Here is a 121,896-nt window from a genome sequence, read left to right on the forward strand (position 1 = left end):
AGTTGGTTCAGTTAGTTTAAATTCTGAGAAATAAAGGTATTTGATAACTAAGGTATTATACATGCTAAACAAGTCATGTTTGGTCTTGTACTGATGCATACTCTTTTTACAGTACTCCGGTGTTATCGGTGGGGAGGTCGCATCATGCAAACTCAAGTTATGGATCGCAGAGCCTACAAGCAACAAAATGTATATTTCATGAACAACTGTTAGAATGTTGCAAGGGGCATGAAGAGGAAGATCCCCAGCTGTTAGAGGCAGGGAGAGTCTATTTGAACCAGCCTGTTAAATGTGCTGTAACAGATGCTTCTCCCCTGGGAACCAATGACATCAGCAACAAACTTCCCTATTGTCCTGTTTATTCTGGGGGGGTATAAATATGTATGCACAAATGCTGGTTTTCAGTCTTCGTGCTGAACGCTGTATGACTAGGGGTCTCTTGCTGATGCCTATCTCCGGGTCCGGAAGCGCCTGCGTATGTATACTGTACTTGGGTCTGTATAATTTTCCTTTTGCGCCTAAATTGTGTCTAGATCAATTGCGTGTAACTGTCTGAACTTTTACCTGAATAATACTTGTGCTTTGGAACCACAGATTCCACGTCTAAGTCTTTATTTATGGTATGACTGCGTACGCAAATTAGCGTCATCCTTAGAAGGTATAGGCAGGATATTAGAAGGTATAGGCACTAGGCAGAACATTAGAAGGTATAGGAAGGTGTGTATAGAGGTTCTGATCCAGTATCGTTACTTCCTATCAAGAGATTTCTATGTAATATGCTTCTTATTCGCATCACTAATGCGGCAAAAGTACAAAGCAACGAGTACCCTGTATACTGGCCATAAGGCTGGCACTTCATATTACAGATGAGAGGTTCGGTTTAGCTGAAAACCAAACACTCACAAACTTTGGGTTTCCAAGTCTAACCGAGTCCCAGCTCAGATCGCTTTGGGGTTCCCAGTAGAACTGGTCTTCTTGCCCAGTTCGGCGCTAAAAACGGATCTTCTGTGTTTTGGATTACATGTAAGTCCCCCCCTGGTGATTTCAGGTGCTGTGAGGTGGTCAAATTTGACTGAAAATGAAGGTTATTGATAATTCTATATACTATAATGCTATAGGAACAAAAACAGGTCCTAATTACATCATATTAGTTGTTTTTATACATTTTTAAAGAAATTCTAAACTAAAACCAAACAGAAACACTTCAGAGTGGTTTTGCCAAAACCAAAACACAAAGACGATTTAGGTAAAAAATATACTGAATATCTGCGCTAATAAAAATGTATTTCCAAGATAATTGATATGTGCAAATCACCACTAAAACAAGAATTATAATATTAATATAAATTCAATATGACCGGTCAATTTATATACAACAAAAATGTTCACATATAATTATTATTTGCAATAAATTCAGAAGTTGTTTGTAGCAAATATATTACTAATTAATATGAGAATACTAATAATAAAAAGATCGCTGGAGGAGGTGGATCCAAAAAAATAATAATAAAAATGGGAACATATGTGTTAATCCATGCTGTCCGCATCCGTAATAGGTGGTCTTCAGTCTCACCAAGCGGCGGAGGAGGCTCCGGAGAGACTGGATGTTAGCGGCTCCTTAATAGTCAGATGTTGTTGGTATCGATCTGGCCTCGTCTCAATCCTGCCTCTACTCCAGCTGCCGGCTAGTGTCCAGCGGGACCGCAGGTCTTGCGTTCTGATAATGGATGATAAGACCAATGTAAGATGCAGATAGTTAGTTCAATAGGTCCAAAAGAAAGTCCGCTGACGCGTTTCGCTCCACAAATGTGGGGCTTTATCAAAGAGTGAAAGACGATTTAGGGCCTGATTCAGAAGTGGACGGTATTGCAAGGAAGCGGCGTTCAAAACGCGTTCAACCGTTCTTGTGACCGCGGTTGAAATGGTCGACGAGGCTTATTTCAACCCTGCCCTTTCACACAGCACAGTAACCCGGGTTATTGCTACAACTGACCCACTATATAGTGACTCTGGCTAACATTGCTAATACATTCCATCTGTCGACATTGTGTCCGCCCGACTTCTGAACGTATACCCTTCTATGTTATACCTATCCTTTGTTTCTGATTTTTCAGGGTCGGTAATCCCTTAATTGGGAGCAGCAGGTTGTCAGACTGATCTGCACTAAGTGGATCAGCACAGGTGACATTTTCCACCGATTAAAATAACTGCTTGTGAAGACAGGATACAACTATGCAGCTATTTGTTCAACTAAAGATTAGTTTATGTGACAGGAAAATAATAGTACAGTAAGGGAGGCGTTCTTCTTATACATGTATTCCCGCAGTCTGACAAAAGACTTTACTAGCTGCACCAATTACTATTTCTGGCATTTTTATTGTCACATACCAAGAATCTCCAATTATCTTAAGCTCTGTATGCCAGGGCAATTTGTAATATACACTCACTGACCACTTTATGAGGTACACCTTTCTAGTACTAGGTAGGACCCACCATTGCCCCCAGACAGGGCCAGAGTGCCCATCTTGCACTTCTGCCAAAGCCAGATGGGCCGGTCCGGTGTCAAACCCTGGCAAGCAGCTCCGCCTCCCGGCACTCTGCTCGGCGGGGGATACTGAAAGACGGGAGACCAGACCCCTGTGACTTGTGACATGCCCCTTTTGAGGTGAGACCACACCCCTTCTGAGGCTAGGTCACACCCCTTTTGTGGACGTGTGTGCAGAGGGGCACTGCCAGGACTGCTCAGCAGCCCCAGTCCATTCCCTGCCCCTAGAACAGCTTGCATTTCCCCATGGCATGGATTCCACAAGGTGCTGGACACATAATGGCACCAGGCAGTTGCTGTAGATTTCTAGGCTGCACATTCAGTTCCGCCACATCCCAATCTGATTGAGATCTGGTGACTGTAGACATGATTGGAGGTCACTCTCACTATCATGTATGTGGAAACAGCGTCAGAGGCGTCACCAACTCTGGTGCACCCGGTATGCACTGTGAATGCGGCACGCTTGGTGGAAAAGGTTATATGCCTAAATAAAGGGGGCGTGGCCGTGCGGGGACCCTGATAACATCACTCTGGGGGCAGCCCAGCATCGCCGGAGACACCTGGGTGTGGGACCCAAACCCCCCCCCTCACTGTACAGGGTGAGACGATGTGTGCTTTGTGACATGGGGAGGAGATTGATCAATCTTGGAAAGAGATAAAGTGTAGAGTTGCCCATACCAGCCAATCAGCTTCTCTCTGTCATTTTACAGGCTGTGCTATAAATTACAGTTAGAAGCTTTCTACCCCTATGCGTTCCCAAATTCACCATAGTTTACAGAACTCGTCCTGGTATCTTTTACAACTTGTAGCTAATGACCCTCCGATATGACTATAAAGTAGGATTCTATTCATTGTGAACTATTATAAGACGTCTTATGCTGGTATATTTTATGTATCTTTATTTTTGATGGTTATTGTCTGTATATGGTATATATTGTTTCTGTGATCCGCTCTGGATATGAATAATTGCTCCTTGAATCCATTTTTATAATATCTGTGGATAGCGCTCTTTTTATTGTTCATTTCTATATGTGATGGAGCTTATTGGTTCTTGTCTGGGTGATGCTATAACTCCTCTGTATTATTGTACTACTACTTGTAGTTATCATCCTTTTTGTTTGCCATGAACACGTGCTCTTATGTTCAATACAATGTTTGTATATGTGACACATAATGATTCAATAAAAAAATTGTTTAAAAATACATCACGTGACCACGCCGCCCGCTGTGTGCCACCGGCTTTAGAAGAGGAGAATCATTCTGCACAAGTGCAGAACGAATCTCCTCTGACTCCTCAGACTCCCCCCGGCAGCGATGCAACGGTCTGTGACTGCCGATATTACTGCCGGAACCGCGCTCCAGAATGCTGTGCGAATAGCATCCTGGAGCGCATGTACTGGGGATCAAAGTGCAAGGAGGAGAACTTAGTTCCTCCTAGCTAATCTACTATCAGTGGGGGAGGAGTAAAATAAAGCCATATGAGGCTGGAGGGGGAGAGGGGGGAGACAAATAATAATACAAAAATACTGGTCACTGGGTTTGAGGAGACCAAGGGATTTTTACAAGGGGGATGGTTTATAAAACAGGGATTTTTTTACTAAAAACAGGGATTTTTTTTTACTACTAAGGGGTTGAGTGTGGGGGGTACTGTTATTAGGATTTAGGACCAGTGGGGGTCCATTGCTAATAGGGCGTGGAAAGTTATTTTATAAGGAGGGCCTAAGGACACAAGGGGATACAAAATACCACCTACATATATATTTTTTTTAAATATTTAAATACCAAACCCCGGGGTTTAGAACAGAATAGAACCCGCCACCAAGCTGCCGGGGTTTAGAACAGAATAGAACCCGCCACCAAACCGCCGTTTAGTAAATTTTGCCCATGGTATTAAGCCAAAGTCTATTCACTCGCTCCGGGGCTCGCTACAAATGGGGCGGCTGTCAATGTTGATTGACAGCTCGCCCCGTTTTGTAGGCGGGGCGGGGGGTTTGTGGCTGGACAAACGGAGGCGTTCCTGAAGGAACGCCTACCGTTTTGGGGGCGGCCCTACTGACATCACCAGTGATGTCAGTAGTGAGCTTCTGGCTCTATTAGAACTGGAAACTCACTGGGGCTTGCGGCAGACAAGACCACAAGGGTCTCATCGCAAGACCATCGCGACCATCACCTGGCCGCTTGCAAAAGCTGTGTGTGGTCACCCGCAGCTTAGCGAGCGGGCAGGAGGCCTTTATTTTTTTTTAAAGCGGCTGCCCTGATTCAGAGCGAGCGCTCGCTTTTTGCGAGTGACTCTGAATCAGGGCCACACTGCACATGTGCCATAGCTGTGTGGGCGTTTCAGAGACGTAGGTAACTCAGTCGCCTCTCCATTCGCTGCTGAAGTTGCGGAACTAGGTGGTAAGTTAACAGGACATTGGTGCAGGCAAAGTTTAGCGTGGGCGTGTTTACAAAATGCAGAGTTATGCATACACTAAAATATATCTATTTTCAGATGTATTTTTTTGTACCAGGGCAGAGGATGGAGCAAGTGCGCAATGATAATGATGGCGACTATGACACCGGGACATTCGCAGTGCGGTCCTATCCATGCGTGCATCTCTGCGCATAGGTGAATAATGCAGGTGCAATTCTGAATCTACCCCTAAATGTAACCCAAACTTGTACATGACAGTTTTCCATGATATGTACAAATCACACTGCATTTAAACATGACATTTTAAATAGATCTCTTTTAATAATCTTCATATCACTAAGAGATGGCAACAATCAAGAATTATGCTGATACTGACTTTTTAAAATCAGTATTTACCATTTATTCTTATGCATTGAGTAATGGTTTCTGTCTGTACACTTACTTGATACATAGAGATTACTATAAGTTGAAAAACCGGCCAAATAAGGGTCCTCCCCCTTACGGCTAATAGCTGTATAATTATTTTCATTCCGTGATCAGACTCGGGAGTACAGTAAGTGCAATTGCACAAGAGCATAAAACTATTACTAGAATGTGAGACATCACCTCCAGCATTTGGTAATTGCACGTAAAGCCGGTGTCCTCTGAGGAATTTACTTGCTTTTTGGAAGCTAACAGTGCTAAGAAACCTGTTTGACTACGGCACTAGGAAGGGCACACACAGACTGGCATTTTACACATGTGTAACCTGAATTGAGATCTGAGCTACTACAGATGAATGGGTTCTTAGTAGAGATGATTTCTGAAATACAAACACACCCGAATTTAGGGGTTCCGAGTAGAACCAGGTCAAGGTCTGGATTCACTTTTATGACCCGGTTCGAACCGAATCCCGCAAGCCATCTAAAATATATTTTTTACACACACTAAGGGCCTCATTCAGAGGCGGTCGGAGGATGCAAGCAGTCGCTCAGAAACTGGGCGGCCACTTGCATCCTGACCACCCACCTCTGTTGCGGTCTTAGGCTGCGCTCTAACGACCGCTCGGGTGATGGTCGCGATGGTCAGAGACCATTGCGACCATCGGGGCTTACGATGACTTGTCGTAAGCCCCGGAGAGCTTCAGGCCCTGTAAGTGCCGGAAGCTCCCCACTGACATCACTAGTGATGTCAGTGGGGCCTCCCCCAAACGGCAGGCGTTCCCATAGGAACGCCTCCGTTTCGGCAGCCACCCTCCCGGCCCGCTTTCCAAACGGGGCGAGCTGTCAATCAACATCGACAGCTTGCCCCCTTTGGAAAGAGACCCGCTACGACCAGCGCTGTCGGTCGTAGCAGGGCTCCCTCGTGCGCATGTGCACTGGCAAAACATCGAGGCGGCCGTGCGGTCGTAGACTGTACGGCCGCCTCTGAATAAGCTCCTAATTCTTTGGGAGGATCGGACAAGGGGTGGGCGGACAGGGAAGCGGCAGGCAGACCACTGCCGAGGTGACATATCTCTTCCCCTGTAAGTGTAATACCCCGATAAGTAATGTGAAGGGTAAGGATGGATTCCTCTGCCCTGCTTCGGCTCTCTTGATCCTCTTACTCCCCCAGACTGGTAAGGAGGGTTATTCCAGACGCATATACATTTTACCCCTTATTAAAGTGGAATTTCTTTATTCAAGGAAATATTATCTCACGGATAAACAAAGTCAACAAATACACATAAATGGCTTCACCAATTACAAAAGTGTCAAAGATAAACTTTCACAATAACATTTAGTTAGCACATACCCTTCAAAAGTGATTGGGTATGATATGCCGGCGGCTGAAAAGTCCCAGCGCCGGAAGCCCGTTGGAGTAAAATCCCGACAGGGGCGGTAAGTACCCTTACCCTCCTCCTGTCCCCCCCTAATCCTCCCTTAGTGGTGCCTAACCATAACCTCCCCCACCCAGTGGTGCCTAACCCTAACCTCCCCTTCCCGCACCCTAAACCCAACTATCCCCGGGGGGTGCCTAACCCTAACCTCCCCCCGATGGTGCCTAACCCTAACCCCCCCTCCCATTAGCCTAGCCCTCCACGGGGGGGTGCCTAAACCTAATTTCCCCCCAGGGGTGCCTAAACCTAACCTCCCACCCCATCCACGGGCTAAGTCTCATACTTACCCGTCTTCTGACCTTCGGGTTGGTGAGGGTTGGGATGCCGACGTCGGTATCCTGATCCCATTCGGCATATCGTCATCGGCATTATGCCCGGCGTCGGGATTCCAGCGTCGGTATATTGATGCCGGGGATCCCGTCCACGTATTCAACGTATCCCCTTCAAAAGCTATGACTCGATTTAGCAGTAACTCCTGAGCTTGTACTATAGGGGTGAATTGGATTAGTTTACCACAGTTCACAATTTAGAAACAAACTCTGTATTAATCAAAGAGAAGTTTCTCTTGCAAACATTATACACTGATTTAAAACATTACACTATCAACAAAATAACTTACGTAAATTACTTACGGTAGAGCTTGTCTCCCTCTCCTATTCCGATAACCTAACAATATATCCTATCACACTACATTGACAATCCTTATTTATAATATAAGTAAAGCACTACATTATCACCCTGTAAGAGAGTGTACTCTCTTTGGCCAAGTATCCTCTTGGATGTTAGTGCACTTACATTTAGTTTGTCATTGTTTCCAGGTTTATATACTGTATATCTGAGGAAACAGGGCTGTTTTGAGAGACCTTCAGCTTAATAGTAGTGAGGATTACTAAGATGGAGCTGTCCCCTGTTGCTCTACATCACACTCTAACCTACTTGTAGTAGTTTGCACCTATCAGTTTAGACATACAGGGTTCTATTTACTAAGCAGTGTTAGGAGACACGCTCTGAATCAGGGTGTTTTTTTTTTGTGTGTGCGTCCTCCTGGACGCTCGCATAGCTGTGGTTTACCACCCACAGCTTATGCGAGCGTCCATGATGATGGTCGCGATGGTCAAGACCATCGCGACCATCGGGCTTGCGATGAGACCTTTGCGGTAGGGTCTCGTTGCCGCAAGCCCCGGAGTGATTTTGGCTCTATCAGAGCCAAAATCACTTCCACTGACATCACTAGTCACTAGTGATGTCAGTGGGGCCGGACCCAGACGGTAGGCGTTCCCATGGGAACGCCTCCGTCTGGGCAGCCACGCCCCCGGCACGCCCACCAAAGGGGGCGTGCTGTCACTCACCATCGACAGCACGCCCCCTTTGGTGCGAGACCTGGAGCGACGGCTTCCCTGTCGCTCGCCGGGTCTCGCGCATGCGCACGACGGAGCTCCCTCCGTCGTGCGCATGCACACTTGGGCACCAACGACCCGCTTGCGAGCGTACAGCGCTCGCGAGTGGGTCTGAATGAGACCCAGAGTGAAAAGTTATAAGAAAGTGATAAGGTGCCAGCCAATCAGCTCCCAACTGTCATTTTTCAAACACAGCCTGTGAGATGACAGTTGGGAGCTGATTGGCTGGCACCTTATCACTTTTCACTCTGGGCTTCATTCAGAGCCGCTCGTAAGCGGCCGCTCGTTCGTTCTGAGCGATGTTCGCTCATCTGCGCATGCGTACGGATTGTAATATGCATGCGCGAACCAGTCAGTGCGGCCGAAAATCGTTTGTTCGCTATATAGCGAGTGCCTGCTATTTTGAGTGACAGGAGGAGGCGTATGTGGGTAGTAACAGGGGAAGGTGCTTGAAAACGGGGAGTGGAGATTAGAACGCAGGCGTGCTTAAAGGTCAAAACGGGCGTTTTATGGGTGTGCATAATTAATACAGCAGCGTCACTGACCACGTCACCTGGTTGTTTTATAGTCAGTACTGCTCGCAATATAGTGGTAGGAAAAACCAACCACAAGAATAGCGAGCAGTTCATACGCTGTTCGATGTACTCGATTAATCTAATAAATAGCGAACATGACGTATGGTGCGAGCGGCCAGGGGGCGTTTTTTGCAAAATTTCGACCGCAAGTTTTGCTCGCTCGTTCAGACTTAGAGGCGTGAACAGACCGCAAAGAGCGAACGGTTCATTTGAATAGCCACCCCTTTTAAACGAAAGACCGCAAATAGCGAGTGGCTCTGAATCAGGCCCTCTGTTTCCTAACACTGCTTAGTAAATAGACCCCACAGTATGTAGAGGGAAGCTCCAGGTGGAAATTAATAAATTTGTTATGATGAGAGCTGGAATCCCATAAGCCTCAGAGGTGGTGTAATGTGAATCAGATTTCTGTCCTTTTCCTGATTATATCACTGCATCCCAGCGGCTTCTAATAAATGTTTACTAAGGGAGGACGGTTTTGCTGTAGCAACAGTTGAATGGTGCAAACCCAGGCTTGTTTAATTCGCTGAATCTTGCGTTGTGGCAGTGAAGAAACTGTAGACTTAAGGCTCTTTAGATAACCGTTTTGATTCCCGAAAGTGTTCCTTTCATTATAGGTAGGAGTACTAGTTTATAATATACTACATACAGGGACGTGCAGTCAGGTTAGACGGGAGACAGAGCTTTTTCCCTGCCATACTCCTGAGATTTGATCTAAAAATTATTACAATAAGATATTTATAACTTATAAACATCTTTGTTTATTGTAATCATTTTTAGAGTTAATACTCATCGCACGTCAGACTTGCCGACATTTAGCTCCCTCCTTCCGGGAGGGAGCTGTCGGGCTTACAGAGCAGGGGGGCGTGGCGCGTCAAAGGGGGCGGGACCCGGCAGCGACTCGTCATTGGGGGCGGAGCATGGGGCGTGACAGCGCAATCGCGTCATCATGGCTCCACCCCCTCTTCACAATTTTGCTATTAATGGCATTGTGGAGCAGGGGGCGGAGCCACGATGATGCGATTCAGCGCGAATAGCGTCACCGCCCCCCCCGCTGCCGGGCTTTATACTTACAATTCAGTTGGTTGCAGACATGTTGCCGGAGGTCGGGAGACTTGCCTGCCTTCCTGGGAGGCCGGGAGCGGCACCCGATTTTCAGGAGGCTCCCGACCAAATCGGGAGGGTAGGCAAGTATGCCGCACGTCACTGACTACATAAGATGTTTATGATCGTTGCTCTACTCTTTCAAAGGCAGTAGCAGATGAGCCTGAAGTCCTACTTAACTATAACTCAAAACAGTCTAGTAGAGGCAGTTAGTATTAAATATGCCACTGCTAGTAAACCAAATCCTTCTTTCTAGTTACAGATAATGTATGAATAGTTTTATTCTGTGGTTCAGGCTCACCTACAGACAGTTATATGGTAACCAATAATATTATATGTACTGCAGGATGTATTCGGCATCCTGGCACCAGTATCCCGACCACCGGCATCCCGAAGGTAAGTATCGGGGTGTTAGGGGGAGGTTAGGGTTAGGTAGCAGGGTTAGGGTTAGGCACCGGGGAGGTAGTGTTAGGATTAGGGTACAGGGAGGGAGAGGTTAGGGATAGGCACCGGGGAAGGAGGGTTAGGGTAGGGGTTAGATATATACTTACCGCTGTTCTCTATGGGCATCGGGATTCTGGCTGTCGGTATTCTGACCAGCGGCATCCCGACAGCCGGGATTTCATACCCAACTCATGTGCTGTACCCTTGGTGTAACATAACAACATCAATGCAGGTTACTCACAACTCTTGCAGGCAATTGTGTCTGGTCAGGAGGTCGAGCTGCTGGACAGCTCCTGCTGCCTTCAGTGCAACTGTATAACACACAGAGGGCCCGATTCCGCACGCAACGCAAGTGAGAGAACGCCTGGTGCGAGCCGATGTTTGTTTTCTGCGCACGCGCTTGCATCGCATTGCGCGTGCGTGAGTAGGGTAAGGGCTCTCTCAGAGTACGCAGGGAGCCCGCAGAGACCTTCGATGTTGATTGACAGGAAGTGCCATTTGTGGGTGGTGACAGGGGGGTGGTCAGCCGAACGCAGGCATGCCTGTAAGCTCGCATGCCGTTACAGGGGTGTACATAAATTAATTTCAGTGGCGCCATATGCAGCCGGCCCCTCTTTGCATGCAGGAATCTCTCAAGTCCTAAGGTCAACCCTTAGCTTACACCCAGCTTCGATGGCACTCGATGTTCCTGATGTTTGCGCTGTCAATCACGGCATAGGTGGGCAGCTTTATGTTTTGCTGGATGTCTGCTTCTCGTGCTGCGGTCTCCGTGCATATGCATTGATTAGCATATTCTCGCAGCGGCTGGGTGCATGCGTCTGCTAGCGTACGTTCCTTGCTGAATCAGGCCCAGTGTCCTTTCCCTTCAGGCTGGCTTAATAACAGGACCTGGTGCTAGCGGTCACCGCCTTCTGCCTGGCCTGTGTGTTGATGAACCCGCTGGAGGGGGTGAAGACTTGGCTGCAGCTTCAAGGGGAGCTCTGGGCCCGCAGCTACTCATCCTACCCCTAGCACTACCGTTGGGTGCTGCAGGCTACGATGGTGAGCAGATGGGCTGCGGGGGCTGCGGAAGGGGCTAGTGGCCGAGCTGCTATACCAGGGGGACTGGTGATGAATGAAGCCTGCCAGGAGAGAGGGCCAGTAGAGGATCAGGAAGGGATGGGCTGGGCTTATCTGTGAAACACTGCTGTAGATGGCTGGCTGGTCCCTAGGGAGGGGTCAGCCACCATCAACAAATCAACACCGGCTTCAGCCACATATGCCAGGGTTGGCTCCAGATCAACACTGGCCGGGTCACGTGTGTGAGGGCAGAGACAGTGTGACTTCAAGTTTATTTGTCCAAACATTACTGTACTGTGTAACTCTGAGTAAGCTGTACCCCAAAGAAAGAAAACCTCTTTTCCTGTTATTAAAAAATAATAATTGAAAAAAAGAAATGTTCTTGCTGGTGTTTAAAAAAAATAAAACATATCAAGGCTTTTATAATAATTGAAATAAAATTTTATTTATTCAAGAGTATGTGTTTCCTTAAGGCAGCATATATTACTGTACTTAGCGGGTGTGTGTAGACTAGTAGACATGTCCCTGACAGCTGCACTCCAAAAATAAAACAGTGTAAACAAGGCATTTTTTTTCACAATCTTAAAGAAAACATCACCCTATAAAGGGTAAAATTGTCACCATTGCATACACCACACAAAGTGGCAAGGAAAGGCTCAGACCATGGTATTAGCAAGAATCTGATTGGTTGCTATGGGCAACATCTCCACTTCTAAAAACACTCACTTTAGTAAATATACCCCTAACTGTAGCATAGACCATTTTCCAATTGAATTTACATATTATCCTGAATTATTGCTTGCCGGCTCATTTTTTGCAGTACTATCTACACAATAAGGGACATTGCTATAAACTGGTACATAGAAAAAATTGCTGTAATCAAAAGTAACCAATCAGATTGCTGGATTTTCATACAGTTCTTGAAGAGTAATAGAATGAGTCAGTTTTGCAGCATGGTTTTCCTGTGGCAGGTGCTCATAGATGCCCCAGTTGACTATTACCTGTTTGAAACAGAACGGCAATGTGTAATAATATATCAGATTTTAGCTCTCTCTCATCATGTTTTGTTGCTTCCATAGCTCCCCAGCTTGTAAACTCTAATTGGGTGCTTGAAACTTTATGGCTCCCACAGTTAGGAGCAGACGGCCATTTTGGAGACGGCCATTGGAGCCATTTTGTTTGCCAGTAGTGGCGATATGATGGTCATGTGACAAAGAAGCGGTGATGTCATACACGTAACGTCCTCCAATGCAGAATGACATGTATAGTCTTAGTAATCTGAAAACATTATGGCTAATTTATGACACTCATTCAATGCTTCCCTTGGATTATATAATACTTTGATTATAATGATTTTGTCTTCCGGAAGAAAAAAACAAAAAAAAAAGAAAGATGTTGAGAAAATGGAGAAATAAAGGTGATAAAAAAATAAAAATAAGAAATAAAAACTTTATAAAGTGAAAATGAAGAATTGAGGGCAAAAGTGAACACATTACAACAGGAACTCGATGTGGATAAGTACAAGGTATGACAATTAGCCAGAAACAGTGTATTTCAGTGGTTCCCAAACTTTTTAGAATCATGGCGCTGAGCACTCGCAAGCGGGTCGATGTTGCCCTAGTGCGCATGCGCACGACGGAGGGAGCTCCGTCGTGCGCATGTGCGAGACCCGAACAGCGACAGCCAAGCCGTCGCTATGGGTCTCGCACCAAAGGGGGCGTGCTGTCGATGATGAGTGACAGCACGCCCCCTTTGGTGGGCGTGGCTGCCCAGAAAGAGGCGTTCCCATGGGAACGCCTACCGTCTGGGTCCGGCCCCACTGACATCACTAGTGATGTCAGTGGGAGTGCTTTTGGCTCTGATAGAGCCAAAAGCACTCCTGGGCTTGCGGCAGCGAGACCCTACCGCAGGGTCTCGTCGCAAGCCCGATGGTCGCGATGGTCTTGACCATCGCGACCATCTTTTTGGCCGCTCGCATAAGCTGTGGGTGGTCACCCACAGCTATGTGAGCGGCCAGGAGGCCGCTCCAATAATAGGTAGGACTGCCCTGATTCAGACCGAGCGCTGTTGTCAGAGCGTCGGGCTCTGAATCAGGCCCTCTGTATGCCCAGCCGCGGCCGACAGACAGATATTTCCTGTGTTCCTTCCCATGGAAGGAACAGGGAAATGTATCCTCCCCCAGGGGCAGAGTGCAGATGTCGGGCTGATACACTGTGAGAGATCTCGGTGTATGCCGCGGACATCTGCGGCTGGCAGGCTGCCAGATAAAATGTCTGTTGGTCTGTCAGACATTTTATCTGGCCGTGTATGCCCAGCTTTAGTGATCTCATCTCTGAAACGAGCCCCTTTGTTAAATGACACAGCCAACAAATGCAAGGGACAGGGGTGTGTGGTGACCACCCACTCTAATAGGCAGGAGAGCAAATCCTGGTGTAGTTTCTATAGAGGTGAAGCAAGCCCCCATGTTCATCCGCTGTCCTGCTCCACCAGGTATCTGATCCTCTAATAGAGTAACAATGTATAATGGGCCTGATTCAGAACCGGACGCTATTAGCGCTCGCTCGTTCAGAAAAAGGGGCTGGCTATTCAAATGAACCGTTCGCTCTTTGCGGTCTGTTGCCGCCTCTATGTCTGAACGAGCGAACAAAACATGCGGTCGTTTATTTGAAAAATACGCCCCCTGGCCGCTCGCATCATACGTCATGTCCGCTATTTATTAGATTAATCGAGTACATCGACCGGCGTCTGAACTGCTCGCTATTCTTGTGGCTGGTTTTTCCTACCACTATATTGCGAGCAGTTCTGACTATAAAACAACCAAGTGACGTGGTCAATTACGCTGCTGTATTAATTATGCACACCCTTAAAACGCCCGTTTTGACCTTTAAGCACACCTGCGTTCTGAATTCCACTCCCCGTTTTCAAGCACCTTCCCCTGTTACCACCCACATACGCCTCCTGTCACTCAAATAGCAGGCATTCGCTATATAGTGAACAAACGATTTTCGGCCGCACTGACTGGTTCGCGCATGCGTATTACAAACCGTACGCATGCGCAGATGGGCGAACATCGCTCGGAACGAGCGTACGGCCGCTTACGAGCGGCTCTGAATCAGGACCAATGCAAGTGCACAGGCTGGAACCTGACCGCTAGAGGAGGAGGTGGGGCCTCAGGCAGTGGGTCCTACCGGGAATTTCCCCTGTGCCCCTGTGGACCAGTCCGACCCTGTGTACAGGTAGGGCCGCCAAGAGCCGCGCCGCGCCCAGGTGACAGGGGGCGTGGCCTAATCATGGGAGGTGGGGCCACGCCCCCTTAGGAAAAAAAACACATTTTAGCAGCGCCGCTGGGAGGAGGGGCTGTGAGCCCCTCAGCGCGGTGCACAGCCAATGGGGGGGTGCGATCAGCGTGATCGCTCCCCCCATAGGCATAGGAGACCGCTCCAGGGCTGCTGTGATGTAGAAGGGAGGGGGGGCGGTGCCGGACCCGGCCCCCGCCAGGCCCCTCCAGCAAGCCCGGGCTGGTTATTGGTACCCACTCCCCCCCCCCCCTGCGCCCCTGTGTACAGTAACTGTGGGCAGTGTCGAACTGAGGCATGAAGGGCCCACCCGGGAATGCAGTGTTAAGGACCCATGCTTAAGGGGTGTGGTTATCCATTACAGGAGGTGTGGCCAGCCACCCAAAATGCTTGGCTAACCAATAGGTGTAGATTCTATAGAAGGGAACCAATCACCCATAGTGATCAGTGGTACTGCTCCACCAGATAACTGACCATCTAATAGAGTAACAATGAATAATTTGAGGTCTGGAACCTGACACCTTGAAGAGGGGGTGGGCCCTTAGGCAGTGGGCCCCACCGGGGATTTCCCCTGTACCCCTGTGGGCCAGTCCAACCCTGACTGTGGGTACTGTACAATATTCTAGGTAACACATCAAGTATGTACAATATACAGAATCCTCGCCTTGATTTTTAGTGTCATGCTGTATAATTATCATGCTGAAGAAGTTCAGAACTGCAGTGATTTGCATACCTGTACTGTAGGAGGTGTGAGTATCACTGCTTCTATATATAAGAGACGTATGTTAAATAACACACATTTGGCACCATGTCTGGTCGATGCACATACACCCCTCATATGCAGATGCCTGGGCAGGAATCCCAGGGGGCAGAGGTAATAACACAGCTGTTATTGTAATTATATATATATTCTAAATGTTCAGCTAAACATATGGATATATCTTTGCAGAGGAAACCTAAATTCCCTGAATATTTGCACTAATCGTATGTATATATATATTTGTGAATGTTACGAGATAATTTATCAGATTGTATCTACACTGTACGTGCATTTTGTGGTTTGCCTACCTTTAAATAACTGAGCTGTCAATCAGATATAAGTAGAGATGTGCGCTGACCCCCGTGTTTTGGTTTTGGATCTGGATTAATCTTCGTGTTTTGGATTTGCAAAACCATCCTCACGTGATTTTTTTAGTTTTGGATCTGGATTAAAAAAAAAATATATATATATATATAATTTTTAATTTTTTTTTAATCAGCAAAAATCATGTAAGTTTTGCAAACCAAAACCCGAAATTCGGATTTAAAATCCGAATTCCGAACCGCTGGAAGATTAGTGCAGCGAATCGGATTTATCCTGATTTCCTCAGGAGATTAGAACTGCGCCTCGGATCTGTACGGAATCACGAAATTCAGGTGGATTCAGATTTCTGTAGAATGAAATGCACATCTCTATATCTAAGTAAAGTGGTATTAGGAGAAACCAGGACAGAACGTGCACTTATTTATTCTCCTGTAACCGAAGAGGCCTTAATTCACGCACACGTAGAACACATTTATCTCTCGCAGTAGACCGATACTTGCAGTCAGAGCATTAGTTATCCCATAGTCGTCACAAATATGCACAGCGTTCACATTCACGTACTTGTTGGGAAAACATTTTTGTTATATTACTACGTTGTTGTAAGTACTACAGTATGTTGTAAGTAATGGACCCCTTTAATGTATGGGCAGACTAGTTGGCCTTTTGGGCAGATAAATGAAATCTCTGCTGGGAATGTTTAGTGGTGTCTCCTGCTTAACATGGCGCAATGTGGGCGTCCTTGTAGGGTTGGGGTAGATTAGCGAATCCCAATCGCCACAATAATAATGCTGGAATACACTGTGATTTCTGGCAATTGGGCCAATTTTGCACTGTGTGTGTGGTATACAATCAGGAAGCCGGCTTCCCGACTGTCATATCCCGGCGAGGGATGAAATGCCGGGCATCTAGATGTAGTCGTCTGACATTTCCCCGATGCCGGGAGACAGGTGCCTGGCATCCCGATCGAAGGGAAGCCGGGCGCCGTGAGCGGACAGCCGCGGGGGGGAGGGTTAGGTTAAGGGCACCCAGGGGGTCTTAGGGCTAGGCACCCCCCCCGGGAGGGTTAGGGTCAGGCTAGGGGGAGGGAGGGTTAGGGTTAGGCACCCCCGGGGGACTTAGGTTTAAGCAGCGGGAAGGGGGGGGTTAGGGTTAGGCACTTAGAGGGGGGATTAGGGTTAGGCACTTGAGGGGGAGGTTATGGTTAGGCACCCCTAAGGTGGGTTAGGGTTAGGGGATTATGGGCCTGATTCAGAGCCGCTCGTAAGCGGCCGCTCGTTCGTTCTGACCGATGTTCGCTCATCTGCACATGCGTACGGATTGTAATACACATGCGTGAACCAGTCTGTGCGGCCGAAAATCGTTTGTTCGCTATATAGCGAATGCCTGCTACTTTGAGTGACAGGAGGAGGCGTATGTGGGTGGTAACAGGGGAAGGTGCTTGAAAACGGGGAGTGGAATTCAGAACGCAGGCGCGGGCGTTTTAAGGGTGTGCATAATTAATACAGCAGCGCTGTTGGGCTTCCGCTGCCAGGAACTCTGCTTATGTCAGCCAGGCACTGCCGGGAATCGAACCGCCGGCCGTGTGGCCGGTGGTATTTCATACCGATTCCATGTGTGTTTACAAAGCAACCTTGTCATTATCAATCAGGTAATTATCAGCTAGGTTATTATCAATCAGGTCATTATTAGCCATGTGAGCTAATGTGGTCTTCCGGCCTGTCTGTGTCGTTATCTTCTGGCTGTACTACTAAGAGGTCCATATAATGCCAAAATGAGACACATGCATGTGTGGTGGTCAAATTAGACCCTAACCCTTTCACCTAACGCAACGGCTGTTGTGGCACCATTGTCCCGTGCCCCAGTGCCTGGCCAGCGCCAGGAAAGTCCCTGTGTTTCCTACAGTCTAGTGGCTCTCAGGAATTCTCAGAAATTAAAAGGGTGTAGTCACCCAGCCCAGACATTAATGTCTATAATTTATATCACTTAGACAGCTCAGACCTCGCCTATGTTCTCTAAAAGTGTTTTCTTTACAAGCATTTCCTAATTAAACTTTATCTACATGCCAATCTCCTGATTCCGGCTTGCGCTGTGCATGCGTTATTATGTGGCATGTCATTTAGGGGTCTATTCAGCATTGATTTTTTTTACATCACAAGTACAGAAACTATGATTTCCATATTTTTTATGTAACTCCCCTATTCAGCACTGGGATAATGGAGGAGATAACGCAATTACCTTCTCCAGCGAATCCCATCTCGCTGAATCCCGCACTGTAGGGATCAGCCATTGATCTCTACAGTGCTTTAACGCTTTTTGCTATTCAGCAAAGCAAAAAGCATTAAATCACTCGATAAATATTTCCTTTATAAAACGCCATTTCAGAATGGCGTTATGTGAAAAAAATACTTAAATATCCCGAAAACTGCAGGGACAGAGGGGAATTTTCCCATAAGTCCCTGCAGCATCTTATAAGCCCGCCCAGTCTCCGTCCTTGCTGCACTGTGAATGAGCAGTGGCGAACGCAGGATTTCTAGAGGGGGGGTTTCCAAATGCTTGATTTTAGAGTGAGTGTAGCCAGTCCATGAAGAGAGTATAATTAGCACTTATCCAGCTTTAATATGTTACATACAAAGTGTATTGTGTGTCATAATTCCAGCATATACAGGACCAGCGATCACAGTAAGCCATTAGATGTGGCAGTAGGTCCATCCTGTCTGAGCAGAATGTTTTTTTCAGATGTGGGCATCATTCCAGAGCATTGGAGCAAGTCCGGGAGTCTGGGGGAGCAGCAGAAGAACCTAGCATTGCCCTGGACATATATGTACATATCGGTCTCCTTATGTACTGGATAGTGTATTATTATACAGTATTAATTATTAACCCTATTGAGGGTCTATAGCAGTGCACCCCTAACAGTGCATGACTTCCAGATCTCCTAGTTGGTGCACAGGTATATTTATTTCTGGCTGACACATTTAAAAGATCCACAGTTGGTGCTAATCATTTCATTTGTGATACTGAGAAGAACATGCAGCACTAGTAACATTCTACTATATTACTATTTCTATTGTGGTCATGGTGTGTGCTGGGGAGAGGGGTTTCCAGGCAGACGGAAACCCCCCCTGCGTTTGCCTATGATGAGCCCCAGAGCAGTTTATTTATTTTCCATGTTATATACAGTACATAAAGCAGCTGGATACTGGGGATAAGGTACTAGTGTGATAGGAGGCTGTGCTTTAAGTTTTGTACATCATGTGCAGTTGTGAGTTGTCCCATCTGTCTGCAGTGGTTACAGGAAGAGCCTGAACACATAGGAGCTCATTCAGACCCGCTCGCAAGCGCCTATGCGCTCGCAAGCGGGTCGATGGTGGGGCACTGCGCACGCGCCTTGTGAGAAATTCTCTCGTTCCGGGGCTCGCTACAAAAAGGGTGGCTGTCGATGTTGATTGACAGCTCGCCCCGTTTTGTAGGCGGGGTGGGAGGGTGGCCGTACAAACGGAGGCGTTCCTGAAGGAAAGCCTGCCGTTTGTAGGCAGCCCTACTGACATAACCAGTGATGTCAGTAGGGAGCTTCCAGCTCTGTTAGAGCAGGAAGCTCCCTGTGGCTTGCGGTAGACGAGACCCTACCACAAGGGTCTCGTCGCAAGCCCCGATGGTCGCGACGGTCTCAACCATCGCGACCATCACCTAGTCACTCGCTACGAGCAGCCAGAAGGCGGCCTTTCAAAAGAAAAGTGGCCGCCCTCATTCAGAGTGAGCGCTCGCATTTTGCAAGCGGCTCTGAATGAGGTCCATGGACCATGGTCCATTTATCTACTTGTACCATAGATGTGAGTGTGACTGTGCAATAGGAATATGCTGCACTCTACTATTTTCTATGATCCTTTACCCTCTCACACAGCCCTGTCTCCTGGCTGCTTGTCCCAACCTTATCTAAACTCTGCAGTCTCTAATTCTGCGCCTGATTTAGAGGTATGCGCTATTGCAGCTGCCACGGCATCTTTTTACGCAACGCGACTTAATCTGTATGCCAATGCTGCACCCTATGGCTTTCCTACTGAGACGCCATAGGCTGCACCATTAATCTGCCGCTGTGCGCATTGGTCGCACCATCAGACACAGCATCTTTACGGAGATGCAACTGTGCCTTTGGATGCAATCGCTGACCGCGACAAGCTCGCATCTAGCTAGCCACCACCCTGAAACACTTACTGAAATAGCCTCTCTCTGCGTACAAATTCATTCTGCGCCTCCAGCGGCAGTGCAACTCGGACAAATTGCGTAGACTGAAAGTATTGGCCGTTGGCGTGTGGCATCGACAGCGCGCACCCCTGAATCAGTCTCTCTCTCCCTCTTTCTTTTCCTACCTCTCTGTCTTCCTCTCCTCTCCCCCTCTCTCTCACTCCTTAGGTGCACCCCATCTTCTGATGTTGCCAAATAATTCTTGGATTGAGTGATAGATGTGGGTTTTGTGGCTGATATCACATACATAACATAACTCCTGTGCGACAGCCCTACCCCCCAGATCCCTTGTCTTCTTTTTCCTATAACTCAGCATTACGGTGTAATAGCATTACTGCCTCAAAGCACTGAGGTTGTGGGTTCGATTCCCACTACTGTGTGGAGTTTGTATATTCTCCCTGTGCTTGCGTGGGTTTCCTCCGGGTACTCCGGTTTCCTACCACACTCCAAAAAATATGCCGGTAGGTTAATTGGCTCCCAACAAAAATGAAGCGTAATGTGTATGTGTGTGTGTGCATGTGGTAGGGAATATAGGAGCTCATTCAGACCCGCTCGCTAGATGCATACGCTCGCTCCTAGCGTATGCAAATTCGGCAAAGTGACGGCATGGCAGGCGATCGTATGGCAAGGCATAAGCACTCCCACTATGACTTGGCATGCGATCGCCTTGTGTATGTAGACGCCCACCAGCCTGTCTTAAGATGCCCACTTGCGCCCGTCATCTCCAGACCATACCCTACCGCAAGCACTGTGAGCTCTTCAGTGTAAAAACCAGCTAGGTGACATGTACAATGACACTGCCTGTTAATTATGCACGCCTCTGAAACGGCGTTAAGACGCTTGGGCACGCCTACGTTCGCACCTCCACTCCCCCATTTCTAGTGGCCAGCCCCTGTTACCACCCACAAACGGCCTCTCCTGTCACTCAGCTGGGCTGTCTATTCTCGGCGAGAAAGACGCTTCCCGATCTTTCGCACTGGTTTGCGCACGGGCACTGCGATGCATACGCATGCGCAGAGTGTGATAATCAGCCAGCTACGAGTGAACGCTTCTTAGCGACCGGGTCTGAATCGAGCCCATATATTGTAAGCTCCACTGGGGCAGGGACTAATGTGAATGGCCAAATATTCCATGTAAAGCGCTGCGGAATATGTGTGCTCTATATAAACAACTGGTAATAAATTTGTAGGAAAAATCTCAGTTCTACAATATAAAACGCATAGAAATAAAAATGAATTATCAGGCAATTACCCGCGTGTATAATAATACTGTCACCTCTGATAAAAATGCTGCTATTTGAGGTGTTGTCTTGTTAAAAACAATTGTGTCTTCAGATAGAAATTTGAATTGATAAGTTTGTCTATGTAAATATAAACAATCAGGAGTCAGATTATTATCAGGGTAACATCGCTTCATAACATAAACATAATTAGTACGTTAGTGCGGATGCATTGTGTGCAATTAGCGTGTACCTCTGAATCCGGGCCCCCATATTAAAGACCCAGTGTATATTTTAGGATGGAGTGGTGCTCAGGGCCTGTTTCAGATCCGCTCGCAAGTGCATAGCGCTCACAAGCGGGTCGATGGTGGCCCAGTGCGCACGCGCGAGCCCCGGAGCGAGCGCAAAAAGCGCTCGCTCCGTGGCTCACTACAAAAGAGTCAGCTGTCGATGTTGATCGACAGCTCGCCCCGTTTTGTAGGCGTGGCCGGGGGATGGCTTCACAAACGGAGGCGTTCCCAAGCGAACGCCTGCCATTTGTGAGCGGCTCCACTGACATCACCAGTGATGTCAGTGAGAGAGCGTCTGGCTCTATTAGAGCCAGACGCTCTCTGGGGCTTGCGGCCACGAGACCCTACCACAAGGGTCTCGTCGCAAGCTCGATGGTCACCATGGTCTTGACCATGGCGACCATCATCCTGGCCGCTCGCAATAGCTGTGGGTGGTCACCCACAGCTATGCGAGTGGCCAGGAGGCCGCAACTAAAAAAACCAGCGCCCGCTCTGATTCAGAGCGAGCGCTCGCTTTTTGCAAGCGCCTCTGAATCAGGCCCTCAGTTCCTTGAATCAGATTTGATTGATGATAAGCTGCGGAGACATGGAGCCACTATAAGAATGGCCATCGAATGGCTAACCATCGATAGTCACCATTGGGTATGCAGTCGGGAAGCCGGCGGACCTAATCCCGACAGCCGGCTTTCCGAATGCTTAATTGCGGCGAGGGTTAAATGACAGGCGTCTAAATCTAGATGCCTGTCATTTTACCGACGCCGGCAGACCGGCGCCCAGCATCACGATGGAAGGGACGCCGAGCGCGGATAGCCGGGGGGAGGGGGTAGGTTTATGGTTCGCGGGGGGGACTTAGGGTTAGGCACCCCCCCCCGGGAGGTTAGGTTTAGGCGGCGGGGAAGGGGGGGTTAGGTTTAGGCACTTAGAGGGGGGATTAGGGTTAGGTGCTGGGGGGAAGGTTAGGGTTAGGCCCCCCTAAGGGAGGGTTAGGGTTAGGGGGTAGAATTAGCTTAGAGAATACTTACCTTGGACGATCGGGATTTCCTCCTCTGCCGGTATGCCGCTATCGGGATTCCAACCACCGGGCATGGGTCCGGCGGTAACTCATACCGATTCCCACCATTGATGATATGAAACTAGCAATGGAGAGCTATCAAGGGTTTGCACCATCGATGGCCATCCCCGCTGTGGGGCGCAGTGCTAACCTCCATGCCCCCTGTGGTGGGCAAAAGCCATCGCTGAGAAGCTGCCTATTGGTGCTGCACCACTGATGGGAAAACCATCAACCATTGGTGGCAAACCATCGAAGGTTGCAGGCTATCCCTAGGCCACTAGTGATGAATGGTCCCTTACCTAAAAATGCAGAAACAGTGGTTTCTGAATGTGTAACAGCACCGTTCAGCTTAATGAATTGGCCCCTATTTGTAGAAATATTACAGTAGTTAATGCCGATTTAGGGGTAAATGTAAATAGCCTGTGACTTGCAGGCATCGGCAAGATTCCGATGAGCCTGGCCGATATTTTAAAGTGGCAATCATTTACAAGGTAAAACCTACCTGCAAGTTGCAGGCGATTACATTTCCCCCATTGCCTCTTTTCATGCATTGGTGCAGCCCGATAATCCTGGCTATATTGATGAATGATTCAATATGTTCTATTTCTTTATACAATTGTTGACATCTTTATACTTGATTAACCTGTAGTGTATTATTATATCTCCCTAGTCTGGCATGCTTACAACATCGTCTGGGCATCCCATTGGTGAGCCAGGGCGATCATTGACCGTTGGCCCCCGAGGACCACTTCTCATGCAGGATGTGTTCTTCATAGAGGAAATGGCTCATTTTGTCAGAGAGCGGATCCCGGAGAGGGTGGTGCACGCACGTGGAGCGGGTGAGAAATGCTGAACGCAGCCGGGAAAATATCCATAGAAATGTCTCATATCCATACAGTCATAGCCATTGCTCTGAACGAGCAGCTCTACTCCCTGCCAGCCAGAATTGCCCGTACTTACTATCATCTACACAGGCACTGTCCATATAAAATGCAGAGATTGGGATAATATTACATCTGTCCGAATAGGAATAACGCCTCATACAATTTTTGAAAGCTGAAATCTAAGTCACCCATTTCCCATGGACTCTGGGTGATTGGAAAAGACAGAGGGCCTGATTCAGAGCTGCTCGTAAGCGGCCGCTCGTTCGTTCTGAGCGATGTTCGCTCATCTGCGCATGCGTACGGATTGTAATACGCATGCGCGAACCAGTCTGTGCGGCCAAAAATCGTTTGTTCGCTATATAGCGAATGCCTGCTATTTTGAATGACAGGAGGAGGCGTATGTGGGTGGTAACAGGGGAAGGTGCTTGAAAACGGGGAGTGGAAAACAGAACGCAGGCGTGCTTAAAGGTCAAAACGGGCGTTTTAAGGGTGTGCATAATTAAAACAGCAGCGTCATTGACCACGTCACCTGGTTGTTTTATAGTCAGAACTGCTCGCAATATAGTGGTAGGAAAAACCAACCACAAGAATAGCGAGCAGTTCATACGCTGTTCTATGTACTCGATTAATCTAATAAATAGCGGACATGACGTATGATGCGAGCGGCCAGGGGGCGTTTTTATCAAAATTTCGACCGCAAGTTTTGCTCGCTCGTTCAGACTTAGAGGCGTGAACAGACCGCAAAGAGCGAACGGTTCATTTGAATAGCCACCTCTTTTTTTTAAACGAACGACCGCAAATAGCGAGCGGCTCTGAATCAGGCCCAGAGATAAATGTCATCCCCCAACGGGCCAATGCTGATTACTGATGTCCGAGAAGGGGATGTGGACTCATAGCAGGTTCACCCATGATACAGTCTGGGGGTGTATAGTTACTAAGGTGCAGGTTTTTAGAAGTGGAACTGTTGCCCATAGCAACCAATCAGATTCTACTTATTCATCTAGCACCTTCTAGAAGATAATAGCTACAATCTGATTGGTTGCTATGGGCAACAATGCATCTCCACTTCTAAAAACTTTCACTTTAGTAAATATACCCCTAGGCATATAGAGCCCATAGAACCCAGATTACTTGAACCCATTTCTATGCACTTTTTCTTTTTTTGACAAATGGAGGTGGTTTCGGGGTATATTGGACGTAGTTTGGGCACATTGGCCTTTGTCGTTTTTATTTTGCCACTGGTAATATTGACAGGTACTATATGAATAGCTGAAATTTATATATTATCATTTATATAGTGCATGCAGATTCCGTGGCAAATTTCAGAGAATATTTTAGTCATTCACATCAGTCCCTGCCCCAGAGGAGCTTGCAATCTATATACCCTACCACATCGACAGCCTCCCTCCTCAGCCCAACACACAATACTTATGGGCTGAGGAGGGTCCGGGGAGGCCGCTGAGCACTAGCTGTTTCTGCTCTCTCCCTGCCCTAATGTGCCACACAGCTGCACTGCTGTAGCCGACAGTGTTAGTGGGCAGGAGGCAAGAGTTACAGGCGATCAAGGTAATTTGCCACTAGTGGGAGGAAAACAGAACACTTGGAGACACCCCACGCAAGCACAGGAAGAACATACAAACTCTGCACAGATAGGGCCTTGGTAGGAACTAAGGGCCTGATTCAGAGCCGGACGCTCTGACCAGAGCGCTCGCTCTGAATCAGGGCCGGCCTAGCTTAAAATGGAGCGGCCTCCTGGCCGCTCGCATAGCTGTGGGTGACCAGCCACAGCTTATGCGAGCGGCCAAAAAGATGATCGCGATGGTAAAGACCATCTTGACCATCGGGCTTGCGACGAGACCCTTGTGGTAGGGTCTCGTCTGCCGCAAGCCCGGAGTGCTTTTGGCTCTATCAGAGCCAAAAACACTCCCACTGACATCACTAGTGATGTCAGTGGGGCCGGACCCAGACGGTAGGCGTTTCCATGGGAACGCCTCCATCTGGGCAGCCACTCCCCCGGCACGCCCACCAAAGGGGGCGTGCTGTCACTCAACATTGACAGCACGCCCCCTTTGGTGCGAGACCCCGAGCGACGGCTTCCCCGTCGCCGCCGGGTCTTGTGCATGCGCACGACGGAGGTGCCTCCGTCGTGCGCATGCGCATTTGGGTATCATCGACCCGCTTGCGAGCGTACAGCGCTCGCGAGCGGGTCTGAATGAGACCCTAAACCCAAGACCTCAGAAAACTAATAATTGCACCACAGTGCTTTTACACTATTGACCAGAAGTTTTCACTGCGGATTTTCCATGCGCACATCTACATAGACTGGTTTCGGTGAGAATTGAGTTAACCCATACTGCTCCAGGCCAGTATCTTCTGTAAATGGTGTTAATGAGAGAATCCTTGCTGCATACTATTACAGAAACCAATATCGCTACATTAATTGCTATACATTCAGATAAGAGCTCACTGTAACATGTCACATATCTGATATCTGAATGTCTATTTTCTTATCTTCCAGGAGCGTTTGGCTATTTTGAAGTCACTCATGATATCACCAAGTACTGTAAAGCCAGCGTGTTCCAGCACGTCGGAAAGAAGACGCCAGTCGCTGTCCGGTTCTCCACTACTAGTAAGTTATAAAGGGGATGGTGATATGGAAAGTTCCATATTCTGTTACTTGTCCCGGGACGGTGGAGATCTGCATGTGCCTGGCTCTGAAGGGCCCAGGTGTAACCTGGGTTAGTTGTCTCAGGCACCACAGTTTTAGGGGCAGCAAACGTAAGTACATACTGTACATTTAAAAATGTAGCGTGCGCGACTTTATGCTAAAACCTGAACAAGCCCTTCCCTGGTGTACAGCCATTCATCTTTAGACCTGAAATACCGCTTGGAGCATCTTTAGACGTTACCATCGGACGAAACATCGAAACTTGCACCGGCCCCATGATAGGTGCACATTATTCATCGGAGTATGTCCTCTGATGTGAGCAACTAACTGTCTGAGGGGCTGATTCGGCAGCAGATGCAATTCCGATGCATACGCAGTTTGAGCGTTTATTCACCATTGCGCATGCGTGTAAGTCGCTCTGCCCCTGCGGTCGCGATTGCTTTGCTGTTCCGTATGCACTAAGGATCCCTTCGCAAAGTGAGTGTCATGTGGTCAGTGTTTTGGGGTGGTAACGGAGGGGGCGGTGGTTAGAAAAAAGCAGGCGTGTCTGACCGTTTAAACAACGTTTCATGGGTGTGCATAAATCAGCCGCTGCGATTGCATTTGTAGCATGAGAGCTCTTTTTGTGTGGGGAGAACTACATTGTTTGCGGTTAGTCAGACCTGCCGTAAGATGCTGCGTGACTGGCTGATGTGTATCGATGGTACCGATGTTTACGTAGGAGTGCGTCATTGGATGGATATTAGAAGGCGGCATTGGGCGTCTTGATGCCGGCTGTGCTTTGGCAGATATTAGCATACTTTCACTGCTGAGTTCTGTGCGAAATCACAGATGCTTTCGAATTAGCGTCCTCTGCTGATTCAGGCCCTGGGTTCGCAAAACACCCGCGTCACTCCAATAACACGCCCATAAGGTGAACTATCTTTGTGCATCTGAATTGTCACTGCCCAGGAAAGTGCGTACACACTGTGAGATGCCTGCGCCGTGTCACTTGTTTTCAACTTACTGTAGACGCATGAGCTGAGCAGTTGAAAAACATTGACCATTTGTGCGAATATTGATATTACGTCCAACCCTGAATCAATATCACTAATTTATACAAAAGCAGGCAGGTGAAAATAAAACTTTTTCACCTACTTTTGTAGAAATTTTATTTTTGGGCCATTCATCAAAAAGGTAACACAGGAGATATCAAAGATATATCTCCCCATACACTAGTATCACAGATATATCTCCCCATACACTAGTATCACAGATATCTCCTGCTTACCTTCCTCTCCCGGAATGGCCCGCTGTCCCCATACACTAGTATCACAGATATCTCCTGCTTACCTTTCTCTCCCGGAATGGCCCGCCGTCCCCATACACTAGTATCACAGATATCTCCTTCTTATCTTTCTCTCCCGAAGTAGCCCGCTGTCCCCATACACTAGTATCACAGATATCTCCTGCTTACCTTCCTCTTGAGGAATGGCCGCTGTCCCCATACACTAGTATGAAAAGATATCTCCTGCTTACCTTCCTCTTGAGGAATGGCCCGCTGTCCCCATACACTAGTATCACAAATATCTCCTTCTTTCTCTCCTGATGTAGCCAGCTGTCCCTATACACTAGAATGGGGACAGAAATTCATCAAACTCCAAAAATACAACATTTTCGGAGCTTGACTGCGAGAGAATTCGCCATCTTCAGATGGCGTTTGCTCCAGCAACATACTCTTTCCCTATGGGAAGGAGTCCCGGGTCTGCGAAGAGGTATCCTTTTGGATTCCTCCCCCCCTGTCCGTATCCTTCTGCCGGATGCCAGGGCTTTTGTGCGACTACCTGAACTCTTGGTCATGCAGGCGCACTAGTTTCACTGCTCAGAAAAGTGCAGTGAAAAGACCCGGGGAGACAGCTGATTTTTTTAATCAGCTGTTTCCGTGCCGGAGCCACGAGTCTAAGTGTTAATTATCAAGGTCCTAGTGGACCAAGATAATTAACATAATTAATAGAGCCCTATGCCTCTTCAGAAATGTACCATTTGTTTTAAATAACCACATCCAACAATGATAAAATGTAATTGCATGACAGTGAATACCTAGGGTGTAAATTTACTAAAGTGAGAGTTTTTAGAAGTGGAGATGTTGCCCATAGCAACCAATCTGTTCTAGCTATTATCTTCTAGAAGGTGCTAGTTAAATGTTAAGTGGAATCTGATTGGTTGCTATGGGCAACATCTCCACTTCTAAAAACTCTCACTTTAGTAAATCTAGAGCCCATGAGTCTCACTTAACAATCGGGTAACCTTACCATCTCCACCCTGCAGCAACATTGTGTACCCCACAGATGCCACTTGCAATAACGTATTCTCCAAGAAAAAAGAATATGTAAAAAAACAGCATCCTCGCTATAGTCCTGCACTTTGCACTACCAGGAACCACCCTTTTTTGTATTTTTTTTACAGGTGGGGAATCTGGAACTTCGGATCTAGAACGAGACCCTCGCGGATTTGCAGTAAAATTCTACACAGAACAAGGGAACTGGGACATTGTTGGGAACAACACTCCAGTATTTTTCTTCAGAGATCCAAGTCTGGTCAGTACATAGCTTTTATGATGTCAGGAAGTGATGCTTTATATCATCAGTATCAGTGACATGGAGAGTGTGCGCCGGGCTGTTACCAGGAACTGTGGGCACTATCCATACGGCCCCCAATGATTAAGTATCCACCTAGCAGTGGGGGATACTTAACACCGGAGCAATTCATCATGGGGACAGCTGCTTCGAAAACATGTCCCCGCGATTAGTAGCTGCGTTGCTTACCTGTCCCCGCCGCCGGCTTCTACACATGTGCAAAGCCGCCGGGGAGGTGGTGAGGAGGCGGCAGAGGTATGCGCTCGGATCCCCCTTTCGTATCCCCGGAACCCCTTCCCAAAGGAAGGAGCGGGGTTACGAGAACAAGCGCCATATGAAGATGACGCTTGTTCTCGCAATCAAACTCCGAAAACTTTCAGTTTTCGGAGTTTGCTGAATATCAGGTGGTTCTATTCGGACCCCTGATGATGAATGGCCCGGTTAATGGGTCATTTATCCTTTGATGAATAGGACCCAAATGACTTTTGGTTGAGCTTATGCTCTCATAAAAGATGAAGTATAGAGGAGCTTGTGTTGCCTGACTGTTGTTACATGCGAACGAAGTAAAGTAGAGTTTATGATGCTTGCCTATAGATGAAATACAGATAATTTTGGATGAGCCTGTGCTGCATGGCTGTTATTAGACATAAAGCAAATATGAGCCTGTGCTGCCTGGCTGTTGTTAGAAATAAAGCATGGATGAGCCTGTGCTGCCTGGCTGTTATTAGAGATAAAGCATGGATGAGCCTGTGCTGCCTGGCTGTTTTTAGAGATAAAGCATGGAGGAGTCTGTGCTGCCTGGCTGTTGTTAGAGATAAAGCATGGATGAGACTGTGGTGCATGGCTGTTATTAGAGGTAAAGCGTGGATGAGACTGTGGTGCCTGGCTGTTATTATAGGTAAAGTGTGGAGGAGTCTGTGCTGCCTGGCTGTTATTAGAGGTAAAGCATGGATGAGACTGTGGTGCCTGGCTGTTATTAGAGGTAAAGCATGGATGAGCCTGTGCTGCCTGGCTGTTATTAGAGGTAAAGCGTGGATGAGACTGTGCTGCCTGGCTGTTATTATAGGTAAAGTGTGGAGGAGTCTGTGCTGCCTGGCTGTTATTATAGGTAAAGTGTGGAGGAGTCTGTGCTGCCTGGCTGTTATTAGAGGTAAAGTGTGGAGGAGTCTGTACTGCCTGGCTGTTATTATAGGTAAAGTGTGGAGGAGTCTGTGCTGCCTGGCTGTTATTATAGGTAAAGTGTGGAGGAGTCTGTGCTGCCTGGCTGTTATTATAGGTAAAGTGTGGAGGAGTCTGTGCTGCCTGGCTGTTATTAGAGGTAAGCATGGATGAGACTGTGGTGCCTGGCTGTTTTATTAGAGGCAAAGCATGGATGAGACTGTGGTGTCTGGCTGTTGGATCTGAATGAAGGTGGAGAAGATTTTGCTATTATCACAGGTATTAAATAATTCCTGCTTCCATGCTGACGCCCGTTATAAAAGCATTCACTGCCTGTGTACAGTGTATCTCCTGTGATCCTATAAAGGATTATACTGCGCACTGTAATATTTAGTATTGAACAGAAATTTTCAATCTTGCTTGTATGTAAAATGTTTATCTGTTTCAGACCACATGTTAATGTATCTCTTGCAGTTTCCCTCATTTTCCCACGCCCAAAAGAGAAATCCGCAGACGCATCTGAAGGACCCGAACATGTTGTGGGATTTTTTGAGCTTGCGCCCTGAAAGTCTACATGAGGTACCTCGAGTTGCATGTTGGCACTGCCGTATTTGGGAAGAGGGTTCTGGCTGAGCTGTAACACTGGAGAACACTGGTACTTGTAGACATTCTATTGAACAGATTGAGATTGTGATCAGCCAAACCTCCAGAGGTAACAGCAGGACCTATCCCGGGACCTCATTCAGTTTATTAAAGGGTTAACTCAGGAGAAATCCTGATGGCAATGGGGACCCGGTGCTGCCTTTCCGGCATCAGCGAAGCCTCAAGGCACTGCCGGGTCCCCGTGTCATGCGCATACGCATACGGACCGTCGCGAATGTACATTACACAAACACGCCTGTTGCTGGCAGCGTTAAGCGGAGGATCTCGCAGACGAGGAGGACTTCGCTGGACCTTGCCAGACTGGTAAGTATTGGTAAATACCAGTCGCTTTTATTATTGAAACACACATGTGGGCAATTCTATTAATTTATTAGTTGTTCCTAGCACTATCTATTTTTACCATAATTTTCTTTATACATTACCAAACTTACAGTAGTAGAAATGTGTATTTAGACAAAGTGATACATTGGTTTGTTGCAACTTATTATGTAACAGTTGCTAGGATATTGGGGAACTAGGATAAATAGCATCTGCGGACAGGTAAAGGGCAAAATTTACTAAGCGGCGGTTTGACTGCGGTTTCTATTCTATTCTAAACCCCGGGGGTTTGGTGGCGGTTTTGCAGCGGTTTCTAAATGACAGCCCTGTTCTATTCTATTCTAAAATGTGCTTTGACTGTGGTTTGGCGGCGGTTTTGCTATCTGCAGATTTACTAAGGCCAAAACCGCAGCAAAACTGCAATCAAAACACATTTTAGAATAGAATAGAACAGGGCTGTCATTTAGAAACCGCTGCAAAACCGTCACCAAACCCCCAGGGTTTAGAACAGAATAGAAACCACCGTCAAACCGCCACTTAGTAAATTTTGCCCACTATATTTATATTTTCTCACCTTACTTTAGTGATGATAATTAGTGCAGGGAATTTATTTATGAATAATTGATGTTTACTATATAATGTTAACAATGTAATAAAAGTTATGTTTTAATGATTTAACGTGAGCAGTGCACTGTAACACTATTCGTTTTCATGTACCCGGTGTATGACTTTTGTAGTGGGTAGCACCTCTTTATCGGGAATTTAATGTTAATGACAAATTGATTTTGAAGAGAAGGTCACACACTGCTGTGGTTCTTCCTCTTTCTTGCAAGTTGTGACCATTGCTAAACACTTTGATCTATTTGCCCAGACACACGGTATGACAGTTTGAGCAGATCTGGGCATTCGGTGGTTGGGCTGTATGAGCGTAAGGGTAGTAAGTTTGCTGAGTAAGGGGGATATGTATCAAATCTAAAGAGAACAAGTGGAGAAATCACCCATAGCAACCAATCAGCTTGTAGCTGTCTTTGATCTAGTTCATTCTACACAAGTGATAGGTAAAAGCCGATTGGTTGCTATGGGTAACTTCTCCACTGGTCCTCTTTAGAAGAGTTCTACAGTACATCTCCATATAAATTACTGACATGGAAGGTGAAGCAGGACAACGTCAACTTTATTACAGATAACATTCTGCGGCATAGAATAAACTGTGCACCCTCTGTTATTACCGTCCAGGTTTTTGTCACACACCGGCATATACATGTCCACTATTAGTAACGAGCTTTCTATTACGTAAGTAAAGAACTAACATGTCCCCATCCTGCTCACGAGTAGGTCACCCAATTATTTTCTGACCGAGGCATTCCCGATGGGTTCCGACACATGGATGGATTTTCAAACCACGCCTTCAAACTGGTGAATGCTCGAGGAGAGGCGGTGTATGCCAAATTCATCTACAAGGTGTGTATCCGGTGCTCATTAATATCCGCCAACTAATAATGATTGCAGCCTGATTCGGAGGTGCACGCTAACTGCACGCAATGGCGACATTCATGTAGCTGGGCGGGTTTGGAAGTACTGCGCATGCGACCCGAATGTTACCGAAGTGAGAGAAGCAGAACGAATTTGGACGCCAGAGCCCTGGATGTCAATGGGAGTTTCTGGGAAGTGACAGGGTGGGCGGTAAGGCAGACGCAGGCATGTCACGGCCGCGTCACTGAAAGCGACTGCTTGTAAAGACTCATTAGCTCTAACACATGATGCCATGTTTAGATGGATAAATTGCACTTGCCGTAGGGCTGATGTAGGCATTGGTGGTGCGATGTTGCAGCGATGATGCCTCTAAAGTGGGCGTCTCAGTAGGAAGAACATCGATGGCAGCATCGTCATGCAGATGCAGCAAAGGATGAATCAGGCTGAAAGTGGGACTGTTGGGAGGTATGGGTAGAGCGAGTGGGAATGTGGATTGACTTGAGGTCAAAGATGTAGGTAGGGGATTAGGGAGGGATTAACTGCTTTGAATGTTGGGGGTGGGGGAGATGTATCAAACCTCGGAGAGATAAAGTGAAGAAGTTGCCCATAGCAACCAATTAGCTGACATTTCAAAGACTGTGTTATATAAATCATACCTCCCAACATGACCCTCTCCAGGAGGGACACGATGCTCTGGTCCTGGACTTCCCTGGTAAGAGGTGGGGCTGCAGCACAGTTCAAAAGTCAAATAGGGGAGTCACACCAACTGTCATTTCACACACTGCCCAACATCACTGGCCGGGACTCACTGGCAGTTGGTGTGACTCGCCTATTTGAATTTTGGACTGTGCTGCATCCCCACCTCTGGAGCCTCCACCAATCATAAATTACCAGGGAAGTCCAGGACCAGAGCATTGTGTCCCTCCTGGAGAGGGTCATGTTGGGAGGTATGTAAATGACAGAAGCTAAGTAGTTGCTTTGGGCAACTTCTCCACTTTATCTCTCTCCAAGGATTGATACATCTCCCCATGGGTGAGGAGCCTAAACTGTATGTCTGTAGGGGAAGGGGAGCCAGTGAAGGAGAGGCGAGGTGGCATCAGAGCGATGAGATAGGGAAGATTAGAAGAGCAGCGTCATTGAGGAAAGATGTAATCAGGGCCGCAATTAGGGGTGAGCGACCGATGTCGTCGCACAACCTGGAACGTCACCCGGCAACGCTGTGTATACAGCTGCACCGAGCATCTCCTAGATGCTTTGTGCACTGCTGCATTTCCGGATGCTGGACTTCCCCGTCCCTATAAGCAATATCATGACATTATGCGCAAAGGGGGCGGCACAGGGCACAGTAAGCCCTGTTATGGCACTTCATGTAATAGGGAAAGGCAAGAGACAGGAAGAGCAGGAGCTTATATATCTCCTACTTCTGGTTCAAAAGTTGTTCGGAAACTTCCACCAACTGTAGGAGCTTCAGAACCGCCTTGTCCCGATTCTTACACAGCCCTCTCCGTGTGCCACTGCTGGGTGATCTGGAAAATAGGGACAGCAGCGGGGGAAGGTTGTCCCCATACACATTTTCACTTTTATTTTTCTAAACCCTACAGTCTAACCAAGGTGTAAAATACGTGGTCAAAGAGAAAGCACGTTCCCTGGCCGGGAAAAACCCAGATTATGCTCTTAGAGATCTGCAAACCGCCATAAACAAGGGAGACTTCCCGTCTTGGACATTGTACATCCAGGTCTTGACCTTCGAGCAAGCCAGGAAGCTGCCGTATAATCCCTTCGATGTCACTAAGGTAAGATTAGTAATGGGAGGGTTGCAGAAGAGACAGCAGCGCAAACCTGAGGCCTGAGAGGGGCGGGACCAGGATCTCCGTCGGCCGACGGAGATTTCCTGACCTCTTTTACTCATCTGCGGCGGCCAGCTTACGTGACCCCATGGTCACTCAGCCGGCTGTTGGACACGCACATGATCCGTTGCTGCATCCAAGGACGCAGCTTGGGTCAGTAATGCATGCAGGAGGCATGACGCCTCCTGCTGCATTACCATATTACAGTTATCGTAGCTGCTACCATGTTAGTAGCTGCGACAGCGTATCCGTCCGCAGCTGAATCGCCCCCTAAGATACATTAACCGTTTGAAAAACTGCAAAACTTTTTATTATTTATTATTATGACGACCAGTTAATTATATAGCATACATAGGGGCATATCCAATTAGCCGCGGGGTATTCTCGCACAGGTTGGAATTCAATTTATGGGGGATTCCACGCGCGGGTGTCCCTGATACCCCGTGCGCGAGTCCCTGCTGATGGACTTCACCTCGCACCTCATGTAGGTGCAAGGTAAAATGTGCGTGAGGCCGCCCTATACGGCCTTGCGCGATCGGGTATTACACACTGATTCCGCAGTTCTTGCGGAATCAGTGTGTTCTTGCGCAGGAGTCCCGTTCTAATGACGCGGGGAAATAACTATTTAATTGAAAAGTTAATCCCCGCGGTGCAGGACTTTTGCATGACAATTAGCCGCGGGTGAAACCCCGCGGCTAATTGGATATGCCCCATATTCTACTAAATTATCTTCTCCAAAAACTCGACTTTTTTTGGTGGAATTACTCTGTAAAACGTCTTTTGTCTCCAGGTAACATGCATTAAAACTTAATTATATTTAATTATAGTAATCATAATTCACAATTTGTGAATGATATGATTAGAAGATTTTAAGTCAAAATACAAGAATTTTAATAGAACAAGCGTTTTTTAATTACATTCAAACAGCACTCCATACAACCGCATTCCATACAACCGCACTCCATACAACTGCCGCTCTCCATACATGCGCGCTCCATACAACCGCACTCCATACAACCGCACTCCATACAACTGCACTCCATACAACCGCACTTCATACAACCGCACTCCATACAACCGCACTCCATACAACTGCCGCGCTCCATACATGCGCGCTCCATACAACCGCACTCCATACAACCGCGCTCCATACAATTGCCGCTCTCCATACATGCGCGCTCCATACAACCGCACTCCATACACCCGCACTCCATACAACCGCACTCCATACAACTGCCGCTCTCCATACATGCGCGCTCCATACAACCGCACTCCATACACCCGCACTCCATACAACCGCACTCCATACAACTGCCGCTCTCCATACATGCACGCTCCATACAACCGCGCTCCATACAACCGTACTCCATACAACCGCACTCCATAACTACCGCACTCCATAACCACCGCACTCCATACAACCACCGCACTCCATACAACTGCACTCCATACAACCGCGCTCCATACAACCGCACTCTATACAAAAAATAAATATAAATCGGAATCTTTCTTGCATAACTCCAGCTCAGGCGTGTCTATTGTCAGTATGGCTGATGGCAGCACGAAGAAGGGTTTGATATTGTCTGTGATCTATATATGTATATGTATATATATTACAACTATATTTGCACTGTGTGACGGTATAGCAGCCGCTAATTGTCTGTACATTACAGGTTTGGTTCCACAGTGACAGCCCATTAATACAAGTGGGGAAGTTCACTTTAAACAGGAACCCAGTGAATTACTTTGCTGAAGTGGAACAAATCGCCTTCTCCCCACATAATATGGTCCCAGGAATAGAGCCCAGTCCGGACAAGGTGTTACATGTAAGATACCCATTACTATCTGCGTCACTATGTAGTACGTTATCCAGTGAGTGTACGCATAATGTTATAATACACTATAATAACCGATATCTGTGTCACTATGTAGTACGTTATCCAGTGAGTGTACGCATAATGTTATAATACACAATAATAACCGATATCTGTGTCACTATGCCGTACATTTTCCAGTGAGTATACGCATAATGTTATAATACACTATAATAACCGATATCTGTAACACTGTGCCGTGCGTTATCCAGTGAGTATACGCATAATGTTATAATACACTATAATAACCGATATCTGTGTCACTATGCCGTACGTTATCCAGTGAGTGTACGCATAATGTTATAATACACTATAATAACCAATATCTGTGTCACTATGCCGTGCGTTATCCAGTGAGTGTACGCATAATGTTATAATACACTATAATAACCGATATCTGTATCACTATGCCGTACATTATCCATGTGAGTGTACGCATAATGTTATAATACACTATAATAACCGATATCTGTGTCACTATGCCGTGCGTTATCCAGTGAGTGTACGCATAGTGTTATAATACACTATAATAACCGATATCTGTGTCCCTATGTAGTACGTTATCCAGTGAGTGTACGCATAATGTTATAATACACAATAATAACCGATATCTGTGTCACTATGCCGTACATTATCCAGTGAGTGTACGCATAATGTTATAATACACTATAATAACCGATATCTGTATCACTATGCCGTACGTTATCCAGTGAGTGTACGCATAATGTTATAATACACTATAATAACCGATATCTGTGTCACTATGCCGTGCGTTATCCAGTGAGTGTACGCATAATGTTATAATACACAATAATAACCGATATCTGTGTCACTATGCCGTACATTTTCCAGTGAGTATACGCATAATGTTATAATACACTATAATAACCGATATCTGTAACACTGTGCCGTGCGTTATCCAGTGAGTATACGCATAATGTTATAATACACTATAATAACCGATATCTGTGTCACTATGTCGTACGTTATCCAGTGAGTGTACGCATAATGCTATAATACACTATAATAACCAATATCTGTGTCACTATGCCGTGCGTTATCCAGTGAGTGTACGCATAATGTTATAATACACTATAATAACCGATATCTGTATCACTATGCCGTACATTATCCATGTGAGTGTACGCATAATGTTATAATACACTATAATAACCGATATCTGTGTCACTATGCCGTGCGTTATCCAGTGAGTGTACGCATAGTGTTATAATACACTATAATAACCGATATCTGTGTCCCTATGTAGTACGTTATCCAGTGAGTGTACGCATAATGTTATAATACACAATAATAACCGATATCTGTGTCACTATGCCGTACATTATCCAGTGAGTGTACGCATAATGTTATAATACACTATAATAACCGATATCTGTATCACTATGCCGTACGTTATCCAGTGAGTGTACGCATAATGTTATAATACACTATAATAACCGATATCTGTGTCACTATGCCGTGCGTTATCCAGTGAGTGTACGCATAGTGTTATAATACACTATAATAACCGATATCTGTGTCCCTATGTAGTACGTTATCCAGTGAGTGTACGCATAATGTTATAATACACAATAATAACCGATATCTGTGTCACTATGCCGTACATTATCCAGTGAGTGTACGCATAATGTTATAATACACTATAATAACCGATATCTGTGTCACTATGCCGTACGTTATCCAGTGAGTGTACGCATAATGTTTTAATACACAATAATAACCGATATCTGTGTCACTATGCTGTACGTTATCCAGTGAGTGTACGCATAATGTTATAATACACTATAATAACTGATATCTGTGTCACTATGCCATACGTTATCCAGTGAGTGTACGCATAATGTTATAATACACTATAATAACCGATATCTGTATCACTATGCCGTACGTTATCCAGTGAGTGTACGCATAATGTTATAATACACTATAATAACCGATATCTGTATCACTATGCCGTGCGTTATCCAGTGAGTATACGCATAATGTTTTAATACACAATAATAACCGATATCTGTGTGATGTTCATAAATGTAATCAGTGAGTAGTGATGTCATCATGACTTACACAACACTCATCCATTATATAATTACTAATAATGCATCTCCTACACCTCTCCAAATTAGTGTAACAGTGCTCCCAACCTGCTGACCTCTATATAGATGGCCCAGTTTGTTTTACGCTGCCCTGTATATGCGGATCACTGCTGGTGTGCCCGTCTGCTGGTGCAATATTGATATGCTCTTTAATCATGGGGCACTGGGCCTGATTCAGACACGCTCGCAAACGACATGCGCTCGCAAGCGGGTCGATGGTTGTGTACAAGCCCCGTAGCGAGTGAGAAATTCACTCGCTCCAGGGCTCGCTACAAACGGGGTGGCTGTCGATGTTGATCGACAGCTCGTCCCGTTTTGTAGGCGGGGTGGGGGGGGGGGTGGTTGGACAAATGGAGGCGTTCCTGAAGAAATGCCTGCCGTTTGTGGGCGGCCCTACTGACATCACCAGTGATGTCAGTAGTGACCTTCCGGCTCTATTAGAGGCGGAAGCTCACTGGGGCTTGCGGCAGACGAGACCCTATCACAGCTTAGCGAGCAGCCATGAGGCCGGCTTTTAAAAGAAAAAAGCAGCCGCCCTCATTCAGAGCGAGCGCTCGCTTTTTGCGAGCGTCTCTGAATGAGGTCCACTATGTGGTGCAATCAAGCTGATCTGTCTAGTGCAGGCTAAACACAGTGATCTGTCCGGTTTGGGGTTCTTGGTTTTATTGCAGATTTGCCCCTTTGAGTAATATTAGCAATTGTCCCTCAGAGGACCAAAATGTCTATGAAATCCATATATCCTCATGTACACTTTGCCATGTCCTCACTGTTGGATTCTTTGTGGGTGACATTACCTAACTTGTTATTTTTATTCATATGCATTAAGCTACTTCTGGCTTTAGGTATTTTCAAATGACCTAATGATTTTGAATGAGATAATTTTACTGCCACTGTCCTCAATATTTCCACCTACTGACAGGCTTCTATTTTATTTTAGGGGCGCCTTTTTGCCTATCCCGATGCTCACAGGTACCGGCTAGGAGTGAACTACTTACAGATCCCAGTAAACGCTCCCATGAAGGCTAAGGTGACGAACTTTGAGAGAGACGGGTTCATGGCAATGGGTGACAACCAAGGTATATTGTTTGTTTTACAGTTGTTTTACAATGATGAGTTACTTATGGCTGCCAATGAAATATTACTGGTTTCACTAAATGCAAAATGGTGTGACAGTAGGTGACGAGCTGTGTCCGCATTCCACTCAACGTTTGTAAGAACTGCCGTGGGTACGCACATAGGCCCTGATTCAGATCCGCTCACTGCCGGAGGCAGCTCGCAGGGTCTGTGGGCGTTTTTTTTTTCTCCACGCCACTCGCACAGCTGTGGGTGTCCACCCACAGCTTGTGCGACGGGCTGGAGACTGTCGCGATTATTGCGACCATTGGGCTGGTGACGAGACCCTGGGGTAGGGTCTCTGCTGACGCAAGCCCAGAGACAGGGAGTCCACTACTGACATCACTAGTGATGTCAGTAGGTCCTCCCACAAATGCCAGGTGTTCCTAAGGGAACACCTGCGTTTGTGCAGCCACCCCCCTACCCGCCTACAAAACAGGGCGAGCTGTCACTCACCATCGACAGCTGCCCCGTCTTGTAGCGAGCCCTGCAGCGACTGAAGCTCAGTCGCTCGTCGGGGCTCTCGCATGCCGCAGGCCGGATGCGGCACATCGAGCCGATTGCGAGCGTTGTGCGCTCGCGAGTGGCTCTTAATCAGGCCCATAGTGTATGTCCCGGAAATCAGTAGATTACTTTGCTGGGTTTAGTGTTCGGTGGGGCATCACAGGGAGATTTTAAATACTCCATGAGTAGGCTCCTAAACACAGGCACATGAATGACGCACAACCTCTTTATCTTAATTATTAAATAGAACAGCCTGATTTTGAGTATCACACAATTCTGAATTTGAAAGCATGGAGATATTTTTCAGCAAACTGTGCATGCGTTCTAGGCCTTACACGAATGGTAAATTACTTATGAGCGATTCTAAGCCATAATGATATTTGGCGCTTCTCGCTTGCGGCTGGATGGGTGGTACTGGGTGGTAATGGGACGTTTGCGCAGCAGATAAAATTGCCATGGAAATGTCAGAGGTGTGTACAGTCGCGGTTCTAGGGGCGGGCAAGCAGGGCTGTTGCCCGGGGCGCTATGGCCTGGTGCTGCGGCAACCACAGCAACCCCACCAGCACCGTCTAATCTGATGACATCCACCCGCTCTCATCTGATACCACCACCATACTTACAAACTGTGCTGCAGCAGCACAGCAGGACTCAGGAAGCAGCGCTGCTCCAACATAAACCCCGTGCACTTCAGCCTGAACTTCATCTTCCTGTCAGCTGCAGTCAGCACCCATTGCCTCTCCCTGCCACCTTTTCCTTGCCACCCTCAGCCTTCTTCTGTCACCCACTGCCTTACACTACCAACCACTGCCTCTTCATATCTCCCTCTGCTTTCCACTGTCACCCTCTACCTTCCTCCATCACCCACTGCCTCTCCCTGTCACCCTCTGCATCTTCCTTTTCACCCAATGCCTCTCCCCTGTCACCCATTGCCTCTTCCTGCCACCTTCTCCCTGTCACCCTCTACCTCTCTGTAGGGCATGCCCCCTAGAGTGAAGAACAGAGGGCCTGCCATGAAACCACACCTCCTTTTTGTGAACATGTGCGCCTTCGGCATGTGCAGAAGAGAACCCTCTTTAGGATTTTTTGGTTGGAGGGGGAAGGGGGGCACTAAAGGAACTTTTGCCCTGAGCTCCATAAGGTCTAGAATCAGCCCTGGATGTGTACACAGTGTTGCGTCCAATTCTGAGCTGTACGTAGGCAGAGATCCATCGGTCTGATGTCAGATGCATCTCCTGCACCAGGGATTCCCCCATGTGTAAATGCTGGTAACGGTAACGGCAGTAGCTCTCGCCAACATTGAGCTGGGGGCGGCGCAGTCACAGATGCATCTGACTGAGACTGGTGTTGGCAAAATCACCCTGAAATGTTATGGTTTTGTTTTTGGCCAAACCACCCTCAAGTGTTTTTAGTACGGATTCAGTTTAGGTGTTGGATTGATAAAAACATCTAAAATAATGTGATTTGGACATGTTTACATGCGATCCAAATACGAGATTTCGTTTTTAAATCCGGGTTCCGAACTCACAGCAGACCCAAATCTACTCGGAACCCCAAAAGTGGTCTGAGCTGGGCTCGATTCAGCTCAGAACCCCTAAGTTCAGGTGTGTTAGTTTTTCAGGAAAACCAAACCACACATCTCTACTTGTTACTCTCGTCATATGAGGTGATTATGTGGTGATAATGAGGTGATAATGAGGTGATAATTAGGTGATAATGAGGTGATAATGAGGTGATAATGAGGTGATATGAGGTGATAATGAGGTGATTATGAGGTGATTATGAGGTGATATGAGGTGATAATGAGGTGATATGAGGTGATAATGAGGTGATATGAGGTGATAATGAGGTGATAATGAGGTGATATGAGGTGATAATGAGGTGATAATGAATGACAGTTATTTGGGCAAACGTCTGAATATTTTGGTGTTTGTTTTTTTGTCCTCTTGATTTCTTGATGCATCAGTAATAATTTCACCATGCTCTCGAGGACAAATCATTAGAGGAAATGACTATTCTATAATGGTATGTAATGATAGTCTATGGTCCTAGCAAGTAATGTAATACATACAATTCATGTCTAAGTAAAACAAATAACAGGTCTGTGTGCATTCAGAGCCTCAGTGCTTTATTTTCTGTTAAGGAAATGCTCCAAATTACTATCCAAACAGCTTTGGAGGTCCAGAGGGCAATCCCAAATTTGCAGAGACAACCTTCCATGTGTCTGGCGATGTGGAGAGGTACGAAAACGCAGAAGACGATAATGTGCTCCAGGTAAGCATTAGCGTAATAATAATAATAAAATGCATAGTGGTAAATGTAACACCCTGCGGGCTTCAAGCATCGGCGAGTTCATTGCGAGACTGCTCGATGTTTTAAAGTAGCCGTCATTTGAAAGGCAAAATCAACCTACATATCATACATAGCAATGTTGTTAGGGATAAGGCTGGGGTTGGGTATGAGACCCCAGCGGTGGGGATGGTGCTGGTCAGAATACCGACAGTGGCATCCCGACAATCAGAATCCCAACACCCATAAGGAAAGAAGGTAAGACTAACCACTGCCCCTACCCTTCCCTCCCCGGTGCCTAACCCTAACCTACCCCCCTAGTGCCTAAACCTAACACTCCCTCCCCGGTGCCTAACCCTAACCTACCCCCCTAGTGCCTAAACCTAACACTCCCTCCCCGGTGCCTAACCCTAACCTACCCCCCTAGTGCCTAAACCTAACACTCCCTCCCCGGTGCCTAACCCTAACCTACCCCCCTAGTGCCTAAACCTAACACTCCCTCCCCGGTGCCTAACCCTAACCCTACCCCCCTAGTGCCTAAACCTAACACTCCCTCCCCGGTGCCTAACCCTAACCTACCCCCCTAGTGCCTAAACCTAACCTAACCCTCCCACCTAGTGCCTAACCCTCCCCCCAATGCCTAACCCTAACCACGCACCCTAGCCATCACCCTAATGCCCGATACTTACCTTCGGGATGCCGGCGGACAGGATTCTGTTGCCGGTATTTCGGCACTGGTATTTCGCGTTTTCGGCGTCCCGCACGCCGGGATGCTGACTACATGCCATAAGGGGTTGGGTATAGGCTGCTAAGATGTAGTTAGTTACTTATTAAATAAGTTTGAATATCTGAGGTTTGGTTTAAAGAGAATTCACTCAGCGCATCAGATTATAGTTTAAATATATGTTACTTAAGGCTCTATTTATTAACATTATTTTTACTAAAATAATGTGAAAAAGGGTGTTTTGTGTTTTCACACCCTTTTCACATTATTTTAGTTTCACCCACAGTTATTACAGGGCACTTGGAGTAGAATTCGTAAAATTCTGCTCCAACCCCTAAGTATCACTTATTTTTAGTAAGCAGATCGCACTTCCCATAATTTTAATGGGAAATGTGATACGACCATAGTTACTAAAAATAAATTGTAAAAAAATACCGGGGAAAGCCCTGGAGGTGGCGTTATCCAGGGTCTCCTCCGGTTACAGGACTCCTGCTCTGCTCTAAAGGGGAGAGCAGAGCCGGGAGCCGGCCCCAGTAATCAGCTGTGTGGTCTAAACAGACCCCATGCTGATTCACTGTAAAAAAAAAAAATTACTTACCTGACTCCAGGGACCGGTGGTCGGGGCTCCGGGTGATGTCCTCCCTCCGGTCAGCTGGTCTCCCATGCTGCACTGCGGCCCGGTCATCAGGTGATCGGGTCCCAGTGCAGTATGGGATATCACCTGACCGGAGGACATGGAAGACATCACTGGAGCCCGGAGGTAAGTGCCATGCAGGTAAGTGTAATTAAGGGAAAGGGGGGGTAGCGCGGGGGGGTCCGTGATCGCTGGGGGCGAGGCTTAACGATGGGGGGCGGGGGTTAGCACTGGGGGAGGGGGGGTAGCAGCTGCGGTCAGTTGGCGCATGTGCGGGGCACTGCTTACGGTATTTGTTTGCAAAAATACCGTGACTAGTGTGCGGAGGGGATGCGGAGGGGATTCACAGGGACAGAGCTTTCTTGCAAGCTCTGTCCCTGCAAGGGATTTGTAGTAAATCCCTGTGATATTGATATTGGTAATATCACACTACAATCTGCATTACCAATGCGGATTGTAGTAAATAGAGCCCTTATTCCTGAAAATGATATTACATAAACAATCGGGTGCTATTTATCATCATTAAGTTTATTGCAGCAAAAAGTGTCATTTATCATCGCAATGTACTATTATTTTATTGTTGTGGTGCGTGTTCTTTTTATTTACACAGAAGAAATAATTATGCTTTGTTGGGGCACACCTAATAACGAACCGGTTATGGCATAGATAGACACATTGACAAAATGATAGGGCTTGCTCTTCTGAGTAATTGTGATGCTAACATTTAACTTTCATTCATATTATTTAAGACACTAACATACATATAATTAAAAATGCAAAATATTGAAAATCTATAAAAGTGCGTAGGTTTGTTATTATAATCTAATACAGCCTCTGTTACTATATGCATAATACTTGGGGCATATTTATCACAATCTGCATCTCAGATGCGGATGGGATGTGATAAATTCGCCCAGTATCGCAATGCGATATTTGCATAGATCACTAGGATGTATCAAATTTGCCTGCAGGGACAGAGGGCCTGATTCAGACCCGCTCTCGAGCGCTGAGCGCTCGCAAGCGGGTCGATGTTGCCCAAATGCGCATGCGCACGACAGAGGCGCCACCGTCGTGCGCATGCGCGAGACCCGAATAACGACGGGGAAGCCGTCGTTATGGGTCTCGCACCAAAGGGGGGCGTGCTGTCGATGGTGAGTGACAGCACGCCCCCTTTGGTGGGGGTGCCGGGGGCGTGGCTGCCCAGACGGAGGCGTTCCCATGGGAACGCCTACCGTCTGGGTCCGGCCCCACTGACATCACTAGTGATGTCAGTGGGAGTGCTTTTGGCTCTGATAGAGCCAAAATCACTCCAGGGTTTGTGGTCAACGAGACCCTACCGCAAGGGTCTCGTCGCAAGCCCGATGGTCGCGATGGTCTTGACCATCGCGACCATCATCATGGACGCTCCCATAAGCTGTGGGTGGTAGCCCACAGCTATGCGAGCGTCCAAGAGGCCGCTTCGCAAAAAAACCCAAAAAACGCCCTGATTCAGAGCGGGCGCTCGTTCAGAGCGTCCGGCTCTGAATCAGGGCATTTTTTTTTTTTTATGGAGCGACCTCCTGGCCGCTCGCATTGCTGTGGGTTGCCACCCACAGCTAATGCGAGCGGCCAGGATGATGGTTGCGATGGTCAAGACCATCGCGACCATCGGGCTTGCGACGAGACCCTTGTGGTAGGGTCTCGTGGCCGCAAGCCCCAGAGAGCTTTCGGCTCAAGCAGAGCCGAAAGCTATCCCACTGACATCACTTGTGGGCCACCATCGACCCGGTTGCGAGCGCTCAGCGCTTGCGACCGGTCTGAATCAGGCCCAGAGCTCATGAGAAAGCTCTGTCCCTGCAATACATCTGAGTGATACTAAAATAATGTAAAAAGGGTGTGAAAACATTTCTTCTACTATAGCAGTGAAAGTATTTTTTGGGAAAGACCAGTAAGGAGGCTACTGGGATGTTTTCTTCCATTAAAAATTTTCATGCATACTGTAAATACTGTTTATGTGATAAGTGTAACGGAGTTTCCACAAATCTCTTTGCACTACTGTGTCGATCTCTTCCTAGGTGAGGAAATTCTATCTTGAGGTCCTGAAATCAGACGAGCGACAGAGGCTGTGCGAGAACATTGCCGAGAACCTGGCTGGTGCTCAGCTGTTCATTCAGAAAAGAGCGGTAAGGTGACCCTCCTGCACCCTTGTCCAGTATCGCCCTGTATCATCTTCCCATACAGTTAACAAATTCGGGTGTGTGGGCCAAATGATTCCGCTTTTTGAACTTGTTGCTTATTTAAAACCAATGAGGCCTATTTATGAAGCCCCAATATTCCCTAACGCTGCGCAGAAGGGACCCGGGCTGTCTGGTAAGTCTGCGCCAGCCAGTATCGCCAACGAGCTGGGCATTAGAAAAACTTTTTCACATCTAATTAATCACCACAATGAGAGGCGCTAGAGAATCGGGACTTCATTCAGAGTCGGTCGTTGCGGCCACACAGTCGTACTGGAAAAGGGGCTGGATATGCAAATGATGCACTCGCATGTTGCGTCCCTAAGGTCGGATCTTTAGCTGGCCGACCAAGGGGAGGAAGCGGTCGGAACGCAAAAAATACGCCCAGTTCTCGTACGCATTACACGTCATCTCCGGCCATATAAAGATTAATCGCAACCATCGGAACTGGTCGTAGAGCTTAAGGTTGACCATACCCTCTCTTAAGCTCTACGATCATGTCAGTGTAAAACCTCCCATGTCACATGTGCCATGACACTACTTTGTAATTTATGCACTCCCATAAACCATATGCACTCCCATAAAACGCCGTTCGCATAATTAGGCACGCCTGCGTTCGGATCTCCACTCCCCCGTTTTCAAGCACTTTCCCCTGTTACCACCCACAAATGCCTCATCCTGTCAATCAAACTACCGACCTGGCTGTGTTCAAGGAGAGAGAAATTTCTGATCGTAGCGGCTAGTTTGTGCACGCGCATTGCGAACTTTACGCATGCGCAGTTTAGCGAACATCGGCCGCGCGGCTGCTTCAACCGACTCTGAATGAGGTCCTCGGTCTTTTCAATTTGATAAATAGGCCGCCAAAATATTTTTGCCGATTGCAAGTATAGCTGATGTCAGACGCAGTTAAGCAATTTTTTTTCCCTCCATGCATAGAGCCCGTGCGCACCGAGCCGCAGTTGTAGTTGAGCATGGGAGGCGCGCAGTCTCAGAAATGTGTTGAAAATAGGCTGGGCGTTCCTGGGCAGTGACTGGGAGATGACTAAGCGGACGCCCCAGAGATGATCCATCCTATGGGCATGTCAGGGGAGTGTCGCAAGCGTGTCGCTGTAGTGGCTGCGAATTCAGTCGCACAATCGTCCGCATTGCAGGCGATACTCTTACGGAGATCTGGGGCTGGGTCAGGTTTTTGATAGTGCTACCGATGGCGGGGACATTTGTGCATATAGGAACGCTGCAAAATGGGCGTCTCGGTCCTCACACATTCAGACGCACGGCTGTACACCAGGGAAGAGATTTGTAGCTGCAATTGCATTAAGTCAACGACATGTGACCGGCAAAAGATGCAGACACGGTCGCCGCGGCATCCAACTTAGAATCAGCTCCAGTGGGTGAGGTCACAGAGGAACTTTTAATGGCGGCTCTTCTCCAGAATCAGAGACGCTCCTACCTGATCTTCATGAGCGCTTAAAACATTCTGGGGCTGACGCAGAATTTCGCACAAGTCCATTTGTGTCTTGTACATTATGGCGCTGCGCTTGCTCCATAGCCGAACATCCGCATCTAAGGGCAATTCAGAGTCAGATGCATCTCAGTCACATGCCCAATGGCAGCTGGATGGGGTAAAGGGGTGGTAATGGGGCACTCGCACGTTGGCTTAGGTTAGTGGGGGCGTGTGATCCCGCTGATTCCAGACAGAGCTCTTACACCAGATGGTGATGGCTATTCAAACAAATGGATGGATAGGGGTGGCGCGGTCGCATATTTTGCTCTGTGCCAGGTCACTCTGTGTGATAGTGTCTGCTCAAGTTTAATGTAATTTCCAATAGAAGTGCATTTTTATGGATGCTAAGGACATTTGATATTATTATTTTTATTATTATGATTTTGATTATTATTATTATTAGCTGTTACTTATAAGGTGCCACAAACTGTCCGTGCCACTGTCCAAGAGAGCATGAACTTGAAATAGAGGTAGTCAGTGTGAGTACATGACTTCCCCCGGTACCGTCCAGCTGTGTGGGAGCATTACTGAGGGTAGTAAGGGTTGAAGTGTAGACCGGCGACGTCTGAGAATGATGGACGGGACAGGACAGTGGAGAGTGGAGGTGACTGAGACTGGAATTGTAGAGTGAGACAGCTTGCTCAGGGCAGGGGAGGCTGGAGATGTAACCTTGTGAGGGAGTGGGGGATGGCGGAAGTCTAAAGGAGAACAAGTTGTGGTAAGAGAGAGGGAGGGGGGGAAATAGTGATGCCAGAGATGTCACAAAGGTGTTAGAAGACTAGGTCATGCGAGTAGCCCCTGGAGTGTGAGGAGTCCATTGGGTGAGGCAGGAGGTGAGGGAGAGCAGCTAAGAAGCAGCAGCGTCCATGGGTCTGTCTAGTGGGTTATTGAAGCCTGGGGGCGTATCTATAATGGGTGCAAGGTGTGCGGGGTACATGGGCCCCTGGGTCCAGGGGGGCCCCGCACTGCACACCCTGCACCCATAGTATACTTACCTCTCCGGAGTCCCACGTCGGCACGGGGGGCAGCACTGTAAAAATGACTGGAAAATGGCCACCGTGGCCATTTTCCCGTCATTTGCGCTTGAGCAGTACAGGGAAAATGGCCGCCGCTGCCATTTTCCCGGGTGACTTACGCATGCGCTATAGACTCCGGGCACACTCTAGTGCCCAGAGTCTATTAGTGCAGCGCTGGCCGCGCACAGCTCAGTGCGCTGCCGCGCTGCCGGAGGGAGAGGAGGGGGCCCGTGACGGAGACTGCACATGGGCCCCCTGTCAGAAGCCACCTAGGCTAAGGGAGGGTGGGTCGGAGGAGAGGAAGTAGGTGGGAGCAAGATAGCAAAGTTATCTAGAAAGTGGAACCAGGGGCCACTAGATGACCGTGACACAAAGGTGAATAGGGTGGAAGAGATGCAGTGGATCTTAGAAGGAAAGGGAGGCTTTAGGCGGTAGCATATGTAAGGTGCAGCAAGGACATCTGTGCTGCCACCTTGCCAGTCACTAGGACAAGGGCTGTTGGAAAGATAGAGGCCACCAAAGAGAGAGCAGTGTGGGAAGTGGGAGAGACAAGTTTTGGTGATAGCGACGAGGCTGAGGGAGCTATAGGTAAAGTGCCCATTGATGAAGGCCAGTTTGTTACAAATGGACCTGGCAATCCTGAAGGCACAGGAGAAAGGGAGGGAGTTGCGAGTTGGGATGGGGATGAGGTGGCATGGTTGGTTCGCTGAGGCGGTTCAAGGAAGTTACGGTGAGAGTGTTGGGATAGAACTGGAGGTAGGAGCAGAACTGTGAGGGGAATGGTGGTAGGCCAGGGGGGAGGTGAATATGTTGGTGGGAAGAAGCAAGGAGAAGAGATAAAAGGCGGGTTGGAGGGTGAGAGTGTGGAATAGGGAGGGGGGGGACTGGGGAAAAGATAATAGTAAGGGGGGCAATAAGTATGGTGACAGAGTGGGTGATGAGAGAAGAGAGGACCAGTGTTGTAAGGGGGGAGAATGAGGAGCAACGGCAGAACCTAACAAGGGATGGCGCAATGAATAGGAAGGGGGGGGGGAGTATGGTTGGTGTTTGGGGGAACAGGGAAGCATGGCATGAGATGCACAAAAAGGCAATTCAACAATAGCGGCAATACAGAGACAGGATGATAGCGGCAGTGATAATAAATGCAGTAATATAGTGGCAATATGAATACAAGCAATAATAATAAAGCAGGAATACAGTGGCAGCTAGTGGGCAGAGTTAGATATAACATATGTAGTAAAGCAAAGAAATGACAGAAGATGAATGGCAAATAATGTACATAAGAAACTAATGGAGGAAAGTGAGGTCAAATGTCCAAGCAGACATCAATGGAACAAGGATTAGGTGCTGGGCAGTTGGGTGGCTGACAGGCAGTGAGCCAGCCAGGGTGGGGAAGGGGATCCAATGTAGAGGGGGGAGATCAGAAGCCAGGCGTTGTGCCTAGGTAGAAAGAAACCAGTCTGGGCAGCTTGCTGTGGGTCCAGGTCAGGGAAGTACAGGATGGAGTCCAAGGTGTATACGGGATGGAGGCAGGAAACGGTAGCATGGGTGTCCAGGGAGGATGGTGGTGGGGAATTTAAATTAGGCTGAAGCTGTGTTATTTGACATTGTTTTGTGAACATATTGAGGGGTTTATTTACTAAGCAGTGTTAGGAGACAGAGTGAAAAGTGATAAGAAAGTGATTAAGTACCAGCCAATCAGCTCCTAACTGCCATCTCACAGGCTGTGTTTGAAAATTGACAGTTGGGAGCTGATTGGCTGGCACCTTATCACTTTTCACTCTGTCTCCTAACACTGCTTAGTAACTAGACCTCTGAGTGCTTAAAGCGCTAATGCGACATCCTCTGTGTTACAGAATAAATTATTTCAATTTAGAGCGATTAAACGATGTGCTTTAAATCTGGAATGACACCATCAAGGGTGACTCGGCTTAAAACACTGAACATGAATAAAGTTGTGCTGCCTAATTAAGTTATACAATGTAATTATTATTCATATAACTTGGAATCCCCCCGATAACACGTAGAACTGTCCTAACTAAAACACAAGCGGAGTGCTCTATTATTAACTGTATTTTTCATGTAGGTTAAACATATTTTGCAATTTTCAGGTGAAGAACTTCACAGACGTTCACCCAGACTATGGGGCCCGAGTGCAGGCTGAGCTGGATAAGCTGGCCGCAGCTAAACAGGTACTGTATAATACATAGCTTTGGATGGAGTTAAGCAGCAGCTCTATCCTTACCTCCCAATAAATAAATAGATATGAGTCGGGTCATGGGGGTGTGGCTACGGCATGCTGGGGGCAGTGACAAGATGGAGGTCTGTGGCACAAATGAGTAAATGCTAGCCAAATGCAAAACATCATACACAAGGAATAAAGATACCCTGGATTCTTGGCACTAGATATAATATTTCTAGTTCTGTAAATTATTTAGCAAGATGTGAAAAAAAAAAAAAAAAAATAGAAAAATAATAATAATAAAAAAAAAAAAATATATATATATATATTTTATGTACTCTCTGTATAAATGCTCTTACTATATTGTTATGACAATAGTCTACTGTACACTTACAACTTCTAGAGGACCAACTGCCAATAGGTCAGAAGAAAAAAACAAAACTAAAAGAAATAAAAAGGAGACTGCGCCAATGGAAAAGAGTCACAGAAAATAAATATATCAGTTTTATATCTGTTCATAGAATTGATACATAAAAAGAATGAATGGCTTCTCTTAAAAATAAAACTGGTTTATTCTGCTAACATATAAACAAATAATTACACAAACAAACATTTTAAAACTCCGTACACACACAGTGATAAAACTGAACGATAGGAGCATTAACGATATCGATGATATCGTTACCGTTCATATTGTTCACTTTTTGGCTCCTTCCAATCCCAAAACAACCAGCGATGTGCGGGCACGTATGGACGATAATAATATCGTCCATCGGCCGTGCATGCAGGCCAACCTGGACGATTTCGTCCAGGTTACATAGGGACCCGCGATCAACGCCCGTTGTTGGTGGGTTGGTGGTGTGCCGGATGATCGATATTGACCATCCAGCATACAGAGAGATCAGTCAGCGATATCGTTATCGCAAGCCGGCCAGTCTGAGCAATCTGAGGCTTAATCAGGTGGCGAGAGGCCTGGCGCCATCCACGTCCACCATCGCGACCATTGACCACCGATGGTCGCGATGGTGATCCCAGCCTGCCAAGTCTGCAGTGCTGGGATCGCAAATGAAGCAGGAGGTGTCATATACCTCCTGCTGCATTTGCATAATAGCAAGGAATCGCATTGCAAAGCTGCCTGACTGTAGCTTTGCAATTATGATCCTTGCTGAATCAGGCCCTATAATCCACAAGAAACTTATCTTACTTACATAAAAAAAAATCTAAAACAAAATATGAGTATTGCGCCCCCACACAGGCTCAGTTAGAGCAGAATGGGGGTTACAAGAGCAATCAATAATCCTGATCTTTTAGAGTATTTGCCACCATGCAGCCGACCTGGCGATAAAATAGTAAACAAATCATACATGCCTACCCTCCCGGTTTTCGCGGGAGGCTCCCGATTTTTCAGGTAACCCCCCGCACCCCTGAAAGGGTAGGCATTTCTCCCACTTTCTGCCCACTTCCTAGTGAAGTGGGCAGAATGGGGAGAACTTCCGCGGCAATCGCGGGTCTCTGTGTAGGGGGCGGGGCTTAATTCCGCGATTCTGCGGGAATCGCGTCATTTAGCCCCGCCCCTTATGCAAATCTACGCCAATTGCGGCAATTTACCGTGAAGGGGCGGGGCCTAATGATGCAAGATGACAGGCCCCACCCCCATCACGACCCGATCTTTCTCCTCTCCCCAAGTCTCCCGCAAAAGAGAACTACAATGTAGGCAAGTATGAAACAAATTGCAGTTAAAAATTTTACGTGGATAAAAAAAAAAAGTATATTTTGGCACCCGCAAATGATTTTGATAAATAACTGAACAAATAATTAGGCATTAAAATAATAATAATAAACTACACAGACATATATAATAAAATAAAGGCCCTCATTCAGAGCCGTACGCTCTGAGCAGAGCGCACGCTCTGAATGAGGGCCGGGCTCCATTTTCATGGAGCGTCCTCCTGGACGCTCGTATAGCTGTGGGTCACCACCCACAGGCTATACGAGCGTGCTTTGTGATGGCCGCGATGGTCGCGACCATCGAAATTGCGAGCCGGAGCCTGCGGTTGAGGTTTTCAACCGCAAGCTCCGGAGTGATTTTGGCTCTATCAGAGCCAAAATCACTCCCACTGACATCACTAGTGATGTCAGTGGGCCGGCTTCTGACGGGAGGCGTTCCCGTGGGAACGCCCCCGTCAGGGAGGCACGCCCCCGGCACGCCCACCAAAGGGGGCGTGCTGTCAATCAACATTGACAGCACGCCCCCTTTGATCGGACACAATGAGCGAAGGACTTTCCTTCGCTCGTCGCGTCTGGCGCATGCGCACGACGAAGCTCCCTCCGTCGTGCGCATGCTCAGTGCATAACATCGACCCACTTGCGAGCGGACAGCCGCTCGCGAGTGGGTCTGAATCAGGCCCAAAGTTTGGTTAAATAAAACACTACTCAAACTCTACCCCAACAAGTTTTCACCACTTTATCATGAAATAAATTTTCTATGTTTCTTATTCATCCATCAAAATCCAATTAGAAGAATTTCCCATTGGATTACAATAATATACTGCAAACTTTTGCAGTATATTATTTTTAGCGCCGATAGCAAAAGTTTTTCTGTTTTGTATACATATATGGCATTAATATTGCCATGCTGCTGGTACCTTGTATGATATGGGTAAAACCGAGCGCGGGCATATTTCTTTTCTGCATTGGATTACAATGACAAATTAAAATTCTGGGATCTATGGGCCCGATTCAGAACCGTTCGCAAATCTGCGTTCGTACGCAGCCAATCGATAGATGCAATCTGCGCATGCGTATAAGACGCAGTGCGCTTGCGCGAAGCAGTCGCTGCGATCTGGAAGCAATCGCGAGGACATAGAGGCTCCGCAAGTTTGAGTGACAGGACGTGCCTTTTGTGGGTGGTGACAGGGGGATGTCGATGGTAACGGCGTCTAGTTACATACCTTGATTGCACGACAAAACATAGTGGCCGTGCTGTTTTGCTAGCGATCGCGGGATTTGCGTACTTTGCCTGCTGACGGCTGCGTCCGAACGCAGCATTGCGAACGGGTCTGAATCGGGCCCTATGTGCTAAGCTTTGGAGAAAGATAAAGTTAATGGAGATAGGGGGGGGTCTATTTACTAAGCATTGGATGTTGAAATAGAGGACAGAGATAAAGTACGAACCAACCAGCTCCTAACTGTCATCTTCAAACACAGCCTGTGACATGGCAGTTAGGAGCTGACTGGTTGGTACTTTACGAGTATCTCCATCCACGTTATCTCTCTCTCCAAGGCTGAGTACATAGACCCCTATATTATATATCAGTGGTGAACTAGAGCTTTCAGTGAGTGTTATATTGGATCCCTGCTGCCCAAGTGTTGGAGAGATAAAATGGAGAAGTTGCCCATAGCAACCAATCAGCTTCTACCTGTCATTTATCTAGAACAGTATTGGAAATGACAGTCACAAGCTGGTTGGTTGCTTTGACAACTCTACATTCTCTCTCCCCAAGGCTTGATACATCTCCCCCTTTAATCACAATCCCAACTTCCCTGTTCGCGGAACCCTGAACTTCTTGTGTGAGGCGCAGAGATCAGACACTTCCATGGAGCTGAGGGTCACTTTGGGCGCGATGAGTGGAATTTTGGATGTAACGAGGTGCAGTATTTTTGCGTGAGACATTGATCCACTTATTGCTATTGGGCTGCACTAAATAGTGTTTTTCTGAGATGTTAAACACGGCCCAGAACCAGCTGCCCAAAACTAGTGGCCGTCAAAATACACAGTTTATACAGGTGCGGTATAAAATGTCAACGTTCAGGATGTCGACATGGTCAGATTGTTGACATTATGTACTACATATTTCATCCTAACCGTAGCCATAGCCTAACCATAACCCATATATGTGCATAATGTAGACATGCATACTGTTGGCATTTTGTCAAATATCTGTCCGAATATGCTGACATTCTGAACCTGTTGACATTATAGTGTGGTGGATAGTCATGGTATCTATCTACATACGGTTTTTACAGCACAGGTAATACATAACTAATAGGATATGCGGAAATACGGCAAACACTGAACCCTACCTGAGGGGATGTAGTCAAAAGGTCGACAATGTCGACAGTTATGATGTAAAAATTGTTCAAATATTGACAGTCAATGTGTTGACAGTGTCAGAATGTCCATATTAGAGTTAGGTGGCGTGGGTGGGATTAGGGTTAGGCTGCAGGTGTGAGGGTTAGGCTGTGGGAGGAGGTTAGGGTTAGGCCGCAGGTGGGGGTTAGGCTGCAGGTGGGAGGTTTAGGGTTAGGCTGTGGGAGGAGGTTAGGGTTAGGCCGCAGATGGAGGTTAGGGTTAAGCTGCAGGTGAAGGTTAGGCTGCAGGTGGAGGTTAGGGTTAGGCTGCAGGTGGAGGTTAGGCTGCAGGTGGAGGTTAGGGTTAGGCTGCAGGGGGGTTAGGATGCAGGTGGAGGTTAGGGTTAGGCTGCAGGTGGAGGTTACGGTTAGGCTGCAGGGGGGTTAGGATGCAGGTGGAGGTTAGGCTGCAGGTGGAGGTTAGGCTGCAGGTGGAGGTTAGGAGGTTAGGGTTAGGTTGTGGGTGGGAGGGTTAGGCTGCGGGTGGGAGGGTGAGGGTTAGGCTGCGGGTGGGGGTTAGGCTGCTGGTGGGAGGGTTAGAGTTAGGCTGCAGGTGGAGGTTAGGCTGCAGGTGGAGGTTAGGGTTAAGTTGTGGGTAGGAGGGTTAAGCTGCGGGTGGGAGGGTGGGGGTTAGGCTGCGGGTGGGAGGGTGAGGGTTAGGCTGCTGGTGGGAGGGTTAGAGTTAGGCTGCAGGTGGAGGTTAGGGTTAGGCTGCTGGTGGGAGGGTGAGGGTTAGGCTGCAGGTGGAGGTTAGGGTTAGGCTGCTGGTGGGAGGGTTAGAGTTAGGCTGCAGGTGGAGGTTAGGGTTAAGCTGCTGGTGGGAGGGTGAGGGTTAGGCTGCGGGTGACCATTTTGGCACACTTATGACTGTCACCCTATCAAACCAGACACCTACCTAGTACATAGAGCCCTCACCTACAGAAGGATTACTGCTTAGTTACATAAAGTAGGAAGAATAATTTGTCTTTTCCATTTTGTCCTTCAGGCATCTGCACAGCTGGAAGAGCAGATCCCCATCCTGGGTCAGGTCAGGTTCCACTGAGATCAGAGTACATTCCTGTCACATCCCTCCAACACCTTCGTCTCCTGCCATGTCTGCCTCCCAGAGTTATTACACCAACAGGCACTCACAGAAAACTCTGACAAACTTCTGTCATCATCGTGTTATAACATATAAATGCCTGTGTCACTGACGTACAGAGGAAGGGGAAGTCACATGTACACCAGACTGCTATGTTACATATCCCGTACTCACCGTTATCTCCATGTATTCTGAATAAAGAGAGCAATCGGCACAGGAGTAGGAGGAATGTGGACGGCAGGTTACGCCCACTGACACTCCCACTGACACTCCCATAACACGCCCACTGATACTCCCATAACACACCCACACTCCCATAACATGCCCACTGACACTCCCAAAACACACCCACTGACACTCCCATAACACGCCCACTGACACTCCCATAACACACTCACACTCCCATAACACGCCCACTGACACTCCCATAACACGCTCACTGAACGGTAATTTTTGCTTACACTGCTAGCCACCGCCCAGGACCACCGATCACGTTTACACAACATGTCTTATACTGTGCGTCTCTATCGACAGCACCTCTTTGGACAGGTATTATCTATGGAACCAGCACTCTAGGAGTGATTTTACCTTTATTGGCTTTACCAATATCGAGACATTGTTACTGTTTCTTGAACCCTAACATTCACATTCATTATTAGTATCTCTGCATTACCAACGGATCCCAGAGCTTAATACCATCTCTTCCAATAATTATTATATATTTTTGATCATTTTATTTTGTTCTATTTATGTATCTATTTATAAGCTGGGTCCCTTGAATAATTGTTACATTTAGAATACGTCATATGTTTACTAACCATTATATTTATTGACGAAGACTGGATTTAATGGAATATATTTTAATATATGTGTATTACATGTAAATTTATTTGAATAAAAGAGCATTATAGACTCATCAACTGTGTCAGTTTGAGCGCTCTACTACAAATTGTTGATCGCAGGAGATATCACAGATAGCTCCTGGTTACAATTCTCCCCCGATTATTTCCACAGTCCCTATACTTTAGTATGTGACTCATCAAGTACCGAAATGTTTTTTTTTTCGGAACATGACAGTGAAACTGTATGCCATCCATAGATGGTATACAGGACCTCATTCAGAGTCGGTTGAAGCGGCCGCACGGTCGTACGGGAAAAGGGGCTGGATATGCAAATGATTCCCTCGCAAGTTGCGTCCCTAAGTTCGGATCGGTAGCTGGCCGACCAAGGGGAGGAAGCGGCCGGAAGACAAAAAAATACGCCCCCATTCGTAAGCATTGCACGTCATCTCCGGGCATATAAGGATTAATCGCGACCATCAAGAACCATCGGAACTGGTCGTAGAGCTTAAGGTTGACCATACCCTCTCTTAAGCTCTACGATCATGTCAGTGTAAAAACCTCCCATGTCACATGTGCCATGACGCTACTTTGTTAATTATGCACTCCCATAAAACGCCGTTCGCATAGTTAGGCACGCCTGCGTTCAGATCTCCACTCCCCCGTTTTCAAGCACCTTCCCCTGTTACCACCCACAAACGCCTCAAACTGTCACTCAAACTACCGACCTGGCTGTGTTCAAGGAGAGAGAAATTTCTGATCGTAGCGGCTAGTTTGCGCACGCGCATTGCGAACTTTACGCATGCGCAGTATAGCGAACATCGGTGGCGTACGACCGTGCGGCCGCTTCGACCGACTCTGAATGAGGTCCACAGTCACTGAATGTGTTCACAAGCTGCCGTTTACATGGAAGCTTGTGCCATACTTGCCTACACTCCCGGGAGTGCGGGGGGCTAACCGAAACTTGCCTCCCGCACCCCCAGAAGTATAGGCAGATCTCCTGCATCCCGCCAACTCCTAATGAAGTGGGCAGAATGCGGAGAAACTTACCTGAAATCCACGGTCCCGTCATTAGGGGGTGGGGCTTAATGACGCAGTTCTATAATAATCACGTCCCCTATTACATTGTGAGATTCGCAGGGTTTCACATTGAGGGTGTGACCTAATGAAGCAAATGGTCCAGCCCCGCCCCCATCACTGCCCGACTTCTGCCTCTCCCTGGGCTTCTTCCGGGGTGGGCAGATAAAAAGTCCCTCCTCCCTGCAGTATCCTTGTCAGCTGCGGCTGCCAGCTCCTCCCTCCTTCCTCCCCTGGTGCTGCACATGTGCGGCTTCAAAACAGCCAGCGGGAGATAGCGCTGCAGGGGAAAAGTATCTAACTTCTGAAAAGATGGCTCCACAAAAAGAGCAGCTTTCCCGGAAGTAATACTATTCTATAGGATAAATGATGAATGGGTATAATTTTTACAATGACTTCGCAGTGAGTTCAAAGCTAATTTAATCCTTCATACATTTTTTTCATCATGCATAGACCCCATAATGATTATTGATCACAGAAAAAACCTGGGCGCCCAAATAGACCTGTATTGAGTGGGGCTCAGAGGGTGTAGCTGCCAATTTTCAGAATTGGAGATTGCCTGGCATCAGTGTGGGCTGGCCGGTGATGTCATCGGAGCCGGACAAGGTGCTGTGGGCTGCGGCTTGTGCAGCTATCGGGTCTAGCTGTGCGGGGGTCGAGTGTAACAGGTAGCCTTCACCGGGTGGCAAATGGCTTCTGGGAGAGGCAAGACCATGCCCACTCTAGGAGGCAGCTTAAGCGGGCCGCCCATCAGGGCCCGGCGCCCTTAGGCAGCTGCCTAATGGAAGCGTCGGCCCTGGCCCCTTTACATGCAGATGAGAGAAGACTGCTGCTGCTGCTCAGCGGTCTCCTTGGCCCCTCTGCACCCCAGCTGGGCTGCTGACAGGTAAGAGGGAGGGGGAGGCGGCGACTGCGGGGCCCCTCCAACAAGCCTGGGCTCAGGTAATTAGTACCCGACCCCCCCCCCCTCTCAGCACCCCTGGCAGAACACTCATATATTTGCATTCCAATCTGCAGAAAGGGAACTATCAGCACCAACAATCCTAACGAATTAAGGGCCTGATTCAGAGCCGGACGCTCTGACAGAGCGCTCGCTCGCATGCGCTCTGAATCCGGGCCATCCTTCTGAATTTTTAGAGCGGCCTCCTGCCCGCTCGTATAGCTGTGGGTGACCACCCACAGCTATAGTGAGAGGCCAGGAAGATGGTTATCGCGACCATCGGGCTTGCGACAAGACCCTTGTGGTAGGGTCTCGTTGCTGCAAGCCCTGGAGTGCTTTTGGCTCTATCAGAGCCGAAGGCACTCCCACTGACATCACTTGTGATGTCAGTGGGGCCGGCCCCAGACGGTAGGCGTTCCCATGGGAACGCCTCTGTCTGGGCAGCCACGCCCCCGCCCCGCCCACCAAAGGGGGCGTGCTGTCACTCACCATCGACAGCATGCCCCCTTTGTAGCGAGACCCGGGTCTCGCGCATGCGCACGATGGAGCCGCCTCCGTTAGTGCATACGCCCTGGGCCAACATCGACCCGCTTGCGAGCGCTCAGCGCTCGCGAGCGGGTCTGAATTAGGCCCTAAGTTCACTATAATTAAAGTAATCACACAGCATAATGGAACAACAAACAATCGCTTCAGTGCGATTTGCAGACTGTCATGAACGTCCAGACAATTATGCTGTTTGATTACTTTGAAGAAACTAAACTTAATTGACATCTGTATAAATATACAATTTGTGTCATATAATAGCTTAATAAATAAGAATACAATACTGATTTAGGACAGTAGATGGCAGTCATGTTCCATCTCATGTATAATGATGTGATTTCACCATAAACGTACTAATATAAATAACATTCCTTTTCTTCTGTCTAGCAGACATATCAAAGAGAGGCTGATGCGCAGTTGAACATATAACCATTTGCGTAGCAATTTGCTCCTAAATGCCAGAAAACAGATGAAAATGGCCGTCAGACAAGTTTGTTAAATGTTTGATCTAAACAATTTGTTCAAACCACAGTTTTTGTCCATTTTCCAGCATTTGGGAGCAAATTGCTGATTGTCATTTGCTTTCATCCCTTACCAGGTTTTCATTCCAACCAATCAACTAGTTGGATGGTTGAACAGAAAATCTTTACGTGTCTACCCAGCTTAAGGCAGTGATTCCCAACCTTGGTCCTCAAGGCACACTAACAGTCCTGGTTTTAGTGATATCCATGATTGTGCACACATGGTTAAATCAAAATAACTAATTAAGTCACTTGTGCTCAAGTATGGCTATCCCTAAAACCTGTACTGTGAAGCCGGCCACACACTAGACCAACTTTCGTCCAACCATCCAACTAGTTGATTGGTTGGAATGAAAATCTGGTAACGTATGGGGGTAACTGATGATCAGCAATTTGCTCCTAAATGCCAAAAATTAGATGAAAATGGACGTCAGACAAGTTTGAACAAATTGTTTAGATCAAACATTTAACAAACAACAGTTTTGTCCATTTTCTGGCGTTTGGGAGCAAATTGCTGATTGTCATTTGCTTTCATACCTTGCCAGATTTTCATACAACCAATCAACTAGTTGGATGGTTGGATGTAAGTTGATCTAGCGCAGAGGTTCTCAAACTCGGTCCTCAGGACCCCACACAGGTCACATTTTACAGGTCACCCAGCAGGTGCACAAGTGTACTCATTACTCACTGACACATTTTAAAACATCCACAGGTGGAGATAATTATTTCACTTGCGATTCTGTGTGGACACCTGGAAAACATGCACTGTTTGGGGTCCTGAGGACCGAGTTTGAGAACCTGTGGTCTAGTGTGTGGCCAGCTTTAGTGTGCCTTGAGGACCGTGGTTGGGAACCCCTGCACTAAGGGCTTGCTCATGTATGGTGTTTTACAAGTGGTTTCATGTAAGTGGCCATAAAAAACCTTATATGAAAATGCATGGGGCAAGTATATAACAGCTACATAATGGGGGTAAGGTGCAATCAGGGAGATTGCTAGGGGTAAATAGACTAAACTGAGAGTTTTTAAAAGAGGAGATGTTGCCCATAGCAACCAGATTCTAGCTATTATCGTCTAGAAGACGTTAGTTAAATGTTAAGTAGAATCTGATCGGTTGCTATGAGCAACATCTCCACTTCTAAAAACTCTCACCTTAGTAAATTTGCCCCTTAGACTCTTCAGGGAGTCAGGGAGATTGCTACTATTTCGGGGAGTCTCCCTATCAGCGAGAGTTGGCGATTATGTTTTGCACCTAACCAACCTTGAATGGTTGGAGATTCGGGATGGGGGGGACGAAAGTGTAGACAAAGTTCTGTAGGGAAGTCAAAGCAGCTTTCGGGGGGTTGAATTTGACGAATGCCAATCAGGAACTCCAGTCAGGAATGCATCGGATCTCAATAAGATTATTCCACGAGTGAGCTTCTAGTCCTGCAAGTTTATCTTGTATTGAGGAGACCTAATGGGTCCCGTACATCAACGATAGATTATCGCCATTCCGAGACCCCCGGTATCTGGGAAATCCAAATGTGCTTGTCATTAATAGCAGCACATACAGCACAATGGTTAGCATTGCTGCCTCACAGCACTAATGTTGTGAGTTTGATTCTCACCATTGTTCTGTGTGGAATTTGTATGTACTCCCCATGCTTAAATGGGTTTCCTCCTGGTACTCCAGTTTCCTCCCACACTCCAAAAATATGCTGGAAGGTTATTTGGCTCCCAGAAAAAATGAACCCTAGTGTGTGTACAGTATATGTGGTAGGGAATATAGAGTGTAAGCTCCATTGTGGCAGGGACTGATGTGTATGGCCAAATATTCTCTGTAAAGCGCTGCGTAATACGAGCTTGTATGTGTGTGGTATATAAATAATTGATAATGAATGAATAAGATGTGACTAAATCCAGTGTTCCTATGCTTGCCATACTCCCCTTTAAACCGAGACACATATGAATGACGCAGGTTCTGTGCCTGATTAAAACCAGGTGAAATACAGCATTGAAGTCAGCCAGCTACAGAACCTGTGTAATTCATGTGTCCCTGGTTTAAAGGGATAGTATGGTGAGCCTAAAGCTGCATACACACACGATTTTTTGAATGATTATTGTTAAACGATATTGTTTAACGATAATCGTTTAAAAAAATCGTTCACTTTCTGAGTCAAACGATAAACGGCTATCGTTCATGCACGTTCACGTTTGTAGTTTGTAGTTCAGTCAGACTTGTCAACTCAACGATTTTCATTAAGTTAATATGCAAAAATCGTTTGTAGTTCAAAAAAATCGTTCATGACACTTTAAAAAATCTGACAGATAATCGTTCAGAAAATCGTTGGTAATAAAATTGTTGTGTGTGTATGCAGCTTTAGTGTACCTCATGTGCATAACTTGAACTACAATAATTATAAATAAGTAAATTGTGCTTACATGTCATCCATAGGTCAGTTATTTGGTGGTGGACAGGACATATTTTATTACAGGCAAAACTAGTACTAATATTGCCTACCATAGGCCAGAAATAATTTGGTCTGGTCCTGGACCACCAACCCGTGGCAACCCTGCAACACCTACTTTGGAAACCATTGCGTCAATCTATAGGGTGCATTCACTGGAGTTATCGATGACATATTTTCTTATGTTGGCGCTAACATGCACAGCTCATGCGCACTCATTTAGGCATGTTAATAATCACAAGTACTTTACAGGATGTAGGGCTGGTGATAGCCTGGACACCTGTGTACACTGCAGTGACCGGTGTTGTGCGTCGCTACATAGGGATGGGCATCGATCTCCAATATTTTTCAGGTGAAAAAGACTATGAGCCTGATTCAGAGCCGGACGCTATTTGCGGACGGTCGTTCCAAAAAAGGGGCCGGCTATTTAAATTGAGCGCTCGCTCTTTGCGGTTTGTTGACTCCTCTATGTCTAAGCGAGCGAACAAAAAATGTGCTCGCTATTTTGTAAAGACGCCCCTTTGCCGTTCGCATCACACATCTCCGGTATTTATTAGATTAATCGGGTACATCGAAAGGCATCTGAACTGCTCGCAGTGCTTGTGGTTGGTTTTTCTTACCGCTATCACTGCGAGCAGTTCAGGCTAAAAGACAACCAAGTGATGTGGTCGATGACGCTCCTTTACTAATTATGCACTCCCATTAAACGCCCGTTTTGACCTTTTGGCACGCCTGTGTTCGGATCTCCAGTCCCCCGTTTTCCAGCACCTTCCCCTGTTACCACCCACAAACGGTACATTCTGTCAATCAAAAATCGAAAAATGGAAAAAAGGTGAAAGTTTGTCTATTATTTATGTAATTTTAACCCCTTACCATTAACACTTATTGATTTATCTTTACACAACTATACTTTACACTTCACTTTCACCTTTTTTCCATTTTTCGTGTGATGCCCTGGGGATAGTCCTTGGCTGGATTCTTTTGGGGTTCCCTGCGTCTCGGATGTGAACCCCATAATGTTAGGGACGCTGGTATAGAGGAGCCTTGACGTTGGCCCAGCGCTTATTCATATATTTGCAAATGTATGTAAACCAATACCTCTGAATTTCTATTATCATGTAGGATTCAAGTATTTTTGTTGATTTTGCTGCAGTGTGCTGGAGGGAAAATCCCTTTTTTTCTGTAGCTCAGTGTAAACCCCACCCTTTACAAGCACCTGTGCAATGTCATTAAGTTGATGTGAGCGACCACCATACTTTTTGTTTGCAGTTTTGTGAGGCATGAAAAGAGCGCGAGTGGGCGGGGCTATGACGCGGCGAGCCGCGATTGGCTCGTCGCGTCCGCCTCTGATTGGCTGCTGGCCCGCGAGCCAGGTTTGGCTCGCGGCCAGAGCCAAACGCCCGCCGCACCCAACGCCTGACCAGTGCTGGGAGCAAGTACTCTCTCCCAGTGCCGGCTACCCGCCGCTTCTTGGCTGCCGGGCGCCAAGCTCCGCTGAGCTTGTGCCCGGAGCCAAGCTTCTCCCGGCGCCACAGTACCGCCGGCACTGGTGAAAGGGACCAGGCGGTCCCTTCACCAGGTGCCCGCGGTGTCTGCACCGACGCTAGGGACATTACTGTCCCAGCGCCGGCAACGGATGTGTCCCGCAGAGGACACATCCCTTCTGCCTGCCCCTGCACGGCGGCTGATGCTGGGATCAAACTCGTGATCCCAGCACAGCCTTCCACACAGCCACTGAAGCATTATGGTTCTTCCAAAATTCCCATTTCAGCTGCAGAATTTCGTCCATCTTCCGGTCTATCACCTCCTTGGGGTCACTAGTATCATTTCTAATATATGTGCAACACTTTACACCAAATTGGCTGGCCAAAGTTACACAATACCCTCCAGTGACAGCTGTTAAATAATTTAACACTAGCCTATGTTGCACAAGTTCTTTCTTATAAGCGTGTAACTCCCTACCTGTATACCTAAACGTGTCATCATACATCTCGGTGATATTATCTATTAATTTAGCAATCCTGGTGGGATCCAATGTGACTAAAACTTGAAAGCCAGTTGTTTCACTAATCAATTGTGTGGCTTTATGTACATCACCAGGTATCATATTTATTTTGTCTCTATATTCATACTGTGTGTGAAGATATGGTGATGGTGTGTTTTTATGAATACCAAGCATTTCACCATGTGTAAGGGTCATAACCTCTGGGAGTACTCTTCCCAGATAACACAAACGTTCGGAACTCAGAGAGAGCCATTTATACGCTTTTCTTCCCCATATAAAATATACATCATCGGGGAGAACATAAGGAATAGAATGCATCAGGATCATCCAACACATTTCCCTCACAAATGATCCTATCTCAGATTCTCCCATCTGGCTAACACACGTTTCTGGTTGTATAACCCTGGCACAGTCCCCTTCTGGTACTCTGACAACCATTTCATTGGTGTCACTTAATGTATACCGATACCAGAAGTGTCTCCCATTTAACCTAATTGTGCGTAACAGTTCAAAATTTATAGGCTCATAATCAGTTCTTAGAGAGAAGGTCATCGTCTGGTTATTCCCAGTCACCTCCCAACTTCCTGGTTTATTGGAGTAGGTGATGTTCAAACATAAGTGATTTATCTACTTGGTACTGGTGAAGTTTAAAATGAGGTGGTTTGGTGTTTAGAAATTTTCCATCCAGCGTCTTCCCTAGTTGCAGTTCTAAAACCTCAGAGACATTTAATGGAAATGGCACTATCCCTACATTATGCTGTCCCTGAGGCACATGAGAACACACCCAACAGTCAGTTTGGTTTAAAACTTTGCCTACCATAGTATGATAATCCTCTAAAGGATACCCACCCCAATACCGGTTATACTAAGGTTGGCACTGCTGGATGCAATTCTCATCAACTAAGGACCCACAAAACTCACAAATACAATAATCCTCAGACGATAGACCTTCACACTGTCTCCGAGTTTCCAACATAGCAGATCTCTTAACAATTACTGTACTGGGTTTGGTCAGATACTCCCCCGGTTGGTTTAGCACTCCTTCTCCCAAGTCCACTCCATTGATATCACCATCAGCTCCCCTTTCCGTCCTCTGTCCTTCGTCACAGAAACCAGAGATCCTGAAACAACCCAAGATAATGAGAACTCTGGGAGAAAACACAAAGATAACCACAGCAGACCAATCCATTGCTGAAAACAATGATCTACAAATTTCTTTAGCTCAGGTGTCTCACTGTAACTGTTGCACCCAAAATACAGTGATATGTTGGGGAGTAGCGTAATGTAGTGTTTCCTTAAAACTTCTCTGTCTCTGAATGGCCCGGATTCCAACCAGGAGGTAAGTATTAGATATAGGCAATTGTATTTCACACAACTTGAATTTATTCCAAAAAGAGTATATGCAGAATAAGACAAATGCAATTTAGCAACTTTACATTTAAACAATTACATCACCATAAAATTTACACTTTTTTTAAATGAATGGAAACACTCTGATCCGTGTTTTTTTATTTATCTGGAACTCTGGAATCTCGGATCCGAATACTAGAAGAAGGGTTAATCAACAGATATGCAAAGTGGCAAATTTCAATATGCAATGTCAATACTAGATAAAATATAACTATTATTTTGTGCACAAAACAAATAATAGTTTCTCGTCACTTATGCATGCAAGTGTGTAACTAGTTGATGAAATGTTTGCAAATGGTGCCCGGGTTGATGTGTAGCTTTTTAGAGAAGGAGTTTATAGATCCTTAGGTAACACAAAGTCCTGCAAAGCTATCAGTGGGATGAACCTACTGACTGTCCTGCCAACGATTTTTAATATTACGCAATTCCTTTGGAAGTTGTTACTCTGCATCCAATTAAACACAGTTAGGGATTAATTGTAGCAGCCTTTCCTGGCTAAGTTCCCTGCAATTGGGCTGAGAGAAACTGGTAACTCCACTCAATGTTTCTGCTAGAACTTGTGCACGGTGCCCTTCTGAGCTATTGATAAGTTCTTCGCTATCCCTGCCAAGGATTAACGCTTTTTATAATTTTGCAGTCACGGGGTTAATTATGTGTGCTGAGATTACCTTACTGTTCTCCCCTTGCCCAACTCTAATCTGCTGTCAGTTGAGAGTATACTGCTGGTTCTCTACTGGCTGTATTCACTGAGTGGGAGTCTATAGTTCAAGTTATAATAGCTGTCACTGACAGAGTTATAGTATAGCCTGCTTAAGAGTTACACGAATCAATTGCCTTGAATCTACACAGTGTCGGACTGGAGCATGAAGGGCCCACCAGGGAAATGCAGTGGAAGGGCCCATGGTTAAGGGGTGTGGCTAGCCACCACAAATGCTTGGTCAACCAATAAGCAAATCTTGGTGTAGTATCTCTAGAAAGGAACCAATCACCCATGATCAGTGGTACTACGCTACCAGGTAACTGACCATCTAATACAGTAACAATGTATGATTTGGGGTATGCAACCTGGCACTGAGAGGAGTGGATAGGCCCTCAGGCAGTAGGGCCCACCAGGGATTTCCCCTGTACCCCTGTGGGCCAGTCCAACCCTGAATCTACATCTCTCCTAAACTGACTGGGCAAGATCTGACTGACAGTTTGGCTGGCACTGTACTATGGTGCATGTACTGAGCAGTTCAAATAGTGTTGATGTGCCAGTGGATAAATATTTGACAGACCTGTTCCATTGGATGTACTCCACAGCAGAGATAGCCGGGGCTGGAAAGGAGGAGGGAGAGCTGTCAGTCACCATGAAGGGGGAGGAAGCCGGGTGGTTCAACTAACAAGGCTGCTTCCTCCTGTCAACGCCCCCGCAGCAGCCACTCTGCTCCCCGGCTGTCAGTCTCTATGCAGAGGGAGGAGGCCAGGCGGTTCCACTACTGAGGCCTCTTCCCTCTATTCACGCCCCCGCATTAGTCGCTCAGCTCCCCAGCTGTCAGTCTCTATGCAGAGGGAGGAGGCCGGGTGGTTCCACTACTGAGGCCGCTTTTATTCACGCCCCCACATCAGCCGCTCAGCTCCCCGGCTGTCTGTCACTCCACAGGGCAGGCTTGGAGGCGGCGCCCGGCTAGCGAGACCTCCTCCGGCAATGCCTCTAGGTTGCTAGGCAGCTCCGGTCCCTGCAGACACCTCACGGAAACCTGCGGATCCGCTCTACAGCTCCCGGTAGGTCCCACTTTCTCTTCTTCAGCGTCTCCCCTCAGGCCACTACCCAGCAGCCCCCAGTGGGTGTCTTTTTATAACAGCGGTCACGTGCGGGGCTTTTTCCCGCCGACCGCATGTGCCGCTCTGTCCACTGACCACCTATGTAAGTCTAAGGGGGGAAGGATTCCCCTCTGTAGCGGCTGGACTGTCCCGAATTTGGCTGCGTGCCCACTGACTCCCTATGTCCAGAGTGGGCAGCCGGCTCCATTTGTTCCCCTTGAGGGGGTTAACATATATACATATACTGGAGATATATCTAGAAGCACTGTATATAAACATAGATGTATACTGTATATTAACAGGCTAATAGTTAAACAAACAAAGCAACCTCCATTTTAAAATCTGTCTGGCATACTTTTATACCAAACCTGTGTACATACATGAATACATATTTTAACTGTTTATTAACTGGGCAGCAACACTCTAGTGATACCACATAACCTTTAACCTTCCCGTAACAGACTCGCAATTGACAGGTCTACGTTATCTGCCTCGATTCCGCCTTGTCTCTCCACTGGTTGGTTGACCTTCTTACAGTGAGTGGAATGGACCCAGTTATCTCTCTCCGCCACTTTCAATGAAGTTGTACTCGTCAGCAACACCTGGTACGGACCTTCCCACTGGTGTGTCAAACAACCTGAACGCAAGAAATTTCTGATCATAACAAATTCTCCAGGTTCAACATCATGACAGTTTGTTGCTGGCATATCATGTGACAACAATTTCAGTTTCTGCTGCTGCTGTTTCAACTGTTTACTCATTGTTATAAGATACCTTACAGTTACCTCGTTGTTACTTTTCAAATCTTTCTGTGGGCTTATAATCAAATGAGGTTGTCTACCAAACAGTATTTCAAAAGGGGACAGATTGAGAGGGGGTCTAGGAGTTGTCCTGATACTATGAAGGACAAGTGGTAGTAGTGCTTCTGGCCAACCCAGTCCAGTTTCCGCCATGATTTTACTTAATTTATTTTTAATAGTCCCGTTCGTCCTCTCCACCTTGGCACTGGCTTGCGGTCAGTAGGGGGTATGAAGTCTACTATTAATACCCATCAACTTACACATGTTTTGGAAGACATCACCTGTGAAATGAGTACCCCTATCACTTTCAATAATTCTAGGGATACCATATCTGCATACAAATTCCTGAACAATCTTCTTAGCAGTAAACGCAGCAGTATTAGTGGCAGCTGGGTATGCCTCAACCCAATTAGAAAACACATCAGTGCACACTAATACATACTTGAGATTCCTGCAGGGTGGTAATTGGATGAAATCAATTTGTATTACCTGAAAAGGGCCGTCGGTCAGAGGAATGTGGGATGGTTCGGTAGGGATAGTTTTCCCAATGTTTTTCCTCAAGCAGGTCGAACAGGACATTGCTCTCTTTTCCACTTGGGAAGAAAAACCCGGTGCACACCAGTATGCTCTCACTAGTTTGCACATACCTCGCTTTCCCAAGTGAGTCAGACTGTGCCCTGCCTCAGCCAGGCTTGGGTAGTACTGGTTTACTTTGTCCATTTCTCCAGAGTCTAGAAGACTCTTGCCCACATCCATTGGACCTCCAGATTGCCTTTTCCTGCATGGAACACAAATTTTGCATCTCAATTAATTTCTGCATGTCAATCGTTTGAAATATCATTTGGTTAATTGGCACTTTTAACCCTGCTGCCCATTGGGCAGCTTCATCTGCCCTGTTGTTGCCCAGTGACACTGGATCATCCTCACATGAAAGGCTTTACACTTAATTATGGCCACTGCCTTAGGCAATTGGATCGCTGTCAGTAGTCCTTTTATATGTCTGGAATGTGCGACTGGTGTGCCTGCTGCTGTCATAAAATTTCTCAGATGCCATAGAGCACCAAAATCATGTACCACCCCAAAGGCGTACCTAGAGTCAGTGTAGATATTAGCAGATTTGCATTTTGCTAATTCACATGCTCTTCTTAGTGCCATCAGTTCCGCCACTTGGGCCGAGTGGGGTGGACCAAGAGGTTCGGCTTCTATGATGTCTTTGTCATCTACCACAGCATAACCTGTACATAACTCTCCAGTGTCAGTCTGTCTATGACAACTCCCATTCGTGTAAAATGTCACATCTACATTTTCTAAAGGTGTATTCCGTATGTCAGGTCTTGCAGTAAAGGTTTGATTCAGATATTCCATACAATCATGTGCATCAATATACCTGCAGAATTCACCTTCCGCCAGCGAATCACCTCTCTCCACCCTTGTGCATCCTGTTACACATATGTGCATGGGCAAGCCCAGGAGCGAGAGAGAATCTCTCTCGCTCTGGAGCGCACTACAAAAGGGGCGGCTGTCGATGTTGATCGACAGCTCACCCCGTTTTTGTAGGCGGGGCGGTGGCTACACAAACGGAGGCATTCCCAAGCGAACGCCTGCCATTTTGTGGGTGGCCGCACTGACATCAGCAGTGATGTCAGTGGGGAGCTTCCTGCTCGATCAGAGCAGGAAGCTCCCTGGGGCTTGCGGTTGCTGAGACCCAACCTTAGGGTCTCATCGCAAGCCCCAATGGTTGCGATGGTCTTGACCATTGTGACCATCACCCTGGCCAGTCACTAAGCTGTGGGTGGTAACCCACAGCTTAGCTAGCGACCAGGAGGCCGCACTAAAATAAAGAAGCGGCCGCCCTCATTCAGAGAGAGCGATCTTTCTTGCGACCACCTCTGAATGAGGGCCTAAGTCCTGTAATGGCAAGGCCAAAATAGAAAAACTGGGGATCCACGTTCTGCAGTATCCACACATTCCCAAGACGGTATGGATTTGCTGTTGGTTCTGTGGCAGTATCATGGTCTGTATGGCTTGGGTTCTGTCAGTGGTCAGATGTCATAGCCCCTGGGTTAGGCAATGTCCCAAGTATTTAACCCTCTACTGGCATGGCTGTAGTTTGTCCTTAGCAACCTTGTGTCCTGTTTGCGAGAGATGAAGCAATAAAAGTTTATAATCATTTAAACATGACATAAATGAATCAGAACACAACAATAAATCATTCACATGATTTAGAACAGATCCATTGGCAGGTTGAAAAGATTGTAAACATTCGTGTAAGGCCTGGGAGACGATACTGGGGCTGTCTATGAAACCTTGGGGCAATCGTGTCCATGTGTATTGTTCCCCCCTATATGTAAATGCAAATAGGTACTGACAGTCAGGATGAAGAGGGACAGAGAAGGAAGCAGAACAGAGGTCAATGACAGTAAAATGGATTGCATTTGGTGGGATCTGCATGAGAATGACAGCTGGATTAGACACTACGGGGAATTGCCTTTCTACTACCTTATTACCCCCTCTAAGGTCCTGTACCAGCCTATAACCCCTCCTATCACTCTTCACAGGAAAGATGGGACTGTTGGCTACACCTGCTGTATGGACTAAAATTCCCTGTTGTAATAACAGCTCAATTATGGTATAAACCCCTATCTCTACCTCCTGTTTTAGCAGGTACTGGGGACTTTTTGGAGCTTGCCTACCACTTTTTAGATTTACCATTACGGGAGCTACGTTTACCATCAATCCAGTGTCCTGTCCATCTTTGGTCCAGAGGGACCCCGGTATCTGAGATAACATTTGTTCTACTTGAGATGGATTTTTATCTGAAACAGTAGAGTGAAACATTAACCTTTGGGGAGTGTCCAGTATATCCCTCACCTCGTGCACCACTCTCTCTGGGATATCTAAGAATATACCATCAGGGGTACAATATATGACACATCCCATCTTACATAACAAATCACTTCCCAATAGGTTAGTAGGGACCGCTGCTGCCAGGAGAAAGGAATGCCTGGTATGCAATGGACCGATAGTAACTGTCACGGCTGCCGACACTTGAGACTCCTGGAGGGAGGCAGGCCTACTAGGCACAATATACTGGGGTGGTCTTAGGAATGACCTTTTCATGAAACTCCGTAGCACAGGATAAAAGTAAAATAGAATTTATTCACAAAAGAAATATAATCAGCAAGGTCTCATATAAAGTCTCAAACAACACAGAGGTTCACATATGCAATAATACATACAGGTGAAAATCCCCAACTATATATATATATATATATATATATATATATATGCAGTCTTAAACATATAAGAACTAACGTGATAGGGAACCCCAAGTCCAGTATGAGGCTAACACCTCAGGATGGCATTGAGGACCTTTGCCAGGGTAGAACCCTGTAGTAATGGAAATCCGGAGCAGAGCGAGCACTGCAGAATAATATAGTTCCGGGACAGGGCCGAGTCCTGCGGTACAGTGAGAGATGAAGCAAACTTGAGCCTTGTGGTGTAGTGAAGTCGGGGCAGGCTTAAGCCCTGTAAGGCGATGAGATTCCAGAACAGGGTTAAGCCCTGTGGCGTGGCTAGGGTTCAGAGCGGGGTTGAGCCCCGTGATGCAGAGAAGATTGAAGCAGGGTTGAGCCCTGTGATGTAATAAGATTCTGGAACAGGGTTGAGCCCTGCGGCATGGCTAGGGTTCGGAGCGGGGTTGAGCCCCGTGATGCAAAGATGATACTGTAACGGTGCAGTTGATAACTGTAACAAGGATGAGTTCAATATCCACAGGAATGGAAAGACAACAGGCAAAGTAAATAGTGCAGCAAAATGATGAAACCACAGTGATGGAGCAATAAGCAATACTTAGGCAATAGGAATGCTGGGCTCTGTAGTGCAGCAGGTAACTGGCATCAGAAGTTCATCTGGAATATAACAAAGTCCACAGCAATCCACAGGCACAGCGGGGATCTGGCAGGAGTCCAAGAAGGACCTGAAAGCAACGTTGCACAGACACTGAGACACAGTTAGTAACAGGCTTTATACTAGAGGTCTGTGATCCATAGGAAGTTTCAGAACATGTGACCCAAATGGAATCAGGTTTGAAATAATGAGCAAACTAGGAATCCCACAACCTGACGACACCTGGGAAACAGATGATCACTTTAACACTCTATCCCCTGTATGAGAAGCATGGCAGCAAGCAGGATAGCTCCTCCAACGACCACAATGGAACTTTGGCAAAAGTAGTCTAACTTTATGTACTGAAAGAATCGCAGTCCTGACAGTAACCTCTGCAGATTTGGTTAAAGGATAATGTTGCACTTTACCCGTTACACCCATTGCTGGTACTGTTTCACTGATCATCTGTAAATTAGATGGAGATTTTATCACTGATCTGGTCGCCCCTGTGTCTACAAGAAAAGAATGTTTAGTACCAGCTACGTCAATTATCATTACAGGTTCTTCTCTAACATCCCCAGTTAACCTGACTGGCTGTAGACTACAGGCATGTCCTGCCCCCTAGCATTGACTCTCACTCTCCAATACAGCATTTAAAGCCACAATTGGAGCAGGTGACTGTGGAGAATTCCCTGCATTCTGCATATATCCCTTATGTGGATATCTAGGTACTCCCTGGTTAGGGGGTCCTACCCTCTTCACCTTACAGTTCCTAATTACATGTCCCACTTGGTTGCAGTTCAAACACCTTCGTGAGTGGGGTGGGGGAAAAGTTTGTTGTGTGGGTTGGGCAGTAGAGAAAGATTGTGAGTGTGGGTAAGAATTTTGAGGGTAATATGGTGGCTGTGGGTAGTATGGGATTTGTGGCTGTGTGTGATAAGTAGGATAGGGCTGTGTTTGTGGCAGTGCAGGATTGGTGAGGGTGTGTAGCTGTGCAGGTGCATGTGTGTCTGGTGGCTTTGATGGTATATTCATTCCTTCTAGAGCTTCAATGCTAACAGCCATTAGCTTCTCGCTCTGGGTCTCTCTCTTCTTGAGGATGTTTTTATCATGCTCAATTGCAGACTCCCTGAGTGTGTCTACAGTAACTCCCCTCCAGCCAGGTAGAGAGGTCTGGACTCGGGTCTTTAGATTGTCTTTAAGACCATCCATAAGTACTGTGATGACCATTTTCCTATGGTGAGTGCTATCTTTAATATCTTCTATCCCACTGTACTGGGTGATAGTCTACAGAGCTCGGGTACAGTAATCTTCAGCAGATTCACTCTCTTTTTGTTTTATGGTGAAAATTTTACTCCAGTTAACAACTACCGGAAAATATACACCCAATTGAGTTATTATGCGGGTAATGTTACCTTGGTTATCCTCATCTGTTAAGGGGTCGTCTCCCTCCAATATGCAATTTGTGATAAACTTTTTCACGTCGGTATTGTGCGGCAGACACGCCCTTAACACCACTCGCCAATCTTTATTGGTTGGCTCGTGAGCATTACCCAAGTTTTTCACAAACCTTTGGCATTTTGCTAATTCCTTCTTAGGGTCAGGGAAGTCGGTCATTATGGAATTTTGTTCAGCTCTTGTCCAAGGACAATGCATCACTACATCTTTTGTGGGCACCACACCATTCGCATCAGGATTCCCATAGGGAACAGTTATTGTCCGGACGGGATGTATGCCTGCCATAAAGCTACCTTTGGCCGAATTACCTAGTTGAGGGCTCAGCCTACTGCTACTACGTACGGTATTAGTAATCTCCGCTACTGTTAAAGCGGGGGTTAATACTTCCTGTACGGGTGGGGCTACCTCCATTTCTGTTACTAGTGAGGCAGCTACCTGTGCTTGCTGTGGTGGTACATTTTAACATTTGTGCAACATGGGAGAGAGCGAACATCACAACAGGGTCATCATCTACATCATCAACATGTTCCTTATAATTACTTAAGAGAGGGTACAGGTTATATGTTAAATTTTTATGGGTTTTTACATCGACTGTACCTTCACCCCCCTCTGCATAGGGCGGTGGTGGTGCGCGTGAACTACTGACATTACCTTCCACAATGCTACCTTGCTGTCCGTGCGCGCTATTTTTTGCGGCATGCACGCAACGCTCTTTAGCGCTGTGTGCGCACTTCCCTGCATCGTGCATGCAATGCTGGGTTGCGTCACATCCACACCCCTAAGCCACGTATCCCCCTCATGCTGCCATAGCTTTAAACAATCGTTATACTTTATCTTTTTCTTTCGAGAGTGCACCATACAGATGCTATCTCGGACATTGTTCAATACCTCCTTATCAAAGCTGCCAATTCTGTGAAAAGGTTTAACACCCATTCTCGTCATCATAAACCATACATCACAGTACATAGTTGTGTACGCACCGTACTTAGCATGCATTATATGCTGTGCCGAACCGATTGGCGCTTCCAAGAGCAGCACATCATCTAACATCTCTACCACTTGCTTGGCTCCCATCTTAGGAAAAGAACACTAAACTTTTCAATAGAGATTTAAATCAGTGAAAGAATGTCAAGGCTACTTTAACTTACATGTGGTCGATATTAACAGAACGCGCCCACACACCTATGGAAGAATAACCAGGCTGCTTCCACGCACCTAAGCCCTTTTCGAGTACTTTGCACTGCTAGAATTTAAGCATTCCAATAACACTTACCCTTTTCAGTGATTTCGTCCACCACTACTCAGTTCACAATCACAATATGCCACAACTGTGCGGTTCAATCACAATGCCCAATAACCCTAACTGATCACTGGATGCTGTTATCACACTGAGAGCCGATACCTAACACAAAACAACAACTACACCCGTTGTGTGTATAGACTTCGGTATCTACTACCGAGCCACTAGGCCGACACAAGCGCCTAGCCCCTAAGGGTCCTACGATACCCCTAGCTAGGGAACATTACCCCTACCAACACACGTTCACCTTTTTCCTGCGCAGAAAAATAAATTATTTCCCAGACATGGCAACACCGACTAAGATCTTTAAAACAATGCTATCACGCTATCAAAATCACAATGCAATCTCAACGGCTTTGTTTAAACACGCGGCAGCAATACAGGAAATACGTATACGCTATTGTGCGACTAGTCGCATACACAATAATGTGACCGCTACACAAAAGTTATTACCTTTACGCTATTGTGCGACTTCCACTTTTAACATGAGGTTTTATCAACGAAGGAAAACAAACTTTTTCCTTCCTGGTCCCTGGATTCTAATCAGCGCTCCTTGAACTCACACAATAACGGATAGCGGTCTCTCAGCAACAAAGTGGTAGCAGGTATTCGAAGGCGCAATGCGTTCTTTCCTGCATATGGCGCCTCCACCCTTTGCTGAGCGATCGATAACCGTGTGTTACCGTGTGAATGGTAGTGTGATTTCACTACGAGCCCCCAACTATCAATTCCTACCTATCTATACACCCTAAATGTTGCTATTTAGCATTATAAGTCGCACAAGAAATAATTGCTCTCCAGACTTTGATTGTGTTTCCAAAGCACAAAAAGATATTATTCACCAAAGAGCAGATACTTACACGCTGTGATCTAAATACAATTAGCGCAAACAGATTATACAATCACTAGGTACAGTAGAATACATACACATGCGCTCTGAATCCAGATTCCCAGCATCAACTATGAAACCTCCGTCAACAGCAAAGAAAAGATGACTGACTAGCAGATTCAGGGTGCTTGCATATAAACCCTTGCAGAGATAGGCAATACAATAGAACAAGTTGGCATAATCCCATTGGTTCTTCTTCCTGGTTCCAGTTCATAGGTCAGTTTGTATTGTAACAGTTCAGCCTCCAACAGCTTCTTTGTGTCCATTTTCCCACCGAAGAACAAGTCTAAACTGGCTAATTACATTACATGAACAGAGTACATTTCAATGCCTATCTCTCTATGATCCATAATTCCCAGACGCATGTTGCGATTTCCTCACCGATGGAACCGGAAGTCTGCAAATAAACAGAGGGTTTGGAATAGCACCAAACACGGTCTGCTTATCATGTACTACACCTGAGATCTTAAATACAGTCGCTTTATTACATACTTAATAATAAATAAAACCTTGAATATAAACCTTAATGCTATTGAACCTTTTAATGTAAGTGTGCAGTGTGTAAGTGTAAGGTTATTAAGAAAAGAGCTAGTTAGCATTGTGCGACTACGTGTTTGTGGAGTACACCGTGGTATGGGGGTCATTCAGACCCGCTCGCGAGCAAAGGTCGCTCGCAAGCGGGTCGATGTTGTGCGAATGCGCACGATGGAGGGAGCTCCGTCGTGTGCATGCGCGAGACCTGGCGAGTGACGAGAAATACGTCGCTCGGGGTCTCGCACCAAAGGGGGCGTGCTGTCGATGGTGACTGACAGCACGCCCCCTTTGGTGGGCGTGCCGGGGGCTTGGCTGCCAGACGGAGGCGTTCCCATGGGAACGCCTACCGTCTGAGTCCGACCCCACTGACATCAGTAATGATGTCAGTGGGAGTGATTTTGGTTCTGATCGAGCCAAAATCACTCCTGGGCTTGCGGCAGCGAGACCCTACCGCAGGGTCTCGTCGCAAGCCCGATGGTCGCGATGGTCTTGACCATTGTGACCATCATCATGGATGCTCGCTATAGCTGTGGGTGGTAACCCACAGCTATGCGAGCGTCCATGAGGCCGCTCCACATTTAAATAGGATGGCCCTGATTCAGAGCGAGCGCTCTGGTCAGAGCGTTCAGCTCTGAATCAGGCCCTATGTGTTTTGCAGGGTTGTTCATATTATATGTTTTAGTAAATGTATGTATTTATACAATGAGGACTTTTAACATTGTTCTATTGCATGGGAATCGCACGACGCTAAAATATAGCATCGCCGTATGTACTTATAATGTGTGAGATTCGCTAAAATGGCGCTGGGCGGCCATTCGCAAAATGGCGTCTTGTTGCCATTCGCAAAAATGGCGTTGTGCAGATTTTAATTTTAGCAATTTTCCAGCTTCGACAACTGTGACACACTCTGCATTATATGGCCCTCCCTGTGACACTCTCTGCATTATATGGCTCTCCCTGTGATGCACTCTGCATTATATGGCCCTCCCTGTGACACTCTCTGCATTATATGGCCCTCCCTGTGACGCACTCTGCATTATATGTCCTCCCTGTGACACTCTCTGCATTATATGGCCCTCACTGTGACGCACTCTGCATTATATGTCCTCACTGTGACACACACTGCATTATATGGCCCTCACTGTGATGTACTCTGCATTATATGGCCTTCCCTGTGACACTCTCTGCATTATATGGCTCTCCTTGTGAAGCACTCTGCATTATATGACCCTCCCTGTGACACTCTCTGCATTATATGGCCCTCCCTGTGACGCACTCTGCATTATATGTCCTCACTGTGACACACTCTGCATTATATGGCCCTCACTGTGACACACTCTGCATTATATGGCCCTCACTGTGACGCACTCTGCATTATATGTCCCTCACTGACTCTCTGCATTATATGTCCTCACTGTGACACACTCTGCTTTATTTGTATATGATAGATGGATAGTGCAATAATACTTACTTAGCGTTTAATAAAGAACCTAAAATAAATTCTCTCTTGAGTACAGAACGACACATATATAGATATATCTCCCAATATATTGGGAAATGAGGATCACCAAAGTGATCCAAAATACAGGTGAGCAATGTATACGTGGCTATTATAATCAATAAACATTAAATTATGAAATAGGCACAACTGGCAAATTGCTAACCAACATAGTATGAATATGACATGTATGGCATATAAAAAATGTACCAACATATATTGTAGAAAGGATAAATAATAAATCCAAGTGGCGAAAATATAATAAATACAGTGGATCTCACACTCCAGTTAATCTAATAAAAGTCCCAGAGAAAAACTGTAGAACATCAAATAACAAGGAAAATATATGAAGAACTGTAATGCTAAATTGCAATCATCTGGGAAAATGATAGAGATAACATAATGCAACTCCAAAGACAAATGGGAAAGTAGATAATAGGCAAATGTTGATATGCACAATAAATAAGCAAAGTTTTAATAAATCTAGAATAACATATAAAGTGACATGTGCAAATTCATATTAAGTGTGCATAGCATATAGACTTAAACTGTAAATCAAGATTTTAGACACAGTAAAGGTCAATAATGACAGACTCTATAAAGTGACATGTGTAAATTTCATATTGAATGTGCTTTGCGTCTGAGCTTTGAACTGTAACTCAATGCACCAAGTCACAGAGACATATAGGCTTAAACTGTAAATCAAAATTAAACACAGTAAAAGTCAATGATAACAGGCTCTATAAAGTGACATGTGCAAGTTTCATATTAGATGTGCATTGCATCTGAGCTTTATCCGTAACTCAATGCACAAAGGGTATATAGATAATAATCACTTATATAGATGTATTGTTATACATAGCATGGGTGCTGCTTCAAGGTATATAAAATTAATGCAAATAAAGGTATGAATACCAGATGAAGGAAAGCAAGTCTGGGATATAGAAAATGCACCCGCACTTCTACTGTCACCCGTCGATCAAACGGGGGATGAGAGAGTGCAAGTGCAATGTTATCCCAGAAGAAACAACAGCCAGCGCTTCTGCTGTCTGAGAAGTGGCAGAGTCTCTCACCTGTTACCAATAGGGCATTGCAGGAGGAGTCATCAGCCAGGGGCTCAGATGAGAGAGCGCCCAGAGAGTAAGAAAAGTACCAGATAATGGGTAACAAAAGTGTATTCAAAGCTGCAGTGTAGTAAGTGTGGAGTGGAGATCCCGCTGCCGTCTGCAGCAGAGAAGAGAGGACGCGCGTTTCGCCGACGGAGCTTGGTCACCTGATCATCGGAGGTTACTAATGCTTGCTGAAAGATAAAGGGCATTCCCCCAATCACGAGGATATGTCTGAGATTGACAGAAAAAGGAGCCAATCCTAGGTGGAAGCAAAATATCAAATCACAGCCGCCACCCAGGTCCACGGGGAAGAAATTAGCATATGTAAACAAACACATAGCGTTTGTTAAAACAAAAGACAGCATTCAGTTACACAGAAATTGTATACATATACAGGAGAAGAATAAGCATTAATGAATAAATAAAGTAATAAGTACTTGCAATAACACCAGAGCAAAAATAATAAATGATAGACTGATGTCTGGGGACAAAATATACACATAACAATAAGATATGAAAATTGAGCGTGAGAAAAATATTTTTATTATAGGAAAAGATGAAATTAGTGTTAAGGTTAGTAGGTACTAGTGATATAATGAAGTGTAGTAGAAAGATCAATGATAAACAGAGAAAGATAACAAATGAATAATTGAAATACAAGGAAATAAGTGTAAAGTGAGGATATGTAGAAGTAATATAATATATCAAAATATATGATCACGGCCGCCACCCAGGTCCACTGAAAAAGAATTAGCATATGTAAAAAAAACCACAAAGTGTATATTAAAACAAAAGATAACATTAAGTAGCACTAAAATTGCATATATATATGTGCTAGTCAGCAGAAAAAGGAGAGAATAAAAAGTAATGTAAGTTTATCAATGAAATGGTAAGTACTTGCAATATCATACAAATTAATTTACAATTTATCTTCTAAGAGTGCTCCAACAAAGGCATATTTGTCTTTAACCTTTATTTTTTTGTTTCTTTGCAAAAAAAAGTTCTAACTTCTACTGTGTAATGAACAACTCCTGTGGGTGCACCACCAACCTAGTGTCATTTTACTATATATAATATACGATAGACCTTTCATGTTGGTTTTTCTTTCATTTCATTAACTATATTGGATCACAGATTCAATTATATCATATATTGTTTATTTTGTAAACCTGTGCGGACTCTACCCCCCCCTCTCTTTACTCTCTGCATTATATGGATGAGGGGTGCTGCGCTGGGAAAGGGGTGCATAATTAATGAAGGGTGCTGACAGCTGGATAAGGGGTGCATAATGAGGGCCAGGGGAGCTATTCTGGATGTGGGGTGCTGGATGAGGCCAGGGGTGTTGTGAGATGGGCAGCAACTGGATCAGTGTGTGTGCTGTATGTGTGTACATGTAAATATATAATATATATATATATATAGATATAGATAATAGATATGTTAAAATTGGGGTAAATAAATCACAATTGTATGTCCTAAAGGAAGGAAGAGGAAAAAAGAAAAGGGGGGAACACCTAAGAGGTAAGTGAAAACTGAGTATGCATGAAGAGGTAGTGTTCACTCTAGCTCCAGCGGCAGGCAGGGCGCCGGAGCTAGAGAGGGCACCTTTGTGCGCGCGCACGTCCAAAAAGGGGGTGTGGCCATCGAAAACTCACTCGTCACTCTTGGGGGCGTGCCCGGCACTTAGAGACACGCCGGGCAGCCCCCAAGCGCTGCAGACAGGGAGAATAGATGCTGGGCATATGCGCCCGGCGTGTATTCTCTGGCGGTGACCGGGTCACCGCACATTTCTCCACTCGCGGGACACTGCGACCCGCGGGTGAAGACGGCACCCGCAGGCTGTGAGGGCAGGGCACTTTTTGCCCTCCAGAAGGAGGGCAGGGCGCCGCGCCCCGCTAAAACAGCCTAGCGGGAACGCTAAAGAGGTGGGGGAGAGTGCAGAGTGTAGTGTGGTGGGATTATCTGCTAGGGGGCACCATCCAAAATCTTGCCTAGGGCACCAAATTGGTTAGGGCCGGCTCTGCATACATTGCAGATTTTTATACACAATCAATTGCAAATTGCAGAATTGCCACAATCGATTGCTGATGTATGGGGGCCGATCTGTGAAGCACATACATTGCAGATTTTTATACACAATCGATTGCAAATTGCAGAATTGCCACAATTGAGTGCTGATATATGGGGGCCTTTACTCTGAATGTCTTTTTTTTATAGCTGTAATTATGCTGTACAGTATGTAAAGGCTCCCATACATCAGCAATCGATTGTGGCAATTCTGCAATTTGCAATCGATTGTGTATAAAAATCTGCAATGTATGGGCTTTACAGATCGCAGATTGCAAAAAAAAAGTGATTGGAATTGTTAAATCAGATTGTCCAACATGTTGGATGTCAGAGATGGATTTTGGCTGTAGATTGCTAGTGTATGGACATGATCAGCAGATTTGCAGACCATTACCAGTAAAAGGATGGGCCTTTCAAGATTGGCAGATCTGTGTTTGGTGCAATCGATCTGCAAATCACTGAAAAAGATCTGTAATGTATGGGTGCAGATTGCTAGATTGGGAAATCCTAACATCGGGCAATAAATCTTCAAATTGTTCAATTGTGATTTTCAGATTGCTGATGTATGGGGGCCTTTTAGAGTTTTCTTTAGTCCTTTTCTTTATTCAGAATAAATAAAAACGATTACCTGTAGTAAGTATATGCAGCTCCTCGTTTAGTGACCAATTCGTTTAACGACCTAGTTGTAGGAATGGAACTTGGTCGTTAAGTGAGGAGCGACTGTATGAGCACTTGTGCCTGATTTGGTGCGGCTGCGCCCCGGGGTCCTGCAGTATCAATACCCAGGGATAGTTCTCCTAAAGTAAGTCCATAGGTACAAACATATATATGTAGTATTCACAATTTGTATAGGAGGCATCAGACACACAGCAGGACAACAACGTGCGTTTCGCTGTGGCTTTTACAAGGTTAGCCTTGGCAGCACCGAATCAGGCACACACTCATATACAATGCCTGATATGTAAATTTTGCTATAGGGCTCCAGGGACGCTGCATGACAATGGCTGGTGGGTCAGGGTGATAAAGACTCACCGAATTTCAGCATATGCTGGTGAGCCGCCGTTTGTTGTCATGCAGAATCAGTGGTTAGCGGCGGGTGGCTCTCTATACCGGTGGTCCCTGGCATAGGAGAGCAGACAGGTGTTTCGGGTCCCAGCTCACTTTCTTGCAGCAATGGCGATTGCACCTGTTGCTTGCTGCAGTGCAGGCTGAGGGGTATCAGGCGAGATGCTTCCTGTCCCCTATTGCAGGTGTTAGCGGGGCTCCCGGGACAGAGCAGGTCAATGCTGTAGCAGCAGCGGGTGCACAGCTGCAGTGGAAGATCAGTGGTCACACTCGTTTTCCTCTGTGAACACAAGTGCTGCTGCACATGCTATAGCTGGAGGAGCCCCTTCTGGACTTGGCGCCCAGAGGTAGGCGCCTCCATTGTCTGTTTAACACTTTTACTTTTGTAAGAGGGGTGCGGTGTAGTGCCTGCTACCGTGCAGGTGTACTTCAGTTCCTTACCTTGCGTCGCACCCCTCTTACATTTGGCGTAGTTGGCAGGATCACGGACAGCGGACACGATGTGGACCACCGGCAAGAGGGCCCCCCTACGGACAGCTCCGGAGTGGAACCATCCCCGGATGCGTGAGGACAAGAGTGACTGGATTACGGTGTTGGGAGAAGACATCATGAAGATGGTGCAGTGGTCGGTATAGCGCGGCAAGGAAGAGCGCCGGGAGAAGGGGTGCAAGAAATCCGCTGTGACCCCCTGCAAGACGTGTCAGCGGCTGGGACATTATGCCAGCGAATGTCCCTGGCGTGAGTATAGAGCGACAGAAGATGAATAAATGTCCCCGTTGGAGATCACACAGATGGTCCAGCAAGCGGTTCAAAGATGTGGTCAGAAGAACTCGGTGAAGAAGGGACCCTGGTGTATGCTGTGTGGAACCTACGGGCATGAGTATAATAGCTGTCCACATGATGAAGAGTGGCACCAGGAGGACAAAGAATTCCGGTGTGAAGGGTGTGGAGATCGAGAGCATGAGCTCCCAGATTGTCCCTGGGCAGAAACACTGGCAAAAGCAGAAATATCTTCTGTGTCGTGGCAGGTGGAGCAACACCAAGAACTCCGGCACAAGGTGACCAAGGAGCCGGTGTGTGAGATCTGTAAAGAGAAGGGACATGAGCTTCAAGATTGTCCGTGGGACGAAGACCAGATGATCTTGGATGGCCGAGCCCAGAAGTGGCTAGATGAAGCCAGGGAAGTGGAGCAGAAGAGCCTGCTGGAAGTACGTTCGCAGGTGCCCATTGTTCCTGAGCAGGAGCCGAAGGGTAGAGATCCCTTTGTGAAGAAGGTGGCAACAGCACCCTCGTGCTGGAAGTGTCGGCGGCAGGGACACTTGGCCCATGAGTGTCCCTGGGAAGATGCAGTGGCACTGTTATGCCCTGAAGAGGCCGCAGTGAAGAAGAATCCTTGCCCGCGCAGGACGGATGTGGATGACTGGGAGGTGAAGATGCCGTGCTATAAGGAGAGCATGAAGACCCAGTGGCAAAGAAGTCCAGGATCTCCCCATGCTGGAAGAGTCCACGACCTGGGTATAAGGTGGAACAGGAGAATCCTGGATACCTGGAAATGCCAGCGGAAGAGATGGAGTATGCTGAGGAAAGAAGAGGATGCCCCAGAGGAATCCACTGTTGGGTGGTGAATAGTGCCACACCCTGAAGACAGTGAAGATGCCCCAGATGAATGGGTGGCAGCGGCACCCTTGGAAATGTGCTACCATGGGGAATTTCCTTCTGAGTTGCCACTCCCACAGAGGATCCGCAGACTGAAGTCAGGAGGTACGAAGATGGAGAGCCCGGAACCAGTGAAGAAGGAATGTGGGGTCATAGTCTGTCCCGGCTGGGCCCTTGAACACATCCTCGCTGGAGGGACCATAGAATACCCTGATCCACGGACGATGGAGATGGAAGAAGACTTTGTAGGGACTACAAAGGAAAATGGGGGGGAAATGTGGAAGGCTGTGCTGGGATCAATTGTCTGATCCCAGCATCAGCAGAGCTGCAGGGACAGGCAGAGGGAATGTGTCCGCGGGACACATCCGTTGCTGGCGCTGGGACAGTGATGTCCCCAGCATTGGTGCAGATGCTGCGAGCACCTGGTGAGGGGATCGCCTGGTCCCTTCCACCAGTGCCGGCGGTAGAGTGGCATCGGGAGAAGCTTGGCTCCGGACGCAAGCTCAGAGGAGCTTGCCGCCCGGCAGCCAAGAAGCTGTGGCGGGTGTATGGCTCTGGCCGCGAGCCAAACACGGCTCGCGGGCAAGGCAGCCAATAGGAGGCGGACGCGGCGAGCCAATCGTGGCGAGCCGCGTCATAGCCCTGCCCTCTTGCGGCGTCTAGTTTTAGACGCTGCTGGGCGGAAAAGAGGAGTTCGGCGACGGAGAGGGAGGAGAGAAGACCTCCTGAAGAGAGTGCCGCGGCAACAGGTCCAGCGGTCACGGAAGAGGCCAGAAGACGCCGCTGTCAAGAAAGAAGACAGGTGGCGCCGGCTGGAAGAAGAGGCGGCGGGACTGCGGGGGAGGGAAGTAAAAGAGCTCCACGAAGTTCCCCCCCGCAGCCTCTTCCAACAGAGCAGGTAGGCCCTCCATGAGGCCTACCATATACACCCGCCCTAGACCACCAGGGTTGTCGGGCACTAGGCCCGTAGGTCATTGTCAGGCACTAGGCCCGTGGGTAAATAGGTGGGCACAAGGCCCGGGGCTCAGTAGAGGGCAGTAGGCCCTATAGAATTCTCTTAAGCCCAGTTAGGAGCCAGTAATCTGGGTGTTAGGCCCAGATCACTGAGGTTACAAGCAGGCGGGCACTAGCCCCATGGCCATCAGCCAGGCCTGTTACCTATCCAGGAGGGCGTTAGGCCCGATATAATAAGTGAGCCCCATAGTTTGGCAGGCCCATAGGCCTGAGCCCCATATAAAGTGGTGCTGGGCATTAGACCGAGGCCACTACCAGAGCCCATCATTAGGCAGGCCCATAGGCCTGAGCCACACTATAGGAAAGGGGACGCTGGGCAGTAGGCCCAAGTCCCTCCTATGGCCTGTATTAGGCAGGCTTAAACACCTGAGCCGCTGGTAAGATCTTGGGCGTTAGGCCCAGTGCCCTGAGCCCATTAAGAGTAGACCACTGGTGTAGAAAGTTGGCAGCCCCCGTGCACTTGATTAGAGGTATGAGCAGCAACCCCCGTGGAGAGCTGTCCGGCTCCCATCAATAAGCTAAGTGTTTCCCCAGTCACTGAGAAGAGGAGCTGGCCAGCTCTGGATAGGCAGGTAGCAGGCATTTAAAGGGACAGCACCGTGTTTTGCTCTTGTGTACTTATAGTCTGTGATTGTTGTTCCGTGCTGGGCAAAAGTTTAGTTCTTGTTATACCTGTCGCACTACACACACTGTAGGTTGAGGGCGATGTCGTTTTAGTATGTGTAGTTGCATGACATAGGTTTAGGCCCTGCACGGCTGTGTTGTGTATCTCCTTACAGGGACCTGTAGGCGAGTGAGTGGACGAAGAATAAGAATGGACACGGTGAGAAATATCTGTGTGTACTGTTTCTCCCTGTTTGTTTGTCACTACCTATCCTTCCTTCCTTCTGGGCAGACGGTGAACCTTGCAACTCGGTGCAAGGACGGGTCTTCACCTGGTGCGTGAGTACCGATAGGTGAAAATTCGGGATCTGAGGCCAAAAGTGCCAGTGATGATCTTCACTTAAAACCTGAATTTATCCCTCAGTTCGGTAGGGCGTGTCGGTCGACGTGAGGAGGGATGGCACTCACATAGCCTCCTTCCTCCTAGGTCATCGTGTCCGAGTTCTATTCGGGAGTTCCAGGACCGTGTGTTCAACGCATGGCCTGAAGGTGAGAGGGTGCGATGCAAGGTAAGGAACTGAAGCACATCTGCACGGCAGCAGGCACTGCACCGCACCCCTCTTACACTTTAACTAGGGCGCAGGTCACTGACTGCTACTAATATGCTGTAATCTGTGTATCCTCTGTGTTATCTGATGCTGTAAAGTGTTTTCTGAACTTTGGCCCTCATTCAGAGCCGCTCGTTAGTGGCAGTACGCTCGTTCCGAGCGATGTTTGCACATCTGCGCATGCGTACGGTTTTTAGTACGCATGCGCGAACCAGTCAGTGCGGCCGAAAATCGTTGGTACGCAATATAGCGAGTGCCTGCTATTTTGAATGACAGAATGAGGCGTATGTGGGTGGTAACAGGGGAAGGTGCTTGAAAATGGGGAGTGGAGATCCGAACGCAGGCGTGCTTAAAGGTCAAAACGGGCGTATTATGGGTGTGTATATTTAAAACAGCAGCGTCATTGTTCACGTCACTGGGTTATTTTATAGCCAGAACTGCTCGCAAATTTGTGGTAGCAAACACCAACCACAAGAATAGCGAGCAGTTCATACGCTGGTCGATGTACTCGATTAATCTAATAAATAGCGGACATGACGTAGGATGCGAGCGGCCAGGGGGCGTTTTTAACAAATAAACGAGCGTATGTTTTGCTCGCTCGTTCAGACTTAGAGGCGTGAACAGACTGCAATGTGCGTACGGATCATTTGAATAGCCACCCCTTGTTTTTAAACGAACGAACGCAAATAGCGAACGGCTCTGAATGAGGGCCTTTGTGCGATGGCTGTTCTTGTGATCAGACACAATTTAGTGCCGGCTCCACTCTGCGCCCATCTATACCCCGCAGTCTTGACTCCAGTGTCCCCTATCGATGAAGTAGAAATCTTGTATTCTGTCTACCATGATATAGGGCAGAGGTTCTCAAACTCGGTCCTCAGGATCCCAAACAGTGCATGTTTTCCAGGTATCCTCACAGAATCACAAGTGAAATAAATCACTCCACCTGTGGATCTTTTAAAATGTGTCAGTGAGTAATGAATACACCTGTGCACCTGCTGGGTGACCTGGAAAATGTGAACTGTGTGGGGTCCTGAGGACAGAGTTTGGGAACCTCTGACATAGGGGAAAAGCACTGACTCCTACATTCCACCCCCCTATCTCACAATCACCCCAGCCACCTCACTATCGCTCCCTCCCCCCACACCTATCACCCCTGCAACTCACTATTACCCCCACACACACCTCATTATCACATCATCTCTACATACACATGCGCACATCTATCAACCCGACACACCGCAAATATCACCCCCCCACACCTATCACCCCTGCACCTATGACCCCCCTCACACACACCTCATTATCACTACTCAACACACACTTCACTATCACCCCCCACACACTTTTATCCCCCACACACACTTCACTATCACCTCCCCCCACACTATTATTACGCACAAACCATAACTCCCCACACCTCCCTATCAATCGCGCCCACCAAATCTATCACCCCGGCACCTCACTATTACCGCCACACATCATTACCACTACTCCACACACCAACGCACACACAGAAACCAACTATCATCCCCCACACACTCATCAATATCACTCCCTCTCCCCGCACCTATTACCCCCACACACCTCATTATCACTACTCCATACACACCTCACTATGGGGGAGAGTCAATTGTTTAGCCGGTGGCTATTTTTTTAAGGCGTCTGATGGAGAAATTTAATTGTTGCTCCATCTGAACGCAATAGCCGCTGGTGCCAGCATTTCTGTGTGAAAAACCCATGGTTAGGGGTCCTAACCAGGACCTTAGACCCGATCTAATAGGGCATGAAGAGGGCGATAATTAATGATTGTCCACAATAATTGAGCTGCAAAACTGGGTGCTCATTATCGCCGACCACACAACAAATGAATCGCCCCCTATCACTCCCCATATGCACAAACCTCACTATTACACCATCATCACACATACATCTAACACCCCACTGTCACCCCCACACACACCTTACTATCAACCCCACACCTCACTATCACACCATCTCCATGCACACATCACCCCACACAACTCTATATAACCCCATACACATATCTCACTTTCATCCCCCACACCTCACTGTAAACCCCCACAGCTATCACCCCATCTTCACAAACATATCACTATTACCCTCCCATACCTCACTATCACCCCCCACACACACATACCTCACACACCTATCACCCCCCCCCACACACCTCACAATCACATCACAAACACATGCACACAACTCACTATCACCCCACACATGCACACGCCCCACACACACCTCACTATCACCCCCACACACATACCTCATTATCACCCCACACACACATACCTCATTATCACCCCCCTCACACACATACCAATCACCCCACACACACATGCCCCACTATCACTCCACACACACCTATCACCCCCCACACACTCACCTATTACCCCACACATATATACCTCACTATCACCCCCCACACACATGCCCCACTATCACTACACACATACACCTATTACCCCACACACATATACCTCACTATCATGCCCACTATCACTCCACACACACCTATCACCCCCCACACACTCACCTATTACCCCACACACATATACCTCACTATCACCCCCCACACACATGCCCCACTATCACTCCACACACACACCTATCATCCCCCACACACTCACCTATTACCCCACACACATATACCTCACTATCACCCTCCACACACATGCCCCACTATCACTCCACACACTCACCTATTACCCCACACACATATACCTCACTATCACCCCCATACACATGCCCCACTATCACTCCACACACACCTATCATCCCCCACACTCACCTATTACCCCACACACATATACCTCACTATCACCCCCACACACATGCCCCACTATCACTCCACACACACACCTATTACCCCACACACATATACCTCACTATCACCCCCCACACACATACCTATCACCATTAACCCCACATATGCAAACACCTCACTATCACCTCACACACACATACCTCACTACCACCCCCCTCACACACACATAAATCACTATCATCCCCCTCACAGACATACATACCTATCACCCCACACATGCACACCTCATTATCACCCAAAACACACATATCTCACATCACCCCCCACACACACACATATGCACACATCTCACATTCACCTTCTTCCCCCCACCTGCGCAGACACATACTTCGCTACTACCCCAAACTCACTATTGCTCACCCCCCTTTTCCACCTCTCACTGACACAGTCTACTAGTTCCCCCCACTATACACTAGTGGTACCCCCATAGGTATGGGGTCACCCCTTATCAAATTAGGGAGACAGGTGTTCTGTAGCCCCAGTCAGTTTTTTTTTTTTTTTTTATTATTATTATTATTATAAGATCATACAGCACCATTGACCGCATAGGCAAGTATAGTGAACGTCTACTGACCCTGCTCCCCCTGTACCATACTGAGCATGTGCGAACAGGGAGGTAGAAAATGCTCCTGGGTCAGTAACCCATTTTTGCGGGAAAATCCTGCTGGCTTCATTGGTAGCCTGGGTGTCCAAGCAGAGATCCTTGTAGGCGGCCTGATGCTGGGAGTCCCCTGTCCACTCATAGAAGCCGGACCAATAGGGAGGAGAGTATGGGAGAGTTTATAAAATACCCAACCAAGGGAAGGGTGTGCTGTCCGTAAGGAATTGCTGTGGAGTGCCCTTGGATCTGTAAAAATACGGGTGCTATAACCCCTTTATTTGCCCTGGATTATAAATACTGCACATGGTGCAGGAATCGGTATGATTTACCGCTGGACGCAAGAATCCTGACATGGGTGAAAATCCTGATCGCCCCTAAGGTAAGGGGGTGCCAACCCTAACCTTCTCCCCAGTGCCTAACCCTAATCCCCCCTGTATCTCATTGCTATAACCTGCTAGTGCACTACTGATACAAGCTTGGCCTGCATGTTTTACTCACGTTTCCTCAGCAAAAGATGGAATATTATCACAGAGGGGGTCATTCAGACCCACTCGCGAGCGGCAGTACGCTCGCAAGTGGGTCGATGTTCCCCACTGCGCATGCGCACGACGGAGTGAGCTCCGTCGTGCGCATGCGCGAGACCCGGGGAGCGACGGGCTTCCCATCGCTACGGGTCTTGCACCAAAGGGGGCGTGCTGTCGATGTTGATTGACAGCACGCCCTCTTTGGTGGGCGTGCCTCCTAGACGGGGGCGTTCCCAAGCGAACGCCTACCGTCAGAAGCCGGCCCCACTGACATCACTAGTAATGTCAGTGGGAGTGATTTTGGCTCTGATAGAGCCAAAATCACTCCAGGGCTTGTGGCAGGGAGACCCTACCGCAGGGTCTCCGTCGCAAGTCCGATGGTCGCGATGGTAAAGACCATCGCGACCATCTTTTTGGCCGTTCGCATATGCTGTGGGTGGTCACCCACAGCTATGCGAGCGGCCAGGAGGCCGCTCCATTTTCATGGAGGAGGGCCCTGATTCAGAGCAAGCGCTCTGGTCAGAGCGTCCGGCTCTGAATCAGGCCCAGACTGTGCTATAACCTGCTGGTGCACTACAGATACAAGCTTGGCCTGCATGTTTTACTCACGTTTCCTCAGTAAAAGATGGAATATTATCACAGACTTTATCTCATTGCTATAACCTGCTGGTGCACTACTAATACAAGCTTGGCCTGCATGTTTTACTCACGTTTCCTCAGCAAAAGATGGAATATTATCACAGACTTTATCTCATTGCTATAACCTGCTGGTGCACTACTAATACAAGCTTGGCCTGCATGTTTTACTCACGTTTCTCAGCAAAAGTTGGAATATTAGCACAGACTTTATCTCATTGCTATAACCTGCTGGTGCACTACTGATACAAGCTTGGCCTGCATGTTTTACTCACGTTTCCTCAGCAAAAGATGGAATATTATCACAGACTTTATCTCATTGCTATAACCTGCTGGTGCACTACTAATACAAGCTTGGCCTGCATGTTTTACTCACGTTTCTCAGCAAAAGTTGGAATATTAGCACAGACTTTATCTCATTGCTATAACCTGCTGGTGCACTACTGATACAAGCTTGGCCTGCATGTTTTACTCACGTTTCCTCAGCAAAAGATGGAATATTATCACAGACTTTATCTCATTGCTATAACCTGCTGGTGCACTACTAATACAAGCTTGGCCTGCATGTTTTACTCACGTTTCCTCAGCAAAAGATGGAATATTATCACAGACTTTATCTCATTGCTATAACCTGCTGGTGCACTACTGATACAAGCTTGGCCTGCATGTTTTACTCACGTTTCCTCAGCAAAAGTTGGAATATTAGCACAGACTGTATCTTATTGCTATAACCTGCTGGTGCACTACTGATACAAGCTTGGCATGCATGTTTTACTCACGTTTCCTCAGCAAAAGATGGAATATTAGCACAGACTGTATCTCATTGCTATAACCTGCTGGTGCACTACTGATACAAGCTTGGCCTGCATGTTTTTTTACTCACGTTTTCTCAGCAAAAGTTGGAATATTAGCGCAGACTTTATCTCATTGCTATAACCTGTTGGTGCACTACTGATACAAGCTTGACCTGCAGGTTCCATGTTCTTTATCATTTTTTTAGTGAAAGTAAAGTTCTGCATAAATTCTGTTTCTTTTTGTTGACCCTCATTTGCCAGCTGGGGTCACCGGTAGAGGACAGGGAGGTAATAAGTAAATATCTTGATATTGAAATGTGCAAAATGTTTTTCTGTTTATGGTAAATAAATTTTTATGTCAGTTGTTGTTTACTTATTGGCAATAATAACATTGCATTGTACCTTTCTTTCTGACTGGTCACTGTGGGCCTGATTCAGACCCGGTCGCAAGCGCTGAGCGCTCGCAACCGGGTCGATGTTTGCCCACTGGGCATGCGCACGACGGAGCCCCGGCTTGCGACTGGTGCTCCGTTGCTCCAGGTCTCGCACCAAAGGGGGCGAGCTGTCGATGGTGATTGACAGCTCGCCCCGTTTGGTAGGCAGGCAGGGGGGGTGGCTGGCCAAACGGAGGCGTTACCGAAGGAACGCCTGCCATTTGGGAGCGGCCCCACTGACATCACCGGTGATGTCAGTGGGAGAGCTTCCGGTTCTATTAGAGCCAGAAGCTCTCTGGGTCTTGCGGCCACGAGACCCTACCACAAGGGTCTCGTCGCAATCCCGATGGTCGCGATGGTCTTGACCATCGCGACCATAAACCTGGCCGCTCGCAATAGCTGTGGAGGCAGTTCTAAAAAAAAAAAACGCCCTGATTCAGAGCGAGCCGCAGCGCTCTTTCAGAGCGTCCGTCTCTGAATCATGCCCTGTGTCTGCAAAAGGGGAATATCAGGCTTGCCTCTCTGTCACTGTGTGTCCTATCTTAGCTACGGGGAAATCGGCCACCGAAGCATACTGAACATACCTGTACCTGGTGCTAGTGGTGCAGCACTGTACTAACTACCAGGGCATCACACACTGATCATGACATGCCCTATTCCAGCTGCTTACATGAAGGGTACTTTTACTGAAGAGGATCTATCCCCAACCTTGAAGGGTCTGGATTGGAAATGAACGGCAGGGGCGTATCTACCCCTTTGCCAGGATGGCACTCGCCAGGGGCGCCGGTCTATGGGGGGCGCCGCCCAGCGGTGCCACCTGCAGCCAGGGGGTATAATCACATAGTAGGCCACTCGGACACTTCCTGCTGGACTGGCCGACGGGTTGGATGACCCAGTCCTACATCCTAAGCGACAGCGCCATGTGCCGACCAATAGCCACTCCTCCCACACTCCCTCTGAGCTGGCCTGAATTACGGCAGCAACAGCCAATCAGGTGCCACCAAAACCTGCCCCCTCACTGACTGACGGTGGTGCAAACTAATCAGCAGCTAGCACCACTGTCCAAGGCTCCGTCAGTAGTGCCAGCTGCTTATTGGATTGCGCCGCCGTCAGTCATCGCTGGGTCCCACTAGTGCACGCGGGGGGGGGGGTTTAAGTACCTAGAGACACCCCTCCCCTGACAGACTGATTCACCCCCTACACTGGCTGCAGTGGGGCGGAGGAAACACAGCAAGCTCCGCCTCCATATAAACCGCAAATCGCTGCATTTAAGTTATAAGGGGGCGGGGCCTAATGCATCTACGTGCCAACCCCTTTAACAACCTGTACCAGCAGCAGCTGCTGCATCAAATGTGTAAGTATGCATGTGTGTATGTGATAGTGTGTATACTCTGCATGTGTTAGTGTGTATACATGTGAAGCTATGTGACCCCCCCCCCCACAATAGCCACTGACCTCCACCTCAGCTCGCTGCCCCCCAGCAGGTGGTACTTTTGAGGCAGCTGACGCACGTTCAGCAGTTTGGAGATGTTCTTTCTCTCCATGGCCTCTGGGAAGCGGTGCGGCTCGGGCTGCGGGAATGGGGTAGGGGTCTATAGGCTGTACCTGTAACAGGTGAGCGCTGTCTCGCCCTCCTTTGCAGGTGCTGGCCCATCCCAGGCTCCATGCATGGCGGACATGGGGAGGAAACGGCAGCCATGGGCAGGAGGATGAGACGATACTCCGCGCATGTGGGACCCCCGTTCCGCTAACTGAGCCTGCCTCTGCAGAACATCACACCATAGGGGGGCTGCATCTGATATGGGGTCTGCAGAGCATAACATCTTAAGGGTCTGCACCTGACATGGGGTCTACAGATCATATGCATGTGTATAAGGGGTACTACTGTGTGAAGTTACATGTATAAGGGGTACTGTGTGGTGTAACGTGTATAAGGGGAACGAATGTGTGGCGTAACATGAATAAGGGGCACTACTGTGTGATGTAACGTGTATAAGGGGAACGAATGTGTGGCGTAACATGAATAAGGGGCACTACTGTGTGATGTAACGTGTATAAGGGGAACGAATGTGTGGCGTAACATGAATAAGGGGCACTACTGTGTGATGTAACGTGTATAAGAGGTACAACTACGTGACATAAAGTGATTAACCACTTGCCTGGCACGGTCGTATCAGATACGACCGCACCAGGCTGGGCTTTCCCTGACCTGGTCGTATCTGATACGACTAGTCAGAAATGCCCACTAGGCGGCTGTGGGAAACTAATCTTCCCGCAGCCGCCTACATCAGAGGGACCTTCTCCATCAGCCCCCCTCCATTAGAAGCAGCAGTGCTGCTGCTGTGACCCGATCACTGTGGCCAGCAGTGATCGGGCAGCCATCTCCACCCCCTTCAGTGAACTGAACAGCAGTAGCGGCGGTTCTGGTAGCCGCCGCTGCTGCTATCCGGGCCGCCAGCGGGAGACGCTCCCGCTGCGGCTCCGGCTCTACATGTAGGAGCAGCAGCTGCGGCTCTGGTAGCCGCGGCTGCTGCTATTTTCCCCGGCCTCAGCTCCGCCTCCCCGCCTCCATGTGCCCGATCACTGCTGGCCACAGTGATTGGGCAATAAATAATAGAACAATGATAAAATATATATATATACGTATGGGCAGCACAGACGGTGTAATGGTTAGCATTACTGCCTCACAGCACTGAGGTCGTGGGTTCAATTCCTACTATGGCCCTACCTGTGTGGAGTTTGTATATTCTCCCTGTGCTTGCGTGGGTTTCCTCCGGGTACTCCGGTTTCCTCCCACACTCCAAAAATATACTGGTAGGTTAATTGGCTCCCAACAAAAATTAACCCTAGTGTGTATGTGTGTTTGCATGTGATAGGGAATATAGATTGTAAGCTCCACTGGGGCAGGGACTGATGTGAATTGCCAACTATTCTCTGTAAAGCGCTGCGGAATATGTGTGCGCTATATAAATAACTGGTAATAATAATAATAATATATATATATGTGTAAATATATATGTATGTATATGTGTGTGTGTGTGTGTGTATATATATATATATATATCGATCGATGGATATTGCAGAGCCTCTGATTAGGGATGGCGACTGACCATCGATGGTTTGCAAACCATCGATGGTCTGACTGAAAACAAGTGGTTGCACCATCGATGGCAACCCTCAATCAATGTTTAGGAAACATCGGCAGTTGTGGTGTACACAGATCTCCTCGACCAATCGCAAAACAATTGATGGCTTCTAACAATGGTTGAACCATCGATGGTACAGCCGTCAATGGCCATCACTACAGTATAATATAAAAATTGCTATTTTTATGGTATACTGTGTTTTTAAAAAAATAGTGATGGATAAGTTTAAAATTATGTTCGTGACCTAATTCAATCATAAAAGAAACCGACAATTTTGGAGCGGTTTTTGGAAAAAGAATTCGTCAGTTAAGTGGCGTTAAGGCAACTACTGTGTGCTGTATTGTAAATAACAGACATTACTGTGTGCTGTATTGTAAATAACAGACATTACTGTGTGGTGTAATGTGAATAACGGGCACTACTGTGTGGTGTAATGTGAATAACGGGCACTACTGTGTGGTGTAATGTGAATAACGGGCACTACTGTGTGGTGTAATTTTAATTGGCACTAATGTGTTATCACACCCCTTTCCCATGATGCTATGCCCCTTTATTTTTGTTATTTAGAGGAGGGTCGCCAGTCCCTTACTTTGCCAGGGGTGCTTGGACCCCTAGATACACCTCTGATGAACAGGGGGCAGCACCAGTGTAGTTTGTTTGGTCAGACTGGAACTCCAGCGTACCGTCCACCTACCCCGCCCCTTCTGACCCCGCCCCCTCCTCGCTGTCAGCCTGTGACAGTCGCGCGACCTTTGTACGCTATTTGCCTCCCTCCAGCTAGTGCCTGTGACTGACAGCTCCGATCCACCAACCAGCGCCCTCCTCTTCACTGCTCCCGTCCAATCGCAACCTCCATCTCCGTGAGTGGGCGGGGCGCTGCGGCGTACGGAATAATAATAACTGGCAGCGCTAACGGCGGGGACTGCGATCTCCGGCTGACTACTGAGGGGGCAACATGGCGGAGGGACGGGACAAGGCTGCGGACCAGATGAACATGTGGAAGGCGAGCCGGGGCAATCAGGTACCCCCAGCACTGGTGTAGGCGTGTGCAGCCCCCAGCAGCTGCTCGGAGAACTACAACTCCCAGCACATTTTGGCTGGTGGTGCATGCAGGGTGTGGTAGTTCCCCAGGATCTGAGGGGAAGATGTACAGTACTATATGGGCTGTGCTACTACTATTCCCGTGTGTGTGTGTTTGTTACATACATACATACATGCATGCATGTGTATTTGCGCGTGTGTTGCATGCATTTGTGTGTATGTTGCATGATATGTGTGTTTGTGTATGTTGCATGCATTTGTATGTGTGTGTTGCATGCATTTGTATGTGTGTGTTGCATGCATTTGTATGTGTGTGAACAAATATATAAAATGTGTGTATGTATATATTGCTTGCGTGTGTGTATATTTTGTGTGTGTATATGTATGTAATATATGTGCGTGTGTGTCTGTATATATAACAGATGTGTCCTCATTCACTTAGCATGTTTGCACTAGACGCTCAGTGAGACTTAGATCTCCGCCATGGGCAGCGATTTGTCTTTTTTCACTTAAGTTTTGCGTCTTATCCGCCTCGTAGCTACACAGTCGCTCACAGTACTCTGGTCCCATTAGATTACTACATTTAAAGCAAAGGAATTAGTATATTATTGCATAGTGATACATGGTGCTGGCGTCCGCATGAGGGCTATAAGGTGTGTTTTGAGTAAAGGTATGTGCGTGTGTGTCACATCTGTGTGTGTGTGTCACATCTGTATGTGCGTGTGTGTGTGTCACATCTGTGCGTGTCACATCTGTGTGTGTGTGTGTGTCACATCTGTGCGTGTGTCACATCTGTATGTGCGTGTGTGCGTGTCACATCTGTATGTGCGTGTGTGCGTGTCACATCTGTATGTGCGTGTCACATCTGCGTGTGTGCGTGTCACATCTGTGTGCGTGTGTGCGTGTCACATCTGTGTGTGCGTCACATCTGTATGTGCGTGTGTGTGCGTCACATCTGTATGTGCGTGTCACATCTGTATGTGCGTGTGTGCGTGTCACATCTGTATGTGCGTGTGTGTGTGTCACATCTGTGTGTGTGTGTCACATCTGTGTGTGCGTGTGTGTCACATCTGTATGTGCACATACATACACATACCTGTAGGCATGTTCATAGTTACATGTGCTCTACATGATGTGAGGCTGGTGGATTATTACTAATGTCCTGACAATTTATATATTCTCCTGGGTTATATACGATATGTAGTTGTTCTGTTATATACAGCCTGCTGCATAGATGCATCAGCCCCTAGGCACATTGCATTGTCCGGTGTTGTGCATGGCTGCATGATCGGTTACTGCTGTATCAGGGGGAGCCTGAGGTTACATCCCCAGCGGTCCATTGCTCTCCCTGTAATCTCATTGCTGTGGTTCCCGTGATGCTGGCTGGGTACCTCTGGAGCTCATCATGCCTAGTCCTGGGTAACCGCTGTGTCACCCCTTCATGATTTGCTCCAGGCTGTTACACCCATGCCGCTCAGACAATGGATGGTTAGTATGGCATCTTCTGTGCAGGGTATAGTAATGTTGTAGTGTGCGGTTGGCCAGGTAATAAGTTTGCAAAGAACTTGGACCAGTCCCTGGAAATTAGGCGCAGTTTGCTGAATAAGTGAAATACATGTACTTAATCTTTAACTAGGACACAGGTCACTGACTGCTACTAATCTGCTGTAATCTGTGTTATCTGATGCTGTACAGTGTTTTTCTGAACTTTGTGCGATCGCTGTTCTTGTGATCTGACATCATCAGACTCCTTTCATAAGTCTTAAAATCTGCTTCTCTTGTACATCCTCTGGCTATGTTCTATGTTATATGTGTTTATGCTCTGTAAAGTGTGGGTTAGGACTGAGGTTGAGTTTGGAACATTATTGGTGACTGAGATGGGTGCTATTATTGCAGACCGAGGACTGATCAGCGCCTTTTACTATTGGGTCAAAGTCTGCTGGACTCTGTCCTTGTTACTTAATCGCCTGTTTTCAGCTTCCCTATTGTAACCTGTAATTATGTTCTTCTCTGCTTATGTAATGCTTTGTATTCTCGCCTCTGGTAGTTGTTGTTTCAGGGATTTATGCAGAAATATCTCCTGTTACAGGCGATTTTATAGCTACAAATCATCTGTCTGTTTTTATTTTTTTAAACTTTTATTTTTAATGATGTTTTTTTTTATAGGACCATTGTGTCATAATCCTCACTGCAGTATATTCTATAATTGGCAGCTGAATTCGGGAGTGTGCAATAATTGAGTGAATAAACTTTTTGCAGTAACAGATATTGCTTTCGTAGTAGTTAATAAAGATTTCATTACATTTGGCCATTGGATTACCATTCTTAGACCCACATGTAACCTGAATTACTCCATAGTTAATGCCCCCACACACGGAGCTATATAGCGGCCGATCTGACGGATTGGAACGATATCGCAGCTATATTGTTCCGTGTGTGTGGGTATGATATCAGCTCCTGTGAGGTCGTCCGTCGCTCCTCCAGATCTTTCTGTCTGCAAAAGAGATCTGGAGATCCGACGGACGGTCTCATGCTAGTCAATGCGGAGGGAAGGGAGTGGCATACTGGGCAGCGGATCGCTCATGACAGATCGTGCATTGCATCACTGGGTCCACATCGCACTTTGTATGGGGCCCTTTACCCCGTAGATTATCTTGTTTCATTTATCTGTAGGTTGTTTGTTTAAGCATGGGCTTATTTTGTAGTAGTTTGCTTGATTAGGCAGATGGAAAGAAAAGTGACCTTTTGGCCGTAGATGTTAATCGTGCAAACCAGCTGACTAATGCTGAGGACACACTAAGCGATATGTTGCCCAATCCGGTGGATCAGAGTGACCCATCGAGCACATCTGTCTGTGTGTACCCACTATGTCGCTGACTATGTGCGCTGCCGCGTGTTATCGGCGACATTGCTCGTTGGACCTGCATCGTTAGAGAGGGCCATGCTGCCGGCATCAGCAAGTGTGTACTGGCGTTAAGTGACTGGTTTGAACAGTTATCGTTCAGTGTAATGGATCAGAACAATAATCGCTCACAGCCTGAAAATCCGTCTGGTGATCAACCTGTCATACAGCCAACTTCGTGCTGTGAATGGAGATCGCTTCTGTACATCGTGCAGTGTATGTAAGCGCTTCCATTATCCTACTACCACGCCTCTCCGCTTACTCCCGAAATTCATTTGTGGGTGAGCCTCCAGCTTTGTGTTTCCGACTCTATGGAACTCTTTCCCGCACAGTTCGAGAAGCCTCCACTCTAGAATCCTTCAAAAAATAGACTCCAGACTTTCCTGCTCACCCAAGCATTTACTAATGTTCCTTGTTAGCTTGTTTTGTGTATTGTGCTGTAAAGGCAAATGTAAAGCACATTGAGTCCTATTAGGAGAAAAGTGCTATATAAATAACATTATTATTGCTCTTTTGTGTAGTCTGTGGTCAGCTTAAGTTGTCTATTATGGAATCGGTATGAATTACCGCTGGACCCCTGGCCGGCGGTTCAAATGCTGACAGCGGCTGGCCGACAGAGGAGAAAATCCCGATTCCCTCTAACCCTCCTTTAGGGTGTCTAACCCTAACCTCCCTCCCAGTGCCTAACCCTAACCCCCCTTCCCCGCCGCCTAAACCCAAGTCACCCGGGCGGGTACCTAATCCTAACCCCCCCCCACCCCCTGGGGTGCCTAACTCTTCCTCCCCCTAGCCTAACCCTAACCTCTCGGGGGGGGGGGTACCTAACCCCCTCCCCCCCCACTGCGGCACCCAGCATCAGCTCGTCCAGGATGCCGGGCGCCAGTCTCCCAGCGTCGGTAAAATGACAGGCGTCTAGGTTTAGACGCCTGTCATTCGTCCCTTGTCGGGGTTAAATTGTCTGTCCACCGGCTTCATAAATGTATACCGTCCATTATAGCTCTGCAGGCTGAAATGTGAGCGTTATCTGCAATTGACAAATTTAAAACTATCATTCAGTGTAAATGCCTGTTTTAACTTATTTTGTGGTTCTGGAGGACTGCAGTCCAATATATATGGTGTTGATGTATCACTGGTAATAAGCTTTTGTCTGTCTTCCGTCTTTATTTTTTTTTTTTTTTACAAAAAAAAAATAATTTGTACGTTTTACCTTGTGCTTCGTATCCTGAAACAAATAAATCCTTTAATAAAAACAGTGTGAACAGTCCAGGTACTGCCAGGGGCACGCTCTGGGAAACATCCTGTGACCTCATCAGCCTGCCAGCATTCAGCCCATTGGCTTGGAATGATCACATGAGCTCAGTGTCACAGGAACGTCCAAATAAACAGCTAGGGCAACGCATGGAGGTGCACCGTTTTACCGCTGCTCTTTCCTTTTTACTAGATATTATCTTTATTACTGTATATTGCAATTGGGCTTTTTATGAAACCTATACCATTAATGTGCACTATCGCTCATACTTGTCTGCTTTGGTGGCCTCACCTCTGGGAGTTCCCGGATGGAAGGTTCAGCTGACATGTGCAGGGGGCGTGGTGATGGGATTTACATCATGCCACCACCTCCTACTGCACGATGCCACAAAATAAGCCTATCGTTCACTTTGCTAGGAAAGTGGTTGGCATCTACAATGGTGCACTGATCTCTCAGGAGTCCAGGGGATCTCCTCAAGATTTGGGGGTCTTGCAGATATTCCAGGAAAGTAGGGTGCCATAAGTGCACTTTTTCTCCAACATGCGGTGGGCAACCAGTCAAGAGAAAAAGTGTATGTGTATATCTCTATCTCGATCTGATACATGTCAGGGGCCACATTCTTCACCATCAAATGGGCAGCACATTAGCCTTAATCTCTGTCGTAATTAAAAATAATTAATTTAAGAAATGTATTTGGTAATGGCATATCAGCAGGCACTATAAGCAAGTGTTACACTTATAATGGAAGGCTCTGGGGGCCGCAGGTGAAGGCGCACAGGGCCCCTTGTTGCCAGTCACTGGATTAGTAGAACAGTTGTCCCTTTTGGCTACAAAGGACACAAATAAATACTTTAATTGCCTGGATTACTGTAAAATAACATTGTAGGGCTCTCCTGCGGTGAAGTGTGAGGTATAGATGAAGTTGGGAGGGAACTGGACACGTGCCCCACTGTGTATGTACTAAAATGTTTCATTGTTTCACCGTGCAGCAATCCTATTACAACAAAGTACAGCAATGAGCAGTAGTTGTGGCTGCCTAGTCCTATTGTAGGAGATGGGTGGGTGATGAGCGATCTTGGGCTGTGTGCTAACTCCACCAGCACATGAATGTACACAAGAAACCACTTTTTATAAATATCTATTTTAAAGTTCTCTGGGTTGCCCGCATAGCCCGTCATTGGTGCGCTTTATTTTACTTTAAGTAGGAGCTGCAGATGGCCAGGCTAATCTAATGGAGCCAGCAGGCTCTTGGCTATGGAACACGTGGAGGGGGGGGAGGGGCTGGATGTCTCATTCCACCTCTTTGCTACATTGGGGATAAGGCATAAGCGAAAATAAGTAGTACATAACCCCTTTTTAATATCCAATGACAAATCCGCTTATAAGTATTTTAGGTTTTTTTTTTTTTGTGGCGTTCCCTTTTTAAAAGACAGTCTGCGCAGCTCGTATATCAGATATTGACCAGAGGGCCTGAGTCAGAACCGGTCGCTAGGCTGCGTTCGCACGTGACCTGCCGATGTTTGCAATCTACGCATGCGTATAAGACGCAGTGCTCGAACCAGTCCATGATCGCACCCAGTATAACGACGCTCCGTGCATGAGTGACAGGACGTGCCGTTTGTGGGTGGTGACGGGGTGGTCGATGGTAACAGGTGCGGAGGTGTGAACGCAGGCTTGTCTGTCCGTTGGAATGCCATTTCAGGGGCGTGCATAATTAAGATGCAGCGTCAGCATACACGTCACACGGCTGAATTACACACTGCAGCATTCGCGGTGCTTGCGGTAGGGTGTGGTCAGCCACAAGTGTTGCGTATGGGTCCGATGTTACCTATTGTACATCTCCTGGAGATGACGTATGTTACTAAGGGAAAGTGGTCGTTTTGCGACAGGCTGGTGGGCGTCTAAATACATACCGCGATCTCATGGCAAGACATAGTGGGCGTGCTAATGTCTTGCTAGCGATCGCGGGATTCTGACGTGTGCGAACGCAGCCTAGCGATCAGGTCTGAATCTGGCCCAGAGATCAACGGTTGCTGGAAGCCTGATCTCTGCTGCATTAAATAGTAACAGTAACCATTGTACTTCTTTCTGTTGCAAGTGATCAGGCCTTGATTTTGTGTTTTCCCCCCCTCTGAGCTCAGCAGTTTGCTTTGGCACCAGTGAAATCCCATGACTTTCAGAGAGTACACATGATCTCCTGTTTGTACAACGTCCGATTGGATATGGAGCAAGAGTCTTTGAATTTCGGCCAAGCACTAACTTATTATCAAAAAAGTAAACAGCGTAGTCCATCTGCAATGTTTGTAGAGCGTTAAAGGCGTCTCGACCTCCGTTTTGTAAATGTAAAGTTACTGTATGTGGCTGAAAGTCGGAATGGGAATATCTTGGTAACCTGGACCAACTTACGATGAGCGCCTCTACTGTGCTGTTTGAAATAAAATTGTATATACACAGCATTCTCCCCAGGATCAATATCACGGACGCAATATCTGACTGTCAAAATCAGAATCTCGCTGCACTTAGGCTACTATGACCATCATAGTAATAGAGAGTCCTCCACCATCTTTAAGAGGCAGGACGCGGTTTGGACAGCAGGGACTTTGAAGAGTGGTAGACGGAGGGGGGGGGGAGGCTACGGGGTGCAGATGTACACCGCGTGTCGGCGGGCATTGCTGGACACAATTAGATCTGTGTCCAGTCGGCAAGTAGGCTATAACTTCCAGGGTCTTTAAAAATGAGATCAACATGCTTCATTATTACGAAGCATTACACACACACCCACCCGGCTACTACTTAAGGCCACCTTGCATACGGCGTTTTCTATGGCGAACGCTATATAAAGCCAGACCACAATCACTTCAAACTTGGTTCTATGTTATTTATTTGTTTTTCATATTTCCACAGAAACCGGATGTCCTAACAACAGGTGGCGGGAACCCCGTGGCGGATAAACTGAACCTTTTGACGATTGGACCACGAGGGCCACTGCTGGTGCAAGATGTGGTGTTCACAGATGAGATGGCGCACTTTGACCGGGAGAGGATCCCCGAAAGAGTGGTGCATGCTAAAGGAGCAGGTATAGATTGTCCTTATCTCTTTAATGGCATTCTGCCTGGTATCTCTGGTGCGTTAGTACTACGCCTTCCATACTGTTATGCTGGTCACACATGGTGAGCCGGTGTCCAGTTGCCAACTGACCATATCTGTTGTCTGGATCATACATGTGGATAAACTTATTGCATTAAGTCGTTACTCAAACATCCTAAACCAGTGGTTCTCAAACTCTATTCTCAGGACCACACACCGTTCACGTTTTGCAGGTGCACAGGTGTACTTATTACTCACTGACACTTTTTAAGAGATCTACAGGAGGAGATGATTATCTTTACTTCTGTGAGGAGACCTGGAAAACATGCACTGTTTGGGGTCCTGAGGACCGAGTTTGAGAACCTGTGAGCTACATAATATAGCTGAAGCTCTGATTCTAACTCTCTGGCAATCCCCCTCCTCCAGTCATTAGGGATTGGTTTGACGGCAACCACAAATGGGGGAGGGGAATAATGAACACAATGAGTTACTGGTTATGACACAGCCCTTCGCTTTGCACCAATATGATGCTTAATCATTTTATTAATGATAAAACATTGGATGTGTATTTACATTGAAATCAATGGAATAGCATCAGTATGTGGAGAAACTGTTGTGGGGGAAACATTGTAACGTAAACATTGTACCTGATTTGTACTGCCCGACAATAACACTTAGCAAGGCATTACCCAGGCATAGGGTGTATCCATCTCCTTATCACCGTATCACAAGGCACACCAATCTAAATTTCATTTGCCTTCATAGTGTGGACTGATGGAGCTCTCCCTGTCTGTAAGGGTAGTTACCTTCATAGTGTGGCCTGATGGAGCTCTCACTGTCTGTAGGGGCAGTTACCTTTAGTAGTGTGGACTGATGGAGCTCTCACTGTCTGTAGGGGCAGTTACCTTTAGTAGTGTGGACTGATGGATCTCTCCCTGTCTGTAGGGGCAGTTACCTCCGTAGTGTGGACTGATGGATCTCTCCCGGTCTGTAGGGGTAGTTACCTTTAGTAGTGTGGACTGATGGATTTCTCCCTGTCTGTAGGGGCAGTTACCTCCGTAGTGTGGACTGATGGATCTCTCCCTGTCTGTAGGGGCAGTTACCTCCGTAGTGTGGACTGATGGATCTCTCCCGGTCTGTAGGGGCAGTCACTTTCACAGTGTGGACTGATGGCTCTTTCTCTGTATGTAGGGGCAGTTACCTTTAGTAGTTTGGACTGATGGATCTCTCCCGGTCTGTAGGGGCGGTTACTTTCACGGTGTGGACTGATGGCTCTTTCTCTGTCTGTAGGGGCCTTTGGCTATTTGGAAGTGACTCACGACATTTCAAAATACAGCAAGGCGAAGGTGTTTGAGCATGTTGGGAAGAGGACCCCAATAGCGGTGCGGTTCTCCACTGTCGGTAAGATTCCTTCTCCCTCGCTTTTATGTAGACTGAACATTGTGACCCTACAGACGCTAAGCCTCTCGTCTTGTTCGCAGCTGGGGAATCTGGCTCTTCCGACACCGTTCGTGACCCTCGCGGATTTGCTGTGAAAATGTACACCGAGGATGGGAACTGGGATCTGACCGGTAACAACACCCCCATCTTTTTCATCCGTGACGCCATGTTGGTGAGCTTTCCTTGGATTTTCTTGAGTCTTGCTCTATCCAAATCTGATTTAATACTGAATATAGATACATGACTATCTGTTAGAACACTTGGAGATGTGGCATGCTGTCCACTTTTAAAACTGGGAATTTGCGCCTTCTTCAGATATGTATGCAATGCCTATATTTATGCAGTCGAGCGATTGAAAGCCAACTGCACATGCGTCACGGTTGCTCTGCGCACGCACCACGGTACTTTAGCAACGCGCCCGCAGTGAGGATTTCTTTGCAAAGTAATTGACATGCAGAGGCCGTTGGTGCTGGTCTCTGTGTATCTACAAGTGCGGTCCTGTACACAGATAGTGGTCCTGACATCTCAGTTCAGGGGGCCATAGTGCACGATCATAGGGGTACGCATATGGACGATTATCGAATGATCTGTGACGGTGGCACCATACCGTACCCAGCTGCTTGGATTTGTGATGGCCTCGGTGGGCACCTTAATACATACCCTGGCATATTTCTGCACAGTAACTGCGTGCGCGATCCCGCACGCTATTACATTAGCGTAGATATCTGATTAGGGCCCATGGAGCGTTTGTGTAGGGGAGTTGCGACCCTCAGCTGCTGGTGCAGGGAAGACAAAGTAGGCCTTGCACAGCGGGTATGTGGGCAGAGGCTCCTGTCCTCAGCCCTGTACATGTTTACCTGACCCACTCGCATGACACCGGTGCTTTGCAGGCTGATAACCCCTCATATTTTATTTACACAGAACAAAAAAAAAAAAATCAGAGTCCGAGCAGTCTAAAGTCCACCCACCTCGCCTGGCACAAATGTTAAAGCGTAGCTTGAATTTGGCTGTATAGTGAGTGTGTGTGTTCTTGGTTCTATGTGCTAGACCAGTGCTTCTCACTCCATCTTCAGGAATCCCTGCAGTTCATGTTTTCCAGACCACCTATGAATCTTTAGATTGTGTCACTTAGGAAGGAAGAGCTGCATCTTCTAAGAAGTGACTGTAATGGCTACACCTGTGCACCAGATACTTTGTCTGGAGAACGAGAACTCTTAGGGCTCCTGAGGAGTTTAAACAGAAGTTGCCTAAAGCAACCAATCCGCTTGCAACTCTCTTCATAGACTGGGCTGTATAAGTGACAGTTAGAAGCTGATTGGTTGCTTTGTGCAACTTGTCTACTTCTTCCTTTTTTTTTTTTTTTTTTTTTTATAGCTTGACAAATCTCCACCCAGAATATGATGGGACTTAGGGTCTCATTCAGACCCGGTCGCAAGCGCTAAGGCCCCTAAATTCTCTCGCTCCGGAGCTCACTACAAAGGGGCGGCTGGCGATGTTGTTCGACAGCTCGCCCCGTTTTGTAGGCGGGGTGGCTACACAAACTGCGGCGTTCCTTAAGTGATGTCAGTGGGGAGCTTCCTGCTCGATCAGAGCAGGAAGCTCCCTGGGGCTTGCGGTTGCTGAGACCCAACCTTAGGGTCTTGTCGCAAGTCCCGATGGCCACAATGGTCTTGACCATCACCCTGGTCGGTCGCTAAAGCTGTGGGTGGTAACCCACAGCTTAGCTAGCGACCAGGAGGCCGCCCTCATTCAGAGCAAAAGACAAGCGGCCGCCCTCATTCAGAGCGAGCGACCGCCTCTGAATGAGGGCCTTATTCCTTACTAGACTGGGATGTCCACTGGCTGCTGGCTCTACGCTTCCAGTACTTGTGCATCTTGTGTATATCGCTTATGATAAATAAACATATATTGTATATATTATCATTTTATATAGCGCCATCATATTACGCAGCTCTTTACAGAAACTAATAATCAGTCACTTCATTGTTTCTTACGTTCAATGGGCTCAATTCAATTCAGCACAATGCCGAATTAGGGAGCTCCCGGAGCTATTCCATCCAGTGCGCTGTTTGGTCCGACTAAAATTTTTATTTTCGCGCCCCCCCCCCCCCCCCCTGAGAGTGCAAGGAGAAATCTGACAAAAGTTCTGGGCGTGCGGCTGATTTCCGGCTTAGCGCGGAGCTAACTGCCTCGCAGCCAGCACTTTAGTCGGAGAATGCCGGTTTTCGCGCCTAAACACTCATGCTAAGTCACGCTAAGGCATCCTCAGACTTAACTGGCAACTGTCGGACCAAACAGCGCGGTGAATTGGATATCTTCGGGAGCTCCCTCCTGGGGCTAATCTGCATCGCACTGAATTGAATCGAGCCCTAAATTCTCAATCTTACAAACGCACTCTAGGGTCCACCTTGCAAATCATATGAGAGAGCGTTTTCATGTCAATAGGTTCATAATCATATTAGCAAAAAGTTGTAGTTAAAAATTCTTTACACTTTTGTTCTATCAGATAAAACTTCCTTGAAGACCAGCGCTGTGCTGCGTAAAGCGTAACTGAAAGGGGAGTACTCTTTTAAGACTGTATATCTATTAAATAGCATTAGTATAACTTAATCCCAAATATTCCTTTTATGCTTTTCTCCTCCATATTGTATATTAATATAAATAACCCTGCTTTGCATTGTTTCTACAGCAGTCATAGAACATGCATAATACCAATGAATATCTCTGAAAACTGCAATAACAGAGGTTGCCCCTTTATTGCTTCATATTCGCCAACCTTACCAACCAAATCCTGAGACTCTGGACGTTTATCCACTTTACTTAAAATAAAATTAACTTGGTAAGGTTTTCCATAGCTCTCTGATGCAGGGGAAGTTTTCTCATGTAACAGCGAACATTGCTGCATGATGGTACCAGGGTGTAACATGGTATGGCCCCGATGGTATTATGGTATGGCGCAGTGACATGTTTATTATTTTGTAAATAATACTATATGTTATAATATTATATAAAAAATATTTTTTTTTTCAGTTTCCGTCTTTCATCCACTCCCAGAAGCGGAACCCCCAGACTCACATGAAAGACCCAGACATGGTCTGGGATTTCTGGGCACTGCGTCCGGAGTCTCTCCACCAGGTATAACGCCCGTGTTTAGTACCCCCTGCCTCCTGCCATGTTGATGGCACCTTCTGCTGGGACCAAATGAAAACGACAAAATTATTCAAATGTTGACTTTTGCCTGTTGTCCGTACTAAAGAGGAGCTGTCGCAACACGCCAAATCAAATGCGCGATTACCATTTTTTATTTCTTGTTACTAGATAGAAATTATACTATGGCTATGGGCTGTAATGCTCAACACAGACATATGTAGGAATTTGACTAGGGAATTGCTGGTGTCCTATTTATAAATCTCTCATTATTCCAGTGTCTCTATTACATGGCAAGCTGTGGTTTGAAATTTCGATATTTGTCTATATGTGCAGCAAGTTGTACTGTTAATTACAGGATAACCATCTGTAATAGCCGTTAGGTCTATACCTATGAAAGCGTAATCTATAGGATTTATAGGCTTACTTGTGAACATCTAAGGAGTGATTTGCATGTCTGTTACCACTGTGGGATGTCAAAAATCTATATAAGGAGAGCGCTGGACAATGGTATAAGTGTTATTTATCGCTAAAAATGTAAATATAACAAATATTGAATAATATAAATTGCATAAAACAAACAACTGAAATATATAAAACATCAATCTAGGAACAGATCAGGTTAGTTGGTTGCATTAACCTCAAAGGCACTAATAATAATAATACTGTATCTAAGCGGCCGGTAGGTTAATAAGCAGTCCTAATAGCATGGGTGAGTCGCTAGTGTTAGTAGCTGAAGCGTCTGTTACATGCAGCCAAGTGTGTGAGGTTGTGCGACTGCGTGTCACCCCAATAAAAAAGCACCATGCACACTCCTTACAATATAGCCAGTCCAAATGGTAGGTAAAGCAGTTAACTAGTATGCAGAATTGACATGTGCATATGTATGAAGCCAGATGCAGCAATGATCCGAATAGGGAACCGCTAGTCACCTGAGGCAGTTGCGCTGTCTGCCGGCGTCCCGGTCAGATACAGCAGTGGTTCGTCTGCCTCACTGCTTGAAATGCTGGTTATTGCGGCGAATCTCCTTGGGTCAGAGTGGAGGAGAAGAAGCAGCGTGGTAGCTGTGAGAATCCAGCGGCTAGGGAAACGCGCTGTGTTTCCTGTACAGTGCCTCCGACTGAGGGGGTGTGACGTAAGGCGCTGCGACAGTGGCTGGCCGGATACTTCCTTGTCTGAGATCCTGGAGAGACACACATGACGCTGTGGGAGGTTACATACTTATCCTGAGGAACAATGGCCCTCATTCAGAGGCGGTCGCAAAATGCGAGCGGTCGCTCTGAATGTGGGCGGCCTCTTGTGTTTTCAAGTGCGGCCTCCTGGTCGCTAGCTAAGCTGTGGGTTACCACCCACAGCTTTAGCGACCGACCAGGTTGATGGTGGCGATGGTCAAGACCATCGCGGCGTGCGACGAGACCCTAAGGTTGGGTCTCGGCAAGCCCCAGGCAGCTTCCTGCTCTGATCGAGCAGGAAGCTCCCCACTGACATCACTGCTGATGTCAGTGCGGCCGCCCACAAAACGCCCTCCGTTTGTAAAACCACCCCCGCCTACAAAATTGGGTGAGCTGTCGAACAACATCGACAGCCGCCCCTTTTTGTAGTGAGCTCCGGAGCGAGAGAATTTCTCTCTCGCTCCGGGGCTTGCGCACGCGCAGTGCGGCCGCTGCGAGCGGGTCTGAATGAGGTCCTATGTAAGTTTGATGCTTTCTTTGTGCTAATGACTTTTTTAGGCTAGTACCCATTGTAGGGACTCTCGGGAACCTTGTACCCAGCCGAGTGTTATTTTGGTCTGTATGGTCTTGTGTGTTGCTCTGTTAGTTGGGGAAACGATGCAGAGCATCTCTCTAGCTTGACAGGCTGGTTTTAAAGGTGACAACCTCAAGCCGTAGCAACTTCGATGTTAAAGAAAAATAACCAATACATTTAGAGTATATAAAAGTAACTAGCGGACAACTTAAGAGACGTGTTAACTTCAGACTGCAAACTCTCCAAAGTATGACTTCAGCGTGTAACTTAGATGCGTGTAATGGATCCGACACTCTGCATTAGTTACCTACACATATTACAGACTGGGGTTATCCTCTTTTCTAGACATTGACTTTGTTTTTCTGTTAATTCCCTCAGGTTTCCTTCCTGTTTTCCGACCGCGGGATCCCAAATGGCCACCGACACATGAATGGTTATGGATCTCACACTTTTAAACTGATTAATGCTAAAGACGAAGCCGTGTATTGTAAATTCCACTTCAAGGTATGTGCTACTGACACTTCTGTACTAACTAAACCTATCAGCGCGCTTATTACTGCAAGTTCTAGATGATGTAGTTATGACACACTGCCACTAGATGTTTTATTCCCGAGGAGGAGGCCAATATGTGTGCATACTGTTATATGGGAGCCAATGTGTATGTTGTTTCATTGGTCATGCATAGCTGGATAGTGTGCCTTTGCTATTTTAAAATCTTATGTAGTGTGCCTCGAGTTGAAAATCACTGGCATACGGTCTTCTATTTTCTGCAGCAAACCTCTTGTAAATCTTGTATCTGTTAGGTGCCCCAAGGTGTACACACTGCCATACAAGAGGTAACCTAAAAACCAATATAGTACACAGCAAAAATACAATGCAATGTGTAGTACATATTGTAAATAATGCTTTAAAACTGACAGGGAGTAACCAGTACAGGGGGAAGGGTAGGGGAACTCGCTGTAGCTAGAGTCGGCTGACGGGGGTGAGTTGGAAGGGAAGGCGCAGCAGCTCTAAATGATTCTGTTCCTATTAAATGGGAGAGCTGATGGTGGACCATCAGAGGTGGATGCAAATGCCGCTATAAACTCCTTCCCTTGTGTCCATCCCTGTGTCCGAAAGTGCAAAGACTGAGATGCCCACTTTTTAGCTTGCATGTACGCAGTAATACTGATTGGTGCGTTCTCAGACTCCACCAGCCGCTTTCACTGACTCGCGCAATGCGCCCATTAAACGCACCATTTTTGCGCGCATTTCTACACACCGCCCAGAAATGCCCATCACTGTTCCGGGAATTTCTGATACCGTGCGTCTTTAGGTGTACACTGTAACGCACGCAGCGTCCAAGCTTTTTTGGGATTGTCCCGCACGGGACGTTACAAACAGTCATCCAACTACGTGCACATCGGCATCTGGTGCGGCTCTGGCTCAGGTCTTGTGTGAGATCCACTAGAGGGGAGAAGGAGGTTAAAGGAGCCATGCTGGTAATGGTAGTATAAGGTAGGATCAAGGAGGGAGTGGGCCCTGCCTAAGAGCTTACAGTCTAGCAGCGCCCAGTTGCAAGAAGTTGTTACACCTTTTGTCGCATAACGACTTTGGAACTATCTCTGCGTCTTTACGTGCACTATGCCAAATTGCAGTTTATTCATCTTCAAGCCCATAATGATCAGCTGCTTTCTGGAACACAACTTGCAGTTACTTGTTGATATTAGCATTAATACCTGGATTAAATGTGACGGTTTATACATGTAACATCAGACGCCGTTACTAGGAATTGCGTTGTACTGTGATGTCGCAATCACTGGGCTTGGCCCATTTTCTCAGGGAGATTTACTTCTGGATCCTATTTACCAATGCATGTTTAAACAAAAGGGAATTCAGTTACTTGATTAAATATCTTGATCCGTGGTTCATTTACTCACATGATGCCTACACCCAGTGCAAGGAGCTGTTCATGCACCGCAGTACCTATCTCCTTGGGGCTATTGACCTCACTGAGGGCCCTGATTAAGTTGTGATCAAACAGCAGCTGTGTCCAAAGACTGATATATTCGTTCAGCCCACAAAATTGTGCATATGGACGTCTAAAGAGGGATCGATGGTTCTGCTACAACATGGCTGCCGTGTATGGTGCATTTAGAAGTTCTTGTGCTCCTATAGTTAGGGTGAGAGTAAGCTAAAGTCTATTTGATGCCCCAGAAATTGTCATTTGACCAAATTCCTGATCCTTAATCGAGGCTGCTTTGGTTTCCATATTTGTCATTCTCATCGTATGTTTCCTAAGACAGCGTGGTGTTTAATGCTGAATTTCTGCCATTTATTGCCAGACCAATCAGGGCATCAGAAATCTGACCGTGGAGGAAGCCAATCGCTTGGCTGCTGAAGATCCAGACTATGGTATTCACGACTTGTATGAATCCATCGCCAGTGGGAACTTCCCTTCCTGGAACTTCTACATCCAGGTCATGACCTTCCAACAAGCGGAGAAATTCCCATTCAATCCTTTTGACCTAACTAAAGTGAGTTGTAATGATGCCATTCGGCTTCAGTGTGTCCAGTACTGAAGACTAGAGTGTGCACATGTAGCATTATAATACTGTGAACCTTAATAAATAAAATGAGTTGTAAATTTTTATGACCTAAACTGTCTGATTGGGTTTTCTTGTTCCAGGTCTGGCCTCACAACGATTATCCGCTCATCCCAGTGGGGAAACTGGTTCTGAATCGTAACCCAACCAACTACTTTGCAGAGGTGGAGCAGATTGCCTTTGATCCGAGTAACATGCCCCCTGGGATAGAGCCGAGCCCGGACAAAATGCTGCAGGTACGGAGGCCTGCGATCCATCGCTATTTCCTTGCACTGACTGTAAACGCTGCTATAGCCAATTTTACTGTGTAATGAGAGTCATTTAAGTACCACAAAAGGTGCGGGTCTGTACAGATTCTCTTTATAAAAGTACTGGATCTCGAGGTGAACCATGCAGCATTTCCTTGTGTTCTTTGGTTTGCAGTACAGGTCCTTCATTATACAAAGGGCAATATGTAAACCTTAAATGTGGCTTGTTACAGGGGCGTCTCTTCTCCTACCCGGACACTCACAGACACCGCCTGGGGGCCAACTATCTGCAGTTACCTGTGAACTGCCCATACAAAACCCGCGTGGCCAATTACCAAAGGGATGGACCGATGTGCTTCACCGATAACCAAGGTACTTGCCCCAGAGTCATGTATCTTGTAGCCTGCACTTTCTATTAGCATACGCTCTGTATGGATCTGCAGAGGAATTAAATACGTCTAACTGGAGACCTTCTTTGTTTCCTAGACAACTTTGCTGTATGATTACTGTTTTTCCCCTAAGCATCTAATATATACAGTTGTTTCACATAGTAATAAATATACAAGCTTAAATGAGACCTCCCACTTTCAGTAGAACCCTCGCCCCCAGAACTTGAAGCTGGGTGCTTGCTGTAGAAGCGGCAACACTCAGTCCACCCTTAAGCTGGGTACACACTGTACCCAGCGATGATGTGGTCCCCGTACACAAGGCGATCTGGTGCCCGATATGCATAGACCAGCATGGGATCATAGATCGCTTCTCCAGATCTCTTGTGCATGAAGAAAGATGTGGAGGAGCGACTGACTACCCCACAGAAGCACGCAGCGGATCGTCCGCTATATCACTCCGTGTGTGGGGGGGGCCTTTAGTGCTACAAGAATGATCTGGTAAGAGCTGTGGGCCACTCTGCAGTACGATGGTTTTTACAGGGTTGTTAATCCCAATTTAGAGCTATCTGGACTCTTGTTTCAGATAATGGGGGGGTTGTTCTACCATACCACATTTCCTCTTAACAAATCTACAAGCTAAAAATAACCCATATAGGGAATAATCTACTGCATGTTGCCAATGATGAGGATAATTAAAGATCATAACAATGTAAAGGCTGGCAATGGTCATGTCTACAGTCTCGCAGGTTGTGTATCTCCTGAGTTATGGAGTATAATTGTATATAAGAAAACTAAAGTGAATTTGATGGGTTAATAACACTACTGGGGTGACAGCAGGCTTTTCTGTTGTATGGTGTAGTAGTGTCACATTTTATGTTGCCTGTTACTGGCAGTTGGCGTGTGTGATTCGGAATTGAAGTGTACAGTAAGGGGTGTCTATGTACTAATCCTTGGAGGGAGATAAAGTGCCAACTAATCGGCTCCTGTCACTTTTACAGGCTGTGTTTGAAACGTGAAAGAGGCTGGGTATACACTTAGCGGCCCCCCAATGCGACGGCCGATAGTGCCGATGAACAATATAGATCGGGCGGGCGGTACACACTGCACGATCTTGTGAACGACCGCCCGATTATATCGTTCACAGGCAATATTGAGACCTTGCCGGCGTCGGAAGCTGGGTCGCTCCGTCGGCTGTGCATTCAGGCCTATGGAATGACCCTCGGGAGCGCGTGTAGTGGGTACGTACTAGACTTATTTGATCTGCGGGATCGGACGTCATATCGTCTTGTGTGTACCCAGCTTTAGAAGCTGATTGGGTGGTACTTTATCTGTCTCCAAGGTTTAGTCCATAGACCCCTCTTAAGTGTCTGATACAGGAGTATTCTGTACTTCTTCCTACTAAGCAATACTTTTATCTACAGGGGGTGCGCCTAACTATTATCCCAACAGCTTCACCGCCCCTGATATTCAGCCTCTGGCCAGAGAAAGCCGCTTCAGCGTGTCGGCCGACGTGGCGCGCTATAACAGCTCTGATGATGACAATGTCTCCCAGGTAAGTCATGGGTAGTGTCTGAGATGTGAATGATAGGGGAGGCTGGCAGCTCAGAGGAAGAGCGCTGCTGTCTCCTACTGGTCTGAGAGTGCAATAGCAGCTGTACCAACAACTACATACATGGTGTATACGCTCAGTTAGGGATACATACATACAGGGCTGCCATCAGAAATCGTGGGGCCCGGTACTGACAAAGAAGGCAGGGCCCCCCTGGGGAATGGTGCAGAGGTGGGAGGAGCAGTGTATAGTGTGGGTGGAGCTACACGGGGGGTCGGACGTCAATTAGTGCATAACCCAGTTTAAAAATTCACAAAGTTTGGGGTGGGGAAGACAGGATTGGAGTGGGTGGCACAGGGCTGGGAAGGCTGGACTGGGAGGGCACAGGGGAAGTTGGACTGTGGTGCACAAGGCAGGGAAGGCTGGACCTTAATTGGGGGGCACAGGGCAGAGAAAGCTAGGGGGGGGCAGGAAAGGCTAGGTACACTAGTGGGGAGGCACAGGACAGAAGGTTGGACTGGGGTGGGGGGGCAGGGAAGACTGGCTGGATTAGGGGGGGCACAGGGCAGGGAAAGCTGGCTAGACTAGGGGAGCATGGGGCGGGGAAGGCTGGCTGGAGTAGAGCGTTAGGGCAGGGAAGGCTTGCTAGTTTCTTGCAGTAGGTGAAGGGGCACAGGACAGGGACGACTCCTACCTTGTATCTTCAGAGGGCCCGGGCCGAGAGACAGCAGTGCAGAGAATATGAATCGGCAGCCGGGTAGACACAAGGCAGCCAGCGGTAATTAAAATACGCCGCTGCCCGCGAGCCAATCAGGAGCGGCCGCAATGGCTGCTCCTGATTGGCTGCCGGTCCGCGAGCTGTAATGTCTTGCGGCCGGCACCATGTATCAAATACCGCTGGCGGCGCTGTTTCCCCGGCTACTGATTCGTATACCCTGCACTGCTGTCTCCCGGGTCCCGCTCTCTCCGGGCCCGGCAGTCCCCCCCCTGACGGCGGCCCTGCATACATAAGTGGTAACCTAACTCCGTTGTTATACTTGGGATGTGGCATTGGCCAGCTAGCGGGCTGTTGTATGTGTAGGGAGAGCGTACTCCATGCACCCTGTGAGTTCTCTCTGCTCCTCTTTCCATCCCTTGCGCTGACTGTTCTGTAAATAAAACACTTGTGATCAAACTACTTTTATTATGGGTTAGACTAATGAGATTGCACTAATTAGGTAAGATTGGACATAACTGAGGAGGTTCTCTGGATGCAGAAGCCATAAGAATTATCGTCCTGACAGCTCAGTCATTGCAGGTCTAACTGCAGCCGGCCTCCTCTCTGCTGCTGGGTGACTCGGGCTAGGGGTGCGGGGAGCTGGGGAAACCCGAATTCTGCAGAGTGTAAATTATAGAGCCGAGACCACCTTGGTTCCAGTCCAGAGTGAAAATGTCTCTGTACCCTTTTGTGCAATAGTATACCTCCCTAAATAAAAAAAAAAAAGCAAAATATTTTGCACTGAGAATGACATGGGGAGAAGGGCACAGGGATGGGAGGGTACACAGGGGAGCAGTAGGGGAACAGACATGAATAGAGGGTAAGAGGGGGCACAGACATGGTGAGCGGGGAACAGGGGGCACAGGTAGGAGGGCAGAGTACACGGGAAGGCAGAAGGGGTACAGACATGGGGAACAGGGGCGGGAGGGCAGAGTACATGGGAGGAGAACAGAAGGGGTACAGACATGGGGAACAGGGTGGGAGGGCAGAGTACACAGGAGAGCAGAAGGGGTACAGACATGGGGAACAGGGTGGGAGGGCAGAGTACATAGGGGAGGAGAGCAGAAGGGGTACAGACATGGAGAACAGGGTGGGAGGGCAGAGTACACGGGAGAGGAGAGCAGATGGGGTACAGACATGGAGAACAGGGTGGGAGGGCAGAGTACACGGGAGAGGAGAGCAGAAGGGGTACAGACATGGAGAACAGGGTGGGAGGGCAGAGTACACGGGAGAGGAGAGCAGAAGGGGTACAGACATGGAGAACAGGGTGGGAGGGCAGAGTAGGATTTGATAAAGGTCGTAATCTATGTATAAAACAGTACAGACCAATGGGTTTATCAATGCGTAACATTAAACGGGTCACTCCAAGTTGTTTTTTATTACCGTAAGTAGTGTGCGGCACTCCATAGTTATAATAGGGCCATCAGTGTCTCTAAGGCCTGGCGCTGTGCCCCTCAGTGCTTCTAGGCAGGACCCTTCATCTGAACTCTCCTCTCCTGTGGGGAGCCTCTGGCCAACGGTGTTCAACAGCAGGTGGCGCCCTGTCACAAACCTATTTCATTAAGCACCCTGCAGTAATCTGTCATAGGTGAGCCTCCTGGTGGCAGATCGGCTGTGGAGGGGCTGGAGGTAGACACAGCCCGGCTGCAGTCCCATCGCTGCCCTCAGCTGCCACGCTCTGATTTCAATCAGCTGGAAGAGCTGGGCGCTCGCGGTCCTCCTATACTTTGTACTCAGAGTCCCAGGCCAGCTCAGCCTCGCACAGGCAGTCAGGCACTCTAGGAGGCAGGCCACCTGGAGCAGCACGGAAGTTGGGTGGAACGCACAGCCCACAGTTATTGGATGAGACACGCTGCCGGCAGGTGATTGGTTGGTGAATGCTGCCAGCGGTGATTGGCTGTTCCTCAGTGCGCGTCCTGGGGGACTCGGGCATTTTTAAAAACAGAGTCTCTAACTTCCTGTATCGCGTAAAAACTCGCTATAGCGCCTATTTCGCGATCACTGCACGTACTACCCACAGAGCACAAACACTGCTAATATAAGTTGACATTAAGGGCTGGAGGTGTATCAAAGCTTCTAAAGAAGTTACCCATAGCAACAAATCATCTTATACCTATCATTTTATAGAGTGTACTTGATAAATGTTAGCTAGAAGCTGATTGGTTCTTCGGGCAACATTTCAACTTGTTTACGTCCCCACTTAAGAGGCTTGGTACATCTCCCCTGTAGTCTGATTATTGATCTCAAAAATAATAATTTGTATCCTTTGGTTACTGTACTAATCAAGCTGTTTAGCAGGCTATTCTGGTCGGCATGCTACCTGCAGGCGCTACCTGCTCCGTGTTCTCTCTGCACACTGATGAGGATCGCTGTGTGGAAATGTGGCAGTAAGACCTCAACAGGCTGCGGGGGCAGGTATCACCGGCTGTTAGTATCCTGGACAAAATAAGAGCACACGTTACCAGAGACCCCTCTGTAGGCTAGAAGGGGAACCATGTAGAATTGCCACTGCTGGGGAGGGAATGGTACCATATTAACCCTCTCCAAAATATTTACCCCTGGTATATTACCCTGCAGGTGCGGGACTTCTACACCAAAGTGCTGAATGAAGAGGAGCGTAAGCGGCTGTGCGCGAATATTGCTGGGCACTTGAAGGACGCCCAGGTCTTTATTCAGAAGAGGGCTGTGAGTATCGTCTCTCCGTGTTCCTATTACTATAGCTTTGTGATATGCACCACCGTTTTGGTTACTGGTCTCTATATGGATTCACCCCAAGGGTGTGCAATAGAAGGTATATGTCCAATATGTGTTATTAATGCCGGCTATTACAGTGCTAGGCGTTCTAAAAGACCTATGGGGGAGAATAAATGAAATTTTTGAGTAGCTGATGAAGGGAATGTGGGTGGGGGACCTGCAAATGGTCATTAAGTCCCTGTCCGCCTACGATGTATCTACGGGTTATAGTACAGATCTGGCCGGATATTTTTGGCGAGCGAATAAACCTGAATGCCGCTTCTATATACGCCAGCTATAGAACAAACCCCTTGTAGTGATTGGACCCGGATGATCGGAGTACATATGTAATGATGCTTTCTCTGTGGAGATGTGCGTCCTCTATTGGTTACATACTGTGGTTATGGAGGCTGAACGTGGGAATAGTCTATTACATATAACCTGATTTTGGTCCTTTGCTGTGTTTATCAGGTGGAGGGTAAAAGAAAAGACCTCAGCGGGGCCACAAAAACCCCAAAACATTTCATCATTGTATTAATTCCCTAGAATAATAGTGCAATAATCGTGCACCCTCATTAGCTGGGGAGGGGGTGCATTCAGTGTCTGCGGTAGTGATGGAAGTGATCTGATACAGTAGGGATATAATCTGCTCATTAACGTATAACCTTTCCCCTACTTCTGACAGGTGAAAAACTTCTCTGATGTCCACCCAGAATATGGGAGCCGTGTGCAGGCCCTGCTGGACAAGTACAATGCAGAAGGCCATAAGAAGGTACCCTTCATAGTGGGGCATGCCATCTCTACTTCCCTGTAACAGGGGGGGGGCATGCAATCTCTCCCCATCACAGGGAAATGCCCTCTTCCCCACTGTCTCCCTCCCATCTGTCACTCTCTAGCGCAGAGGAGGGGAAACCTTTTTTCTGCCAATATAGATCTATATTTTTCTCTGTCTCTCAGTATTCAGTATTTGTGGGCCTTGATAATGCTCCGGGGAGCTGTAAGGGCCGTCTGACGCGTTCTAAGGACATTCCAGGTGGCATTGCTGCATAGATTCTGGCTGCAGCGCCATCCTAGGCACCCTGCTAGCCCGATGAGGCTAGCAGAAAAAAGCTCAGAGGACCAGACCAAGTGATTCCGGTGGCCTTATATGGCCCCTGGGCCTGAGGTTCTCCGTCCCTGCTCTAGCAGGACCAGATTACCTCCAGTGAGTGCAAATTAGTCTGTCCTGACCTCCCTAAAACAGAGATGAGAGCCAAACAGGTGTTATATCCAGGCAGTTACAGAGGGCAGCTTAATATATTGGTTTTTTTTTTATATGTATGTTGAGTACTGGGGCAGGTCTGGTTTAAGGACAAGCTTAGAGTAGACTGTAGCAAAAAAAGAAAAAATTTTTTTTTGAAAATAAATAAAATAAACAGTCATCCAGTAGGGAACTGGCGAGGGAGGGAGGGGATGGGACTGATTGATGTCTGGTCCTTTCTGACCACTTTATGATGTAAAAAGAATGCACAGGTTGAGTCTCCCATATCCAAAATGTTTGGGACCAGGGGTATTTTGGATAACTGAATATTCCGTATTTTGGAATAATTGCAAATCATAATGAAATATCTTGGGAATGGGACACCAATATACACACCAAATGCATTTATGTGTTATATACACCTTATACACACAGCCTGCAGGTAATTTTATACTATATTTTCAATAACTATGTGGCTCAAGCAAGGTTTGTGTACATACATGAAATAAATTTGTTTCATTTACACAGCCTGAAGGTAATTTTATACATTATATTTAATAATTTGTGCCTTAGACAAAGTTTGTGTACATTAAACCATCAAAAATCAAAGGTTTCATTATCTCAGTCATGCCAAAACTATTCCGTATTTCGGAATATTTGGATATGGGAGACTCAACCTGTACTAAGAAGTGAAAAAAGAAAACAGAGGGGTTTATATACTAAGCGTCACGTTCTAAAATACTTCTGATGGTTTATGCCCGAAATGTAAAAAGGAAGTGATTTTACTAGTAAAAGAGTTGCCCTTTTAAATATTAGGCATTAGACTAATGGGAAGCGCTGGGTTTCTAGAACAAGAGTCTTATTAAAAAGAGAAAAAAAAAAGCCAGGAATGGTTACTTTAGTGAGAACGTAGCCCAGGGGTTGTAGTGAGAATCTGCTGTGCCAGGCAACCCTGCACTATGGGTTTTACCTATCAATTTAAATGACCACCCCTAATTTCACATTGCTCATCTAGGAGTAATCTGCTGGCCCTATTAATGCAGTTATATAGTGCAATATTTGTAGCCAATCACTGTACAGTAAATGCCAAAAAATGTATTCACAGCTGAAACGCAGGAAATCCAGATTTATACCCTAAAACGGGTCCTGACAGGGAGGCTACAAGCTGTCTGTAGGTAGAGATTCTGTTTAACAGGCAAAGCTTTGATACTAACCACAGACCTCCCTTCCTTTACAGAAACCCGTGCACACTTACAGCCAGCAAGACAAGTCCAACTTGTAACCTTCATCCTTGAACGATCCGTCCGTAAGATCTCATCCTGCCTTTTTAATTGTAGCCTACAGCTTAGATAAGACCTTAAAGATTGTAACACAAATATCTCAGACTCCTGGCTAATTCTTTCACACAGATTTGTACTGGACCAATAATAGGCACCTGACTATTGCCGCATTCAATTATTCTGTGTTCAGATTAATGCGCAAAATAGCAATCCGCAATATGGTTAAAAAGATAAAGCAAAAGCTATACGCAAACTAATTCTATTTTACGACTGGCTTACATTTACATACCAAACATTTCAATACATGATGCAAGTTGTTTAGCACTTACAACTAGTTTCTGTGCCTTTCTAATGAAATAACTATTTGATTGCAGTCGGAAGTAATCTGGCACGAAAATTGCACTCGACAGTTTGATTTAAGTAGGTGACATTCATCTCTGAAGCTGACTGAGCATTATGGGAGATGTAGTTCATCTGGGTTACTGTTGGAGGTCATTGCAGTTTATCTGGATACTGCGGGGTATATCCAGTTAGGAGCGTGGTAAAGCTTTGGGTTCCACGTCCGGAGCTATTCACTTATTCAGCATTTTCCCTGCGCAGTAATCTATAAAAAGCGGATCCTATGGGTTTTGCCATACTTTATAATCCATTTGCATATTAACGCTGAGTTTACCTCGCAGCGGCTGCAAGGAAATGTGCACCCTCAGGGCTGAACACCCAGGGGCATGCATGATCTGATTGAGTAGATCGGAGCTGATAACTAGCTGGCTTATTGGGTATGCCCCTTTATATTACAACCCTGTCCTCTGTTTTGTCACATTCTGCCTAATCGCACAGCAATTGTAAACGAATTAATTATAATTACATTTTTTTACAATAAATCTATCTGCAGTAAATACTCCTGTGTGGGTGTTTTCCTTTACCTAAAACCGTTTAATGCTGTTAAGGTTGTCGACTATTGAACTTAATAAAATTATATTTGAAATTTAGTGTTTTTTATATTTTAAATATGTTCATTATACACTTTAGCAGCTGGTTTATATGTTAGGAAGCTGGGTGCTTTTCTATCTGAGGCAGTAAGGTTCGGGGGACGGGCTTGTATATATCTGGAAAGGAGGCACAGGTGCAAAGACTACAACCATGGGCAAAAGTTTTGAGTGACACAATTATTGGTTTTCACAAAGTTTGCTGCTTCAGTGTGTTTAGACCTTTTTGTCAGATGTTACTATGGTATACTGAAGTAACATTACAAGCATTTCATAAGTGTCAAAGGCTTTTATTGACAATTACAGAGTCAATATTTGCAGTGTTTTTCAAGACCTCTGCAATTCGCCCTGGCATGCTGTCACTCAACTTCTGGGCCACATACTGACTGATGGCCGCCCATTCTTGCCTAATCAGTGCTTGGAGTTTGTCAGAATTTGTGGGTTTCTGTTTGACCACCCGCCTCCTGAGGATTGACCACAAGTTCTCAATGGGATTAAGGTCTGGGCAGTTTCCTGGCCATGGATCCAATGTCTATGTTTTGTTCCCCGAGCCACTTAGTCATCACTTTTGCCTTTTGACAAGGTGCTCCATCATGCTGGAGAAGGCATTGTTCCTCACCAAACTGTTCTTGGATGGATGGGAGAAGTTGCTCTTGGAGGATGTTTTGGTGCCATTCTTTATTCATGGCTGTGTTCTTAGGCAAAATTGTGAGTGAGCCCACTGCCTTGGCTGAGAAGCAACCCCACACATGAATGGTCTCAGGATGCTTTACTGTTGGCATGACACAGGACTGATGGTAGCGCTCACCTTTCCTTCTCCGGACAAGTGTTTTTCCAGATGCCCCAAACAATCTGAAAGGGGATTCATCAGTGAAAATAACTTTACC

General features: G+C 47.1%; 2 protein-coding genes and 1 pseudogene across 3 annotated transcripts; all 3 read left to right on the forward strand.

Moving 5' to 3' along the window:
* The first annotated feature begins 15,496 nt into the window (after positions 1–15,496).
* On the forward strand, positions 15,497–55,566 carry LOC148482028 (catalase-like). The gene is made up of 13 exons (XM_088452638.1): positions 15,497–15,562; positions 23,245–23,413; positions 25,977–26,087; positions 28,572–28,702; positions 30,374–30,478; positions 32,216–32,341; positions 33,955–34,146; positions 35,874–36,026; positions 39,126–39,264; positions 41,946–42,076; positions 45,504–45,611; positions 50,294–50,374; positions 55,481–55,566. Exons 1-13 carry the CDS (start codon positions 15,497–15,499, stop codon positions 55,535–55,537), a joined length of 1,569 nt encoding a protein of 522 aa, XP_088308764.1. The 3' UTR covers positions 55,538–55,566.
* A 4,738-nt stretch (positions 55,567–60,304) lies between these two features.
* On the forward strand, positions 60,305–120,919 carry LOC148482029 (catalase). 2 transcript variants are annotated; one of them, XM_088452628.1, is made up of 13 exons: positions 60,305–60,398; positions 102,727–102,898; positions 104,200–104,310; positions 104,391–104,521; positions 107,380–107,484; positions 109,621–109,746; positions 111,567–111,758; positions 111,911–112,063; positions 112,309–112,447; positions 113,886–114,016; positions 117,348–117,455; positions 118,189–118,275; positions 119,981–120,919. In XM_088452628.1, exons 1-13 carry the CDS (start codon positions 60,375–60,377, stop codon positions 120,023–120,025), a joined length of 1,524 nt encoding a protein of 507 aa, XP_088308754.1. In that variant the 5' UTR covers positions 60,305–60,374; the 3' UTR covers positions 120,026–120,919. The 2 variants fall into 2 exon arrangements, with proteins under 2 accessions (XP_088308754.1, XP_088308753.1); XM_088452627.1 differs by lacking the exon at positions 60,305–60,398 and adding an exon at positions 95,510–95,651.
* Positions 82,270–83,411, forward strand: LOC148482030 (uncharacterized; annotated as a pseudogene).
* Positions 120,920–121,896: the final 977 nt, after the last annotated feature.

This window comes from Taudactylus pleione, unplaced genomic scaffold (genome assembly GCF_031769625.1).
Source record: "Taudactylus pleione unplaced genomic scaffold, aTauple2 ptg000555l, whole genome shotgun sequence".
NCBI classification, from domain to species: domain Eukaryota; kingdom Metazoa; phylum Chordata; class Amphibia; order Anura; family Myobatrachidae; genus Taudactylus; species Taudactylus pleione.

Bases quoted from the DNA above. Each gene is read 5' to 3' on its own strand.
- LOC148482028 (XM_088452638.1), top strand. From the start codon at position 15,497: ATGTCTGGTCGATGCACATACACCCCTCATATGCAGATGCCTGGGCAG. The intron at 42,077-45,503 runs GTAAGCATTAGC...ATCTCTTCCTAG, and splicing joins AAGACGATAATGTGCTCCAG to GTGAGGAAATTCTATCTTGA. The intron at 45,612-50,293 runs GTAAGGTGACCC...TGCAATTTTCAG, and splicing joins TGTTCATTCAGAAAAGAGCG to GTGAAGAACTTCACAGACGT.
- LOC148482029 (XM_088452627.1), top strand. From the start codon at position 95,586: ATGGCGGAGGGACGGGACAAGGCTGCGGACCAGATGAACATGTGGAAG. The intron at 95,652-102,726 runs GTACCCCCAGCA...ATATTTCCACAG, and splicing joins AGGCGAGCCGGGGCAATCAG to AAACCGGATGTCCTAACAAC. The intron at 104,522-107,379 runs GTGAGCTTTCCT...TTTTTTTTTCAG, and splicing joins TCATCCGTGACGCCATGTTG to TTTCCGTCTTTCATCCACTC.